This window comes from Dendropsophus ebraccatus, chromosome 4, assembly GCF_027789765.1.
Source record: "Dendropsophus ebraccatus isolate aDenEbr1 chromosome 4, aDenEbr1.pat, whole genome shotgun sequence".
NCBI lineage: Eukaryota > Metazoa > Chordata > Amphibia > Anura > Hylidae > Dendropsophus > Dendropsophus ebraccatus.
In genome coordinates, this window is record NC_091457.1 from 102606000 (window position 1) to 102750178 (window position 144179).

General features: G+C 43.5%; 1 protein-coding gene across 4 annotated transcripts; it reads left to right on the forward strand.

Annotated features, from left to right (window-relative positions):
- Window positions 1-10484: 10484 nt before the first annotated feature.
- Window positions 10485-92162, forward strand: CAMKV (CaM kinase like vesicle associated). 4 transcript variants are annotated; one of them, XM_069968660.1, is made up of 11 exons: window positions 10485-10573; window positions 62936-63033; window positions 64729-64860; window positions 67345-67419; window positions 69958-70096; window positions 70249-70369; window positions 71805-71880; window positions 71962-72098; window positions 72298-72376; window positions 73562-73649; window positions 91212-92162. In XM_069968660.1, the coding sequence occupies exons 2-11, from the start codon at window positions 62939-62941 to the stop codon at window positions 91389-91391; spliced, it is 1122 nt and encodes a 373-aa protein (XP_069824761.1). In that variant the 5' UTR covers window positions 10485-10573; window positions 62936-62938; the 3' UTR covers window positions 91392-92162. The 4 variants fall into 4 exon arrangements, with proteins under 4 accessions (XP_069824761.1, XP_069824762.1, XP_069824764.1 ...); XM_069968661.1 differs by lacking the exon at window positions 10485-10573 and adding an exon at window positions 12228-12268 and having other exon boundaries at window positions 62932-63033; XM_069968663.1 differs by lacking the exon at window positions 10485-10573 and adding an exon at window positions 41863-41915 and having other exon boundaries at window positions 62932-63033.
- The last annotated feature ends 52017 nt before the right edge of the window (window positions 92163-144179 follow it).

Sequence of the window (144179 nt, forward strand, 5' to 3'; positions counted from 1 at the left end):
CCTCATCCACCACTTAACCTGAGAGAAAAAGCTTTTTCACAGGGGCATAGAAGAGAAAGAAAAAACAGTGGTGGGACACAACATTATTCCAGATTCAATAGACATCAATAGGCATACTTAATCGACAACTTAATCGACTACAGCAGGGATGTCAAACTCAGGCCCTCCAGCTGTTGCAAAACTACAAATCCCATTATGCCTGGACAGCCAAAGCTAAAGCTTTGGCTGTCCAGGCATGATGGAAATTGTAGTTTTAAAACAACTGGAGGGCCTGAGTTTGACACGTCTGGACTACAGCAAGAGCAAGTTAACTTTGCTGGGGACTAAACCAATGTGACTCAGGCTCTCTGCAGACTTCTCCCTTTACTTTCTTTCCTGAACCACCTTTAGTCACACAACTCTACACTGGCTTCACCCACTAATTGATTAAGTCCACAGAGACACCTCTCTGTACAGGACCTCCTCCTCCATCATTCTGAGACCTTCTAACCACATATAGACGTCTAGTACACTATATTAATGTCACTTGCTCTTTCCAAATAACAAAATAATCATTAATTGTCAGTGGAACACATTAGACACAATATACAGTGGTACCTTGGTTTAAGAGTAACTTGGTTTAAGAGTGTTTTGCAAGAAGAGCTCACAGTTTTTTCAAAATTGTGACTTGGTTTAAGAGCATTGCTTTGGTGTAAGAGCTCCTGGTATTGGGTGGGAGAGTGAGTGGGGGAGGGGCATGGCCTGCATAGCGGGGTCTACAGCCCTGTACTCTGACCCAGGAAGTCTCTCTCACCTTCCAATTTATAGCAGATCCACTTCAGGCTGGGGCTTGCATCAGGGGACAGGACTGGGGGGGGGTAATCTCTTTATAGCTGTAACCCCTCTCTCCCCGGACAGAGAGTGCTGCTATACTGTGTCCACATCTGCCCTGCTCATTCCTTCATGCTCCCTGCAGTCTCTGTCAGTCCTTGTGTTTCCCATCCTCTCCATTCCTGCTATAATGTTCCTGCACTCACACTTAGCTATACACACTGCTGCTATAATGTGCTTGCACTCACACTCAGCTATACACACTGCTGCTATAATGTGCTTGCACTCACACTCAGCTATACACACTGCTGCTATAATGATTATAAAATGATTTTTGGGGTGTGGAACCAATTGTCTACATTTCAATGATTTCTTATGGGAAAATTTGCTTTGGTATAAGAGTGGATTTGGATTACAAGCACAGTCCCGGAACGAATTATGCTTGTAATCCAAGGCACCACTGTACATTAGATGTACATTGGCATTACAAAAGGGGAAACATATATAGGCTGGGTTCACACTACGTATATTTCAGTCAGTATTGTGGTCCTCATATTGCAACCAAAACCAGGAGTGGATTAAAAACACAGAAAGGCTCTGTCCACACAATGTTGAAATTGAGTGGATGGCCGCCATATAACATTAAATAACTGCCATTATTTCAATACAACAGCCGTTGTTTTAAAATAACAGCAAATATTTGCCATTAAATGGCGGCCATCCACTCAATTTCAACATTGTGTGAACAGATCCTTTCTGTGTTTTTAATCCACTCCTGGGTTGCAATATGAGGACCACAATACTGACTGAAATAGTGTGAACCCAGCCATATACTGTATACACGTTGCCACAATAACAAAACATGCTAGTTTAGATATAGCTGCCTGGATTTATCAATCTGTCTGAGACAAAAATGCATCTCACACATTTTTGTCTTAGACATATTGAAAAATCTGGGCCAGTGTGTCCGACAACCAGAAGGGGTTGCTAGGAAACCATGCTGTGGGACACTGCATTTAAAATGATATCTATAGGTATAAAGATGGATAAAAGATGCTCTTATATCCACCCTGAGATCTAAAAATAAAAGGGAAGTGAACAGTAAAGTGTCAAAATCTGAAAAACAAAGTGTTAAAACGTTAAAGGTAGCACAATGACAGAGCAAGGAGCGATTAGCTACCTGTCCTGACAATCACTCTTTTGGCCACAGGCAGTGTTATGCCTGGGGTTACAAGAGGTGCACTCTGGCACTTGAGTGATGTCAGTGGGGAGTGGGGAGGTAAATGAGGTAATTATTTATATTAAAGGGAACCAGTCAACCCCCCTCTCCCCCCATGCCGTGGCAGAGCCGGCTGACTCCCCGCTGCAAACCCATATACTTACTGCTTCCACCATCAGAAGCCACGCATGTACTCATCAGAGATAATGAGATAGGGCTCCGGGACCGGGACTTCGTGGAAGTAGTAAGTATATGGGTGACAGGTTCTCTTTAAAGAGGAGAAAAATGCCTATATGAGGGGAAACACCAACATGGGGACAGGGGCGGATTAACTTTACTATAGACCCCGAGCTGCTCAGGGCCCCGGGCTACCGCCCAAAACGGACTAATCTGCTACTGCATGGGGGTGCTATTTACTGGTGGGGGCTCCTCACCAGGGCCCAGGGGGCTAACCACTGGGGTGGATTACCTATATGGGGGATGACTACATAAGGCATACTACCTACTGGGTGGTTAGCTGCAGGGGGGATACCACCTAATGGGGGGGTTAACTATCATATGGATTTACAGGGCAGCCTAACTACCATAAGGTGTTTCAGGTTGGCCTTTTACCATATGGGAGCCACAGAAGGGGCAAACTACTGCATGGATGCACATATGGGGCTGTAATACTGTATTGGGGCACAGAGGAGACCTAACTACCATATAGGGAACAGAGGAACCTAACTACTATATGGATGCACAGTGGGGGCTTTACTACTATTAGGGGCACAAAGGAGATTGAATTACTATATGGGGACAGAGGAAACCTAACTGTTATGTGGGTGCACAGTTGGACCTAACTACTGTATGGATGCTCAGATGGGGCCTTAATACTATATTAGGGCACAGAAAGACCTACTTACTATATGGGGGCACATAGAAGCCTAACTACTATATGGATGCACAGAGGGGGCCTTATTACTATATGGAGCACAAAGCTGACCTAACTACTATATGTGGCACAGAAGGGATCCAACTACTATGTGGGTGCACAGTGGGACCAAACTACTGTATAGATGTGCAGAGGGGGCCTAAATACTATATTGGAGCACAGAGACGACCTAACTATTCTATTGGGCACAAAGGGGGCCTAACTACTATATGGATGCACGGAGGGATGTAACTAATATATGGGGGCAAAGAAGGGCCTAACTACTATATGGATGCACACAAGTGGTCCTAGCTACTTTATGGAAGCATAAAACTACTAATAATGGCAGGAGGATGCTCAGTGTCCCTTCAGTGCCCTGTGTCCCTCTGCCATCATCCTCTCCAGCAGCCACAGCCCGCACAGCTCTGGGAGTCGGGTCGTGACATCACCATTTTATCCAGAAAGTGAAGCCTTGATGCAGTAATAAGTGCAGGGAAAAAAGCACCTTATAAGCATTTCCTGTAATAAGTGTATATTGGGAATTTTTTATAACTTGGGGGGGGGGGGGGCAATACGTAAATAAAAAATTTTACCGCACATCTCCTTTAATACTTACACCACAAACTTCCTAATATTCCAAAGTGTGGCATTCAGTAGCAATTGTGTCACTAAATATAAGGCAACATGCAACAAAAATGCTGTAGGTTTTCCATATCAAAGTCTGCAGCAGAAAACCTCATACTAGTATGGATTATGAAAAATAAAAACAACTCAATATCTGTAAGAATCCACAGTTAGGAGTTTTGACTTCTATAACATAAAATGACATTGAGGAAATCATGCAGATTTTTTACACAGTGTTTGGGTGATTTCTTCCTAGAGACACGGTGAGGCTTTATGTGGGACATATTTTTGATACTATAACTGCACAATAGCAAAAAAAAAGATACCCTAAGGGTATAAACACACACACCGTATACGCAGCGTATTTACTGCTGCGATACGCAGCAAATACGCAACAGATTAGATCTAAATAACTGAACACAGCATCAAATCTGCTGCAGATCTGCTGCGTATACGCTGTGTGTGTTTGTACCCTTACTGTAATTTGTTTTGGACGCACCTGACTATAGGAGGCATAGTTGCCAAGATTCTAAATTTTTCTTCAGGTAAACCTCGGCTTAAATGAGGGTTGTGGCCTATTGTGGGTGTGGCTCATCACATGGTGGGTTTTTGCAGAATTTTCCCTCTATTGTCCTTATTGTATGCAATGTGTCCACTTCAAAGTCTTCCTCTCTTAGGGGCACTCCAAGTCACATGGCTCTGTAAAGAACTGCAGCCAGTCCCATTTACATAAATAGTACAGTGTGATATGTCACTGCAAAGCTAATCTGCTGAGTGCTTCAATGTACAGTACAGGGAAAAAGAGAGAAAAATGGCACAATACACCTCTGGCCTCCTAAGGTTAATGATGGCCTCCTCACTCTCACCGACAGATGATGATGACTGACTCTTGCTTTTGGGGAGCTGCCACTAGGGCTCTATTGCAGCAGTGCCCTCTTCCCTCCATGTTTAGCGCACATGACTGCTTGCCTAAGCAGAACATTTATTTGTGTAGGTTAAATGACAGAAATAGCTGTGGGTCAAGCAAATGGGCAGCTGATAGCCTTAATGGCACCTTAAAGTGTCCCTGTCATTATAATTTTCAAAATCTAAATCAACAGGTGATGTAATATAAAGCAAGTTTGCAATTTACATTCATAATTTTTTTTGTTATAATGCTTTAAATCAAAGGTATACTTTTCTGAAATCCAGGTCACTGACGGCTCCCTGCCCAGATGACTAGTTGCCGCCCCTCTTCTGTCATCACGCGGGGGAATAAAACTACTTTTTTCCCGCTGTAAAGATACCGCTTCAGGGTGCTGCATAGCACAGCTATACTGTGCAGCAGGGAACAATATCAGCACAATTGAACTGATTGGTTCCCTTAAGGGTCCATTTACACAGAAAGATTATCTGACAGATTATCTGCCAAAGATTTGAAGCCAAAACCAGAAACAGACTATAAACAGAGAACAGGTCATAAAGGAAAGACAGAGATTTCTCCTCTTTTCAAATCCATTCCTGGCTTTGGCTTGATATCTTTGGCAGATTATCTGTCAGATAATCTTTCTGTGTAAATGCAGGGAAAAAGCACCTTATGTGCATTTCCTGTAATAAGTGTATATTGGTGATTTTTATAACTTTTAGGGGGCAATGCAATACTTTGATAAAAAATTTTGCTGGACTTCTCCTTTAACTAAGCCTATTAGGCTATAGTTAAAGTGGCACTATCAGCAGGTTCAGCCGTATGAACCTGCTGATATGCCGCAGTAGATCATTACCTGATAAGCGCAGGGCTGGTACTAAATCTTCTCTTCTGCCCTGCATTCCAAACAATAGTTCCTAATTGCCCCTATGATAATGAGGGGTTTAGGAGCATTTGGAGCGTCACCCGCCCAGTCCGCAGCCCTCCATTGCCGCTCACTATGCTTATATGAATATGCATAGTGGGCGGCACAGAACAACCCCTCGGCCTATCCGAAGCAACCCCCTCCCATGCTGCCTAGCCCGCCCCCTCCCGTGTTGCTCAGGAACCCAGGAAAGTATGCTGCTCATAGCCACAGTAAGCAAATAGCAGGAGTGTGATTGGCGCTGGAAGCCTGGGCTGAGCTTTACCATCCACCTCATCCCAGGCTCCCAGCGCCGATCACGCTCCTGCTATCTGCATACTGTGGCTATGAGCAGCATACTTTCCTGGTCACTGTGGCCAGGGGTGGCATTATCTATCCCCAGAAACACTGGCACTGGGCTTTGTAAAGGGTAGCATTAGTGTGGGTGCAGGTGCAGCGGAAAAACAAGGAATGACTTTACTTGAGAACTTTAGTGCAATACAGGTTAGATAACTTGGTAGGTTCAGGTACAGGTGTTGCTAGTGCTTAGGGTAGTGACTGAGAGTAGAAGGTAGAAGTGTTGCTTGACTTGAGATAGGTTCTGGGCCGAGCTGGTGCTCAGTGCTTAGGGTGATACCCCAAATGCTCCTAAACCCCTCATTAACGTAGAAGCAATTTGGAGCTATTGTTTGAAGAGAAGATTTAAAAGATATGGCTGAACCTGCTGAAAATGCCACTTTGAAAGCAAACTGCTGTGCTTCTTTCCTCCGGCCACTAGAGGCCACTCTCTCCTCCCAGCTGTCACTCTTGCATCTGGCTAGAGAAGCCTGAAGACGGTGAAGATGGTGGTCTACAGGGAGCCAGGTAATAACTGTACAAAGGTGACCTACACAGGCATACATATATACACAGGGGGAGGCATACACAGGAGTACATAGAGGATACATATACAGTGGTACCTTGGTTTAAGAGTAGCTTGGTTTAAGAGCGTTTTGGTTTAAGAGCTCGCAGTTTTTTTAAAATTGTGACTTGGCTTAAGAGCTCCCTTTACTGGGTGGGAGCGTGAATGGGGGAGGGACATGGTCTGCATAGCGTGGTCTACAGCCCTGTACTCCGACCCAGGAAGTCTCCCTCACCTTCCAAATCATAGCAGATCCACTTCCAGCTGGGGCTTACATCAGGGGACAGGACTGTGGAGGTAATCTCTTCATAGCTATAGCTGTAACCCCTCTCTCCCCGGACAGAGAGCGCTGCATCTATGAGCCCACATATGTCCTGCTCATTCCTTCATGCTCCCTGCAGTCTCTGTCAGCCCTTGTGTTTCCCATACTGTACAGTAACTTATAATATCACATATTCTGTTGTTTTTGAAAGTTTGTTTTATCTGTCCTACATGTTATTCAGAATAATAATTCATTTTGGGGGTGTGGAACCAATTGTCTGCATTTCTATGATTTCTTATGGGAAAATTTGCTTTGGTTTAAGAATGGATTTGGATTACAAGTACAGTCCTGGAACGAATTATGCTCTTAATCCAAGGAACCACTGTATACAGAGATGGACTACACAGGCATACATATAGAATACTTTTATACACAGGGGGAGACATACACAGGAATACACAGAAGCGCATATAGGATACATATATATATATATATATATATATATATATATATATACAGGAGGGGGCATACACAGGTGCATGTGTGTGTGAGTGTGGATTGTGTGTACGCTTATGAAGTGTGTGTGTTAAGGTTCATGTGTGGCTGAGGTAGAAGTCAGCATGATTCAGTGTGGCTTTGGTAGAACAACAACTCCCAGCATGCTCCTGTGTGGCTGTGGTAAAATAACTCCCAGCATGCTCATGTGTGGCTGTGGTAGAACTACAGCTCCCAGCATGTTCCTGTGTGGCTTTGGTAGAACAACAACTCTCAGCATAATCCTGTGTGGCTGTGGTAAAACTACAACTCCAATATACTACAGCTCCCATCATACTCCTGTGTGGCTGTGGTAGAACCACAGCTCCTAGTATGCTACTATGTGGCTGTGGTAGAACTACAGCTCCCAGAATGCTCTTGTGTGGCTTTGGTAGAACTACAACTCCCAGCGTGATCCTGTGTGCTATGGTAGAACTACAATTCCCAGCATGATCCTGTGGGTGTGGTGGAACTACAGCTCCCAGCATGCACCTGTGTGGCTGTGGTAGAACTACAACTCCACCATCCTAAGCCACCCCCAATGCTCCTATCCCTGGCCAAAGACAGATGAGCAGTATGAAACTCCTCTCCACCTCCTCCTCATGGGCAAAGACAGTGTCATCCTCCAGCTGCAACGGCTTCCCGGATGAAGAACTGGAGACGGCCCCCCCCCACCCCCAGTTACATTGATTCTAACACTTGGGGCTGGAGGGCCAACCTCCAGTGCCTCATCCCCGGCCACTGCTTGCCAATAGACAGGCACGGTGGTTCAAAAAAAGGCACCGGTCCACCGGTCCAAAGAAACAATGTATCGGTGGTAAATTTGCTTTAACGTATTATTATTTTTTAGATGTGTGTATTACAATTTGGCTCTATTCACATCAGTGGAACTGGGTTGTAATACCACATACAACCTGAGGACTGGAATGGAGCTGTTTATGAAAGATAGTAGCCATGTTTTTTTTAATCCTGGATAACCCCTGGTTTTGCACAGGGTGACATCTACCCTAAGGCAGGCCCTGTAGTTTTCCTGCCCTCATGTAGGAATCTTCTGTGGTAGTTACCTCCCCCTCATATAGGCATCTTCTCTGTTATTTATGCAGTAACCTGGGGCTGCTATATGTTGTTACCAGTGGGCTAGCTGTTGGGGTATACCAATTAGACACTTTCCTAGTATACCAACTAGGCAACTAGTCACAGTGGCCAGGAGTGGTATGCCCACCCCCGGTTATACTAACTTTGGCTTTGTAAAGGTAGAACAAGGTGCAGGTGCAAAATAGTCCAGGACTTCAACAGGAATGGTTTAATTAAAAAAAAATTCAGTGCAACACAGCTTATATGTTTGAGTATAAGGTGCAAAAAATGTAAGTAATCACAAAAATGGAACAGTCCTTTCTCTTAGTGGACAACACAGAGTAGTAAGCTTGGGTGACTGAGGTATCTGTAGTGTTTCTTGTGTAGAATACGGCTAAGGGACTGTTTTGGGGCCTTGTCTAATAGTGCAGAACTGCAGAGGTGTCGGGGCTATGTGTAGCATAAATTAATGGCTTGCTTGAAGACTCTCATACTCATGGTTTAGAACAGAGATATAGCCCCTTCTGCCAGAAGAGCCCACAGAGTGTCAGCTCTGGTAGTACGAGTCCCGGGCTTGAAGCAAACCTCTTAAGGTTCCACGAGAAGGTCGAGCAGGGATCAATGGAGTTTGTCAGCTTGCTTGCACTTTGCTCCACTGCAGACAAATCCCTAGCTTTGATTTCCTGACTTTGTTTAGAAGGATGTTACCCCAGGCGTAGACAAGGTTGGCAAGGGTTTCGCACTGCATACTTGTCAAAAAGTCTCTCATAAGAATCAGTCATCTCTTCTCCCTGTCAAGGGCCCTGGCCCCCAGGCCCGGGCCAGGGCGTAAGCTGTAGGAGGAACACTATTTCTGTCTTTTTCATCACACCAAGTAGGAGGCTAGGATAAGACCAAAGACCTCCCACCAGGAACTAGCAAGGCATAAATAGGGGTGACAAAGACTAACCTCCTATTGGTGGGGACAGTGCTGGATGGAATAGGCGTCAGTGTCTAATAGGTAGTGTGAGGCACCCAAGCTACTGATTGATAAACAGACAACAGAACAATGAATACAGTTAATCCTTTACAATCCTCCAGCTGTGCAGGAGAATAGGGGAGAGTGAGACACCATGTGGTGAAATTGCAAAACAGCAGCCTTCAGCCCAGAGTGTGACACCTGACATAAGTACCTTGTGACAGTTAACATAGAAATGCAGCGGCACACCTATCCTGGGACAAAACATTTAGACCCCTTCTCATGTGCATAGGCATCTTCCTGAAAATTTTGCCCTCCTCCCACCTATGCAGGCATCTCCACTGGTAGTTACCCCCCCCCCCCCCTTCATATAGGCATCTCCTCTGTTACTTAGACCTCCTCCCAGTGGCTTCTCACTCTGTCAGTGTTACATTTAACTGTGAGTGCTCATTAAAAGCACTTACAGTGCGGGGGTAGTGGGACACATAGGTGCAGTCCCAGGACGGCGGGACATTACCCAAAAATTGTCCAGTTGATCTGGGGCGGTTGGGACATATGAGTCACAACAATCTACTCATGCTTATGTACCTCACACGCTAATGTCAGTGTAATATTAGGCTGCAGTCTCCTCACCTGACAGACTACCCCCATCTCAGGATAGCTTGTGGAGGAGGTCAGGACCTTAGATAAGGGTGTAGTAAATTATCCTGGGGGTGGGCAGCCCACATATACATGCACACACACAGCAAAGATGGATTCTTCCATTTTCTTTGCAGCCTGCCATGCTTTGACTCCTCGCCCCTTCTCTTTGACCACAGGCCTGGGAAGAGACCTGTGGAGGGTGTGCATACAAATATAATATCCACCCAGCAGCTGTTCATGTGCATGATGGTCTCTCTTCTTTCACATATCCTGGACGCCCTACTTGCTTTGCTGATAGTCAGGTGTGGTAACTGCACTGTTATACCTAAACCCACATCAGATATGCAGAATGAATAATGAATTATTTGATTTAAAGACATAGAAAGCTCATGGCTGGGAACCCTTGGTTTTGGGGAGCAGCTCCCATTTTATTTTTTACATTGCAATCAATCAGCTCCACTATTGTTAGGGGCTACATGTAACCCCCAGTATGTCATGTACTTGGACATAGCTTGCTGTATGATATCTATCAATATCCCTTGTTATTGTGCATCATAGCAGCAGATTGTCGTGATGCAGTTGCAGCAGATAATTCAGTATTAATAGCTCATGCCTATTCTTCTTATTTAAGAGGGGACCTTGACAGAAGCTCTGAGGTGGCCGTATTTGTTGTGCTTGGTTTCCGTGGTAACAGGAGCATCCATTGTCACAGTACTTTGTGCGGGTGTCTCCATAGAGACAGAAGACGGTGCTAATAACTGACTATATACAGTGTGGAGATGCTGGAGGCTCCATCTTAGATGCTGTTAAATATGTGCAGACAGGCAAGTCTACCACGTTACAAAAACATGAATTATGCCGCATTAGGTTGTATGAGGCCTTACAGGTACAAGGGTGCAGAAAGACTCTTTAAGACCTATGTGGATACCAAGGCACAATGACCACTTTGTTGACTGTAACAGATTCTAGGTGGCAACTATTAACGGTTGGCTTTACACTGCTTATATAATTAGTCAGGCATATGTCTGCATATGTTGTGAAGATATCCATTCTGTGAAATTCCGGATGTGTGGAAAGCTGGGTGGCAGGTTCAGCTGCTATGCGGTGTGCAAGACACTGAACAGTCTGATATGGCACACAAGGGAGATACTATGATAACCCAAAAATGAGATAATGTACCACATGGAGAAGATGCAGGAGCTGGGATGTATTCCACTGAGCACATGGGAAGCTGCAGCCAGGCACATTCCTGCACACTGTCTGCTGGAGGTGATGTGTGGGATCAGCCTTGTCCTGTACTGTATGCAGGCAGCACATAGAAGGAGCAGGCATCTCCTCCCTGAGGTCTGCACGCTATAATGACCATGACAGTACTGAGTGGGGTGTCTACATCAATGATTCTCTTTTGAAGGGATGCAAGGAGGGCTCCTGCTGTCTCCTTTCCTCCTATGGTCTGAGAATACAGTGATGTTCAGGATGACCAGAGACAGGAGCAGCAGCATCATTAACTGAGTGCAGCACATGTTCATTATCAGGGTGGTCATAGGCAGTAGCATCAGTCTCCATGCAGCCAGTTCATCATCTTCTCCCTCAGGGACATGTCATGTTGCAGTAATTCTGGGCTGCTGTCATCTCACATGGGGAGAATGGGCAGAAACCTGAGTTTCAGGAGCAAACAAGTCAAGTGCTTATATGCAGTAGAGCCCCAAAAATCTGCAGCATAGCTGAAGCCCCACTATTACTACCGGTAAAGTACCCTGAACTACAGACTATACCCCTGGAGGCTTTGCCAAGCACACATACTCTGTCCACCACCTCTGCACTGCCCCATGCAGCTCACCTGTCTGCTTTGCACCTGTTCTCCTCTGATTTGTACTTTTAACCCAGTCCTGTGCCCCCATTGTTTGCTCTGAGCCTCCAAACCCTTTTCAGCCCTCCCGCCCTCTGTTCTTCATCCCTATTCTCTGTACATCTTACCTCTATTATCAAGTGTGTAATATTACTGAATCCAGTGATGACATGGACATATGTATAACTACCATTATCTTCAATAGTATTCTAAAAATCATCAGCATAACCACTAGCATCCTTTAAGCATGGCTCATACCCTAGCAGCCAATGCAGTTTATTACACAGCAGTTTTAGGGTAGGCTAGAAAGACTTGCAGTAATCCCATTTATCTGTGGAATTTGAAAATCTAGTTTTATATATAGAGCAGAGAGTTCTATATTGAGCTATAAGTCAGTGCCCCCATCACCATCACAGAGTGCGCAGGAGAACAAGCAGGGGAGGTGCCTAAAGTTTTCTTGTGATGTCATCAGGGGCACATCACTCCCCCCCTCCATGTGTGGGAGGGTCCACGTGTCAGTTTGAAGCTGTAAGTTTCACAAGGGGGCTTTAAGTAAAGAACACATGGAGAATACAGCATCCTCCTGATCTGTGTGTGAGCTGCATCTGCTGGGGGGAGAGCATTGCAGGGGACAAGACTCAGCCATTCTCCAGCACCAGTCCTACAATACCAAGGTAAGATGCCATGGAGGGAGTGGATTATGTAATCTACTCACAGGGGTATAGAAAGGAATGTGTCACTGGCATACTGATCCGCAGAGCTGGCAATCAGAATTAAAAACAACACAGCATGGTGGAGGCTGGCATATAATAAGAGTGCCCACTTGCCTTTAGACCTGAAAGCAGCAGCACCACCAGGGGAACAAATCCAGGTCCACATTCTGCATCCTTGTCTTTGCTTACATAACTTGGCTGTATTAACCTCTTCATGGGTCCTTCTCATTGTGTGCAGTTTTCTAGGGTCAGGAGCTGCCAGTAAAGCTGCCTGTATTTCGACCTGTCCACGTGTATTGAGCCCTTTCTGCGTAATGAAGGGTTAATCTCTCGGCTCAGCAGAGTATTTCTGTCTCCCCCCAACGGGAGATGCTATTTTGGCAGAGATTTTTGTCACCTTCCAGCGGAGTGTTCCAGACAGATTTGTGAAGGAATTAGGTCTGTTCCCCAGGGGGACACCTCTTCCCTCTGCTATGGCTTGGTCGCCACATATTGTCTGTGCTCTCAATATTTCATTGTATATTGGAGACCCCTGAGGTCCTGATTCTCTCAGCAAGGTCTGCCCCTGGTCCTGATCCTCTTTGTCTATGGTATATTGAAGACACTGATGTTTGTCCTGTTTTTGTTACTCTCGTTTTATTGCATATTGGAGACCCTGAGGTCCACCCTGGTCCTGTCTTTATATGGTATATAAAATAACCTGAGGTCCTTATTTCCTGTTGTATGGTATACTGAAGACCCCAAGGTGTGCCCTGGTCTGGATCTTCTCATTGTATGGTATATAGGATAACTGGAGACCTGTCCATAGTTTTGATGTTTTTATCGTATGATTTGGGGTCTGTCCTGGTACTCATCTCCTTATTGGATGTTATACCGGAGACCCTGAGGTCCTATGCTGGCCCTGCTCCTGTACTTGTAAGGTAAATTAGGGACCCTGATATCCTGCCCTGGTCCTTATTATCCTAGTGCAAAGTATATTAAAGACTGTAAAGATCGTCTGCCCCGCTCATGCGCCTCTGCTTCTATAGTATATTGGGGACCCTGAGGTCTGCCGCCGCTCCTGGTACTCCTATTGTATAGTATTTTGGAAGCCCTGAGGTCTCCCCTTGCTCCTGCTCCTCTGCTTGTATAGTATATTGGGGACCCTGAGGTCTGCCGCCACTCCTGATACTCCTATTGTATAGTATTTTGGAAGCCCTGAGGTCTCCCCTTGCTCCTGCTCCTCTGCTAGTATAGTATATTGGGGACCCTGAGGTCTGCCACCGCCCCTGCTCCTCTTATTGTATACTATTTTGGAAGCCCTAAGGTCTCCTCCTGCTCCTCTACTTGTATATTATATTGGGGACCCTAAGGTCTGCCACCGCTCCTGCTCCTCTTATTGTATAGTATTTAGGAAGTCCTTAGGTCTCCTCCCGCTCCTTCTCCTCTGATTGCATTGTATATTAGAGACCCTAAGGTCTGCCATGGGTCTTGCTCCTCAGAGTTGTGCCCCAGGTCCTGATCCTGGTCCCGTGGTCCTGATCTTCTTGATAAATAATATATTGGAGACCCCAACATCTTGCCTGCTCCTCATTTTCCATTTTCTTGAGTACTTGAGACCCTGAGGTCTGCCCATGGTCTTCATTTTCCCCTTGTATAGTCTATTGGATAGCCTGAGGTCTGCTCCTGGTCCTAATCTTTATACTGGATGTTAATTAAGACAGTCTGGGGTCTACCCCTGGTCCTGTTCTTCTCAGTGAATGGTATATTAGAGACCCTAAGGCTTGTCCCTAAACCTCTCATTGTGTGGTATATTGTAGACCCAAGGTGTGCCGCTGGTTTTGATTGTCCCATTGCTTAGTATATTGGAGACCCCAAGGCTGATCCCGCTCCTCTCATTGTATAGTACTGTATTATTAGAGACCCAAGGTCTGTCCTTGGTGCTGGTCATCTTATTGTTTGGTATATTGTCTGCCCTTTTTTCTGCTCCTCTCATACATAAAAAAGTAACCTTGCATAGTGTAGGAAAGCCAGCTAGAGGTTGGTATCAAGTTTGTTCAGTAGGTAGTGTGATAACCTGTATTGGTTGTGCTAGTGCAGGCACAACACTGGTGTAGACATAACACAGTATATCAGCTGCTTACAAATCAGAGGGCGCTCAATTCACCACAGCTTGATAAGTAATACTTTTTGCAGAAAATGGAAGACAGATACTGCTACTGACGACCATGAACAGAATCCATATCAGCTGAAATCTTTATTGCTTATGTGTTTCAATATGAGATTGGCGTCTCCCTCAGAACTTGGTTTTGAGATGCTGCTACTTGGAGGCTACATTACTGTATAAAGTTCTGACAGAATATGGTCATAGACAGAAGTGGTCACCTCGACCTTCTCTAACAATAATACTGTCCTGGCAGAGCTTTATAGCTTCCAAGGGGCAGCGTCTTAATGCAAAGGCTGAATGAATTTAGTGTTGAATAGTCTAACCAAAAAAGATTTCTCTTTAGATGCATTCTGTCTGTATTGTGAACAGCACCATTTGTCTTACACCTTCTGCCAAGTTGTTATTTCCTGTTGTATGGTATATTGGAGTCAAGGGTCTGTCATTGGTCCCTAACCTCTTACTGTATCAGGTCAGCCCCCGTCCCAATGATCTCATTCTATGGTGCACGGGATATCCCATGGTCTGTCATTGGATTGCTCATCCCAGTAGCCTACCACTTTATTGTATCATCAACAAGGCTGGCCTCACTCGGCTGTAATATGGCAGCATTTTTTGCATCTGTAATGCAGCAAGAAGACCTGACCTCTTCTCTTCTAAACTTAACCTTGGTAACTATAGGATCCCATGGTGATTTCTAGTCAGTTCAGTTGGGTGATATACTTTTCACACTGGAAACAATAGTATATCAAAATGCCAAACCTCATAGAGGAGCAGTATTGACAATAAAATGGGTGAAACTGTGTGCAGGAATGATCATCAGGTTGACAGCCGGTAAGTGCAGGGAATATACACTGAATATTTTTGGCTATTCCTCATTTACAGGGGAAGTGGCCCAGGGCACTAATTGTGGTGGAGGATGTGGTCTAGATAAATTTAGAGCAGTGCACCATTGATGTCACTGGCTATCTTCAGTGGACAATGCCATCTTATATGCTGGTGTTTGTGGACCTCTTATCTGTAAGCAGCTAGACTGACTGTAATGTATATCTCTAATTTAAAGGGGATGTCTGCTATTTTGTCCACCATGGATAAATCAGACCATTTATCATTTGCAGTAACTGAGACCCTTGAAGTTACACAAGGTGTGCACTCCAGGCTACACACTAAGTGGATAGTGATTCTCTGTGCCTGTAGAAGATGCCAGTGTGTGCCATAAAATTACATAAATCCATTTAGCACTGTAAGGGACGTGCATCGTGTTCTTCCGCATCTCATGAAATTGCTGTGTACAGTGGAGAGGTACATTGCTGCTGGCAGGATAACTGCTCTGCATGACGTCAGACGGATCTGTCCATGAAATATTTCTCTATGCCATAAGATTATTGTGTTATTAACAAACGCTGGAAATCCCATTGTGATCTTGACCCTGGAACTGCACAGCATAGCATTAGATTTGTTACATGAAATTAGTTTGTGTGATGTGAGGGTATTATACAGACACGGCATGTTGTAATGGAGCTGTAACTGTTGGCTTTACTTTAAGTTACAGCACCTATGCAACAGCTTTCATGGGGTACACACATGGTCCATACCATGGGTCTCCAAACTGCGGCCCTCCAGCTGTTGCGTAACCACAACTCCCATCATGCCCGGACAACTAAAGCTTTGGATTTGGCTGTCCAGGCATGATGGGAAATATAGTTTTGCAACAGCTGGAGGGCCGCAGTTTGGAGACCCATGGTCCAGACTCTAGCATATAAGTGAGGGTCATAACACTGCAGTCCATAACTGTATCCTGCAAGTTCTATCAGCTGCATTGATACATCATGTAAAGAGATTCATGGTGCTCCACTCATCATGATATATTGTGTTAAGAGATTTATTCTGCTATTACCATACACTGCATAAAGAGACTTAATATTTGGCCCATAACGGCACATTGTATAATTCATACATATCAATTAAATAAAATATAAAAAAGCAGCAAAAAACATATTCTCTGTAGTCACATGTAACCATTGATAATACACAATCTAGGCACTTTTAGATAATCTGGCCAAAAAGGTGACTCTCAACCCCCAGTCACCCTGGCTAACAACATAAAGAAGAAGGTCACATGATTAGATCAATGTAGATCAATTATTTCTACTCTACTAAACAAATTACCAATTGCCAGATCAGGGTAACGCACTATATTATTTTTAACAGCTGCCAGGAGCCTAAACTGTGCCCCCTGAAATTCATTATGTTCCTGCTGTACCCCCTGATATTACTTACATATGTTGTGCTCCCTGAATTTCTTTTTGTTACTACATACTATACCCCTAATATTACTAATAATATTTACTGTGCACCCTGAAATTACTAATATATTATACACCGTGTACCCTGAAATTCAATATGATATACATCATACCCCTTGAAATTCATTATAATATAAACCAGGCCCCCTGAAATCCATTATATTATTCACTATTCATTATGGTATTAATATGTATAATGCAATCTGTACTCTCTGAAATTCTTTATAATATACACTGTGCCCCCTAAAACTATATATATATTACACATAGTGCCACCTGAAGCTCATCATAATATCCCCCCTTATAGTACATACTGTACCCCCTTCAAATTCAGTATAATATACACTGTGCCCCTAAAACTGCATATATATATATATATATATATATATATATATATACACAGTATACAGTATGACACATTGCACCACCTGAAGCTCATCATAATATCCCCCTGTGCCCCCTGGTTTTGCATCTGTATCCCAGTGGGACAAAGCTGCAATATCTAAGCACCGCTGCTACGGCAGGTAAAGTGTGTGCAAGTTCAGAGTCAGGAAAAACTTATATAAACAATGAAGAGTAATGAATTATTACCTCCATACTGACACGCCATACACGGAAAGCTATAACCAATGATACCACTACATAAAGCCTAAATAATACACACATGACTGCCATCGTTTTAACTACGTACCCTACAGGAGATTACAGTGCAGTAACTAGTGACTTACAGGTGGCATCTACCCTGTTTTGAGTCAAGTGTAGTCATAACTTTACAACTACAAGCGTTTGTCAGGAACGCTTGCAATTAAAGGGACATTTGCAGAACCCCGGAGGCCCATTTGGCCACCGGGTGCTGCAGATGATGACAGCTCAGAGGGCCCACTGTATTGCAGAAGCGGGCAACTTCTATGACTGCTACAGTGGTAGTTACGCCCCTGACTGCAATGATGATTTTTTCCAGCAACGACTCATGTCTGCAGAATCTACCGAACAAATATTCAGCACCTAATAATACAGTCTTCCTTGGTATCTTGTACAGTGAAGTGGCTAGGTGGATTGGGGAAAGGTAAGTCCCCTATTAGGTAGATAGGTCACTTCAGTACATAGTCAAGGGCCCTGAGTAGGTAAGTCTTAACCAGTAGCTAGTCTTTGTCATTAGGTAAATGTCCTTTGTAAGTAGTTTCCCCCATAAAGTCCCCTATTTGTAATTTCCCCCTATTATCCAGGTTGCAATGAGGGGGGTTCATTACAGGTGCAGTGTAGTAACACCACAGGTGCAGTGTAGTAACATCACAGGTGCAGTGTAGTGTAGTAACATAACAGGTGCAGTGTAGTAACATCACAGGTGCAGTGTAGTGTAGTAACATAACAGGTGCAGTGTAGTAACATCACAGGTGCAGTGTAGTGTAGTAACATAACAGGTGCAGTGTAGTAAAACCACAGGTGCAGTGTAGTAACATCACAGGTGCAGTGTAGTAACATCACAGGTGCAGTGTAGTAACACAACAGGTGCAGTGTAGTAACATCACAGGTGCAGTGTAGTAACATCACAGGTGCAGTGTAGTGACAACACAGGTGCAGTGTAGTGACATCACAGGTGCAGTGCAGTGACATCACAGGTGCAGTGTAGTAACATCACAGGTGCAGTGTAGTAACATTACAGGTGCAGTGTAGTGACATCACAGGTGCAGTGTAGTGACATCACAGGTGTAGTGCAGTGACATCACAGGTGCAGTGTAGTAACATTACAGGTGCAGTGTAGTAACACCACAGTTGCAGTGCAGTAACACCACAGGTGCTGTGTAGTAACATCACAGGTGCAGTGTAGTAACATCACAGGTGCAGTGTAGTGACAACACAGGTGCAGTGTAGTGACATCACAGGTGCAGTGCAGTGACATCACAGGTGCAGTGCAGTAACATCACAGGTGCAGTGTAGTAACATTACAGGTGCAGTGTAGTGACATCACAGGTGCAGTGTAGTGACACCACAGGTGCAATGTAGAGACATCACAGGTGCAGTGTAGTAACATCACAGGTGCAGTGTAGTAACACCACAGTTGCAGTGTAGTAACACCACAGGTGCTGTGTAGTAACATCACAGGTGCAGTGTAGTAACATCACAGGTGCAGTGTAGTGACAACACAGGTGCAGTGTAGTGACATCACAGGTGCAGTGCAGTGACATCACAGGTGCAGTGTAGTGACATCACAGGTGCAGTGTAGTAACATTACAGGTGCAGTGTAGTGACATCACAGGTGCAGTGTAGTGACATCACAGGTGTAGTGCAGTGACATCACAGGTGCAGTGTAGTAACATTACAGGTGCAGTGTAGTAACACCACAGGTGCAATGTAGTGACATCACAGGTGCAGTGTAGTAACATCACAGGTGCAGTGTAGTAACACCACAGTTGCAGTGTAGTAACACCACAGGTGCAGTGTAGTGACATCACAGGAGCAGTGTAGTAACACCACAGGTGCAATGTAGTAACAATACAGGTGCAGTGTAGTAACATCACAGGTGCAGTGTAGTAACACTACAGTTGCAGTGTAGTAACACCACAGGTGCTGTGTAGTAACATCACAGGTGCAGTGTAGTAAGATCACAGGTGCAGTGTAGTAACACCACAGGTGCAATGTAGTGACATCACAGGTGCAGTGTAGTAACATCACAGGTGCAGTGTAGTAACACCACAGTTGCAGTGTAGTAACACCACAGGTGCAGTGTAGTGACATCACAGGTGCAGTGTAGTAACACCACAGGTGCAATGTAGTAACAATACAGGTGCAGTGTAGTAACATCACAGGTGCAGTGTAGTAACACCACAGTTGCAGTGTAGTAACACCACAGGTGCTGTGTAGTAACATCACAGGTGCAGTGTAGTAAGATCACAGGTGCAGTGTAGTAACACCACAGGTGCAGTGTAGTGACATTACAGGTGCAGTGTAGTAAGATCACAGGTGCAGTGTAGTGGCATAACAGGTGCAGTGTAGTGACATAACAGGTGCAGTGTAGTGACATCACAGGTGCAGTGTAGTGACATCACAGGTGCAGTGTAGTGACATTACAGGTGCAGTGTAGTAACACCACAGGTTCAGTGTAGTGACATCACAGGTGCAGTGTAGTGACATCACAGGTGCAGTGTAGTAACACCACAGGTGCAGTGTAGTAACACCACAGTTGCAGTGTAGTAACATCACAGGTGCAGTGTAGTGACATCACAGGTGCAGTGTAGTGACATCACAGGTGCAGTGTAGTGACATCACAGGTGCAGTGTAGTGACATCACAGGTGCAGTGTAGTGACATCACAGAAGCAGTGTAGTAACACCACAGGTGCAGTGTAGTAACATCACAGAAGCAGTGTAGTGACACCACAGGTGCAGTGTAGTGACATTACAGGTGCAGTGTAGTGACATCACAGGTGCAGTGTAGTGACATCACAGGTGCAGTGTAGTAAGATCACAGGTGCAGTGTAGTGGCATAACAGGTGCAGTGTAGTGACATCACAGGTGCAGTGTAGTGACACCACAGGTGCAGTGTAGTGACACCACAGGTGCAGTGTAGTAACACCACAGGTGCAGTGTAGTGACATCACAGGTGCAGTGTAGTGACATAACAGGTGCAGTGTAGTGACATCACAGGTGCAGTGTAGTAACATCACAGGTGCAGTGTAGTGACATCACAGGTGCAGTGTAGTGACATCACAGGTGCAGTGTAGTGACATCACAGGTGCAGTGTAGTAACACCACAGGTGCAGTGTAGTAACATCACAGGTGCAGTGTAGTGACATCACAGGTGCAGTGTAGTGACATCACAGGTGCAGTGTAGGGACATCACAGGTGCAGTGTAGTGACACCACAGGTGCAGTGTAGTGACATCACAGGTGCAGTGTAGTGACATCACAGGTGCAGTGTAGTAACATCACAGGTGCAGTGTAGTAACATCACAGGTGCATTGTAGTGACATCACAGGTGCAGTGTAGTGACATCACAGGTGCAGTGTAGTGACATCACAGGTGCAGTGTAGTAACATCACAGGTGCAGTGTAGTGACAGCACAGGTGCAGTGTAGTAACATCACAGGTGCAGTGTAGTAAAACCACAGGTGCAGTGTAGTGACATCACAGGTGCAGTGTAGTGACAGCACAGGTGCAGTGTAGTAACGTCACAGGTGCAGTGTAGTAAAACCACAGGTGCAGTGTAGTAACATCACAGGTGCAGTGTAGTGACATCACAGGTGCAGTGTAGTGACATTACAGGTGCAGTTTAGTAACATCACAGGTGCAGTGTAGTAACATCACAGGTGCAGTGTAGTAACACCACAGGTGCAGTGTACTAACATAACAGGTGCAGTGTAGTAACATCACAGGTGCAGTGTAGTGACAGCACAGGTGCAGTGTAGTAACATCACAGGTGCAGTGTAGTAAAACCACAGGTGCAGTGTAGTGTCATCACAGGTGCAGTGTAGTAACATCACAGGTGCAGTGTAGTAACATCACAGGTGCAGTGTAGTAAAACCACAGGTGCAGTGTAGTAACATCACAGGTGCAGTGTAGTGACATCACAGGTGCAGTGTAGTGACATTACAGGTGCAGTGTAGTAACATTACAGGTGCAGTGTAGTAACATCACAGGTGCAGTGTAGTAAAACCACAGGTGCAGTGTAGTAACATCACAGGTGCAGTGTAGTGACAGCACAGGTGCAGTGTAGTAACATCACAGGTGCTGTGTAGTAACACCACAGGTGCAGTGTAGTAACATCACAGGTGCAGTGTAGTAACATCACAGGTGCAGTGTAGTGACAGCACAGGTGCAGTGTAGTAACATCACAGGTGCTGTGTAGTAACACCACAGGTGCAGTGTAGTGACATCACAGGTGCAGTGTAGTAACATAACAGGTGCAGTGTAGTAACTCTGCTACATCTGTATTACAATACATTGTAGTTTATGTTGGGTTCATCGTGAGGTCATATATCTAGCCTCTGGACCTGTGTAGGGAATGATAGTATATGCCCCTCAGGACAGTTTTCTGTGGAGATTATTGAGAGCAGCATGAAAAACACTGACAGGTTGTAAAATGTGACTTATGTGATTATGTAATGGTGGATTTCACAGCTGAAATCCTTTTATATGATGGCAGAGGAACATGGGGAGATATAGATAGGGATAGGGATATATATATGTGTGTGTGTGTGTGTGTGTGTGTGTGTGTGTGTGTGCATCACAGATACCTGTGATTTAGAGGTCAGACATAGGCCCAGATTTATCAGCTCCGCACCCTCTCAGCCAGTAAGTGACTGCAGCTGTGTCTCGCCTCACTCACTGATTGGCTGAGTGGGTCCAAGACATCACAGGATGGGAGCCCGGCAGGGGACCATAAGAGATGACGCTGCACTACAGAAGCACGGGGATAGGTAAATAGGACTTCTTTATTACAATACCACCACCTCCTGTCTTCCCTGGATTTTTCACTGTTGCCCAGAGTATCCCTTTAATTTCTGCCCCCCTCTCTCTCTCAAAAACATTTGCAGCCTGCTGCAGCCACAGCAAGCACACACAGCCTGCCGCAGCCATAGCACAGACGCGCACAGCCTGCTGCAGACTTAGCACCCACAGCCTGCTGCAACCATACACACACACACACAGCCTGCTGCAGCTGTAGCACGTACACACACAGCCTGCTGCAGCCATAGCATACACACAAACACACACAGCCTGCTGCAGCCATAGCATACACACAAACACACACAGCCTGCTGCAGCCATAGTGCGCACACACACACACACACACACAGCCTGCTGCAGTCATAGCACCAGTGCCGGACTGCACTACCAGAGGATCAGAGGATCCTCTGGTGGGCCCCCAGCTTTAGAACCTGCACTAACACTGGCTGACGTGTCGTTTCTTACTGGTTCTTCATTGGTGGGCCTTCAGGATCATTTCCTCTGGTGGGCCCCAGAAAGAAAAACACACACTATCTTCTCCCAGAGAGAAAACACCAAACTGAGGACAGAGGTTACGGCTACACTACTTATGGTTTATCCTCCTCTTTCTCTATATTAGACTGTTGCTCGTATGCAATCATCCAGCATACAGAAAGACAACAGCACAGATCTATCCCCCCCCCCCCCCCCCCACACACACACACAATGGACTCTTCTAGCTCAGAAACAAACTGCTAAATAGTGACCCCCAACCCTTATCTAATAGGGCCAGTGCTTCATTACTGATATATGGAGGAAACTAGATGAATGTGAGAAAGGGTTTTTCTGTTTTTTATAAATAACCTGCTTAGCTTGATAGAACATAAACTATATTAATGAGGAACATTTATAAAATTCATGAGTAAAATTCATATTTATAAAATTCATATGAAAAGATTTTTTAAAGCAGGAGTCAGTACATCCTTTTTGACTCCGACTCTAGCTTTAGCCGAAACTAGCTCCGACTCCACGACTCTGCATTTTTGCACAACTGAAAGCTGAGACCTTGCTAAAGGCTATGTTCACATAGCGTAAACACCCACGTAGTGTACTACTGTCACGGAACGGCCGGTCTTAGTACCGGCCGGATGATCTTTCTGGCCGCAGAGCTCTGATGCGGGCGCATCAGCGTGCGCCCGCATCAGCGCTTCCCATAGCACACAGTGAAACAAGCGGCCGGAGCCGCTTGCTTCACTGTGTGAACTGACAGGTCTTTCTGCGGCCGGAATTCACTGAATTCCGGCCGCAGAAAACTGACATGTCAGTTTTTTCCGGCTCCGCACGTGATCCCGGCCGGAGCGCATACGATGTGTGTACGCTCTGGCCAGGATGCCATTAAAAATAAGGCTATGTTACACACCGCAAAACTACGGCCGTAGTTTTACGTAGTGTGAACATAGCTAAAAAGAGTGATATATTCCCCCTGTGACTTGCTCTGTAACACTAAAAGGAAAGCAGAACACCGTGGAAAAACAATGTGCTATTACAAATGGAAAGATGAGAGTACTCATACTATAGCATGATCACCTTGTACGGTTATGCTCTATGCATAACAATGAACAGAGCATGTAGATTGGGATACACTCACCAGTGCCCATATCCAAGCCTGGCTCAGTACTATGACGAAAGCAAACAGAGGGATACGTTCCCTGAAGAAAAGCCGTTGTGTAGATGGCACCGATCCATTATCTGTTTTTTTCAAGGAAGCACATCCCTCTGTTGGGTTTGCTCTGTGACCTTGGTGTCTTATCAGATTTTTCACACAAGCATGTGTGTTTAATTCAAGAGTCAGGCGTGGCATGGCATGTTTGGTGTTTCATCGATGATGTACCATAGTGGACCAACTGACCTAAGACAAATAAGATAAATTCATGCCTCTTACCTTCCATTGACTGGGGTTCAAAGAATGACAAGGGTACCCCTGATGGTCTTGTATCATTACAAACAGTGGCTCACATAGTCCATGAAAAAGACTTCAATGGACCATGGACACATGGCAGAAGGCTATCTGCAGTGACAAGTCTTGTTTCCTGCTGAAAAAAATGGAGGGCTGGGTCCACATCTGGCATGAACAGCATGAAGTCATATCCTATGGGTGTACCATTATTGGTTGTATAGGCCATTGGTGGCAGTGTCATGGGGAATGTTTTTCTGCCATGCCCAGGCTTGTTGGTCATCATGCCACATCATTTGAATGGTGAATGTGATAAGGTCTTCCTTGACCATAGTGGCATTTTTCAGTGGGACAGTGCTCTGTGTCATCGGACTCAGATCACCAAGGGGTGATTGGTGGAACATTTCAAATTCCCCCAATGCCTTTACCCCAAATTCAATGTACTGGTATATAACCCACAGAGCATGTTTGAGATATGCTAGAATAGGCTACTCCCACTCCCCCGGAAAATGTGCACAAACAGATGGAGCTGCTGCATATGGCATAGGTCCAGTTGCCACCTTGTGAAATTTGTTCCCCAACTTCTGCAATCTGTGTTCACCCAAAATGGTGGACCAACCCTTTATTTAGTAGATGTTACTAAAGCAGTGATCATTCAGTGTAGACATTGGTATAAATTGGAGTTATATGGGATTATTGATTAGTATATTGGGGCTATATATTGGATGTATATGCAGTTAATGATAATTCTTAATAACTATAAAGGGGGTATACATTGGAGGTATATGGTGTTCATGATTAGTATACTAGAATATAAATTGAAAATATAGGAGGTTTATTATTAGTATACATTGGAGCTATATGGAGTCCATGATGGTCACATTGGCACCCTGTTCTCTTTATAGATGCGAGCAGGTTCACACAACTTGGATCTGCCTTTGATTTCAGATATTTTACTTTGACGACGGATGGGCGGGCTGGGGGAGCTTGGGGGGGAGGGCATGACATGGCGGGGAGGACAGGCGTAAATCATGATCCAAATCTACACCTGCTGGCACACGCCTCTTAGTGAATCCTGCCTGGGAAAAGGGGAGGGGCCTTATATAAGACTGGCGTACTTGTACGCCGGTCTTCATAAATACTACCCATAGAACACACTTTGGCCAGGATCACTAGTGGTTTCAGGAAAAACTGACAAGTCAGTTTTGTGCGGAGGCTATTTATTGAATAGTGGCCACACAACACTGACAGCTCACACAATGTAGAGTGCGCTCCAGCCGCAGTCTCCATTATGTGCTATGGTGAATTGGGATGCGGGCGCACACGGCTGTGCCCGCATCCCAATCCAGCACAAATTAAGTTCATCTGGCCGATACTGCAGTACCGTCCGGGATGAAATTCACTGACACCAGCCCGTTCTGTCACACGGCTGGGTCATAGAACGCCCGGTGTCTCACGTAGTGTGAACCTGGCCAAAACATGCATTTTTTGGTTTTCTATTGGTTACTCCCATCTCTTAATGGAAGTTCACTAATCAAAACTATAAATGCATTTTAACAGCACTACATAAATGCACATTGTGAGTCCCGCCTAATGGTGGGTGCATATGACTATGCAACAAGCTGTTCTCCACCACAGTGGTCCCATCATGGACAATGGGGGACATGTATCATTTTGATATTCACAAAACGGCACTTTCCGCCGGGTACGCTAGGGGGTGGGGGGTGGGGAGGGGGTGTGGAGGGGGCGGAACGGGGGCGCGATTCATTATCTTTTTCTGTTAAAGTTATGCCGAAAACCTACTCCAGTCCTCAGCTGGCGTAGGTTTTCTGCTGTGCACACTGGCGCGCACGGGATTTATGTAGAGGCAGTCCGCCTCTACATAAATCTCCGTAGCGCCGGAGCTGCGGGGGCATTTTTAAGTCCGGCGCAGAAAACGCCAGACTTAATAAATGTCCCCCAATCTGTTTATGGCCACATAAAAGACTTGTGTCTTCTTATTTATCAGGGCACAATGAAGAGTTCCCCAACTCTAATAGACTTCGGGTTTCAACTCCTCACAACTGTGAAGACCTCCCATCGCCGTCAGTGAATGGGAACATTAAGTATTTACATCCAGAACCTAAAAGCCTATCCTAAATCAATAACCTCCATACATGAGGATTTCTTATAGTTATATCCAGTCCGGTACAGTGTGTTAATAATTACCCTGGTCAGAGCAGGTGTGAGTAGCTAAACTGTGGGGTTTGCAGACAGCGCTCCCGTCCACTTTTGCTGCGCTCGGCCCGTCATCCATGTGGAAGGCTCATGGGTCTCGTGTTTCATAACATCTCCCACAGGTACTGTGTTTAATGAGCCTGGCAGAGGCGAGTGGCAGAATACAGAAAAAGCTGAGTTACACTGATTAAACTGGAAATGAGTCACCCTGCAGCGCTCCTCACAAAGCCCAAAAACGGATCCTCACTGTCTAAATCATCGCTCACTTGTCCGTTATACACTATGTACCCCAATATCTGCTACATCCATTATAGACTATACAGACCTATACAGTGGCAAAGAGGTAATAATCCTACACTTCCAGAACATACAAAAATTCTTGTATTTCTTGGTATAAAGAGAAGTGATGAGCGAACATGCTCGTCCGAGCTTGGTACTCAATTGAGTATCAGGGTACTCGATGGTACTCGTTACTCGGACGAGCATCTCGCAATACTTGAGAAAATCTCATCATCCATTTTCTGTAAATTTGGGCGCTATTTCACAGCCAATAAACATGCAGGAGACTCTTTGGTACATCCTGCGATCACGTGGGACCCATACATGTCTATAGCAGCGATTGGTTGGCCAGATCAGATGACCCTGCCATATAAAAATCCCGGCCGCCAAGGCTCAGCTCACATGCATGTTGGAAGAGATTAGGGACAGAGCTGCTGCTGGTCTGGGAGAGCGTTAGGGAGGGAATTAGCATTCCAGTAGACAGGGAATACTAGCGAAACAACCAAACAGCCCTTGTAAGGGCTTCAAATTATTTTTAGGCTATGTTCACACTGCGTATGAATCCGTCCGTAGATCGTACGCCGCCGTACATGTGCGGCTGAAACTACGGGCGTGGGAAAAATAGACATGCAGCTGGATGCGTAGGAACCGCGAACATACGCCCGTAGTACAGTTATGCTTCCCTAGCTTGTTTCGAAGCGATCTGAGGCAGGTCATTTACTTGGAAATCTTCGCCCAGCCCCGTAAACCACACAGAATCTTTTGGATTGAAAAATCAAGTTCAATTTGGCTGAAATAAGTACTTCGTACGGGACCGCATGAAAATCCACGGCCATGAGTTTCAACATTTCCGTCCTCAAACAATGGTCTTGTTAATTTTTCACGGCGCCATATACGATCCGGCCATAAACTCATACGTAGTGTGCACGGTGCGGCCGTATATCGTATACTTTCAAGCGAACGCATCAACCTCAAAACTACGTGCGTATATTCGCGGTTCGCACTACGGACGGATTCATACGCAGTGTGAACAAAGCCTTAAAATGTATTACTACAGACTGATGGCTGGGACTTGCAGTGCTGCTACCACGATTTCAGCAGCACACTGTGGTGATCGGCTGCTGGCAGAAAGGGGACATTCGGTGTTGCATACAGACCCTAAGAAGTGCTCAGTACTATTTAATTGGGCCCTCTACTATATTTTCTGATTTCTGTATTTCTTATGCAAGGCATATCTAAGTTCACTACTGCTTGCAGAGTGTAAAGGGGGTGTCATAGAGTGTATATAGGTGCAGCCACCAACAGATTGTATCCCACAGCTGTTGCCCAGAATTTGGCGTAATGGTGCGATTAGGCAGCCTTATAGGCATCCATACATGCTGCCCCTGCTGTTTCCTGTCCATTTCCGTGGTGTTTTCATCATTTTCTGAGGTTGACAGGTTTTCACACGACCTTCCCTCTACCGAAGTTGGGTCCCCTGCAAAAATGCTCGCGTTTCCCATTGACTTCAATGGGGTTCGTTACTCGAAACGAGCACTCGAGTATCGGGAGATATTCGTCTCGAGTAACAAGCACCCAAACATTTTAGTACTCGCTCATCACTAGTAAAGAGTCAAAGATGCTTTCCCAAGCACCGGAAGTGCCGAATGCTAAAAAACCTCCCCGCTGCCCCTGCCATCCCTATTCCAGTCATCTAGAAGCCTGCTTTTAAATCTGAAACCTGTGCAGAGTTCACATGCACAGCACAGGAACACAATTTCGAGGCTGAGCCCTGACTGTCAATCAAGCAGGGTCAGGGATAGGAGGGGAGCCAGAAGGTATTCCAGCTCTCAGCACTTAAATATGGGAAAGCCTTCTTAACACTTTGCACCAGAGAATATGTTCTGGAAGCACAGATGGATATATGAAAGGTCTCCATGACCTAGCAGCTACGTATCTAACATTGGCAGCAGTATAAACATGATTTGTAGCTGATAGATTCCCTTAAAGTATATTGCTCAGGACAGCTTACTTGGCTGTTTTCAGCTTCCTGACCACAAACAGGCTGGGGGGAAGGCCAGGACCCATCTTTTTCATACATTTTTCAGCCATTTGAGACTAGAATGAGACTGTATTACAGGTGCATCCAATCTATTGTTCCCTGTAATTAGTCATGTTCGGCTTTGGGGAGGGTAACTGTAGGAGTGGTGTATACAATATATGATTCTTCGCATACGCTACACCTGTACTCCCCTAGGCTGGGTTCACACTGTGTTTTTGTTTGTTTTCTACTCTTGAAAAAGGAAAAAAAGGGTATAAATTACTAAATGCTGATGTATGCTATACAGCAGAATCCTTTTTCCATTGGTTCACATTTTAAAAATAAATAGTTTGCCACATACTGTATACTTTCTATTGCTGTGCATAATAGTGTGTTTATAAAACTAAATACATAGAAACAGTAAAAGAGAGACAAAAACACAATGTGAACCCAGCCTTACTTGCCTCATAGACTAGACATTTATCCTGCAGGGAGCCAGTTCTATACATCTAAAGAACACTAGCTCATTAGAAAACTCACATAGCTGAAGGTTCTGTACAATGTATCGGTGCAGACATCCCACTGTGGGGCAGCACAAGTCTAGCTTTGGTTCTAATAGTTTGTCACAATGTGGAAAATTTATCTCAATGACAGCTCAGCTTTCATCGGGCAGGACTGCCAAGTCAATTACAGCAAGCAGAGATCTTAAAAATTTTGAGGAACTGAGGCACAAAGTATATCGTAAAGTTGCACCTGTTATAATGCTAAGAGTAATCTAATTTCCCTGCAGGTTCTGAAGATTGTGACTTGAGAAGGAATACACTACAGAGCAATATCAAGATGTGCTGTGAGCTCTGTGCTGTCCGCGGTCCTGATTCTCTTCCACCTGCCTGGACTATAGAGATGATGGGTGAACAACCTGCATGCTGAAACTAGCAGGGAATTCTGGAACTTGTGGTTCCTTTAGTCAGGCACCAAATAGATTTCAGTGCTGTCTCATAATCTGCGGCCAGGTGATGGATTGCTCCTGCCATAGGTTTATAAATATTCCCCTGTGGTATAACGGTAATTGCCGCTTGGTTTGTTTTCCGTACATAGGTTTTCTGGGACACATTTAAATGACTGTAGAGATCTCCCTGGTGAATCCATGACAGATACAATTCGGGGTCATTATATATCTTCCCATAGAACAAACCTCATGCTAGGCAGCAAATGACACAGTGCTGGATATTTAGGAGAGACTGCATTGTGTCTACATTAAGTCAAAAATGCTTTCTATGAAGTCTTGCACCCTGGAGGTGACACTGGCAGAACACAATAACGTATCACCTTTTTGACAACTCCTCTTCTACTCTGGTCAGTTTAGACCTATGATGGGTATTTGTCTTGTTTAGTTCTTACAAAACATATACCCCCAGAGCAGTCATCTGCTCCATACACAATTATAAAAGAAAGTCCCCTGCTGCCCTCTTTCCCAACTGCAGCATTTAAAAAAATCTGAGTGGACAGAACCAATAGTTCCCAGTGCAAGAGATTTAAATACCATGACATACTCACAGAAGGAATGACAACTGTAACTTTAAATGGTTAATTCTAGCACCCCCCCCTCCCCTCCATGAACCACGTGCAGCTGCTGAATAGATGCTGAGGATCCGATTTGCAGCGACATGTTCTCCTCTCTCTATTATAAATGTGAAATCTATAGGGATATTTGTGTAACATCAGCTCCATATTGCCTCGATTACATCCACCACACTGCTCTACAATCTGGACACTGACAAATGGCCTCCCTGAATTAGGGTGATTGTTTGCAGAGTACAACAAAGAGCAGAGAAGGAGCAAGGATCCCCTTGAGGATGGGGGAGATCTCCAGCTGTGGGGAGGATCTGCTTTAAATTTAGGTTTTAATGACACGTTGTGTGTTGTGCGTTGTTGGGGGCTTGGTAATGACAAAGCTGAGGTGTTAAAGTTCTTGGAACAAGGAGATGATAACACTATGGGAATGATGATGACAATTGGGTGCTGATCTTTTTCACAAAGCCCAAGTAGAATTCATTAGTGCAAGGATGCAAATGATTGAAAGATGGCAGGACCTTAAAGGCTTGCTCTAATTGAGCTAATCTGCTTGGTGTGAGAAGTAATAAAAAAGCTATATATATATATATATATATATATATATATATATATATATATACACATACTCCAGCACCACTGCTCCGGTTTGCCTGTTGCCTCGGTTCACTTCCCCCAATGTTGCGCTCTCCCTGCTCTGCTGAGGACGTTCTGGATGTACACTTGTACATCCACTAATGGTTGCCATATTTCATCCAGCTTTCCTCAAACGAAGGGTTGTTGAAGGGGGATTTCAAGGCATGCTCAGCTGAAGACAGTGGACACTGTAAAATGCTTTCCCTAACATTTTTAGTGGTTTCAGATAGTCAGGAGTTAATGGATATTTAGGGCAGTGTGTCTATAATATGATCATTTTATTTAATCTAAACTGATCAGAAATTTTAATAGGAAGCAATGCTGCTTTTCTCATACAGAGGCTTAATATGCAGCTTTCCAGCCATAAAGGTGCCATTAGGTTGCCTGCACTCACCACTAGGGGAGCCCATTGCATCTAGATTTATACTGCTCTTACACCGAGTGGTGGCAGAAATTATTTCATCATATAACTAGACTAGTTCACTAGGAAACACTTACTAGGTGTGTGCCTGTGCATAGAATCAAAATCTGCATTGTTAAAGGGGTTGGCCACTTTACAGTAAATTTGTTTAGTGTGTAGTATAAGTACAGCAAGTGAATTCACATTACTTACTGACAGCAGCTCTCTGTGAACCTCATAGAGCTAAACTCAGACTCCCCTCCTCCAGGCTGGGCTGCCCTGCTCTAAGGTGAATCTGTCCATAAGATGGCTGACATGGAGGAGCATGTGACCATGCCCCGCCCCCAGTCTCCTCCATAGGCATATACAGGCTTAGTGGTGGACACTGGGGGGGGGGGGGGGCATGGTGACATGCTGATCCATGTCAGCTATTCATGTCTTATGAAAAGGCTCACCATAGAGCAGGGCAGCCAAGACTGGAGGTGGGGAGTCTGATACTAGCTCTATGAGGTTCACAGGGAGCTGCTGTCAGTATATACAGTGAGTATACCTACTGATACTGTACACTGAACAATTTTACTATAAAATGGCCAACCACTTCAAATACAGATATCGCCCCTTTGTGTCAGTCACTTTTGTCATTATAGTCTGAAACCATGAAACTCAGGTAAAACCCCTACAGCCTGAAGCTTGTAAAAGTACAGCAGTGTTATTAAAGGACTGTCTGATATTAGTCACATAGAAGGTTCTTTACACTACAGTAGTGATCATGGGGATAAGGAGGCTTATACACTTTGTGTCACTCATCTAATAAAGAACACTACACTTTGCCTATCCCCTGCCTGAAACAGCTGATAACAGAAAGCAATAGATTATATGACAGCAAACAATATAGATTATATTTAGCATATCATCTATCCTGTTGTTAGCTGGTACAAAATGACCTATAACAGAGAGAAACTGACCATTCAAATACAGTTCACATGGGCGGCAGACAGAATGCAGGCTATAATGCAGTTTGCAGTCATCCACACGTGCAGTTATCTGAATTTTTTGCCCTGCGGCCCTGTCTGATACGATCTATCAATGTTCCTGCAGCTGCAGAACCCATAAAACATTCAGGATCAGATAGACTCTGTGGAGTAATTATGTTTTACAGAATGCTGACGTTTGCCATTAGGAAGTCGTTGAGAGTCACGGCTCATCACAATTCTCAGGCTAAATGATTGACATAATTCCCCCCCTCCCCCCTTCCCCACATATGGCTTTATATGAAGAGCACAGGCTTGTGCCTTTGTAGGAACACATGGGAGAGAGAGAAGAGCAAATGGATCTGGCTGACCTACTGGAACGTAAAGTCCATCTAAGTAAATATGTAATTGTGTTTTAGTTGCAATGTTCCAAAAGGGAATCACTAATGAAGAGAACTAACCGACTGCACGTATTGTAATAGTAGACAGCTCTACAAACTGTGTGTACACTGCCGAAATAGGGTCATCAGGTCACGTTACATGGGGGTGCACATTCTTCATAAATCAGGGAGGCTCTGGTTATTGCAATATTGTCTTACAGCAAACTGATTCACTCAAAAGACACTGCAGAATTTACACTACTAATATTGAGCTTTTTAGTGGAAAAGCAGTGGTTGTATGTCCCTGGGTGATAGATCCTGGATATTATAATGGGATATGTTATTCAGGGGTCAGACCATTATGTACAGGGTGGAGGACACGTGTTTCCTTGTTTATGTGAAAAATTAGGGAGAAGAGTATAAAATATTGTATGGAAAGGGGTGATGTTTGCAGAGGAGCATAGTGAAATTGTGGTGAAAAGAATTATGTATAGGGTCATGTTTGTTGGCGTTAATACAAAGCTGGATTGTAGGTATGAAAATGGGGAGTAGAATATTATCTACAGGAAGTTGGGTTTAGAGTGTTATGTGTAGCAAACTACACCTGCAAGGAAGACAAGAATGGTGCTGTCTCTGAAGGAAAGGGGACATGTTTTTGTAGAGCTGGATAACCCCTTTTAAGGGCTTAAATATGATGTGGTGCAGGGTGTTATGTACGGGATGGAGGGGTCATGTTGGGGAGTGCATGTTTTAAGAATGGGGGAAAAGATTATTATGTACAGGACATAATAAGTCTCAGAAGCCTTTATAGACATGAAACGAGTGAAAACAATGTTCACTTGTATAATTTGTATGAATTGTAAATGTTCACTTGTAAAATTGTATGAATTTTCAGGCCCGGAGCGACTAGACTCCCCTGTGTACTGAATCCCTATGAGTCATTTGTTCATCAGGAAGCTCCACTTTGCTTACAAAATTTCACTTTGAGTTTTACTACAAGAGAAATCTTGAGATGATTCCTTTCAGGGACACAATGCTTCTCAGGAGATTGCTTCGGAGTGGGCAGGAAAGAAGCGGGGTGTTAGGTGCATAGTGTATGGTGTGGTGGAGAGGGCAGGGTACATAGTGTGGGGTGCAAGTAGCAGGGTGTGGGATGAATGTTACAGGACGTCAGGTGCATGGGGTGGGATGAATGGATCAGGGTGCAAAAGATATGGAGATATTAAACCATCAGTGTGTTTTTCAATCTCCTCCAAATAAACTGATGACAAATGGGCTATGGGTCATGACCAGAAAGCGATTGTAGAATTATGATGCTGGTGAAAGTCTCCTGCGTCTGTTGACATCCAGGAAGAATGAGGGATTAGGTTGAAATCTCATGCAGTCAATTAAGCAAGCGGAGATCAGGTTTGTGAATTACAGGCTAATGAGACACTAAGCTCTGCTAAATGGAGGCCGCAAGGGAGTCAATTGTACAATTAATACAGATGAAGCCAGTCACTACACCTTATAAAGGTGCAGTACTGTAATAGCATCATATATGATAGGATGAGGGGGGTGCACTAACATTATATATTAAAACGACTCTGTACCCACAATCTGACTCCACCAAACCACTTGTACCTTCGGATAGCTGCTTTTAATCCAAGATCTGTCCTGCGGTCCGTTTGGCAGGTGATGCAGTTATTGTGCTAAAAAACAACTTTTAAACTGGCAGCCCGTGCCAAATGGGAGTGGCCTATATTGTGTATGCATTAGGCTGGCACAACCTCTCTGTCCCTCCTCCCCACCCTCCTCATCATTAGGAATGCTCCAGGCAGATTGCCTCATATTCATCACCTGTGTCAGCCCAGCACATGGGCTGGATCGTTAAGACACCTGTGCAAATGTTCAGCATGGAGAAAATGTTCCAGTGGCATTCCTAATGATGAAGACGGTGGGGAAGAAGGGCCGGAGGGGTGGTGCAAAGTTAGGGCACAGATACTCCCGTTTGGCATGGGGTTGCAAGTTTAAAAGTTGTTTTTTGGACAATAACTGCATCACCTGCAGAACGGACCGCAGGACAAACCTTGGATTAAAAGCAGCTATCCGAAGGTACAAGTGGTTTGGGGGGGGGGGGGGGGGGGGTCAGATTGTGGATACAGAGTCACTTTAATGAACGATGGAGGGTATAAAAACATGATATATGAGGCGGTAGGGGTGTAATAACATAATATATGGGGGGATCAGTGTGTACTAACATGATATATGAAGGGGATCGGGGTGTACTTACATGATATATGAGGGGATCAGGGTGCACTAACATGATATATGACAGTATCGGGTATAATTGCATGATACTGGAAATCAATTGGGAGTGTAATAAATCAATATATAACAAGAGAAATTGGTGTTATAACATATATGAGAGGATGAGGGTGTAATAATATGATATATGAGGGTATGGGGTGTAATAACATGGTAAATAAGGGGTTGGGGTGTAAAACATGACATATAAAAGGATGGAGAGAGTGTAATAACGTGATATAAGAGAATGGGGTTTAATGCCATGGCATACAGGAGGAGGTGTAGTAACATGGTATCTTAAAGGATAGAGGTGTAATAACATGAGAAATGAGAAGCTGTAATAACTTGATATATGAGAGGATGTTATAACATATACTGTATGAAAGGATGAAATGGTTGTAGTAACATGATATATGAGAAAAAAAGGTGAAGTAATCACATGATACATGAAAGGAAGGGGGCGTAAAAACATTATATATGAGATGGAGGGTAATAACTTCGTATATCAAAGAATGGGGTGTAATAACATGATATATGAACTACGGCTTATAATAATAGTGTTTTAGAGGAAGAGAGGTTGTAACATGTTGAGGCTGGAAACACACACAGCAGTTTGTTTGTTTTTTAAACTGCCACTGCCGTTTTCATGCCAAAACTAGCAATGTCCCCCCTTTATATTTTCAATCCCATGTGAATGCACTTTTAGTTCTTGCACAAAATAGGCAGTGGCAGTTTTAAAAAAAAAACTGCTGTTTGTTTCCAGCCTTAGGACACAACATGATATACGTGAGGATGGTAGTGTAATGTACATGATCCATGAAAGGCAATATGTAATATTATGATATATGAGAGATTGAGGGTTTTCACCCTCACAGACAGTTTAGATAAAATTTGCCCTGTTATGTTTCAATTTTTCATTTTTCTCTTGTCAGTAAAAAATGGGCGAATTCAAACATTCAAATAGCTTGCAGGTTTGTTACCATGTATGATTTTAGGCATCCATATGTGAGCTAAACACAACAGCAGTATCTCTCCTGTCCTGATGTGTCATAATATATAACATATCATGCATCCCTAGCTGTCTTGTTTCTGCTATCCTGACATTCCAGCAGTCCTGTTAAGGTACCCACACTCATCTCTGCTGTCCTGACACCCCGACTGTGTCTTTTCTCCTGTCCTGTGGGCGGCTCTCTCTTATCCCTCCTATCCTATGGCCCTCTCTCACCCCTCCTATTCTATGACCCTTTTCCATCCCTCCTATACTATGACCTTTTTCCATCCCTCCTATCCTATGGCTCTCTCATCCCTCCTATCTTGTGACACTCTCTTATCCCTTCTATCCTGTTGCTCTCTCTCATCCTTCCTATTCTATGGTCCTTTCTCATCCCTCCTATCCTATGGCCCTCTCTCATACCTCCTTTCCTATGGTCCTCTCTCATCCCTCCTATCCTATGGTCCTCTCTCATCCCTCCTATCCTATGGCCCTCTCTCATACCTCCTTTCCTATGGTCCTCTCTCATCCCTCCTATCCTATGGTCCTCTCTCATCCCTCCTATCCTAAGGCGTTCTCTCATCCCTCCTATCCTATGGCCCTCTCTCATCCCTCCTATCCTAAGGCGTTCTCTCATCCTTCCTATCCTATGGCCCTCTCTCATCCCTCCTATCCCGTGGCCCTCTCTCATCCCTCCTATCCTATGGTCCTCTCTCATCCCTCCTATCCTATGGTCCTCTCTCATCCCTCCTATCCTATGGCTCTCTCTCATCCCTCCTATCCTATGGCCCTCTCTCATCCCTCCTATCCTATGGCCCTCTCTCATCCCTCCTATCCTATGGTCCTCTCTCATCCCTCCTATCCTATGGTCCTCTCTCATCCCTCCTATCCTATGGCTCTCTCTCATCCCTCCTATCCTATGGCCCTCTCTCATCCCTCCTATCCTATGGTCCTCTCTCATCCCTCCTATCCTATGGCCCTCTCTCATCCCTCCTATCCTATGGCCCTCTCTCATCCCTCCTATCCTATGGTCCTCTCTCATCCCTCCTATCCTATGGCTCTCTCTCATCCCTCCTATCCTATGGCTCTCTCTCATCCCTCCTATCATGTGGCCCTCTCTCATCCCTTCTTTGCTGTGGCCCTCTCTCATCCCTCCTATCATGTGGCCCTCTCTCATCCCTTCTTTGCTGTGGCCCTCTCTCATCCCTCCTATCCTATGGCCCTCTCTCATCCCTCCTATCCTATGGCCCTCTCTCATCCCTCCTATCCTATGGCCCTCTCTCATCCCTCCTATCCTATGGCCCTCTCTCATCCCTCCTATCCTATGGCTCTCTCATACCTCCTATCCTATGGCTCTCTCATACCTCCTATCCTATGGCCCTCTCTCATCCCTCCTTTCCTATGGCCCTCTCTCATCCCTCCTATCCTATGGCTCTCTCTCATCCCTCCTATCATGTGGCCCTCTCTCATCCCTCCTTTCCTATGGTCCTCTCTCATCCCTCCTATCATGTGGCCCTCTCTCATCCCTCCTATCCTAAGGCGCTCTCTCATCCCTCCTTTCCTATCGCCCCTTTCTCATCCTTCCTATCCTATAGCCCTCTCTCATACCTCCTATCCTATGGCTCTCTCATCCCTCCTATCCTATGGCCCTCTCTCATCCCTCCTTTCCTATGGCTCTCTCATCCCTCCTATCCTATGGTCCTCTCTCATCCCTCCTTTCCTATGGCCCTCTCTCATCCTTCCTATCCTATGGCCCTCTCTCATCCCTCCTATCCTATGGCTCTCTCTCATCCCTCCTATCCTATGGTCCTCTCTCATCCCTCCTATCCTATGGCTCTCTCTTATCCCTCCTATCCTATGGCCCTCTCTCATCCCTCCTATCCTATGGCTCTCTCATCCTTCCTATCCTATGGCTCTCTCATCCCTCCTATCCTTTTGCCCTCTCTCATCCCTTCTATCCTATGGTCCTCTCTCATCCTTCCTATCCTGTGGCCCTCTCTCATCCTTCCTATCCTATGGCTCTCTCATCCCTCCTATCCTATGGCCCTCTCTCATCCCTCCTTTCCTATGGCTCTCTCATCCCTCCTATCCTATGGTCCTCTCTCATCCCTCCTTTCCTATGGCCCTCTCTCATCCTTCCTATCCTATGGCCCTCTCTCATCCCTCCTATCCTATGGCTCTCTCTCATCCCTCCTATCCTATGGCTCTCTCTTATCCCTCCTATCCTATGGCCCTCTCTCATCCCTCCTATCCTATGGCTCTCTCATCCTTCCTATCCTATGGCTCTCTCATCCCTCCTATCCTTTTGCCCTCTCTCATCCCTTCTATCCTATGGTCCTCTCTCATCCTTCCTATCCTGTGGCCCTCTCTCATCCTTCCTATCCTATGGCTCTCTCATCCCTCCTATCCTATGGCCCTCTCTCATCCCTCCTTTCCTATGGCTCTCTCATCCCTCCTATCCTATGGTCCTCTCTCATCCCTCCTTTCCTATGGCCCTCTCTCATCCTTCCTATCCTATGGCCCTCTCTCATCCCTCCTATCCTATGGCCCTCTCTCATCCCTCCTATCCTATGGTCCTCTCTCATCCCTCCTATCCTATGGCCCTCTCTCATCCCTCCTATCCTATGGTCCTCTCTCATCCCTCTTATCCTATGGCCCTCTCTCATCCCTCCTATCCTATGGTCCTCTCTCATCCCTCCTATCCTATGGCCCTCTCATCCCTCCTATCCTATGGCTCTCTCATACCTCCTATCCTATGGCTCTCTCATACCTCCTATCCTATGGCCCTCTCTCATCCCTCCTTTCCTATGGCCCTCTCTCATCCCTCCTATCCTATGGCTCTCTCTCATCCCTCCTATCATGTGGCCCTCTCTCATCCCTCCTTTCCTATGGTCCTCTTTCATCCCTCCTATCATGTGGCCCTCTCTCATCCCTCCTATCCTAAGGCGCTCTCTCATCCCTCCTTTCCTATCGCCCCTTTCTCATCCTTCCTATCCTATAGCCCTCTCTCATACCTCCTATCCTATGGCTCTCTCATCCCTCCTATCCTATGGCCCTCTCTCATCCCTCCTTTCCTATGGCTCTCTCATCCCTCCTATCCTATGGTCCTCTCTCATCCCTCCTTTCCTATGGCCCTCTCTCATCCTTCCTATCCTATGGCCCTCTCTCATCCCTCCTATCCTATGGCTCTCTCTCATCCCTCCTATCCTATGGCCCTCTCTCATCCCTCCTATCCTATGGTCCTCTCTCATCCCTCCTATCCTATGGTCCTCTCTCATCCCTCCTATCCTATGGCTCTCTCTTATCCCTCCTATCCTATGGCCCTCTCTCATCCCTCCTATCCTATGGCTCTCTCATCCTTCCTATCCTATGGCTCTCTCATCCCTCCTATCCTTTTGCCCTCTCTCATCCCTTCTATCCTATGGTCCTCTCTCATCCTTCCTATCCTGTGGCCCTCTCTCATCCTTCCTATCCTATGGCCCTCTCTCATCCCTCCTATCCTATGGCCCTCTCTCATCCCTCCTATCCTATGGTCCTCTCTCATCCCTCCTATCCTATGGCCCTCTCTCATCCCTCCTATCCTATGGTCCTCTCTCATCCCTCTTATCCTATGGCCCTCTCTCATCCCTCCTATCCTATGGTCCTCTCTCATCCCTCCTATCCTATGGCCCTCTCATCCCTCCTATCCTATGGCTCTCTCATCCTTCCTATCCTATGGCCCTCTCTCATCCTTCCTATTCTATGGTCCTCTCTCATCCCTCCTATCCTATGGTCCTCTCTCATCCCTCCTATCCTATGGCTCTCTCTCATCCCTCCTATCCTATGGCCCTCTCTCATCCCTCCTATCCTATGGCCCTCTCTCATCCCTCCCATCCTATGGCTCTCTCTCATCCCTCCTATCCTATGGCCCTCTCTCATCCCTCCTATCCTATGGCCCTCTCTCATCCCTCCTATCTTATGGCCCTCTCTCATCCCTCCTATCCTATGGTCCTCTCTCATCCCTCCTATCTTATGGCCCTCTCTCATCCCTCCTTTCCTATGGCTCTCTCTCATCCCTCCTATCCTAAGGCCCTCTCTCATCCCTCCTTTCCTATGGCCCCTTTCTCATCCTTCCTATCCTATGGCTCTCTAATCCCTCCTATCCTAAGGCCCTCTCTCATCCCTCCTTTCATATGGCCCTCTCTCATCCTTCCTATCCTATGGCTCTCTCATCCCTCCTATCCTATGGCCCTCTCTCATCCCTCCTATCCTATGGCCCTCTCTCATCCTTTCTATCCTGTGGCCCTCTCTCATCCCTCCTATCCTATGGCCCTCTCTCATCCCTCCTATCCTATGGCCCTCTCTCATCCCTCCTATCCTATGGCCCTCTCTCATCCCTCCTATCCTATGGCCCTCTCTCATCCTTCCTATCCTGTGGCCCTCTCTCATCCCTCCTATCCTATGGTCCTCTCTCATCCTTCCTATCCTGTGGCCCTCTCTCATCCCTCCTATCCTATGGTCCTCTCATCCCTCCTATTCTATGGCTCTCTCATCCTTCCTATCCTATGGCTCTCTCATCCTTCCTATCCTGTGGCCCTCTCTCATCCCTCCTATCCTATGGCTCTCTCATCCTTCCTATCCTATGGCTCTCTCATCCTTCCTATCCTGTGGCCCTCTCTCATCCCTCCTATCCTATGGCCCTCTCTCATCCCTCCTATCCTATGGCCCTCTCTCATCCCTCCTATCCTATGGTCCTCTCTCATCCCTCCTATCCTATGGCTCTCTCTCATCCCTCCTATCCTATGGCCCTCTCTCATCCTTCCTATCCTATGGTCCTCTCTCATCCTTCCTATCCTATGGCTCTCTCATCCTTCCTATCCTATGGCCCTCTCTCATCCTTCCTATCCTATGGTCCTCTCTCATCCTTCCTATCCTATGGCTCTCTCATCCTTCCTATCCTATGGCCCTCTCTCATCCTTCCTATCCTATGGCTCTCTCATCCTTCCTATCCTGTGGCCCTCTCTCATCCTTCCTATCCTGTGGCCCTCTCTCATCCCTCCTATCCTATGGCCCTCTCTCATCCCTTCTTTGCGGTGACCCTCTCTTTTAGCTTCTATCCTATGGCCCTCTCTCATCCTTCCTATCCTATGGCTCTCTCATCCTTCCTATCCTGTGGCCCTCTCTCATCCTTCCTATCCTGTGGCCCTCTCTCATCCCTCCTATCCTATGGCCCTCTCTCATCCCTTCTTTGCGGTGACCCTCTCTTTTAGCTTCTATCCTATGGCCCTCTCTCATCCCTTCTTTCCTATGGCCCTCTCTCATCTTTCTTTCCTATGGCTCTCTCATCCCTCCTATCCTATGGCCCTCTCTCATCCCTCCTATTTTATGGTCCTCTCTCATCCCTTCTTTCCTATAGCCCTCTCTCATCCTTCTTTCCTATGGCTCTCTCATCCCTCCTATCCTATGGCCCTCTCTCATACCTCCTATCCTGACACCCCAGCTTCCTTTTCCCTCCTATCCTGACACCCCAGCTTCCTTATCCCTCCTATCCTGACACCCCAGCTTCCTTATCCCTCCTATCCTGACACCCCAGCTTCCTTATCCCTCCTATCCTGACACCCCAGCTTTAATTCTCTCCTATCCTGGGACCTGCGTGCCTCATCCTTGCTATAGTCGCCTTTCTTCCTCTTAGCATCCTGACTGTCTTATCCCTCTCATGGTGGCACCGATGCTTTCTCATCCTAATTATTGTGACACCACAGCTGTGTCATCCCTCCTATCCAGACTTATACCTCCTATCTTAGCACCCTAGCTGTCTTATCCTTCTTATCCTGGCACCCAGTCTAATCCCTCCTATCATGGCCTCCCGGCTGTCTCATGCCTCCTACTGCACCCTGCCTGTTTACCCTCACCTTCCTGGTACCCTGACTCTCTCATCCCTCCCATCCTGGCACCCCAGCTGTCTGTGTACCCCCAGCCTGAGTATTACACGTGTCATCCTGATGTGTTAATAGCAGTTGCTGAATACTTCGGCTGGGGATAGGTTGCTATGGTAACGCCCAGATTTAACCCCACTATAAAGTTAAATACAATCCATCCTCCGCATGTACCTGAGCTGAGGACGCCATTTTTCTCTGTGTGACTCATTAGCTAATGTCAGCACCCCCGCACTGAACACACTCACATATGATCTGTATGTACACATTATACTGTACACAAGACCTCTACATATGCACACATTGTACTGTACACTGGGCCTCTACATATACACACAGGACCTCTACATATATTTATATATACAAACACACTATACTGTACAAAGGGCCTCTACATATACAAACACTACACTGTACACAAGACCTCTACATATACACACAGTATACTGTACACATGACCTCTACATATACACACATTACATTGTACACATGACCTCTACATATACACACATTATACTGTACACAGGACCTCTACATATACACAGACAAGACCTCTACATATACAAACATTATACTGTACACATGAACTCTACATATACAAACATTATACTGTACACATGACCTCTACATATACACACATTATACTGTACACATGACCTCTACATATACACACATTACATTGTACACATGACCTCTAAATATACACACACAAGACCTCTACATATACACACATTATACTGTACACATGACCTCTACATATACACACACAAGACCTCTACATATGCACATATTATACTGTACACAAGACCTCTAAATATGCACACATTGTACTGTACACAAGACCTCTTCATATACACACAGGACCTCTACATATATTTATATAGACATACACACTATACTGTACAAAAGGCCTCTACATATACAAACACTACACTGTACACAAGACCTCTACATATACACACAGTATACTGTACACATGACCTCTACATATGCACACATTACATTGTACACATGACCTCTACATATACACACACAAGACCTCTACATAAACACACACAAGACCTCTACATATAAACATATTATACTGTACACAGGACCGCTACATATACCCACATTATACTGTACACAGGACCTCTACATATACACAGACAAGACCTCTACATATACAAACATTATACTGTACACATGACTTCTACATATACACACATTATACTGTACACATGACCTCTACATATACACACAAGACCTCTACATATGCACATATTATACTGTACACAGGACCTCTACATATAAACACACAAAACCTCTACATATGCACATATTATACTGTACACAGGGCCGGTACATATACACACATTATTCTGTACACAGGACCTCTACATATACACACATTACATTGTACACAGGACCTCTACATATACACACACATTACACTGTACATAGGACCTCTACATATACACACACAAGACCTCTACATATACACACATTATACTGTACACATGACCTCTACATATACACACACACACAAGACCTCTACATATGCACATATTATACTCTACACAGGACCGCTACATATACACACATTACATTGTACACAGGACCTCTACATATACACACATTACACTGTACACAGGACCTCTACATATACACACACAAGACCTCTACATATACAAACACTATACTATACACATGACCTCTACATATACAAACACAAGACCTCTACATATGCACATATACTGTACACGACTACATATACATACACACAAACAAACACTACACTGTACACAGGACCGCTACATATACACACTTTATACTGTACACAGGAACTCTACATATACACACTATACTATACACAGGACCTCTTCATATACACACATTATATTGTACACAGGAACTCTACATATACACACATTGCACTGTATACAGGACCTCTAAATATACACACACACACACCATACTATACACATGACCTATATATACACACACACACACACACACACTACACTGTACACAGCACCACTACATATACACACATTATACTGTACACAGGAACTCTACATATACAAACACTACACTGTACACAGGACCCCTACATATACACACACTATATACCGTACATATGACCTCTACATATACACACACTATACTGTACACAGGACCTCTACATGTATACACATTACACTGTACACAGGACCTCTATATATACACACTATACTGTACACAGGACTTCTGCATATACACACATTATACTGTACACAGGGCCTCTACATATACACACACCATACTGTACACAGGACCTCTATATATACACACAGGACCTCTACATATACACACACCATACTGTACACAGGACCTCTATATACACACACACAGGACCTCTACATATACACATATTATACTGTACACAGTACATAAACACACATTACACTGTACACAGGACCTCTACATATATAGACAGTACACTGTCCACAGCACCTCTACATAAACACACACAAACACTACACTGTACACAGCACCGCTACATATACACACACATTATACTGTACACAGAGCCTCTACATATACACACATTACACTGTAAACAGGACCTCTACATATACACACATTGCACTGTACACAGGACCTCTACATATACACACACAAGACCTCTACATATACACACATTATACTGTACACAGAACCTCTACATATACACACATTACACTGTACACAGGGCCTCTACATATACACACATTACACTGTACACAGGACCTCTACATATATAGACAGTACACTGTCCACAGCACCTCTACATAAACACACACAAACACTACACTGTACACAGCACCGCTACATATACACACATTATACTGTACACAGGACCTCCACATATACACACATTGCACTGTACACAGGACCTCTTTATACACACACATTACACTGTACACAGGACCTCTACATATACACACATTATACTGCACACATGACCTCTACATACACACACTATACTGTACACAGAACTTCTACATGTCGACAAGCTTACTTGGGAGTGCAGCGTGGGTTGTCGTGGATCGGATTCCCCTAACGTGGTTAAGAATCACAAGTCACCATGAGGTAGTAACAGTATTTTATATGACCCCTGTATGGGGAATGGACAATTATGGACATTATTTAATATGAAAATTTGATTAATTAGAAATATGTACCAACTCTGCCCTAGGTATATGTGATTGGTTGGGATTTTATTGATTGTGTATGACGATTTGTTAGTTTGTATATGAAAGATTGTATTGCACAACATTGTGATATACTTGGGAAAGGCTCAGTATTTGTTAGCGCCGAAACATCATTTATTTTACATGCATTTGGCAAAATAAAGTAGAACACTTTTTCATTGGATGCATGCTGTCCTAAAGTATATAGGAACCATATATACATCATCACTTATCAGATGAGGGTCATAAATACTTATGGTACAATATTGTGACTGCTAAATTATGGTCAGAATCACTCGGGAATCGGGGGGGTTATGCTGGTCATGTTGTGCTGTAACATAATTGCACTATTTTTAGTTTCACCTTTACCTTTAGTTTCATTTATTCTGTGGCTGCTGCTTCAACATAAAATCAGGGACCTCAGTTCAAATATCCAGCACTGAGCTGGTTTGGATTATCGCCTGATGGGCGGGCTGGGGGAGTTTGGGGGGCTTGATGAGACATGGAGGAGGCGTCTCATTTATCATGATTTAAGCGTAAATCATGATCAAAATCTACACCTGCTGGAAGAAGATTCAGATGCCCGGCCGGCCAGATTCACTAAAAGGTGTGCGCCTCTTAGTGAATCCTGCCGGGGGAAAGAGGGCGGGGCCTAACATAAGTACAAGTATGTCGGTCTTTCATAAATCCCCCCATGGTGTTCAGTGACTGCTCCATGAAACAGTCTCATTTGCTCAATATTCTAGGATGTTGATGATGAGATTTTGCTGGCAGGATTATAGGCTATTATATCTGAGGGACGTTGTTTACTAACCAGATGGTAGTAGTACTTGATGGAATGCTCATGAGCACTTGTTTGGATGGTTAGATAGAATGTTGGGATTGTTTGGGATGGTAGGGAACAGTTAGCGGGATGTTGGTGAGATGGTAAAGTTGGGAAGTTGATAAGTACGCCTTGTGAGGGTAGGGAATAGTTGGGATGTTAATTAAGACTTGTTCAGATAGAAAGGAGCAGCTGGTGGATTCTCTTGAGTACTTGGCTTGTTGTGAGGGTTGGAAGCAGTTGGTGGGGCTGTACAGAATAATTGGTGTGTAAGTGATAATTTAAGGAATGGTGACCTGTTTAGGGGGGGGCGATGACTGTGAGCTGTATTTGGGAGGACACGTCAGTGGGACATTTGCAGAGTTTATGTAAAATGTAGCCATCAATGTTTGCAGTTCAGCAGTCAATGTGTCCTCGTACCAGCACTTCTATTAGTTACATTCGTCATGGTTTTTGCTGCAGCTGATTTTGAGAAATTAAAATTATTGAAGAATGTCAACACCTATAAGGTTGCTGCGTATGGCCATCTGTCACAGGGTAGGGTGATATTATAAATAGAAATACAAAGAAATAATAGACTTACTAATAAGTAGTAGTCAAGACGCCCCAAATCTCAAGAGGAGGGGGCCCACACCTAGTTATTTCTCCCTAACCTGCATATACAGAAATGAGAAGTGTCAGAGGCCACAGTGATATTAAAGGGGTTATCTAGTGCTACAAAAACATGGCCACTTACCTCCAGACTCAACACTACTCTTGTCTCCAGACCAAGTGTGGTTTGCATTTAAGCAAAACTCGACCCAAACTGGAGACAAGAGTGTTGCTGTCACTGGAAGAATGTAGCCAATGTTTTTGCAGCACTGGATAATCCCCTTTAACCTCTCTCTATCCACTGCATATTTAAATGTTTGTTTGTGTGGTTATTCATAACAAGGTTAGACATAGGCAGAACATAGATTGGACATCTGCCCACAAAGAATATGACCCCACTCCACAGTGCGTAATGCTGCACCTCACAGTGTCCAAAGTGACAGAACGAATTACTAGGACAGCACCACGGGCAGTGATTGGCTGAGCAGCATGTCATTTCAGACACTGCAGCGAGTGGGCTGAAGCTAGCAGGACATCAGGGAGTGCGGAGAGGTATGTATAGTTTAATCTTTTACAAGGGCTGCACAGACATTGCTAACATTATATACAGCCCTGGCTGCACTATTATCGGGCTGTGTATGGGACCAGTAAGTGAGTGCTGATTCAGCAGAACAGCGCTCGCTAACATAAAGTAATCGGCCGTGTAATACCGCTCTAAGACTCTGATGGGGATGGACTTGTGCGTAGAATCACCATTCTGTATTACTGAGAGCAGCACACCCATAGAATCTACTAAAGACCAATAAAGTGAGCCTATAAAACAACTGTATTACATAGTACAGTACAGTACAGATGTCCATACCTTTTAACCTTTTAAATGTTTATTTGCTGGCGCCCTTGGGGGTCATGGGTAATGCCAATTGGGAAATCATCTGTTGTCTTACTGGTCACTTTATTTGCCGGTTGTCTATGCATTATAATGTTATGTAATTGTATCTGGATTTGTTGAGCTTCCGGACATTGATGAGATGGTCCGGACCTCTTTTTGGGTTGTCTGCATGTAGACTGTAAAGCTAGTGGCCATATACAGAGAGTTTGTCTGTGTATGTGATGCTTCAATCATCTCTATCATACTTGCTTCATGGAGCACTATGTGTACCCTAGCGATCTGTGCCGCAAAAAACGGTCTGCATGACAACATGTCCGTTTTTTTGCGGCACGGATCGCGGCCCCGTATACACGTACGGAGGTGTGAACGGGGCCGTTGAATAACATTGGTTTTATGTTCTGTCCACAATTGCGTGCCCGCAATCGCAGACAGAACAACGGATGTGTGAATTAGGCCTTACACCTACCTAGTTTTGTGACTCTAGTCTCCTCATATTTGGTATTGTAGCTTGTGGAATTGTATGATCTATTAAAATATTACAATATTGTTCTTGCACGTGAACAATGTAAATGAAGAGAGGGGAAAAAAAACATCAGGATTGGTATTTTTTTTTTATCGGAATTTTTTTGCACACCAGTATGACACCAATAAAAAATATAGCTAATAGTGTGAAAATAAGCCCCCAGTCAGCACTATATAGAATGGGGTTAAAAAAAAAAGCATTATGGCTCCTAGAAGGCGTGGAGAAAAATTGGTTTAAAGGGAATATCCAGCACTACAAAAACATGGCCACTTTCTTCCAGAGACAGCATCACTCTTGTCTCCAGTTTGGGTGGGGTTTTGTAACTTTGTAACATTGAAGTGAATGAAGCTTAACTGCAAACCACTCCTGAACTGGAGATAAAAGTGTGCTGTCTCTGGAAGAAAGTGGCCATGTTTTTGTAGTGCTGGACATCTGTGCATCAATGATCTATGGTCATGAATGTGGGTAAATTTGAAATTCAGTTGTGTTTTATACCTATTTTACTGTCATGGTTTGCTTTTATTTTACTGTGTGTGAACATAGCCTTAGGGTCTAGGAAACTCAGCACAGAATAAATAATGTCATACATGTATACACAGACTACTGTCTATGCAGCATCAGTCTGACCTATATAGTGGCGTTAGGGGGTAAATATATACATTACATGAACTGGAAAGTAGCTCTGCAGTAAAATACAGGATGCAATTCAGGTTCAGTATTGGATAGACAAGACTGCCAGGACAACAAGCATACTGCGGAACTAGTGGAAACATCAATACTGAGACAAAGAGACAGCTACAAGCTTTGTGGAAACACTGTGGTTTAGCCACAGCTATATAAAAGCATAGAGAACCTTGTCTGATCCAATATTTACTCATAAGCCGCTAACTGAAGATTGAACCCATTACCTTGTATGTCAACACAGTTCCAGCCACAATGGGTGGATTCACTAAGTGACTTGTACAGTTCTATCCCTTAGTCAAAATGGTGGCAGGTGTAAAGACCCTAATACAAAAAAACCATTATTGGCCTTATTTGATCGTTCAGGACGATAATTATTCCTTGTAATAGGACATGTTAAAAGGCCATGATCAGTTGACATGCACAATGTTGGCTGATCGTGGTCTTTCAACATGTTGAAGGATCACGATTAGTGCAGCGACGGTCTTCTGCACGTTTCTCCATGTAATAAAAGCGGTAACAGCAGAGTGCTGCTGACTTTAGTGGGCAGCCCGAACAATCTTAGGATCATCTGGATAGCCCCTCCCGCTGCTCCTCACTCGCTGTCTGTGCAAGTAATAGCACAAGCTGAGAGCGGGGAACAAGCGCTCGCTTCTCTTGGAACATCAGTCCATGTACTACGGCTTTTAGCCTACACTGACATCTATCAAAAAGAAAACACAATGCACATGCAATGGGATCTTTCATGTCTGATAAGAATATGCCTAAAGCCAGGGCTCCAGACTAAAAAATTTACCTGGGAGCCATTGGCTCCTAACCTGAAAAATTTAGGCGCCAAATAGAATATTTGGTCGCCAACATTTTAAACCATGTAAAATTAATGTTATGTTACATGGGACTTACTGTGTGCAGAGGCCGCGGCAGCCTCCTCCTCCTTTAGATCCTTTCTTTTCTTAGTTTGAAAATGTTCAACATGGAAACTTGCAACTTGACAACCATATACAGTCTGACTCAGTACTTCAGCTTCACTTGGCTAGCCTTTTAATGAGGCTTACTCTTCTGAACTTGATCTTAAAGGGAACCTGTCACCCCCGGTGACGGGGTGACAGGCTCCCAACCCCCCGTTAGAACCCCCTATACTCACCTCATCGCGCCGGGTCCCGCTTCTGAAGATGGTCGGGTCACGGAGATCTCAGCCGCTGCAGCCCGGCGTGCGCTGAGAGATGAGTCCAACGCTCATAGAGAATGACGGGAGAGTCCAGCGCTCCGTCATTCTCTATGAGTGTTGGACTCATCTCTCAGTGTGCGCGCCGGGCTGCAGCGGCTGAGATCTCCGTGACCTGACCACCTCCAGAAGCGGGACCCGGCGCGATGAGGTGAGTATAGGGGGTTCTAACGGGGGGTTGGGAGCCTGTCACCCCGTCACCAGGGGTGACAGGTTCCCTTTAAAAGCTTGCAACAGTCTATACATACTGAGCTAGACTTATGACTGCAGCCATAGTGACCCCCCACAAGATGTGTATATAGATAGATATATCTCTCACCTAGTGACTAATGCAAGTGACCCCCTACAATACAGACACCTGAGGGGCCCTGATAATAATAATTGTGCATATATCTATCTCCCAGTGTCTGCAGCCAGTTTGCCCTACACTTATAGATGGCCCCCTCCCCTTATAGATGACCCCCTCTACCCCCATTATAGATGCCCCCTCCTCCCCCCCATTATAGATGCCCCCTCTTCTCCCCCCCTTATAGATGCCCCCTCTTCTCCCCCCCTTATAGATACCCCCTCCCCTTATAGATGACCCCCTCTACCCCCATTATAGATGCCCCCTCCTCCCCCCATTATAGATGCCCCCTCCTCCTCCCCATTATAGATGCCCCCTCTTCTCCCCCCCTTATAGATACCCCCTCCCCTTATAGCTAGCCCCCTCTCCCCCCCTTGAAGATGGCCCCTCTTCTCCCCCCATTATAGATGCCCCCCCTTCTCTTCCCCCCATTATAGATTGCCCCTCTTCTCCCCCCATTATAGATGCCCCCCCTTCTCTTTCCCCCATTATAGATGCCCCCTCCTCCCCCCCATTATAGATGCCCCCTCCTCCTCCCCATTATAGATGCCCCCTCTTCTCCCCCCCTTATAGATACCCCCTCCCCTTATAGCTAGCCCCCTCTCCCCCCCTTGAAGATGGCCCCCTCTCCCCCCCTTGAAGATGCCCCCCCCCTTTCCTCTATGCTAAGCAGTATTTAAAAAAAACAAACACACAAACTCACCTGACAACCCGCTCCCCCGGCGATCCTCTTCTTCTTCGGACGCTGTCCCCGGCTGATGCGCGGCTGCCGGGGGTGTCCCGTCCTATCCCCGGCAGCGCGGCGCATCAGTGAGCTCCCTGTACGCCGGGGCTGTGACTTCTGACACAGGAAGCGCCTCTGACGCGCGCTTCCTGTGCCGGAAGTCAGGGCCCCAGGCAGCTCACTGATGCGCTGCGCTGCCGGAGATAGAATGGGACACCCCCGGCAGCCGCGCATCAGCCGGGGATACTTAAAGAGACAGCGCGCCGCCGCCGGGGCCAGTCGCAAATGGCGCCCAGATTAATAAATCTGGGAGCCATTTGCAAAACATCAGTCGCATTGGCGACCATTTTGGTCGCCATCTGGAGCCCTGCCTAAAGCCCCTATAACACAGGGCGATGTGCTGACCTCTCAGGTCAGCGCTTGATTGCTGCTCATTCCCTCGTTCTCGTTGATGCTCATTCCTGTCACTGCCGCTCCTATTACACGGGGCGACGGCTGCAGATTTCTGCCAGGCTGGTGTTGGCATTTCAGCCTGTTGAAAAACAGTGATCATTGTCTTCTATCACACAAAACGATTATCGGCCATTACGGCCAATATAGGACGAGTATGTCCCTTTATCGCTTCATGTAATAGGGCCTTAAGTCAATTTCTTTCATGTGAACTTCATCTTGCAACCTCTGCTGCCTGTTCTTTCCTTTCAACTGATGGTAACATAACACTATCCCCACTCTTACGGACATGTCTCATATTAAGAAGGAACCATGCCCTTTCATTGGGCACATTGGTTGCAAGCCACTTTCCTTAAAACCCTAGGGATCATTCCTAGTAGGTCACACTATTCTGAGTTCTAAAAAAAAAGGCTACAAAGCCTGATAAAGCACAGTGGCTCAAGGGTTAGCACAGTTACCCTGCAGTGATGGTTCTGGGTTTAAAACCTATAAAAGACAACATCAGTAAAATGATAATAGGTTGATTTAGAAATGTTATTGTGAGTCCCATTAGGGACAGGGAGTTATGATACTCGCTGTTCCCATAGGAGTGAATTTATTTTGTGCTATACAAATTAATATATTAAATAAATTCCTTCCAGATCATTACCATCCCTGTGCCAGTGCAGAAGGAATGGGCACCAAACTTCGAGTAAGGCATGCCTGCAGTTGTCAGACATTTTTGACAAAGAATGAAAATTTAAGAGGGAGCTAAATCACAAAGATGGGGGATCGGGTGAGACTGTGCAGTGGCTGTCATCTAGCTTAAAAATTGAAAATCACACGCCTTGACTATTTGGGGTTCTAAGATGCACCTATATGCAGAGTGCAGAAGGCAAGTGCGAATGAACAGCTTAATAACTTACACTCATAAACAGACTCATAAAACAGAAGCATATACTGTCTGAAGAAGATTAAGTAAATGATGCAGCAAGCAGAAATGGACCCATGGGAATATAGAGATCTGTTTTCCAGCCTTGTTTTCCCTTCTAAAGTCTTTGGTTACAAGTTAAAACAAAAGCTATACTGAAAAAGCAGTTTTTGTAGCCTGGGCGCTGGCTAAGAGAGGGGAAAGAAAAAAAAATTGGTGGAACACGCTGTAACTGTCAGGAAATGGACCAGGAAGACAACAGTCTGCCTACTTGCCTCAAAGCCCTAGCGGCAGCATACAACTGGTCAACGGTCCCTAATCTTTACTAAGTGTGAACACAGAACAAAAGACAAGACAAACACAGCACAATACAGCAAGGTCCAGGTAGCAACAAGAGGAAAGCAGTAAAAAACGTAATGCAGGAGAATAGCCGAAGTCCAAAAGCCAGAAGTCAAAACACTAAATAAACAATGCAAAAAGGAACGCTAGGTCAAGACACACTAGTAAGCTAGGCCTGGAAGACAGGGGAGGATACTTATGGGGCCTGGAGTCCCACCCCCAGGAGTGATTGGGGCCAAGACTCCAGGCCTAGGAGACATCTAATAGCTAACTCGCGGTGCGGCCACTAGTCAGTGTTAAAGCACTCAAAACACCTGATGCCGTTCGGTCAATGTTGGTGAAGCCCTGGCCGCAGCTACAAAATAAGGAGCGCCGCCACGCCCCTAGCAACTGGCCGGACTGGTTGTCAGGGACACCGTCAGCGTGCTTCTTGCTCCCCGCTGGGCCGGTTGCCAGGGAAGCCATGGTCAGGGGGCCAGCTGCATGCTCTGGAGGTGCGGGGAGCCGGCTGGCTTTTTTATGTTGTTGCTGCAATGGAGTTCTGCAGAAAATATATGATTTGTTCACTGGCAATGCAGACCAGGAAAACATTGTGGTCTGCTAGAACATACAGATCCCTGAAACAATGCCACCAAAAGCGAGAGTGTCAGTAACTTCATCAATACACAAATGCCTAAGTTGTACTAGCACAGGGAGGGAACCACAATGTTAGTTATTACTCACCCTAACTGCACTTTTATTATCAGACCAAAACTTCATCTGCTTGGTCACCACTTCACAACAATAGGAGATAATTCCAGTACTGAAAGGTAGGCCTTTCGAGGCCAGATAGTCCATCTTTTACTAAAAATTTCACCCCAAAGCCTTAAATCACTTGCAAAATCTGTAAAGAGCTGTAAAATCTGCACTGCCCATTTCTTATCCAGGAAAACAGGATATGCCATTGTACATGAAGAGAAAGGACTTCCACTGCAGAGAAGAAGGATTTAGGGGTAGTGATTTCTGACAGCCTTAAAATGAGGAATCTGGAATACTCTGTCCAGTTCTGGAGACCTCACCTACAAAAAGATATTGATAAAATAGAACGGGTCCAAAGATGGGTGTCAGCCATTGGACATGTCAGGAAAGACTTAAAGTGGCACTATCATTAGGTTTAGGCCAGGGAACCTGCTCATATCATCCAGCCGCTGTGTACTTGAGGACTGCACTGCAGGTAATCTTAATTCTCTGTCTTCCGGTATAGTTGTGCACTTTGATTCTTTTCAGATACGCTAATCCCCAGTTAGGAGCATTCTGGGTGCTGCTCGTCTGCCCAAAGCAGCCCCCTCGGCCCGCCCATCCCGCCCCTCCCATCCCAGGTGCAGGAAGCAGCCCGTTACAAGGTTTATTCTGATTTCATTGAGAAAATTCCTGCATGCAAATCTGAATTGGGCCAGCAGAGACTCTTATTGACATTGCAAGTTTTTGCAAAGAACACGATGGGATGCAATGGCTAATTCCTGTGTAATGTCAGCATAATTTTCTTTGCATTTATAATTTTATTACATTTTTTAAAAATTTTATTTAATTTTATTTTAGTTTTCTTTGCATTTATAATGTTGTGTGTTTCGGATCGTGAAGGCCCCCATGGACTTTGCGCAGGTGCTTGCCTAGAGTTCACACTGTGCGGCTTTAATGCGGCACTGTGGTGAGGTTCGGAAAGAAATCCTGAATCAGGATGCTTATGAGGTTAGACTCTCAGCCGGTTCTCTAGTCCTGGTTCTATGTTAATGGGTGGCCTGCGTAAATTAACGTTATATCATATATTAACATGCTGGACTTTGGCTGCGCATATACCACCTTGGTAATAAGTATATTACGTTATATTACTTTATTTCAATAATTCCTGTAGATCTCTATGGATGTATTTACTTGGGTGGGCTTTCCTTAGACTTGTAAGAGCTTTCCTGCGGCGAGATTGGTGTTTTCCTTGTGCATGCGCAGCCTGCACGTACACGCTTACCATTGCGGCTTGCGCTCCATAGCCTCGAATCACCTACAGCAATAAAAGTTTTCCTTCAACATACCGGCACAGGGAGAAAGGCTAACCCCGAACCGGACGCAATGTGAGGACCTCTACAACGTGGTACTAGCAGTTTGGGGGTGGCTACATGCCGTACAGAGTCGCTTTAATTGTGCCTGCATTTCTGTGGCATTCATCATCCAGTTCCACAGGGCAATGTTTACATGGAGGTGGTAATTAGAGTGGGATGTGGCCAAAGGACATCTACTTCTATGCATTTCTGTGACTCTACCAGTCTATCTGCATCTCTGTTGCAGCCTGCTGATGACATTCTAAGCTCAGTGGTCACTTGTCTGAGAATATCCTATTGAAGCCTTGCAATGGTGATACTGGTAGTGCTGATCAATTGTTCAAAGGTGTCATCTTGGTCTCATAATAAAGAGTAAAACGCATGATGAGGAGGACTGTTTAAATAACAATTTTAATTGAACCAGGGCATTTATTTTGCGATTTATGGATCAAACACCTGTTGTAAAGTTTGCTGTTAAAGCGACTCTGTACCCACAATCTGTCCCCCACAAACCACTTGTACCTTTGGATAGCTGCTTTTAATCCAAGATCTGTCCTGGGGTCCGTTCGGCAGGTGATGCAGTTATTGTCCTAAAAAACAACTTTTAAACTTGCAGCCCTGTGTCAAACTGCTGTGGCCTAGAGTATCTGTGCCCTAACCTAGCACCACCCCTCCATCCCTCCTTCCCACCCTTTTCATCATTAGCAATGCCACTGGCAGGATTTTTCCTATTCTTCTGCAGTGAACACTGCACAGGTGCCTTAACAATCCAGCCCATGTGCAGTGTTCACACAGCTGATGAATAGGAGAATACCTGCCTGGAGCATTTCTAATGATGAGGAGGACGGGGAGAAGGGACAGAGAGGTTGTGCCAGACTAATGCACAGACACTCTAGGCCACACCAGTTTGGCACAGGGCTGCAAGTTTAAAAGTTGTGTTTTAGGACAATAACTGCCTCACCTGCCGAACGGACCCCAGGACAGATCTTGGATTAAAAGCAGCTATCTGAAGGTACAAGCGGTTTGGGTCAGATTGTGGGTACAGAGTCACTTTAAGCTCCTTGTTAGAGAACAGCAAATTATGCAAAAAGTACTGAAACATTGAACAGTTGGACATGTGCATTTTAGGTTCAGTGGCAAACACCTATCTATTACCAATACTGCCTTCTCATGCCCACAAGCTGACTGCTAAAACTTTTTGCTGAGAGGGAGAATGTTCCTAACTCCTAATTGTGGTACAAATGACTACCATGCTTCTGTTCTATATCTGGCCTTGCATGCCAGTTGGACTATGCCAACACCCATCCCTCCTCCATGCCTCAACCCTGCCTTAGTTGGTTTCTTTATGCTATATAATTGAAAAAATCAATTAAAAATTAGCTTGCATTGCCATATTTTATTATTTTTACTTCTCCACTAACAAAGCTATATGAAGGCTTGTTGCAGGATAACCTATAGTTTTTATTGGTGCCACTTTGGATTTTTTTATAACTTTTATTGGAGCTGACAGAAACAACTCCATAAAATTCTCACACTGGGTAGTTTTCCTTTTGACACATTTATTATGCCTGTATATATTTATTTATTTATTTTTGTGCTTATGCTTTTAGGCCCTCTAGGGGACATAAAGAGGCTTTGTCACTAGGTTTATTCTGCCCTTCCTGAGGGCAACATGACCCAGTGTCAGACACAATTAACAAAATGATGTATTACTTACATTGCTATACGTGGCTGTTCCCAAGATATCCACATAAATTTTGAGGAATTCTAGCATTGTGCAGAAGCCCTTTCAATTATATGCGTGCACTCAGTAGTCCTCAATATTCATAAAGAACAGCTCCTTCCACTTACTGGCCATGATTGGCAGTAGTGATGAACGAAAAGTGAAATATTAGAATATTCGATATTCGTATGAATATCTCCCCGATATTCGAATATTCGATCCCATTAAAGTCTATGGGAACAAGTATTCGTTTATTGAAAAACATCTATTCGACCACTTGGAGGAAAAAAACAGAAGTAGGGGGATTTGAACGCTTATCGAATATTTATCGAATCTTCGGAGAACTATTCGATTATATTCGATAGATCGAATACCTTACAATTCGATTGAATATCTATTCAATCGAATAGTATTCGCTCATCACTAATTGGCAGCTGTCTGCCTATACTATGTAAGCAGAAAAGGTATGGCGATAGCTTGCTGGATTCATACTTTAGTAATTTTTTACCAACTAATATCCATCTTGAGAGTGCTTTCACACACACTGGATCTGCAGCAGATTTGATGGTGCAGATTTGATGCTGTGTTCAGTTATTTACAGTCATGGCCACAAGTTTTGAGAATGACACAAATATTATATTTTCACGTGATCTGCTGCCCTCTGGTTTTTATGTGTGTTTGTCAGATGTTTTATCACATACAGAAATATAATTGCAATCATATTATGAGTAACAAAAGCCTATATTGACAGTTAGAATGAGTAAATGCAGTAAAAGTCAATATTTGCAGTGTTGACCCTTCTTCTTCAGGACCTCTGCAATTCTCCCTGGCATGCTCTCAGTCAACTTCTGGACCAAATCCTGACTGATAGCAGTCCATTCTTGAACAATCAATGCTTGCATTTTGCCAGAATTTGTTGGTTTTTGTTTGTCCACCCGTCTTTTGATGATTGACCACAAGTTCTCAATGGGATTAAGATCTCCGAAGTTTCCAGGCCATGGACCCAAATTCTCTATGTTTTGTTCCCTAATCCATTTAGTTATCACCTTTGCTTTATGGCAAGGTGCTCCATCATGTTGGAAAAGGCATTGTTGATCGCCAAACTGCTCTTGGATGGTTGGGAGAAGTTGCTTCCAGGACATTCTGGTACCATTCTTTATTCATGGCTGTGTTTTTAGGCAAGACTGTGAGAGAGCCGATTCCCTTGGCTGAGAAGCAACCCCACATATAAATGGTTTCAGGATGCTTTACAGTTGGCATGAGACAAGACTGGTGGTATCGCTCACCTCGTCTTCTCTGAATAAGCTGTTTTCCAAACGTCCCAAACAATCGGAAAGGGGATTTATCAGAGAAAATGACTGTCCCCCAGTCCTCAGCAGTCCACTCCCTGTACCTTTTGCAGAATATCAGTCTGTCCCTGATGTTTTTTCTGGAGAGAAGTGGCTTCTTTGCTGCCCTCCTTGAGACCAGGCCTTGCTTCAAGAGTCTCCGCCTCACAGTGCGTGCAGATGCGCTCACACCTGCCTGCTGCCATTCCTGAGCAAGCTCTGCACTGCTGGTAGCCCAATGCCTCAGCTGAAATACTTTTAAGAGACGGTCCTGGCGCTTGCTGGTCTTTCTTGGGCGCCCTGGAGCCTTTTTGGCAACAATGGAACCTCTCTCCTTGAATTTCTTGATGATGCGATAGATTGTTGACTGAGGTGCAATCTTTCTAGCTGCGATACTCTTCCATGTTAGGCCATTTTTGTGCAGTGCAATGATGACTGCACATGTTTCTTTACAGATAACCATGGTTAACAGAAGAGAAACAATGATGCCAAGCACCAGCCTCCTTTTAACGTGTCCAGTGGTGTCATTCTTACTTAATCATGACAGTTTGATCTCCAGCCCTGTCCTCATCAACACCCACACCTGTGTTAATGGAGCAATCACTGAAACGATGTTAACTGGTCTTTTTAAGGCAGGGCTGCAATGATGTTGGAATGTGTTTTGGGGATAAAGTTCATTTTCTAGGCAAATATTGACTTTGCAAGTAATTGCTGTTAAGCTGTTCACTCTTTATAACATTCTGGAGTATATGCAAATTGCCATTTTAAAAACTTAAGCAGTAGACTTTGTAAAAATTAATATTTGTATCATTCTCAAAGCTTTTGGCCATGACTGTAGATCAAATCAGCTGCGGATCTGCAGCAGAAAATCCACTGCAATACAGTGTGTGAAGCTACCCTAGGGTCAAACATCTGTTGAACTCCTCATTGTATCTCCAGTAAGTCAAGTCACCACATAATGATAATGATGATAACATGGAAGGCTCAGAGATGATTTTTGCCACTTTGTTGTCAAACTTTTCAAAACACCTCTCCATGTAACCCGTTATTTGCTCTGAATATACTAATGGCCAAATATCCACAAACTCATGATTCTTTCTATCATCTCCAGTGCTAAGTTGGTCCCTAGAGATGCCACACCACAGAAATTAGTCATTTTTGTTCCAAGCTTCTCCCCAGGACAAATCACCGCTGGGATGTATTGTGGTCTGTAGATCAGGAGTCAGAAGGGTAGGATGCTGAGGAGCACTGGAAACCACAATAGAGAAGCTGACAAAGGCTCGCACTGCCCTGGCTGCTCCCTTGATGTATGCTTGGAATGATGGATGTATGTGCTAACACTGGACAAGCACCATTTGCTGGTGCCATTATGAGAATAGTATAAATTTGTTTACGTACGTTAATTTTACTTTTCTCAAGTCAATAGACAGCACAGATGAGATAAGTGTGCTGACCAAGAGGAAAGTACAAATTTGTTTACATACTGTAATTTAACTTTTCTCAAATCGATAGGCAGCACACTTATCTCATCTGTGCTGCTGAAGATGAAGAGGATAGTGAGTATGAGTTGACAGACCTATGACCTTGTATACAAGGTCATTTATGATGCTTGCTGACTGATTGGACCCGGAATCTAGAATAAGGTTATAAAGCCCATATTGGGGTCCCCCTCCACGGGATCTGATACTTCTTAAATGCTGAGGCCTCACTAAAGCTTAAGATGCTTGAGGTGTACTAGGAAAACATTCAGCATTAAGAAAATTCAACCTTATCAGCAACCCCAGGGTGGATCATAAGAAGCCAGACTCCAGGTAATCATTTATTAAACAATAAGCTATCTAATCTAGGCAAGTTTTAACCCCCACAGTCTATGGTGTGTATGATTTTTGTATTGCTCTGATACCTTGATCTAGCTTATTTTTGTTACTAGTCAGTTTAATTAGTTCTTGATCCATTCTTCTATAGTCCAAGTATCTGTATGTTAAAGTTGCTGTTACTACTCCTAGTTTGAATTGTTGCTTCAGTTTATTAATTTTTTTTGCTTCTGTTTATACTTGGTTCCCTATCCTAGTGTCAGCATTATTTCTGTTAGGGACAGTTTTGCAGATTGTAATTTTTTTAGGGATATTTGCCAGGGCAATAAGGTTCAGTGTTCAGGGACAGATCTAAAGATAAAATTAAGGGATTTGTTGCTTTTCTGCAGATTATTGCACCCTCTACATCGGCTTTAAAGTACTACCCCAAAAAAAGATTGAAAATCTCAATAATCATGTTTATGTATTTTAATAAATATATGTTAAATAAAGATATTATAAGATGTTATTTTTGAATGAATATGGTGTGGCTTATATGGTTCTCTTTTTTGGGTACTGATTAAGTTTATCGGTGTGAGCTTTATTGGTAGTGTTACCTAATTGGTCTAGATACAACATAGGTCATATCGGTTTTAAAGTGGTATTACAGCAACTAAAAATGTATCCCCTATCCACAGAGTGGGGGATAATGGCTGATTGTGGGGGTCTGACCTCTGGGACCTCAAACTATTTTGAGAACAGGGACCTAACTCTCCCCCAGCTGAATTGAGCAGTGTATTGGCTTGTTCTTTGCAGGAGATACAGGTTAAGTACAGCACATAGCTATCCCTAGTGGCTACATAGAGAACAAATAGTGCACGTGCTGACTTGTTGCTACTTTTAGCTGGAAAAGTTGGGACCCAATTTTCAAAATCATTAGCGTTCCAGAGATCTCCCCCCCCCCCCCCACCACCACAACACACACAATTAGATCATGGGATGGGGGATAAGTATTTAGTTCCTGGAATATCTCTTTAGGCCACATTCACATGCTTTAAGACAGCGGCCATTCTGTGACATGGCCGTGTACCAGAACAGACGCTGTCTGTGAAGTTTACCCCGGCCGGTACTTCTCTCGTATTGGAATGCAGGCACATTCAGGTGTGCCCCTATTCCAATTCACCATAGGAGACAATGTAAAGTATGGCCAGAGCTGTACTTCACATTGTTTGCACAGTCAATTTTGTGCGGCCGCTATTCAATGAATAGTGGCTGCACAAAATTGACATGTCAATGTGTATACACTCCAGCCGGCATTTCATACAGGTCAATGTGATTGGCTGCTGTCATTAAATAACGGCCATTGTTGCAAAAAGTAACAACGGTCGTTGTTTAATGAAAATATACGTTGTGTGAATGTGGCCTTAAAGTGTACCTGGCAGCATGGCCACTGCCGGATCAGTGGTGATTTCCTCTTTTCATCCAGAAGTTTGGGTCCGATGGGGGTCATCCTTATTATGGTCTCACTGTTTTTGTATCCATGGAGATACAAACTTCTGGATGAACAGAGGAATTTATGTCTTATCCGGCAGTTGCCATGCTGACAGGTACACTTTAAGGGTTGCTCCCTGCCCTATACACTGCACTGATTTCCTGCTCGTCTTTCTTTTTGATTTTACTGACAATTAAAACAAGTCAAGTACAAATAATTTACTCCTCACATGTACTGCAGCATCTTCTATAGCACACATCACACAATCGCGCTCCTCTATAGAGCTCAAAGACGACCAAGAAGACAAAGAATTGTACGGATAAGAAAAAGACCACTATGAATAAAATATGACCCTGGTGAAATTCACGTGACTGCGCACTCACATTTTACCAGAGATAGATAGAGAGCTTTGATGAGACAATCCTGGAACGCACACGTCTCCGCATGCCGCTCTTCTCAAAGGAAATGCACACAATCGAAAAACATATGAACTAAAACTGGAACTACAGATAAAAATGTAAAACCAGAACGATAGAAAATAACAAAGAGATGACAAAGCAAAGAAGTCAAAGCCACGGCAGGGCGGTCATTATTACAGCATCATGGTGAGAGAACTCCATCATCCTGCCGGCGTTCAGCGGTGTCAGGGTCATGATGAAATGTCATCTAATGCCGGCCTAAACTCTGGTTGGAAAATGTTCAGCATAGAACAGTATTAAATAGACTGCAACAATATCGCCTCAAACAGTGTCAATAAGGGAAGGTCAAAGGTCATCACCTTGAGCATTAGGAGGTGCGGATGCCACATGTCAGAGTCGCTATCATAGTGCATCATTTTATTTAAAACTTTTTTGTCCCTTTATAAACACATTGGCTAGATAATATTAATAATGCAACATTTGTATTCAATGTACAGTTTTTTTATGAATCCTAGCTACGCCCCTGGGCACATGCGTTATTTTCACCTTTTCCCATTGGCCTCATTTCGCACTAAGCACCTGAACTGTTTTTACAGCGGGACAAAAGAATACTTCAAACAGGGGCTGAAATCTCTGCTTCTCCTGATGGCCTTCAGAACTGATCCAGAGGAGATCAGCTGAGAATAGAGACAAATCTGCCCTCAATCAATCACCTGCAGGTGTGAGCAGAAGGGCACATTGGTGCTGTTATACACTGGAGGGGCTTCTGTAGCTCAGTAGGGAATGTCTTGTGGGCTCTATGTGTTTTTTTTTTTTACATATGAAATAAAACTAGCATATGTCAGGACTGGAGGGGTGGATTAACATAACCAACAGTGTCACTTGAATAAGGGTGAGGAGATCTGCTCTACCATGTATCATCTGCTCTACAGGCTAAAATCATGTTGGCAGGTCTGCTTTAAGATCCTAATACCCAAGCACACCTAATATTACCTGAATTTAAACAACTGCTTCAAAGCATAATGGTCCTTAATTTTAGGATCTGTATCAGGACAAGAACAGTGACTGCATATATGATGGTGTCTCTGCTGCAGCCGGCATCACAGAAGTTAACGGAGCGCTAATCCTAGAGGTAGTGACATGTTAGTGTCTCTTCCCCTAAGTGCTCCCTTTCCAGGTCAGTGAGTGAACAGCCCCTGCGTCCTGTCACTACGCATCGCTCTGCGGGTGCACAGCACTCTGCTCCCGGGGGAATGCATGCGGAGCAAACCGCCATCATAGCCAGGGCATACACAGACAGCAGTTCATTTCAAGGCTCTCTACCCTGTGCAACCTGGAGATACAACTGCATAAGAGATGTAGATAGATAGATTAGATAGATAGATAGGTAGATAGATAGAAGCTAGACAGATACATAGATAGCAATATGGAGTTTGGGGGCCCACTAAATTTACTGCACCCCCTGACTACAGCCAGCATCTCTCCCAGGAATGTGACTGTAGGAGACCCCCACATTTCTGTCCCTGAGCTCTTTTCCTCTAGCAGGACACTGATATGATCTATGATTCAGGATGATATAATGATAGAATTTTCTCTGTGTCTTGTTGCAGGCAGGCAATGCCGTTTGGATGTGTCACTTTAGGCGACAAGAAGGATTATAATCACCCCACAGAAGTGAGCGACAGATATGATCTGGGTCAACTCATCAAGACGTAAGTGTCAGATGATTAGAGGACAGGCTGACATAGTCTATGGGGAGCTGCCCATTACATATGCTCACTGGTGTCAGCCACCCACTACATACAATCACTGGTCTCAGCCACCCATTGTATATAATCACTGGTCTCAGCCTCCCGTTATATATAAGAACTAGTGTAACCCAACTCTTACGTAAAAGCAGTGGTGTCAGCTGCCCATTACATATAGTCACTAGTGTCAACCATCCATTACAGTGGTGACAGTGGTGACATCAGTGGTGTCAGCCACCTGTTACATACATTATGCCTGTCACATTGAAAATGCAGTCCTGTCTGCGGGCTTCATGGCAGCATTAGAACTAGAGGAGCTGAGCAGAGTGATATAAAGTTTTGTGGGAAAATATTTAATATAACTTATAATGCAGTAATCTAATCTCTGGTTATTCTGTGCCCAGGAGTCCAGTGGGAGGTCCTAATCAGTGACTGACAGCTATCTTTCTAATTAGACCCAAACAAGGAAAGCTGTCAGTCACCATTTTGTCCAGAAAATGCAATGATTTAAACTGGTACTCCAGCACAAAAAAGTTTTTCTTTCAAATCAACTGGTGTCAGAAAGTTAGATTTGTAATTTACATCTATTTAAAAATCTCAAGCTTTCCAGTACTTATCAACTGCTGTAAGTCCTGTAGGAAGTGGTGGTTTCTTTTCACTCTGACACAGTGCTCTCTGCTGCCACCTCTGTCTGTGACAGGAACTGTCCAGAGCAGGAGAAGTTTTCTATGGATATTTGCTACTGCTTTGGACACTTCCTGTCGCGGTCAGAAGTGGCAGCAGAAAGCATTGTGTTGGAAAGAATACCCCACTTCCTGAGGTACATACAGAAGCTGATAAGTACTGTAGAAGTTGGTATTTTTAAATAGAAGTAAATTACACATCCAGTGTCGGACTGGGGTATCTGGGGCCCACCAGAGAAAATGATCCTGGGGTCCCACCAATGAACAACCAGTGAGAAATAATGTCAGTCAGTGCTACTACAGTTTCTGAGCTGGGGGCCCGCCGGAGCATCCGCCGGTCTTACGGTGGACCAGTCCGACACTGTACACATTTATATAACTTTCTGATACTAGTTGAATTAAAATAGATAAAATTTCCCACAAAGATATATAAATATATATATATATATATATATATATATATATATATATATATATATATATTCAACTCTCCTGCTCAATACCTGCTCAGGGTGATGCTGGTAAAAATAAAAAAAAAAAGATAGAATTTTTAATGTAATTGGTTCTGTTTTAGTGTAAATACATTTCTCCCATGGGTGTTTATTATAAATGTTGCTGTATTTCTCTTCTGCGTCTTGCATGTTGCAGGCTCCATGTAGTGCAGGCTTCACTGTTCCATTTAGAGTTTGAGCTGCTTTGTCTCCAGCTAATCTCTCCTTTCTCCTGAATGCTCTTCTAATCAGATTTATGACTAGGTCAACGTTGACCTATTAGAAAAATGTTTCTACAACATAATAAGTATAATGGGATAGTAAAAATATGCACTTAAAGATGCCCACGGCGTTTACATTTTTATTTATTTTTTATTTAACAATTTCTGAGAAAACCGGTTGACACCCAGTATGACTGCCCTGACAGCTCCCACAGACAATGTCATACAGCTTTTCTACAAGCTTTTGTAATCTCGTCTCCCTAGGGAAGAATTTTGTGAAGTCTTTCGAGCCAAAGAGAAATCTTCTGGGAAACTTTACACCTGCAAAAGGTTCCTGAAGAGAGATGGACGTAAAGTGAGAAAGGCAGCTAAAAATGAGATCAACATCCTAAAAATGTGAGTGTCCTGGATGTTTGCTGTTGTAAAACCATACAATTACTAAAATCCAGTATACCAATATCAATAATACCAGAATATTAGAAACAACCCCCCTCCCCCACACCAATACGCTGACTCATATAAAGGTAGATTGCGTCCAGTGAATCACAGGTGACGTCTTCTCACTTGCTCACTTTTCGCTTTCTTCTTCCTCTGACCAGTCCATCATGAAAATTTCTCCTGGACACAACTTGTATCTGCAGAATCTGCAAAACAATTATTTTTGGTCGTCTTGCTCACACAGCATAGGCATCCTCTGAGGCCCCCTTCTGTGCATCCATAAAGTAGTTAAGCATCTCTGCGCAGGTAGAATCCCCCATGTAGTCATTACTTTTGTAGGTATTCTTCCTGGAATTTAGTCCTCACACCTCAGTAGATAGTATTCCTCCAAAAAGGTAGTATCCGCCATGACCCCATGTAGTACACGTTTTTCTGTCTGTATGTAATCTATGTAAGTTATCCCCCCAGTAGGTTGTACCCCCCCTCCCCCGCATGTAGTAGGCATTCTCCTGTAGGTAGCCCCCCTGCTAGCCCCCAGAAAGGTAGTATGCCCTATGTAGCTGGCAACCCCTGTAGGTAGTTCCCCTGCTAGCCCCCTAATAGATAGTATCACCATGCAGTAGTAATTAATACTACGGATAGCTCCCCAGTAGATACCCCCCCAATAGTTACTATCTTCCATGTAGTAGATATCTCCCTGGAGTTAATACCCCTGCTAGCCCCCCCTTCCCTAGTAGGTAGTATCCGACATGTAGTTGGCATCCTCTGTAGGTAAAGCCCCTGCTAGCCCCCCAATAGAAAGTATCCTACAGATAGTAGCTAGCCCCCTGTAGTTAATACCCCTGCTAGCCCCAAATCCCCACCACACACACACATACACACACACACACATACACACACACACTTGGCAGTATCCTCTATCCTTCAGTGCTCTGGTCCATGAGTAATGTCACTTGTACACCAGAGCAATAAGGGAGGGAGTGGCCACTTGTGACCGTAGGCAAAATGTTGCCTGCAGCCACAAGAGTGGTTGATGTGGTGGGAAGCCGATGGATTCCGGCTCCTCAAGCACAGTGCTGGGTTTAACAGCAAGCACTCATCAGGAGTGCCTGCAGTTAAAGGGACATTTGCAGCACATAGTAAGCCCACTCTGCGCTGGGTGCCGCTAGTGTTGGCAAGTCAGGGAGCTCAGTCTGGTAAAACCAGGCCACAGGGCCCTTTGATGTGCCAGGCCCACTGAGCCAACATCACTGGCAGCACCTGGCAGGCAAGTGGTCCTCCTGGGTGCTGCAAATGTATGTACACTGGTTCTTTGCTGAGGGCCCACTGAAGGATTATCCGGTCCTCAGGTGGGCCTGTCCGACACTGGCTGCACCAACATTTTGTTTCCTGTTGCATTGAAATCATGTTTAAATGACACCAATTTTTAACCAGATGTGACAAAACTGTGACACTTTTAAAAGGTTTCTGTCTTCAGTTTGTTTGTTTTTTAAATTGCCCCCCTTCAAGAATTCAATTCTTAATATTAATGAAACATGCATGTCCGTCTATTCCTTATCCATTCCACTGCTACAGAGAAGCTTAGAACCTACAATAACCCTACTGCCAGTATACTCCCACTTGAGAAATTTCTGCCTTTACCTACTGTCTTCTTACCCTGTAGATTGTAAGCCCTTGTAGACAGGGTCCTCTCTGTATTGGTCTGCCACTCAAATATTTCATGTTTATTATACTTGTTTTTGTTCTGCAATTCACTTTCCCAACTGCTGACTCTGTTAGATACTGTAGCTCAAGGTCAAGACACATGGTACCTTTTAAATATCTGTTTGCGCTTCCAGAACATAGAAAATGCCTTTTTTCTATATTATGGAAGCACAGTTGGATATATGAAAGGTGCTGTATGTCTCCTTGACCCACCAGCTATTTAAAAGTGTCAGTATTTTGGAATGTAAATTACAGCTAATAGATTCCCTTTAATAGTGCTGTATGGTGTGTACTAGGGACGGTCCGAACCGAGTTCGGTTCGGGTTCGTATGAACCCGAACTCTCGGAAATGATTCACGCTGTCTGGCCGCTCCATGGAGAGGGTGGATACAGCGGGAGGACCGCCTGAAAAACTGGGATACAGCCATAGCTGGGATACAGCTGATGCCGAGCGTTCACATTCATACGAACCCAAACCTCGGCAGTTTTAGACCATCCCTAGTGTGTACTCCCGGATACACATGCGTCTGAAACTACGCTTCCTTGCATTTTCCAAATGTCCCAACAGCATTGCATGCTCGCTGGAGAACACAAGGGGCGTGGTTTCAGATGCATATGTTTGCATGTAGGAAGACAGCCTTATAATAATTATTAAAAATGCTAATGCTGCTCCATCATACCATGTGTGAGGATGATCATTAATGATGGATGACTTATTGTATTTCTCATGTCCTGCAGGGTTAAACACCCCAATATCCTGCAACTGGTCGATGTCTTTGAAACAAAAAAGGAGTATTTCATCTTCATGGAGCTGTGAGTAGTGATCCAAACATTTACTTCCCATGTGACATATAAGACTCATAGATGATCTTTGAAAGCTGCATCCTCTATGTGCAGCAGCGTGTTTTTTTCTCATTTGTAGTCATTGTAGTTTAGTACCTTGAATTATTGCTGCAATGTTACAATATGTCCATGCATTTATTTGTGGCTGATCCGAAAAGGGTGGTTTGGGGACTACTTTTTATATGTGATTTTAGGTGGGAGAAACAAAATACAGAAATGTGTAATCACCCATTCTGACTTGAAACTCACAGTGCAGGTCCTATTTTCAGATACCTATTATCCCTGAATAGCTTCATATGCTGTGCAGTTGAATTCAATCTGTTGTAATTTATGGATAAGTGACTGGAAGTGCCGAACCCTTATTGTCCCTATGATCACTATTTTAGATGACATGTGTCCAGTGCTAAGAACCTCTAGTAACGTAACGTATACATCCATGTGTGTGACTGAGGCTAGTCATTTCTCCTGTAACGTTGCTGCACTGATATAAGCTCCCGTCTTTAGGGTTACTGTCCTTTCAGATGAATATTTTATGGTCTACAGTCAGCAGAAGTAGGTTGTGTAACACTGATATAGCTGATAATGCACCAGTTTTATAATTTACGCTCATGCTCATCTCTTTTGCTGACTCCAATGACTTATCACAGTAATTACATCGCTATAAAACCAGAGATGAGAATGTTGGATATTGTGAGGATGCTATTGTGAAGATGCGGGCTCAATAGATATAAGGGTGATTAAACAGAGCCTCATGTGATACTGTATCCCAGGGATGGACAAGACTCCAATAACTGTGCAGGACACCTAGAGAAGGTGATTGAATGCAGTGGCGGCTGAAGGGGCATCTTGGACGCAAGGCACTAATATTACTTGCAGGGTACTGTTAGCAGCAGGCACAGTTCTGTCTTCTCTGTATCAGGCGCATTGCAGTCTACACAAAGATCCAGAGAGCAGGTTCTGCCAGTAACCAATAGAGACCTCATGGTGAAGTGCTGACACCAAGTGGTAAAAAAAATAGAACTGCATTGCAGGCAGATCACAGGGAACGTAATATCTCTTGATATTTGAATATTCGATCGAATATTCGATCCCATTAAAGTCTATAGGAACAAATATTCGATTATTGAAAAACATCTATTCGACCACTTGGAGGTAAAAAACGGAAGCTGGGGGATTTGAACGCTTATCGAATATTTATCGAATATTCGGCGAACTATTTGATAATATTCGATAGATCTAATACCTTACTATTTGATCGAATATCTATTCAATCGAACAGTATTCGCTCAGCACTAGATTTTAGATAAAATAATCATAGTAATCATTGAGACTCTGAAGGGCCCTGGTGCAGGGTTGATGTTCTGCAGGTGCAGAGAGCAAGACTGATGCTATGGAGGGCTATGGTGCTGGATTGATGCTCTGCAGGGCTCTGGTGTAAATGTTGATGTGAGAAGACAACTATTGATACACACTCAGATACTGTGGCCTGTTGAGCAGCTCAGTGTGCTCCCTGGTGAATCATAAATTTAAGGATTCTTCACTTGCTAGAAGCATAAATCTCCTCCTTAACTAGTTTTTGTGTCCTATCCCCCTGTCCACAAGCAATAAGGAATCACATAATAAGGGCAGCAGACAGTGAATCACTTCATGTAAGACGATTTCACATGGATGGATTATGTATAAGCATCTGTATGCCTAACTGCCTTTCTGAAACAAATTGATGCTGTTCAGGTCAGATCATTGGACCCACAGTCAGACTGGGACTTACCACCATCATATGTCCATGTGAAGCAGGCCTAAGAAGCATGTAAAGAACTATTCGCCACCCTAGAGATCCTGAGTAGGGATGTGCAAACTTGCAGAATATTTGAGTTGGTCCGAACCTGAACGCTTGGTATTTAGACTCTCGGTGGCTGGAGAAGTTGGATGCAGCCATAGGACTGGCAGGAAAACATGGATACAGCCAATGGCAAATGCAGAGCATTCGGACAAACCTGAATGTTCGGCATGTCCCCTCATCACTACTCCTCAGTTCTCTTTATCCTCTCTAAGTTGAGTGGCCTCCACTAATGGATGCCTTTACACTGCACACTAAGATAAAGATTTTTTGCAGATTTAGGCCGGGTTAACACATCGTAAGACACCGGTGTCAGTGAAGTTTATCCTGGCCGGTACTGCAGTACTGATTCCACCTTTCATTTTCCAAAGAATCAGTGAAGAATGAAAGAAGGAATCTGATTGGTTGCTAGGGGCAACTGAACCAGTTTCACTTTACACCATGTTTGATAAATCTCCCCCTATGTGTATACACTCCCATTTTTTTTTCAATTAAAAGTATTTTTTGAATTAATCACTGCAGTTGTTGCAAATTGCAACAATGGTCGTGTTTAATTAAAAAAATGCATCAGATGAATACAGAAGTAGTGGAGTTCTTTTTTAAATTGTTCTTTGTGAGAGATTACATATAATATAAATGCTCCTTACTAGTAACTATTTATTAACATTAAGGGCTTCAGGACGTGAAGTCTTTGACTGGATCTTGGATCAAGGATACTACTCTGAGAAGGACACCAGCAATGTCATCCGACAGGTCCTAGAGGCGGTGGCATATCTACATTCACTCTGTATTGTGCACAGGAACCTGAAGGTGAACAGTCGGTGAACTTTTAATTTAACTTTAACTATAATTTAATTTAACTTTAACATTTACTTTTTAATTTAATATATAGATTGGGTACAGGAGGCATACCAGCATCTACGGCTGATTGCCCCCTCATCTTTCTCTCTTTTCTCTTGTAGCTGGAGAACTTGTTGTATTTTAACCGCATGAAGAATTCAAAAATAGTCATCAGTGATTTCCATTTGGCCAAAGTGGAGACGAGTCTGATCAAAGAGCCATGCGGGACCCCTGAGTATCTGGGTTAGTGATTCAGCCAGGAGAAGGGAACTGATCCCAACAATAACAGTGAATTTTGCTACAAGTCAGAGAGTATTTAGGCTCCACTGACATAGTACATAAGTCTACTCAAGATCCCATAGGACACTACATCCTGGGACATTGCATTCTGGCAAATTGCAGCTTAGTAACACTGAAGCAAATAACAAAGTAGCTCCCAGTCAAGGAATCATCTTTCTGCATATCTCTCTCTACTGACAGCACGCCTCTTTTTTTGACAGGCAGGGGGCCTGCTTTCAGCTAGTGGAGAGATGAACGTAGGAAGAAAACTTCTTGACTCTGAGCTTCTTTGTAACTGCGGGTAATTCATTTGCATACAACACAGGCAGAAAACCTACAGCATGCTGTCGGCAGCTTCATGTTGAAAAAGCCGCTGACAGATTCCCTTTAAGAGATAAATGTGAACAGCGCTCCAATGTGTGAGGTCTGCAGGACATAGGTAGATGCAGGGGAGTAAAGGAAGACTCTCACCTGGTGTGGTTGTGCAAATGCAAGGCACAACTCTCAATTATCACATGTGTGTGGACCGCAGCCACTCCCAGAACCAAATCGGTAATGCATAAAAAACAAATCCTCCACTCCAACCACTGGGTAAAATCGGGCGCTGGTCCAAGATAGGCAAAAAGTAAATAATGAAGATAAAAAACTATTTATTAAAACACAATGCGTTTCGAAGTCGTGCTGACTTCTTTCTCAAGTGAAGCACGACTTCGAAACGCGTTGTGTTTTAATAAATAGTTTTTTATCTTCATTATTTACTTTTTGCCTATCTTGGACCAGCGCCCGATTTTACCCGGTGTTTGGAGTGGAGGATTTGAGATTCTCTTTAAGGGTTTGTTTGTATATACTGTATATGGTAACAGATAACTGATCTCAGGGAGACTAGCCAAAGATAACACTGCCGGTTGCTAGTTAAAGCGCTCAATGCAGTGAAATCCTAGGTGCATTGCTCCGTGGGAAACATAAATATGCAAAAAGAAAGCCTGTGGAGCCTCATTTAAGAGTCTCGAAACACAAGACTAGCCAGATGTCCCTCTGGGAAGGACCGAGCCAGGGTGTGGTTCCTGTAGGAAGACAACCAAATCCACCATATTAAGTGGCCCTATAAGTCAATGTATTGACAAGGGAAAAACCAAGGCCAGGTATCCATCCACAGACAGCTGTTTCGGGGTGTTGCCCCTCATCAGTGTGGAGCAGGATACTGTATATGGTGCATATTTTAAGCTGTGTTCAATCATTTATTTATTTAAATATACAATACTTGTGAACATACCCTAAAGTTCTTTCTCTATATGACATTTCCAATTACAATGCAACACAGGCTGAAAACATGGAAGGATGTACACCTGAATCACTTTCTTCAAATTATTGAATTAACCTTTTTTTTTTTTTTTTGCAGCCCCTGAAGTGGTTGCACGACAGAGATATGGACGACCTGTTGACTGCTGGGCAATTGGAGTCATCATGTATATACTGTGAGTGGCAAGAGAAATATTTACCAACATATGGAGAGGATATGATAGAATGTAAAAAGTTCATGTCTCTTTTCTTCATAGTCTCTCCGGGAACCCCCCATTCTATGATGAGATGGAAGATGAGGACTATGAAAGCCACGACAAGAACTTGTTCAGGAAGATTCTGCACGGAGACTATGAGTTCGATTCGCCATACTGGGATGATATTTCACCTGCAGGTAAGTGGCCCCTATGTTTTATCCATTTCTAGCCATCAGCTATGTTAGGAAAGATTTTAGCCTTTGGTTATAAATAATAAGTGTCCTTATTTGTTATTACACAAATTGAAACACAAATTCTATTGTATGGTGTATAGCAGTAACAGTAGCAATCATGAATTGGTCTAACAGCCAACAACTAACACTACATTCTCTGCAGCCAAAGATCTAGTGGCCCGTCTGATGGAGGTGGAGCAGGACCAGCGGGTGACAGCGGCTGATGCAATCAGCCATGAATGGTGACGTTTTTCCTTTGTCTCACCATAAACCATATTCATTTCCATCTCCACATCGGACACCAACATTTCCATCATGTCACAGCTTGTATGTCGTGTGCACAAGAGGTAAACTTCATAAACATATATCAACTGGGCAATAATCTCACATGGATCTCATTCAGGTTTGTTTTGTACTTTCTGACAGGTGTCAGAAAACCATGTGTTACCCAAACCCATAGACATATAATCGGTGATTGGGGATTTCTATTAGTGGGTCACCTGATGTTACGAGTGTCTATAAAACTGTTAGCATAGGACAATGCTGACAGTTTTACAGACACTCGTAACATCAGGTTGCAGGACAGCACCAAGCAGGAGGAATCTACTTTATGTTACATCATTTATAAAATGGTTAACAAATATGGTAAGGCATGGGGGACAGAGCCGCAATCAGATCTATTGATGGGGAGGTATATTTTGACCTCAGACTATTACATCTAATCTGCAGTGACTGAACATAGTTGTGCACAAAAAAAAAACCCCAGAGTTCGGGTATGTGCACACTATGGAATCCCGGAGGAACACCTGCCACGAATTCCGCTGCTCGCCCCCGCTCGCAGACATTGGTGGACGCGCTTATCTCCACTGGTCCCATAGGCTTCATTCTTTGGTTTGCCAGATTCCGCCGTCCGCCCAAAGAATGAGCGGGTGTGCCCGGATTCCATAGTGTGCACATACCCTTACAGAGTAAAGCACACAGGACAGATCAGAATCACAAGCCTATAATAACACAGGAAGTTTACTCAATATCAGTAACATCCCACCAAAAAAGGGGATGCCGATGTATGCTGTGGTGTACTGAAGTGGACCTCATCATAGCAATGGCCTGAACATAGCTAGTGACTACATTCAGGACACTTCCCATTGGTATACACTAAGGGGACTCAACAGTATGGTATGCTGTGCTTTTATGTCCTGTTAAATTAGCGTATAACAATACGTAGCAACCCAAACATAGTGACTAGCTATTGCAATGGATGGGGCCTGCTGCACTATTTGTCTGCATCACTTTTGTGGCAGAAGGTCAATAGATGGGAATTGTAGTTTTGCAACTGCCGGAGTTCGACATCCCTGATCTAGAATAACATGTGGAGTCTCTCTAGAATAACATGTCTGTAGCTGTTAATCATTGCTCCTCTGTTACAGGATTTCAGGGAATGCTGCATCAGACAAAAACATCAAAGATGGAGTCTGTGCTCAGATTGAGAAAAACTTTGCTAAAGCCAAATGGAAGGTAAGAATTCCCCTCCAAACTGTCTGTACAATGATATGTGAGAACTGCAGGTTGTGGACCTGTTAGAAATAGTATTTTATCTTATACATTTTACTCGTTCCTTATGGATACGGACAAGCAGAAGGCTAAAACTGCTAAACTACCTTTCCTTATTGATATATAATTGCTATAATACAGCCCTATTTGTAGAAGAATAAAAAAACACTGTCCTATTGTCTTGCTCCCTATTTACACATAACTAACTACTAAAATACTGTCTCCTATTACAACAATATACCTACTATAATACGTTTTAAGACTAACTAGAATAGGCATTCCATAATATTGTCCCTATGTAAATGCATATGGTACTATAAACTGCCTTCTATGTGCAGGAATATAACTAATATAATACTGTTACTATGCACAATATAACTGCTAAAAAAATGATTTGTTTTCATGATTGTGCTGATATGGTTCCCAGCTTCATAGTATAGATTTACTGTGCAGCTCCTTGTGGCTACCAGCGGCATCTGTGGTGGAGCCCACTAACAGGCAAAGAGCCGTGACTAGTCACGGGTAGCTGCCCGCCCAGATGACTAGTTGTGATATACAGTAAAGCAAGTTTGCAATTTACATTCACTATTTTTTTTAGTTATCATACTTTAAAACAAAGGTATACTTTTCTGAAATCCAGGTCCCGGGCAGCTCCCCGTCCAGATGACTTGTTGCCGCCCCTTTCCCGACCTCACACACCAGAATAAAACTACTTTATCCCTGATGTAAAGCTACCACCACAGATGCAGCTGGTAGCGTCAGGGAGCTGCACAGTAAATCTATACTATACAGCTGGGAATCATATCAGCACAATCATGCTGATTGGTTCCCTTAAGGGTGTGTTTACACAGAGAGATTTATCGATAGGGAACATGTCACAAAAGAAAGACTGAGATTTCTTCTCTTTTCAAATCCATTCCTGGCTTTGGCTTCAAAGATCTGTCAGATAAATCTGTCTGTGTAAACGTACCATTAGTCTCGCTTTATTTCATCGGTTAACAGTGTCAACTCCTGGCTAGGGAGGCCCAACTGCTGTGAAGCCCCACCTAGTCGACACTGTCCACCGATGAAATGAATAGACACGTTAAAGAATTGATGTGTCAATGTGGTTCTCCGATTCTGTAGTGTGAACAGGCCCTAGGGGCAAGAACAAGAATATACAGTAGCTACTTACTGTATATTACTGCATCTTATTTACAAATAAATAACTACTATAAGGTTGGGTTCACACACAGTAGTTTTTTGGAAAACCGCCACTGCAGTTTTTGAGCCTAGGCCAGAAGTGAAACAATAAAGCAGAAGTTCATCTTTTATATTTCCCATTCATTTTTAAACCACACCTGGCTTCGGCACAAAAACTACATTGGCATTTTTACAAAAAACTGCCATGTGTGAAACTAAACTAATACAGCTCCTTATGTATAAATAAATATCTATTATTTCACCCCCCCCCCACCACCATGTGCAATAATATAGCTACTATTATACTGCCTCCTGTGTACAAGAATGTACAGTAACTACAATAATAATACTGCTCCCTGTATGTAAAAATAGACAGTTTCTATTATGATACTATCTGCTATGTACTAGAATATTGGCGACTATAGTACTGTCTACTGTGTACAAGTATATGAAAATTACAAAACTGCCTCTATGTACAAAAATATAAATGCTTGACCCCTAGACATATAAGATTTAGGACTCTATGATAATCTTTGTTTTATAGATGTTTGGAGTTTAAGGCTATGTTCACACTATGTAAAACTACGGCCGTAGTGGCAGGAGCGTACACACATCGTATGCGCTCTGGCCGGGATCCCATGCGGCGCCGAAAAAACTGACATGTCAGTTTTCTGCGTCCGGAATACAGTGAATTCCGTCCGCAGAAAGCCCCGTTAGTTCACACAGTGAAGCGAGCGGCTCCGGCCGCTCGCTTCCCTGTGGGCTATGGGAAGCTCTGATGCGGGCGCGCGCTGATGCACGCCAGTACTTAAGTACCGGCCGGGTGATCTTTCCGACTGCGGAGCTCTGATGCGGGCGCATCAGCACGCGTCCGCATCAGAGCTTCCCATAGCCCACAGTGAAGCAAGCGGCCGGAGCCGCTCGCTTCACTGTGTGAACTGACAGGGCTTTCTGCGGCTGAAATTCACTGAATTCCGGCCGCAGAAAACTGACATGTCAGTTTTTTCCGGCGCCACATGGTATCCCATTAAAAACAAGGCTATGTTTCACCCCTCAAAACTACAGCCGTGGTTCTGCGTCGAGAACTACGGCCATAGTTTTACGTAGTGTGAACATAGCCTAATACAGACACCACAATGCACCCACTTGACACACACACAATCTCTATATACAGTATATATAGAGTGTATTCTGCAGACTGCGGTGCCTGGTTTATTTTGTATTCATTTGCTGACGTTCTCTGCTTCTTGGTTTGTGTCTTACTTGGCAATGAATTCTCTATAATGAGGACTTCTCCTTAATCTTCTGTGACATTACCAATGTCTTGAGGCTTTTTCTCTTTGCTCCTGCCTCTAATATTGAGGATAGAATTCGGCTGTGTACATGCAGTTGACTCTGGCTAGCTGATTAAGGTCTTGTTGCGTGGATGTTAGGCTTGTAATATATTTAGCGATAAATAAAAAGGCGCTCATTTACATCTTCGGCGTGTGATTATCGTGTAATGTGCTGGGAACATGTTGCCATCTCATATTCACATGACTGGGTCCATGACTTTGAGTGTCTTCATATGATTATCACCCCAGTCTAAGCAGAGTTTTATTGAATTATATTACTGCTTTATGAGGAGCTGGGACTGGCACTGCTGAGCGGAGTAAAACTCCCATTGTGGATCATCCTGTATTAAGCAGGTTTATAATGATGTGCTGATCTGTGTTTAGTGCTAATCTCTGTTCTCTTGTCTGTCGTGGGTGAATCCAGGTTGTAGTCAGTGTCAGACAGAGTACAACATTTGAGATTGAGGGCCCATCGTCTATCCATACAAAACATTTGTACATGCACGAGTCACCAACTCACCATGAAAAATGAGTAGTCAGCTCCACCACTGACTGCAGATGATGTTGATCTTTTTTATGCCCCATCCAGACCCGAAAATGGTCCGAACCGAGTTTGGTTCGGGTTCGTACGAACCAGAACCCTCGGTAATGATTCCCGCTGTCTGCCCACTCCGTGGAGCGGGCGGATCCAGCGGGAGGACCGCCTGGAAAACTGGGATACAGCCATAGCCATAGGCTGTATCCCAGTTTTCCAGGCGTTCCTCCCGCTGTATCCGCCCGCTCCACGGAGCGGGCAGACAGCGGGAATCTGCTGCCGAGCGTTCGGGTTCAAATGAACCCGAACCTCGGCAGGTTCGGACCATCCCTACCGAAAAGGATCCCAGGAGTTTGCTTTGACAAAAGATGAGGCTATTCTGATGTGAGATTGATTTTGTATAAGATGAGACTATTCTGAAATGACACCAATCGGACACAAGACCAGTCTGATATACTGTACAATAAGACCACTTTAATATAAGATCAGACTACTGATTTGAGGCTATTCTGATGAGATGACTTTGAGATAAGACAAGGACACTGTGATATAAGATGAAACCACTTGTGGTACCCAGGTGAATGATAGGTGGAGTAGTCACAACAGATGAGGGTAGTAGCATATGGATAAAAGTCTATAAGGATGTCTAGTGTGGCTTTGTGGATGGTTGACCCTGTTGATCCCTCTTGTGGGACTTTTGTGTTGTCTTTGTCAATAGGGGTCTGCACAAGATGGAAAGTCTTTAACCTTGAGGTACACTCAAGCGACAGATTTACCCTATGCTAAAACTACAGAATTCTATATTTACCTTATATTTGTCTTTCAGTATCACGGGAAAGCTGGGTAACAAACCAAGTGGAGGTATAATAGAGATGGCTGAACATTATATCTACCTAGAAAATCCCTCTTGCTTCAGGCAGATTAGTCTTTCAGGATCTTAGAAAAGCTGCATAACTCACGCACTGACTAAAGGTGGCATTACACAGAATGATTACCATTCGGAATCATTCGGATTTGAACGATAAATGTCTAGTGTAATAGCAGACAACGATCAAATAACCAACGAGAAATCGTTGGTCGTTCAATAGAATTTGGACCTATTTTTATCGTTGATCGTTTGCAAATCGTTCGCATTTAATAAGATCTTGTTCGGTTGCTCGCAGTAGCGGCCATAGCGGTCGTTTCAGTTCTTTATAGTTAATCGTCAAAAAATCGCTTTGTGTAATACCCTAACACTAGCTATGTAGAGAGTGTGTACAGCTCCACAAGACTTAAGGTACTATTACACGATAAACAATCTCAAACGACCGCTATGGCAAACGACCTGAAATCGTTTAGCCAATTACATAAAACGATGATCGTTGCTTATGATCGTTATTGCGTTTGTCCTGTCATCACGACTGCGTTCGCCGTTACTGCGAACAACCGAACGACGTCTTATTACATGTAAACGATTTGCAAACAATCAACGATTAAATAGGTCCAAATTCTATTAAATGACCAACGACTTCTCGTTTAATCATCGTCTACAGTAAACGATTCAAATCTAAAGAATTTAATGATTTTTCAAACGATAATCATTCTGGGTAATAACCCCCCTTAGAATCCATCATGAATGTCTCATTTTCTTGGACAATCAGTGAAAAATCCCTCCTCCCTTTTGCCTAAATATGAAATGCTGACATTCAGGCACCTTTCCCTGAATTTTCAGTTTGGATGGTGAGCTCATAGAGAGATATTAGCCAGTCCCCTGCTGAAGATGAAACAAAGAAGGTATTTCTTTGAAAGGCAATTGTCTGGCTATATTGCTCTGCAATGTTTTATTTTGTTTAAAATGTCATGACCATTAAAAAAAAGGCATACCTCCAACTCACAAGAAGTCCCCCTCCATCACTAGGGTGAGGAAAAAACCCTTGTGGAGGAAACCTCAAAGGTGACATGGCTGGAGAGTTGCTGGGGAGATGTACTGTTTTTCCCTCTCCAGTACTTAAGAAGGTGGATACTCAGATAAAGGGGTAGTCTAAAGCAGACACCCCCTTTTCCCCTGTTAGAACCTCCAAACTACATTAAGGGTAGGGCTCAAGCTCAAGGTCCTCTGGCACATCCAAGATGGCATGGATATGAGACACATGCCTTTCTTTTATGGAACCTTCTTTATGACATAAGTGATTGTCCTCACAGTTCACGGTTGCCAAGGTGACTACAGGTACCCACACATATTAACCCTTTAACAACTGGTGATGCGCTTTACTAGAGCGGTCATTATACACACTTGTGACCAAGCAAGCAGCTTATGATTAGGGAACACTAAGGATACAAAATATTAGAAATTATACAGATCAGTGTAGATGTGATATATCCAAGACTGGCCCTGTAACCAGCACACATCTCCCAACTTTTTGGACAGTCAGAGAGAGACGCACATGGTCGCTACGCTACACCCATCATCCAACAGCTCTGTAACTGTCCATGATTGCATTACATACAGCGTCTCTGGTTGCCATGGCGATGCTGCTGCAACTAAACATGGACACTTTGCTGTTTTGCAGGACCTTGTGATGGTAGTGCTGCCTTTACATGAGACGGTTGAAGCATGAGGGACAGGTAGATAGATAGCTTGAAAAAGTCCACAATGAAGTACTGAAAAGTTGCATTCTGTATCTCATGGGTTAATGAATGCACTTACATTTTTTATACATAGATAAGAGATAGATTCATTTATTGCAGAAAATGGCTTATGGAGAATAAAAAACAAACGGGCTACAATACAATGATTTTATTTTTAATATCGACAATGATTTGTAAAATCATCCAACAGAGCAGTGCAGAGAGGCATAAGAGCTGTGATTTGTTAACAATTAAAGGAAAAGCAACTGTGTGTTCTACTGGCAAACAGCCCAGCTCTGGATCCCCTGAAAGGTGAGAATCAGAAATAGCCATGGGGATCACTAACAAAAAGTACCTTGTCATCCTGATGATGATGGCAGGGGGACACTGAGGGACACAGGGCAATGGAGGGACACTGAGCATCCCCCTGCCATCATGCTCTCCAGCAGCCACAGCCCGCACAGCTCTGGGAGTCGGGTCGTGACTAGTGATGTCACGATACCATAATTTTGAGTTCGATACCAATACCAACTTTTTTTTTCATTACAATAAATTACATAAAAACCCCCACAAGAATAGAAATTGAAGACATGTAACACTAGCTAGCTGGGGATGATGGGGGCTGTAGTCATGTAACACACAGACACAACAGCTATCAGGGGGGGTGATGGGGGCTGTAGTCATGTAACACACAGACACAACAGCTATCAGGGGGGATGATGGGGGCTGTAGTCATGTAACACACACACACACACTTCAGCTACCAGGGGGATGGTGGGGGGTGTAGTCATGTAACACACACTTCAGCTAACAGGGGGATGGTGGGGGCTGTAGTCATGTAACACACACACACACACACTTCAGCTATCAGGGGGATTGTGGGGGCTGTAGTCATGTAACACACACACTTCAGCTACCAGGGGGATGGTGGGGGCTGTAGTCATGTAACACACACACACACTTCAGCTACCAGGAGGATGGTGGGGGCTGTAGTCATGTAACTCACACACACACACAAACACACTTCAGCTACCAGGAGGATGGTGGGGGCTGTAGTCATGTAGCACACACTTCAGCTACCAGGAGGATGGTGGGGCTATAGTCATGTAACACACACACTTGAGCTCCAAGAGGGATGCTGGGGGCTGTAGTCATGTAACACACACACTTCAGCTACCAGGGGGATGGTGGGGGCTGTAGTCATGTAACACACACACACACTTCAGCTACCAGGAGGATGGTGGGGGCTGTAGTCATGTAACACACACTTCAGCTAACAGGGGGATGGTGGGGGCTGTAGTCATGTAACACACACACACACTTCAGCTATCAGGGGGATTGTGGGGGCTGTAGTCATGTAACACACACACTTCAGCTACCAGGGGGATGGTGGGGGCTGTAGTCATGTAACTCACACACACACACAAACACACTTCAGCTACCAGGGGGATGGTGGGGGCTGTAGTCATGTAACTCACACACACACACAAACACACTTCAGCTACCAGGAGGATGGTGGGGGCTGTAGTCATGTAGCACACACTTCAGCTACCAGGAGGATGGTGGGGGCTGTAGTCATGTAACACACACACTTGAGCTCCAAGAGGGATGCTGGGGGCTGTAGTCATGTAACACACACACAAACTTCAGCTACCAGGAGGATGGTGGGGGCTGTAGTCATGTAATACACACTTCAGCTACCAGGAGGATGGTGGGGGCTGTAGTCATGTAACACACACACACTTCAGCTACCAGGAGGATGATGGGGGCTGTAGTCATGTAGCACACACACTTCAGCTACCAGGAGGATGGTGGGGGCTGTAGTCATGTAACACACACACTTCAGCTACCAGGAGGATGGTGGGGCTGTAGTCATGTAACACACACTCTTCAGCTACCAGGGGGATGGTGGGGGCTGTAGTCATGTAACACACTTCAGCTACCAGGAGGATGGTGGGGGCTGTAGTCATGTAACACACACTTCAGCTACCAGGAGGATGGTGGGGCTGTAGTCATGTAACACACACACTTCAGCTACCAGAGGGATGGTGGGGGCTGTAGTCATGTAGCACACACTTCAGCTACCAGGAGGATGGTGGGGGCTGTAGTCATGTAACACACACACTTCAGCTACCAGGAGGATAGTGGGGGCTGTAGTCATGTAGCACACACTTCAGCTACCAGGAGGATGGTGGGGGCTGTAGTCATGTAACACACACTTCAGCTAACAGGGGGATGGTGGGGGCTGTAGTCATGTAACACACACACACACACACACACACACTTCAGCTACCAGGGGGATTGTGGGGGCTGTAGTCATGTAACACACACACTTCAGCTACCAGGGGGATGGTGGGGGCTGTAGTCATGTAACACACACACACACACTTCAGCTACCAGGAGGATGGTGGGGGCTGTAGTCATGTAGCACACACTTCAGCTACCAGGAGGATGGTGGGGGCTGTAGTCATGTAACACACACACTTGAGCTCCAAGAGGGATGCTGGGGGCTGTAGTCATGTAACACACACTTCAGCTACCAGGGGGATGGTGGGGGCTGTAGTCATGTAACACACACACACACACTTCAGCTACCAGGAGGATGGTGGGGGCTGTAGTCATGTAACACACACACACACACACACTTCAGCTAACAGGAGGATGGTGGGGGCTGTAGTCATGTAACACACACTTCAGCTACCAGGAGGATGGTGGGGCTGTAGTCATGTAGCACACACTTCAGCTACCAGGAGGATGGTGGGGGCTGTAGTCATGTAACACACACACTTCAGCTACCAGAGGGATGGTGGGGGCTGTAGTCATGTAACACACACTTCAGCTACCAGGAGGATGGTGGGGGCTGTAGTCATGTAGCACACACACTTCAGCTACCAGGAGGATGGTGGGGGCTGTAGTCATGTAACACACACTTCAGCTACCAGGAGGATGGTGGGGCTGTAGTCATGTAACACACACACTTCAGCTACCAGAGGGATGGTGGGGGCTGTAGTCATGTAGCACACACTTCAGCTACCAGGAGGATAGTGGGGGCTGTAGTCATGTAGCACACACTTCAGCTACCAGGAGGATGGTGGGGGCTGTAGTCATGTAACACACACTTCAGCTAACAGGGGGATGGTGGGGGCTGTAGTCATGTAACACACACACACACACACACACACACACACTTCAGCTACCAGGAGGATGGTGGGGGCTGTAGTCATGTAACACACACTTCAGCTAACAGGGGGATGGTGGGGGCTGTAGTCATGTAACACACACACACACACACACACACACTTCAGCTACCAGGAGGATAGTGGGGGCTGTAGTCATGTAGCACACACTTCAGCTACCAGGAGGATGGTGGGGGCTGTAGTCATGTAACACACACTTCAGCTAACAGGGGGATGGTGGGGGCTGTAGTCATGTAACACACACACACACACACACACACACTTCAGCTACCAGGGGGATTGTGGGGGCTGTAGTCATGTAACACACACACACTTCAGCTACCAGGGGGATGGTGGGGGCTGTAGTCATGTAACACACACACACACACACACTTCAGCTACCAGGAGGATGGTGGGGGCTGTAGTCATGTAGCACACACTTCAGTTACCAGGAGGATGGTGGGGGCTGTAGTCATGTAACACACACACTTGAGCTCCAAGAGGGATGCTGGGGGCTGTAGTCATGTAACACACACACTTCAGCTACCAGGGGGATGGTGGGGGCTGTAGTCATGTAACACACACACACACTTCAGCTACCAGGAGGATGGTGGGGGCTGTAGTCATGTAACACACACACACACACACACTTCAGCTACCAGGAGGATGGTGGGGCTGTAGTCATGTAACACACACACTTCAGCTACCAGGAGGATGGTGGGGGCTGTAGTCATGTAGCACACACTTCAGCTACCAGGAGGATGGTGGGGGCTGTAGTCATGTAACACACACTTCAGCTACCAGGAGGATGGTGGGGCTGTAGTCATGTAGCACACACTTCAGCTACCAGGAGGATGGTGGGGGCTGTAGTCATGTAACACACACAGTTCAGCTACCAGGAGGATGCTGGGGGCTGTAATCATGTAACACACACAGTTCAGCTACCAGGGGGATGGTGGGGGCTGTAGTCATGTAACACACACACTTCAGCTATTGGGATGATGAGGGTTGTAGTTGCACTTTTTCTTCTTTCAGGGCATGGTGACCAGGATTTGGGCGGCAGGGTAATCTGCAGGTTACAGCCCCCCTCCCCCGTCAGAGCACGGCCGACCTCCTGGTCATCCCCCACTGATGTCTGCCCGGGAGTTATCTGAGGGCCCCGGCCGCTCCTCCTCACAGTCCTGTGGCCCCCACCTCACAGTGCAGCCAGATGGAGTGGCCGCATCTCCTCCTCACCTCCAGCCTTCTCCTCCGTCCTCCTCTCCCCAACCCCGCTCTCCCTCTTCAGCCTCCTCACCTCCTCTCCCTTCTCCTCACTCCCGGACCGCCGGCTCTGCCTCTTCAGCCTCCTCACCTCCAGCCCTCTCTGTCCTCCTCACCTCCAGCCTTCTCCGTCCTCCTCTTCCTGACCCCCGCTCTCCGTCTTCAGCTTCCTCACCTCCAGCCTTCTCTGTCCTCCTCTCCCGGACCTCCCGCTCTCCTCCGTGCCACATGCCACATAAATCATCTCCCTGATAACAGAGTCTGGCTGAGCCGGATCCTATTATCAGACAGACACCGGCATTGGGGGTCTGCTACACACAGTAGCCGACCCCTGCTGCATACGGAGCGGCTCAGGAGGGGTTAATGCCGCTGTCAGTGTGACAGCGGCATCAACACAGTTACATAGCCGGCACAAGCAATTGCTATGTGCCGGCTATTTGAAATTAGCGCCGCCGGGAACGTAGGGAGAGAGAGCGCAGAGGAAGTGATAGCTGAGAGCAGGGAGAGGCATACAGAGAACACGGCCGGCACTCAGATAGCCGCCGGCCGTGTTCTCTGCTCTGCTCTTATGCAAATTAACATAAAGTATCGATACCAGGAAATCCTGGTATCGAACCGTTTTTCTGCCCGAAATATCTATAGTAGTATCAATATTTCGGTGCATCGTGCATCCCTAGTCGTGACATCACCATTTTATCCAGGAAGTGAAGCCTTGATGCAGTAGTAAGTGCAGGGAAAAAAGCACTTTATAAGCATTTAACGTAATAAGTGCATATTGGTGATTTGTCTAACTTTTGGGGGGCAATACAGCACTTAAATAAAAAGTTTTGCCAGACTTCTCCTTTTATCAAGTAATCTAACAAAACCACACTTTTTAAAATAAGCTTTTGAAACAACAGGCACACTTTAACATCACTTTCATGGCCCTAGAACCAAAATAGGCTGTATCCATGTTTTCTAGGACTCCCTAGGGCTGCATCCAATTTCTTCAGCCAGGTCTAATCAAATGCTGAGCATTTAGGTTCAGACGAACACAAGTGTGCTCGAGCTTCACTCATCTGTAGCTGTTACTTTACCTTTAACGAGAACCTTTCACAATTCCTTTCCTTTCCTTATTTAGTAAATACATGCAATGCCCATAAAATACCAATTGTGGACCACCTACTTTTATAACTATGTATTGTGCCATTCTTCTTTTATTCTTTCTAGAAATGTATGACTCAATAACCAACTGGGTGTTACCAATTGGAGATGTGTCCCTACACTGTTTGACACTATCCAATCAGAGCTGACATACCCCCAACTAGTTACACCCAGTTGGTTAAGTCATAAACTTATAGTAAGAATAACTGAGGAATGGCACATCACAGAGACATTCCACAATTGTTATTTCATGGTAAATACAAGTATTTACTAAATCAGAAAAGTAAGGCCTTATTCACACAATCAGTCATTTTTTTTTACCTGTGGTTTAAGTCTGCTATTTAGCTCGGTGATCCGTGATAAACTGCCAGTGATTGCATCCGTATTGCAATCTGTGTCTTTTTTGTGTGGATCTGCTAAAACTATACAATGCTAATTATAAAAAGGTTACCATCACATTGCTGACACAAGGGTCGGCTTCACCACTAATACAGCCGCAGCTGTGCTAGTGGGTACACTTCAAGGGACACTACCGGATCAAAAGAATGCCATAATAGAGCACCCCATCCCATACAGGAACTACTGTTATGCTTGACAGTGGGTTTATGCATTTAATATTGTAGGCTTCATCCGGTGACATACACCACAACAGAAAGTGGGGGAAAACAGTGAAACTGTACTCATCAGACCATGTCACATTTCTATGCATCCAGTGTCTATCATTTGGGATTTTTGCATCATTAAACGCAGAGGTTGACATTTTGTGGTATTTGGCTATTGCAGCTCTGCCATGGATACCATTTTTTAGCACACCTGACAGTTTCCCTTGATAATAATTTGAGGGGCCATGGTTTTGTGTTTTTGGCTACAATTCAACAAAGTTCTCTTCTGTATTCTGTATCAAGGTTTGATTTAACTACAACTACTTCTGTATGCAGATGCCAGTCTTTGCATACTGAGATGTGATCAAGGAACCTGTAGACCTTGACACACCCATCAACTTGGCGACTCAGGTCACTGACGCCCGTTATCAGTGCACACCAACAGATTTTGAGGATAGCACAATTAATAAAGTTTATCAGTGGTGATATTAGTTGCGTAACTGAGAACAAAAGGGCATTACCAGTTATTGCAGGTGTATGAGGAAGAGTTTACCTTGTCTATGTAAAAATAGGAATGTTCTAGGTATTATAGCGAACCCCCGTATATAGACATTTGTTAACTAGAAAATATCATGGCCTTGAAATATAGTATATACATTCATACTCTACATGTAGCTATTTTGTGAAACCTTTGCTTTACTAACAAGTAATAAGTTTAATTTTGTCAGATACTCCAGTGCCTTCCAGAGCTGCACTAAGGACCATGTTAGATGGCCCGATATTTAGGAGCAAGTGAGTACTGACCTGTGGGAGGGGCTGCTTGGACAATTTAAAGATCATCCTGGTGGCGCATAGGGGGGAGCGCCGGTCTGCTTCTGCAGCTCCTATTGCACGGCGCGATGGCCAACAGACTGTCCCTGTCGTAACCGGGATTTTAGCTCATGTTTTAATTCAACGATCGGCCGACATTTTGCATGTAAATGCGGTGAAATGAGAAACCGACAGGGAAACACTAGCATAAACTTCACATGTAGTATTTTGGTCAGTGTTTTTGTCTAAAACCAGTGAAATCAACACACAAAAGAACTATAATAAAAGATTTACACATTTTTGACACACTTCTAACTTCACCCCTTAATGACCGCGGGCATAAATGTACGCAGCCTGTGCCTTAATGCAAATGGGCGCACATTTACGCTTGCGGTCCGAGACAGCACCAATCGCCATTAGTGTTCAGTAAAAAGATGGCGACAGTGCCACCCCCACGATCACCGTGATTGGCTCCCCCCCCCCTTTTTGTTTTACGCGCCCTTCCGCCGCTGAGTGTTGATCAGCATCGCACGTAAGTGCGCCGCTGATCAACAACTCCTTTTTAGCGTAGGGGCTTTTTTCCCCCCTATATCCCATCTCCACTGTCTGCTGATAAGTGCGGCATTTATCAGCAACTCCTTTTTTGGCATAGGTTTTTTTTTTCTTACTGTTAAAAAAAATAAATGATAAAAAACACTACATTACATGAAATAAAGTTATACACTACACTACATTACACATTTACATACCCCATATACTAATCCCCGTATAAAAATGTCCCACAGGGTGTTTTCGGTGGAGGAGGCATACGCTATTATTGCCTCCAACACCGAAACAGCCAGTGATGATGAATGGGGGGATCCTTCTTTCCTCCATTCATCCTCATCATCACCATCATCATCACCCAGTGATGATGAATATTTCCATGTGGGCGTCCAAGGAGGACACCTCGGGCTGCCCCCCCCAGACAACTCATCCCATCTCGCCCCCGGCCCCCCCAGACACATCATCCCATCTCGCCCCCCGCCCCCCAGACAGGTGACCCAATCCCTAACCCCCCCCCAGAAGGATGACCCCATCTGGACCCCAACCCCCCAAAATTATAAGTCCTGGATTCCTGGCTTTGTAACACAAGCAGGAATCCAAATTAAACCCACAGGTGTCAGAGAAATAGACTTTTTCAAACTCTATTTCTCTGATGACCATATAAATTTGATGGTTGCGTAAACAAACTTGTACGCGCACCAATTTATAGCCAACAAACCCCTCCTTCTTTTTTCATTTTCACTGCATCAAATGGGGTCCACGCCAGATAGATTGGAAATGAAAAAAATTCAGGTGCTCCTGCTGCACATGGGCCTCAGGGTACACTTAGGCAGATTTAGACTGGAAGAGACACTGAAATCCAACCACCAGAATGCCCCCCCTCATCCTCGGAGTTAGTGGGAAGATCGTTTGGGAACTGATCTTCCCACTACCAGGTAAAGGTTACCACCTGTACGTGGATAACTTTTATACCAGCACCCCCTCTTCTGGTCCATTGCTGCCCGAGCTACTGTAGCTTGTGGCACGATCCGAAAATATCAGAAGCAGCAATAAAGCTTTTATATTTAGCAGCCATGGAGCGGACCCAGCGCTTCTGGATATGAGGGAGCCCGTATAGTACTGGGGCAACATTTCCCAGGTGACGTCTGCCACACTAGAAAAGAGGGGAGACCCCAGAAGAAGTGCAGAGTGTGCCGTAAAAGGGGGATCAGGAAGGACAACATTTTCCAGTGTGACACCTGTCCTGATCACCCCGGCCTCTGCATAAAGGATCGCTTCAAGGCGTACCACATGTCATTGGAGTTCAAAATTTTCTATATTCCTTCCCTTATTTCAGGGGTCATGTTGATCCAGGGATTATTCTGATTGCCATTTTGGAGTCGGGAAGGAATGTTTTCCCTTTGATAAGGCTACTGTCGTCTTCCTCATAAGCTTTTCTTTGCCTTCCTCTGGATCGACACAGGTTGGATTTGATGGACTCCTGTCCTTTTCAACCTTATAAACTAATAATTGGCCTAATACCCGCAAATAAATTAAAATTGTCCCTTTTACCCAGCTAAATAGGCATGGCCCCCATTCCCATTAGAGGCTTGCCATGTTGCTAGATTCCTTGAAGGGTGTAGTTTACAAAAGGAGGTCACTTGTGGGGGGTTTCTACTGTCCTGGCAGCACAGAGGCTTTGTAAATGCGACATGGCCTCCATCCTCCATTCCAGCCTCTAAATTCCAGCGCTCTGTCCCTTTGGCGGCTTTCCCTTTGCCCATATGGCACATTATGTCCACATGTGGGATATTTTTGTACTCAGGGGAAATAACCCTACACGTTTTGTGTTTATTTTCTCTTTTGGAAACCCCTTGTGGAAATTGAAAAAATCAAGGCTAGACCAACATTAAGTGTCATTTTTTAAAAGTTTTACACTAAATCATTGACCTTATGATTTTATTCATTTTCAAAAGGGGTTAAAAGATTAAAAAAAAAAACACAAAATGTGTAGAACTATTTCCCCTGAGTACGGAAATACCCCACATGTGGACATAAAGCGCCATGCGGCTGCAAAATGAGCCTCCAAAGGGAAGGAGCACCATTTGGCTTTGGAGGCTGGATTATGCTGGAATGGATTTTGAGGGCCATGTTGCATTTGAAAGGCCCCTGTGTTGCCAAGACAGTTCCACATTTGTGCCCACATTTGTTCCACATTTGTGCCTACCACCAGTGGGGTCCATATGCTCACTGCACCCCTTGTTAGATTCCTTGAGGGGTGTAGTTTCCAAAATGGGGTCACTTGTGGGGAGCTTCCACAGTTTTGGCTGTATGGGGGCTTTGTAAATGCGACATGGCCCTTGAAGTTCATTCCAGTGAAATCCAGCTTTCAAAAGCCAATTGGCGCTCCCTCCCTTTGGAGGCCCGTCCTGTGCCCGCTTGGCACTTTATGTCTACATGTGGGGTATTTCCGTACTCGGAAGAAACTTCGCTACATGTTTTGTGTTTTTTTTTTCTTTTATCCCCTTGTAAAAATGAAAAATTGAAGGCTAGAATAACATTTTAGTGTAAAAAATTAAAATTTTCTTTTTTCACGCCACATTGTTTTTAAAATCTGTGAAACACCTGTGGGGTCCAAATGCTCACCACACCCCTTGTTACATTCCTCGAGGGGTGTAGCTTTTTAAATGGTGTCCCTTTAGGGGTGTTTTTTATGTTTTGGCACCACAGAGCCTCTGCCAACCTGAAGTGGTACAGTCAAAAATTACCAAATATAACTGAGGCGTTGAAATTCACTAGGCGCTCCTTTATATCTGAGGCTTGTGGTTGCATCGAGTAGTGCAATAGGGCCACATATGGGGTATTTCTATAAACTGAAGAAAAAGGGAAATCAATATTGGGGTGGATTTCTCTGGTAATAGGTTTATAATTATGAATTATTAATAAAATTTCTGCACAGAAAATAAAAATTTTCAATTTTCTTACACACTTAGCTTTTATTTCTGTGACTCACCTAAAGGGTTAAAACACTTTCTGGATGTGCTTTTGCACAGTTTGGGGGGGGGGGGGGGTGCAGTTTCTGAAATGGGGTGCTTTGTGGAGTTTTCTAACATATAGTCCCCTGAAGTATACGTAGTGTAAACCCAGTCAGAATTGTGGTCCTCATATTACAACCAAAACCAGGAGTGGCCGCATTTCGTACGCCGCCGTACATGTGCGGCTGAAACTACGGGTGTGGGAAAAATTGACATGCGGCCGGATGCGTACAAACCGCAAACATACGCCCGCAGTACAGTTATGTTTTCCTAGCTTGTTTCGAAGCGATCTGAAACAGGTCATTTACTTGGAAATCTTCGCCCAGCCCAATAAAACTCACAGAACCTTTTGGATCGAAAAATCAAGTTCAATTTGGCTGAAATAAGTACTCGGTACGGGACCGCATGGAAATCCACGGCCGTGAGTTGGAACATTTCTGTCCTCAAACAATGGTCTTGTTCATTTTTCAAGGCACCATCTACGATCCGGCCGTAAGCTCATATGTAGTGTGCATTGTGCGGCCGTATATCGTATACTTTCAAGCGAACGCATCAACCTCAAAACTACGTGCGTATATTCGCGGTTCGCACTACGGCTGGACTCATACGCAGTGTGAACACAGCCTTATAATGCAAAAGATATTCAAATAAAACACTAGTTAGTTAAAAATCCAGACCTTAATAGGCCCAGTCAAAAATGACCAAAACATTATATGTGTATAGTAGAACCAAACAGAACAGCAGGGTTAAGCAAAACATACTGATATACTATTTGTTACCCTATTGTTAAACAGAACTTGTTAGTAGTTTTATGTTGCCCAAATTGGGGGCAGCATAAAACCAGGACAGGCTCCTTTATTACTAAGAGCTATGGTTCCCCCAGAGTTTCAGAGAAAAGAGTTGTAAAACTGCCCAGGATAACAGCGTTGAGTTGAGGAGTCAAAGGGCAGTCCATGTCAGTTTCTCATGTGCTTCATTGATATCTCCCTTAGCACAGTTAGGGAGAGACGTGTCCATCAAGTGGGGCAGGGAGAAGCTGGCTGGGACCACTCTAATGAGTCAAAGCCCTAATGCCGGGCAGTTTCAAAGCTAGGATTTCTCTGAAACACTGTAACATTTCAGAGTTAATCAGCTCTGATAAGGACGCTATTACCCCTATTCAAACTACCCGTTGTTCAGGCTACATGAAACTCCTGGCAGGTTCTTTATAAGTGACTCGGTTATGCTATCCATATGGGTTTATGCAATCGAGTCTCAGCTGCTGGTTTCCACTTTCCACATGTTCACCTCTTCTGTATCCTGTGTCTATTTCAGAAAGCCGTAAGAGTGACCACCATGATGAAGAGGCTGAGAGCTCCAGAACAGACACCAGAGTCCAAAACCCCTTCTCCATCCAACGAGAATGAGAGGACGCCAGAGCTGGCAACCCCAGCCAGTACACCAGCTGGGGACACTCCAACTCTGCTTACTCCATCTCCAGACGGAACCGGCTGAGAGTCTGGGAGAGGAGAGCAAACAACCCAACACCCTCTTCACCGCAGAGCATACTCTCATTACCCTTCCTTCCCCTCCGCTTGGGAGGGGTTCTCTGCAGTCATGTCATTAACATTGTCGCTGCCAGAGAGATCTGCACCTGATTGCAGCGCAGAACGATGCCAGACCCGTCGATTGCTAGGCAGAAATGCAGCACTGACTCCCATTTCATTGCCCCACTAACCCCATCACTGCTAGAGCAGAGCCTTTATTTTTATTCCGCATTCCCTTAGTTGCTAGAGATTTATGCACTGTTAGAGGAAAGTTATTTTCCCTCATCCCCCCCTTCGTTATGATGCTAGATAAATGACCGCGCCTTGCACCCTCATGATCGCCTCTCCTCGACTGCCATAATTAAAGTGGACCTCTTATAATAAGTTAATATAGATCTATTTAAAAATGATCAAAGTTTATAACTGAAACTTTTTAAATATAAGTAATTTTTAGCAGTCTCTATAGTGCCTCTTTGTGGCATTTCCTTACTATACCCTCACTTGTATTCATAATGAGCGTTATAAAATGGCTTCTGCTCCCATACCTTGGAGGATGGAGTGTAGAAAGATGAGAGCCATAGCACTCCTTAGTGCAGGACTGCAGGTTTATTAGGTCCACTTTAAGCCTAAGGTGTATTATACGTAAAAACTTATTTCTCCAGATTGCCTCTTTGTTTCCTCATCCCTTTCTGAACCCCAATTGTGCCCCACTTGGGGACACATAATGTACAGACCTTTCCCATGTGTTTTGTAAGCTTTCTTTGAATAAATGTGCTGCATATCCCAGTTGTTGCTGTCTCCATGATGTGGGGAGGGGTGCAACACTGATTTATAGCAAGTTGTAACCAATGTAAACCATGTGCTAAATATGTACAATGCATTGTGTGTATGACGACTGGCAGCTAAGTCCCTTCCCTCCTGGTAAAGTACCAAGCACCATCTCCCATGGGCATTCAGTAGTATCAATGGAGCAAAAAATTGTTCCCAATATATTGAAACCTGCCCTATCGGTTAACCAATTTCAGCCTCATGAAATGTTTTCTTTCAAGCTATTAGACTAGTTTCCCTTTAAAGAGTCACTGTCGTATATTTTTTTTTTGCAGAAATCAATAGTCCAGGCGATTTTAAGAAACTTTGTAATTGGGTTTATTAGCCAAATCTGCCATTATCTGCATGTAAAAAGCCTTTTCCCAGGTCCCCCCCTCCTTCCTTTTTTTCATCCACTCTGAAAAATCTGAAAATTGTGACTTGTTGCAGGAGACGTACCCTGTCTGCTCTAGGGAGAGGGGAGGGGGGAGGAGGAAGGAGGGAGTTAGCCGGCAGCAGAAAGCAGATAACAGAGGATTACAGGCAGGGAGCTGGGTGACAGCTGTAATCCGAGCTCAGACAGGTCACTGGTGACTGTCACAGGAGATATCCCGTGAGGGATTTGTAGATTAACTCTTTGTTGTCCTGTTTTGGTCTTTTCTTTAGCTCTCTCCATAGGAGAACAATGAAGACAGGGGGGAGAGCTTCAAACTGCTTTTTCATGATAAAAATGCATTTTTCGGATAATAAACCCAATTACAAAGTTTCTTAAAATCGCCTGGACTATTGATTTCTGCAAAAAAAAATTTCACGACAGTGACACTTTAAGATTATGAGCTTCATGTATATAACAAAATGAGGAGCGCGGCATGATTTGTCATCTGATCCTTACATAACTCATACATTACATATCTTTAAAAGGGATTTCTCAGACTTTAACCAGATGGGGCTAAAAGGTCTCTCTGAGGATTATGGACATTAAGTCACATGGAAGCAAAAGTGCAGCTGACCAGAGAGCGACAGGGAGAGCTTAAAATGTTTAGTGATGTTACAGTAAGTTACTACTGTGTCTGATCATGAGGATATTTTTATATCTATGTGGTGTTTCTTGTATAATCTATTGGAATATGGCCATAAAGCCTAGTAATTCCTCAGGATATAGCCAGAGTATACAGGTTATCCTAATATAACCTAACCATCCAATTATAGATAGAAATGTAGACCACACAAGTATAAGCTGGGCATTGTTGCACATTTATCTCTCTATCTATCTATTATAATTATAATACCTAATCACTGAATGTGTATGTTTTATTGTTTTCCATTGCCACAGTTGTATAAAACCCAGCACCTACCAATGCCGTCTGCCTTTACAAACATTTGTGAAATGGCCCTCTGAATTTAAGAGTGGTATTGTAAGGGTAATTTCACACTTCATAAGTAGATTCGTAGCAGAAATTCCTGCGGCTGTACTTTTCATGTAAAACATCATCATTCATTTGAATGGAACTCATTTTCAATTACAGAAAACTTGGCAGCAAATCTATTGACTGTGAATTTACCTTAATAGGATGCCATTGAAATTACTTCCTTCCTAGATTTTACACCATCAACTGTGAGTTGCATTATTTGGAGACCACAATAACTTAACCATAAAATGGACACCATGTAAACTTACAGAATACGTTCACCAAGTACTAAAGTGCAAAGTACATAAAAGTCACTAACGCTCATCTAGCATTACAATCAGCAGAAGCTCTGGAAAGCGGAAGTCTTGTAGCCTGAGTTTCCCTGGCCAAGCAGCAGCATGCAACACTTACACCATCAAGCATAATGCCAAGCATCAGGTGGAGTGGTGTGAAGCACACCATCCCTGAAGCAGTGGAAATGTCTTCTGTAGAGTGATGATTTGCGCTTCTCTGACAGACTGATGGATTAGGTATTACCTGCCTGACTGCACTGTGTGAACTATAATAGTTTGTTGGAGAATTATTGGCTGTCCTTCAGGAGTTGGCCTAGGCTCCGCAGTTCTGTTCATGATAAATCCTAAAGGGAATCTATCAGCACCCAGGCACTACCTGAGGTGCTGACAGAGTGGTGTAGCTGGCAGTCCCCTTGTAGGCATGTTACCTTTTGGTAATTTGTCCATGCAGTGGATTATGCACTTGTGTCTCCTACAGTAATGAAGAGTCAAAGAGGAGTTGTGGCTCAGCATTCGTGCCACACTCTGGCACATCTCACCACTCTGTCCTCCTTCCTCTTCTTCATTAATAATCAATGCTGTCCAGCATCCTGCTCGCTCAGCTGTCAGCCAGTGTCTCCGATTGCAGATCAGTCCTCTGTAGGCAGTTTATGTCTGAAAGAAACACTCAATATAGTTGAATCTCTGAGCCCAAATGTGTTGAAGCTGTGGTCTATGGGTAGCTCACCTGTCTAGAGAACACCAACAGCTCTTTCTTTGGTTTGAGTCCCCTAATGGAAATAAAATATAGTTATTTTTTCTTTTTTTCCCTTCATTATTGTATCATTTTTAAAAGTGCAAAGATTTCCCAGTCAGGTGCAAATTATTTTAATTTTTTTTTAAACAATGATGAAAAAATACATATAGTTATTTATTTTTCTCAAAATTGTATTAAAAAAAATAAATTAATTTTGACCTGATTGTGAATTATTTGTGTTGTTAAAAATGATACAATAATGAGAAAAAAAAAGAAAAAATAAAGACCTATATTTCATTTCCATCAGTGGATTACTACCAAAGAAAGATCTGCTAGTGTTTCCTAGATGATTTACCCCTAGATTACAGCTCCAACACAGGCTGGGAAATTCAACTATATCTGATTGCAGATCAGTCCTCTGTTGGCAGATATTGACAGACAGCTGAGCGAGCAAGTCGTTTTGGAAACTTTTTCCTATGGTAAAGCTTTGGGGAAGGCCCTTTTCTGTTCCAGTATAATTGTGTCCCAATTCACAAAGCAAATTCCATTAAGGCATGGTTGGGTGACTCTGTTGTTTAAGAAATTGACTGGCGTATGCACTAGCCCTGATCCTAACCCACATAAGTTCTGGATACACTAGAAAAGAGATTGCAAGCAAGGCCATCTTGCTTAAGTGACGTACAGTATTATCCAGCTCGATCAATAATGTAAATGAGTGCCGATCCGCTAGATCATTGCTTTTTTACTGAGTCTATTACACGGCTCAACCATTATGCAGCAAGGGCTGCAGGTACATTTTTGGCAATGTCCGTGCAGCCCTTGCCTAGTAAAGTTTATACATACCTGACGACACTCCCCGATGCTTCTGCCTGCTCCCTGTTACCTTTTAGTTTTCTGCCTGGTCTTGGCTTCTTGGCTGAGCGGCCTGTCACTTTAGAGGCCGGCTTTGCAGTCCAGGCAGAAGACAGGAAGGTACCAGGGAGCAGACAGAACCATCAAGGAGCGTGCACAGATATGTATGAACTTGGCCATGTATTGCTATTGCACATAGCAGTGCACGTCCACCAGCTGATGATTTTAGGTTACGACTAGAGATGAGCGAACCGGGTTCGGGTTCGAGTCATCCGAACCTGAACGTTCCGTATTTGATTAGCTGGGGCTGCTGAACTTGGATAAAGCTCTAAGGTTGTCTGGAAAACACGGATACAGCCAATGACTATATCCATGATTTCCACATAGCTATATGGCTTTATCCAACTTCAGCAGCCACCGCTAATCAAATGCCGAAAGTTCGGGTTCGGATCGACTCGAGCATGCTCGATGTTCGCTCATCTCTACTCACAACCTAAAGACACAATAAGCCTATGATGTCAGCTGATCATTGTCTTTATTACACAAAATGATGATCTGATGAATCCGCGAGATTTGGCAGATTATCACTCCATGTAATAGGGCCCTAACATCAGGGTTTGACCTCACAAATGCTCTTCTGAATCGATGGGCCACTGTTTCGCTTCAAAATCTTGTAGAAAGTCTTTCCAGAAGAGTAGTTGTAACTGCAAAGAATGGACCAACTCCAAATTTTTGTTGGGGCTGTCCTTTCAAATAAAAAGTGATAAAAAGTAAAAGGTGACGTAAAGGTTATTCTCACCCATCCCATTCCCTGGAGGCAGGAGGAGACTGCCCGCTACCGCCTGGAATTCCGGGATTCAGCCTATTACCTAGGCTGAATCACGGAATTCCAGGCGGTACCCAGGCACTCTCCCCCTTCCCCATGGACCAGGAAGGCATCAGCAATCAAATGCAGAAGGTTTGTGAATGTTCAAGTTCGATCGAACTGAGGATTTCCTGAGGTTCGATCAACTCTACTCCCAATCCCCCGCTGGTCTCCATGGCTGCAGTTGTATCCTGCCTCAGTCAATGATTGGCTGAGTGTTCACTTTCAGAAACCAGGAAATAGAGGAGGCCAGTGGGAACCAGGACAGATGACAATAACTTTATTGTTATGTTTACACCAACCTCTCCTTCCCCTTTAATTCTCATTTATTTAGAATGGGAATCTCTAAAACTCCTGTTGATGTAATGTGTAGGCATCCCTGTGCTTTTATCCATATAATTTATTTACAGCTGGTATAAGTTAGACATATTCTTGTATAATGATACGTTTGAATCAATAATCACAGTGATAATAACCATAGTAAATGCAAAGAATGATTAATTACAATAAGATTAGCTCTGTTTATATTAAATTATAGTTATAGTAGGATTCATTTGTGACCTCATGAAAGGATGACACATCATCACTAGTAACAAGAGGTGACAGAGCGGTGCAGAAATTACCAGGTAAGTATATTGCACTTCTCTATATAGGGATACTCCGACCTCAGTAAAAACCCAAAAAAAATCATGCAGAACCATATAGCATTTCTTATCTGTCTACCCCAGTTCTGAGACAACCAAAAATACATTTGTTTCATGTATCTGTACCTCTTATCAGCAAATGTCAGAAATACCTATTTACAAGTTGAGTTGCTGCTGAATACAATATCCACAATGCATTGTTTTCCCTCTTTAAAGAGGAACTCCAGGTAGAGGTAAAAAAAATAAAATAAACCTGCTGCAGAAGCACAGCATATAGCATTGCTTACCTGTCTAACACAGTTTTAAAACTACTAAAAATCCATTTGCTTTGGGGGGTTTTGTTCTGTATTGTGTGGCTATACTTTCTGGTTGAGCAGTTGTATACTGTACTACAGCTTCCAGAATGCCCATTTCCCCCTAAAAACTGTTGAAGAACATCTAAGCTTTGTTCACACATTGCAGTTTTATTGTGTTACTGAATTATTTGCAGTACTTTATCATGTCATTGTGTTCCCACCCACACAGCACACAGTTACTACCTGTAACACCACACAGCACGCTGTATTCTCTATCTGTAACACCACACAGCACTATGTATTCTCTACCTGTAACACCACACAGCACACTGTATTCTCTACCTGTAACACGACACAGCACGCTGTATTCTCTACCTGTAACACCACACAGCACGCTGTATTCTCTACCTGTAACACCACACAGCTCGCTGTATTCTCTACCTGTAACACCACACAGCACGCTGTATTCTCTACCTGTAACACCACACAGCACGCTGTATTCTCTACCTGTAACACCACACAGCACAGTTACTACCTGTAACACCACACAGCACACTGTATTCTCTACCTGTAACACCACACAGCATGCTGTATTCTTTACCTGTAACACCACACAGCACGCTGTATTCTCTACCTGTAACACCACACAGCACACTGTATTCTCTACCTGAAACACTCACATAGCACGCTGTATTCTCTACCTGTAACACCGATATTGGACTAAAGAACCTTTTGAATTTAATTTAATTTTTTTTCTTTTCATCTCTATTATGATCAAGCATCTTTTGTCTTTAACCGTGAGCTCCACAATAAGGACTTTATCCGATACTATCTTACATGGGATATACGGCAGTGTCGGCTCTGATCCTTTGTGCATCATTTAACTGTATTACTGCATCATCTTTGTGAAGATACTGCAGTACTGCAATAAAACTCCAACATGTGTGAACATAGCCCTAATTTCACTGTAGACTTTTGCACAATCAGTGAAGTTGCAGCAGCTGCTTCTGTCACTCCTTGCCTGCTCAGGTGTAGGCTAAAGGCTAAAGAGGCCGGTCAAAGATGGTGAATCACTCAGGGGATTGGGGGATCCATCCAAGCCCCCTGTGACATCACGCCCTGCCCCCTGTCTGCATCATTAGCAAACACACACAATGTGACACAGAGGCACATAATCTTTGTCTTATAAGGGGAGGGGGGGGGGGGGGAGCAGAGGGAGCAGGAGACAAAGTGGATTGGCACAGAGGCCAGTTTTCTTCACTTCCTGGATGTCAATCGGCTACCAGTGTGGCTATCTATATAACTTTCAATGTGCTTTTTTTAAAAAAAGAAAGTTTTCCTTATCTGGAGTTCCCCTTTAACACACAGTCTACTTCCTTTCTAGAACACTCTTGCTAATCCCCTGCCCGGAGCTGCTAAAGAATGTTTTATTTAGGGTATGTTCACAAACTGCAGATTTTCTGTATTCATTCCCTGTCTGCTTCTCTACTAGTGGCATGATTTAGTGCAAGGCAGCATGGTATAAACGCACCTGATTCTTTCCTAAATGTCCCAATAAAGTTTTGTTTTAGCCCAGAAGTAAAAACAAGCAGATACATATGTGTATTTGACAAGGCTGCATGGACTCGGGAGAGGTGGAAAATTGGGCTGCAGGGGCTGGTCAGAGGTCTTGACATCACTCAATAGACAGGGCTTGAGCTTAGATACAAGCGGTGCTGAACTGGGACTAAAAGCAGCAGTGGTGATTGATGTTCAAGCCCGATTGTATTGCAAAGATTAAGGACCAAGCCCTTAATGACCCATTGGACCGCGCCGATTTTCATTTTTGCATTTCATTTTTCCCTCCTCCCCTTCTAAGAGCTCAAACACTTTCATTTTTGTATCTACAGGGCTATGTTTTTTTCAGGAATAGGTGTACTTTGTAATGGTGGCTTTAAATCTACCATAACATGTATGACAGAACCCCAAAATATTAGTTATGAAAATAAAAATTGGTGAAATTGGAAAAAAAAGAATGCAATATGGTAACTTTTGGGGGTTCCTGTGTCTACATAATGCACTATATGGTAAAAGCAACATGGTAACATTATTCTATAGGTCAGTCTGAACACAACCATATGGAGGTTTACACAGATTTTGTAATGTTTTTTTTTTATATTGAAATCCTTTTTTTTTGTGCAATTAATTATTAGAAAAATGGTCCTATTGTGACGCTTATAACGGTTTTAGTTTTTTACCCACGGAGCGTCATTTCTTGCACCACGATCTCTAGTTTTTATTAATACCATACGGACACTTTGATCACTTTTTATTAATTTTTCTTATATATAATGTAACAAAAAATTGGTAATCCTGGAGCTTTTTACCTCCTTCTTTTATGCCATACAGGATGACAATTGTTATATATGAATAGATTGGACAATTACGCATGCTACAGTATATAATATGTTTATTTATTTCATTATTTTTATTGTTATTATTATTATTTTATATTTATATTATTATATATTATATTATATATAATATAATTATTATATATTATATTATATATTATATATTATTTATATTATTATTTTTATGTTTTATTTATATTATGGGATGGGGGTGATTTTAACTTTTAGTAGGGGAGGGGCTTTAGGGTATTTTTAAAAACATTTTTACTTTTTTTTTTTTACACGAATTTTAAGCCCCCCTGGGGTACTTTTACTTGCAGTCATTAGATTGTAAACACTGATCATTGCTATGCCATAGGCATAGCATTGATCAGTGTAATAGGCGCTCTGCTCATTGAGCTTGCCTGTGGCAGAGTCAATGAGCAGAGTGCCGATTGGACCGCACGGAGGAAGGTAAGAGACCTCCTGCTGTCCGACACAGCAGTTGTGACCCCCGCAGTCACACTGCGGGGATCCCGATCGATAAGTGACAGGAGCTGCTCGATCGCTGCACTTAAGGGGTTAATAACAGGCTACAACGTGATCGTGCAGCCCGTCATTAACGATGAGGGCCCGGTTGCTGAATGCAGCCAGCCCCCACCTGCTATGAAGCGTGCTCCACTCGGGACACCCAGGGTCATCTGGTGACAGGCGGCCAGGACGTACTTTTACGTTCAGAGACGTTTAGGGGTTCAGCGAAGTTGGTATGGTTTTGCTTTATTGGAGTTCCAGAAAACCCCTTTATTCCTTCATGTCGTTACAAGAGGAAATCTGTGCCTGGTCCATGAATTTCTGCCGTGTGTAAATCTACAGGATTTTTTCATTGTAATTTCTGAACAGATTAACTATTTTGCTACTAACTAGCTATTTAATTAATACACATGAGTTGCTGATTGTTATTGGATTTGATGCAGGTTTCTTTATGGAATCCATGCAGAAATCAATGTCAAATCCCTAACAATATTTACAGCTTGGAAAAAAAAAAACCTTTAATGCATAAATCATCCAGAGACTAGCAGTAAACACGATCTCACAATGACAGGTGTCAAAGACAGATCCTATTATCAAGTGGCTTGAATAGCCACATGGCTGCACCAAATGCCATGAACTATTTGATTGTTATGAGTCTACACATTGTTAGCCTGTGCTCTACATGTATTCTGTATCTTTAATTATGATATTATATATTATGTATGTAGCTAGTATAGGTGCTCGCTTTGCACAAACTACAAAAACAAGGACAGGAGTAATTTGGCAGGGGTCCCAATAGGCAGTAGGCCCCGGTTTCTCAGTGATACATTATACATAACAATGTCTTCTTGTGGCCACAAGATGGCAGCATAATTACACAGCTATGCTGTGATACAGGATTGAGGGCATCAGCCTCATAATTGAGACCTGCTGGGTCCTGCAGACATAGTGTCCCAGAGCTGAATTCTTTTCTCAGGTTGATGCATTATAAATCTTTATGTTTTCCCATTGACTAAAAACCAGGCAAAGATCTCTAAAGTTTGTAATATGCAGAATAACTGTAGCCACTCCATGTGGTTAGTCACATGTATCAATGGTTACTAAGCATGGTCACAGCACCAGTAATCCACGGTTTACCGCATTTTCATTTAATGCTTCCAGCTTTAGATTTATTCACTCAGCATATAGAATTCATGAATGGATTTAATTTTACCTTATTCATCTTCATTCATCACCACCCCCAGGGGAACCATTTACACCACCCACACTAATAACTCTTTTATCTCCTGCTGAGCATCTCTAATTATCTTCCCTTCACTGTATTTGTCCATCTCTGTCACATCAATCTTGCTGAAATCATCCGGTCAGCTCAGTCCTTCATCCACCCTATAATCTACATCCCTCTATACGCATCAATCAATCAATCAATCAATCAATCAATGTTGATGTCTCATGTCCTGGCTTCTATGCATCATCCTCCTCTCCGTGCCTTTTTTGTACCTGCAGTGTCTTCTGTTTATGTTTAGCCTCTTGTTTTCATCCATTGAGTCCCTTGGTATTCTGGATCTTCCTGTTATTTACAGGACCTTGTTCTATCATTATTGGAGTCACTGTTTACATTGGCAATAACAGCAGCCATTTGTCACCTTTTTCCATCCTAATGCTTTAACTTTGTGTTTATAAATTCCAACATATTCTACTACTCTCAAGTATGAGCTACTTGAGCTAAAAACTAACAATGCTTAAATAAGGAGATACTTTTTAGTGAAATATTAACTATACCATGCTTATACAATATTGTTGCTCTGCACCCAAATACTTATGGCCATTCAAAGCTGTATTAATGCTGCAACTGAACTGTCATTCCCTGTCCTAATAATACCTACAAGATGGTTCACATGCTCCACTCTCAGGATTCCTGTGGGGTCCACTAAAATCCAGCTGCAGGTTGTGACACTCTAATATCAGTCTTGTTCTCTTATCTGTCCCCTGCTCATCAAGAACTTCCTGATTCTTGCACAGAAGTCTGTAACGTTTAAAGACACAGCTGTTTTCTTTAAAAGCAGCACCACACTTGTAGTCAGGTTTTAGGTGGTATTACAATTCAGCTCCATTCACTTCAATAAGACAGAGTGGCAATAATGTACACAAACAGAGAATAGGATAACTTGATAACTCCTTTAAGTCAGAAACCAAAAGAACTCAGAGATGGGTAAATGCTAAAAGTTCACAGGACAACTCCGAACTAAGGTTCCAGGGATCTATGTTCTTTTGAAGACACTGTGACTCTCATTACAGACACTGAGAAGCACATCCTGTTTCTTTACGCTAAGGCTGCTCTATCTGTATCCTTTGCCCTGATCCCAAGGATGTCATTGTCCAGTGGACTAGTCTGCCAGGGCCTCCCATCCTGCTGTGGTAGCTCATCCAAGCAATTTGTCTTCCATCTGTTCCCTCTTTTCACATCCCCTACTTGTCCAGATCATCTTCCAACTCATTGTCCACAACTCTTTTCCTTTGCTGCATTCTTATTCCACCAAGAATTGTGGTCACTGCATGGGGGGAACCAGAACATGACATTTTCATCTGGTGATAGAGGGATGGACACAACTGTAGCCCCAGCCCCAGAATTCCTGTACAGTCTGTTCTAGGATCTGGCACAGCAGTTACACCAGATGTTACGTTAAAGGGGTATTCCCAGCTCAGCTAATATAGTTACCTTGTAGGGCTCGTCAAGTGAAATATTTTTGCATATCTATTCAATTAGCAAACTTGCCTTCTTCACCTAATAGCCCGCTCTTTCCGTCCTGTTGCTGACAGCTCTTTGTCTAAGGTACCGACCACCACTCTGCTCAAAAAGCATTGGTCATAGTGCATATATAATGTAATATATATAAACATGTATACTATAGCTAAATATATATACCAGCCAGACAACTGCTTTTAGCGCAGAGAGGTGGTCGATAACCTAGAGTTGTCAAAAAGGGCAGTAAAAGAGCAGCAATATGAGAAGAAGGAGAGTAGTTTGCTAAATGAATTTGCCAATATATTTAACCTACCAAGCCCTACAATTTTTCCTAGATTAGCTGAGATAGGAATATCCCTTTAATTGTACAGTTTTTTTTTTACTGTATGCTATATGTAACTTATTCTTAAGTATTCAAGAAAAAGATACAGGTGACAGCACATCCAAGGTGAAAAAATGTTCAGTTTTAATCACACCAGTGCGCGACGTTTCGGCTACAAACAGCCTTTTTCAAGCAGTGAAAAAGGCTGTTTGTAGCCGAAACGTCGCGCACTGGTGTGATTAAAACTGAACATTTTTTCACCTTGGATGTGCTGTCACCTGTATCTTTTTCTTGGATTGAATTACCAACTTTGGGCCCGTTGGTGAGACGAGCACCCACTTATATTTTTTCTGAACTGTGCTGTTGTGATTTTTCCTTTTGGTTATTCTTAAGTATTACCATCATCTTTCATGGAGGCATCAGTCTGTACCATTGTCGGGATACAACTGTACATCTGCATCATGTTCATCCCCACCCCAGGTTTATTTACATTTTGTACTGATGGCCAACGTACCCCTCTGTCCATGTAGCCTTCTGTGATGGGAAGATGCCCACTTTAAAACCTTTATTAAAGCCTAAAAGGGAAAGTCCAATGAAAATTTTTATTAAAGTATTGTACTGCCCCCCAAAAGTTATGCAAATCCCCAATGTCATGCCCCGACTCCCAGAGCTGTGCGGGCTGAGGGATGATCAGTGTCCCTCCAGTGCCCTGTGTCCCTCAGTGTCCCTTTGCCATCATCCTCTCCAGCAGCCACAGCCCGCACAGCTCTGGGAGTCGGGTCGTGACATCACCATGTTATCCAGGAAGTGAAGCCTTGATGCAGTAGTAAGTGCAGGGAAAAAAGCACTTTATAAGCATTTCCCATAAGTGTCTATTGGTGATTTGTATAACTTTTGGGGGCAATACAGTACTTTAATAAAAATTTTCATCGGACTAATTTACATGACTCACATCTGAGTGGTGGAGATTTCTTTGCTCCTCTCACATTTCTTCCAGACCTCTCTTTGTGCAATTTCAATGGTGTTATGTATGACAGTCCTCTGCTTCATATAGTTCCATGTTCACAGTCTGCCCCCATCTATATCATGTAAGCTCCCCCCATGCATCCCCTTCTATATCATGTAAGTTCCCCTCTATGTCATGTCATGTTGTTGTTAGCTCTCTCTCTTCTGATTTATCTCACAGTTTGTCATCTGTAGACATCCAGACCTAGAAACTTTGCAGTTTCTTTCCAAAAGAAGATGAAAGTCAAAGACAAACACTAAGTGTGCCCCTGGAGACACCCTGCCAAGTAATAAGCTGGCTCCTCTTCTTTACTTACTGTGGATGATCTAAAAATTCTCCTAACAAACAGTCCCAGTGCACATGAACATCTAATGATCCGGTAATTTGGTTTGTATATTGTATGCGCGCCGTGTAGGAGCATCCTAAACATGGATTTCATCATACAGTGATGCAGCAATAGGCCTGTAAAAGGATCATTCAGACTCCTACAAGTTGGGGCCCAACCACAACATAAGAGAAGAGCAGCAGCTCTACCATTTAATTGTACTTTACGACGTATACAGATTCCATAAATGTCAGAATACAAGGGTACCGGAGTTTGGTCTGTGCCTTTGTATAGGTTAGGACACAGAGCCAAGTCCTGGGCTGTGAATTTTCCTGTGATTACATTGATCTCTTTTTTGTGCAGCTGAAGATTATTTGGGTGTTACTTTTTTCCTGCATGTATGGGATCTGGACTGAATTATAGGAAAAAATAAAAGCGCCCTCATAAAAAGCTGCTGCAGTCGGTTTCGTATGAAATTCTCTGCAGCAGAAGACAACACAGAACTTTATAACACTCCATGGGAAACCTCAGGGGATTTGAATGGGGCTGCATAATTGGTGACCGATTTGCTGTTGTGCCAGTCACTGAAACGGCTGCAAATGTTTAATTATGATGTCAAGGAAAACAGAGGAGAAAATAAAAGCATCAAAGAGCAAAGAAAAGGGGAAAACTGCATCAGGGGCGCTCATTATGGTCTATGGGAGGTTGTGGCTGACAAGAAGGATACAATATAGCTACAGAATGTCGAAGGCCGCTCAGGGGGCACAAAGTTTTCATAGAATAAAAATTAACTATAAAGATCAGCGTTTGTGAATACCAATCAGGAAACTGGACCCTGAATGCTGCATTACTAACAATTAAACTAATATTAACTATAATAAATCATGACAATGATGACGAACTTGGCTCTGCTATATATGTAAACCACCTGTATAAACGGTATGGAATAGACCTAGATGTGCTAAGCTGTAGGTCGCTCATACTTTATTCCATGGCACACCCAGGATTAAGGGTGCCAAGCTTTTGTAGTGTACTGAGGCGGTGGCCAGGAATGTGCCATCTATGAAGGAATGAGAGAGTAGTGCGGATGAATGACATTAATGGAGCAGCAACTGTGTTTTTTCCGTTAAGTGAAATGGCTTTCCTTGTGATTGATAGGAAATTACTATTTCAAGTACCAAGATAAAATCAACCATATCTGTGCTGCATGTGTTTATCCGTCTAAGTGAAATATTCCGAGACTCCAGATACAAGTTATATAATACAGCAGTGACATCACTGCCCTCCAGATATAAGCTAAAGGGGTTGGACAAAAAAACTAGAACATCCCTGTTTTTACATAATCATGTTGAAGTCTTTCTGACACCCCTGCCATCACTAGTAACACCGTTCTTTTTCTCTAAGTCATGTAGCTTATACTACTATTAATCAACTTTATTACTTATGCTGTTCTAAAAATGTGTTTGTTTTAATGACGCGATATGTCAGACCTGACAGCATTGCATAGGGGAGTTTATGGTAATGTGGGCCTGGCGGGATATCTGTGATCAGAGTTGCTGGGTGTGCTACGGTATACTATTTCCTTGATCACATCTCATTATGTTAAAGACTGGCAAAACATCTGTACACAGAAATAACTGTGGTTGAAAGTGAAAGCATAACGTAAGGGACAGAAGATTACTTTGGGAATTACAGCCAAAAAGCACAAATACTATGGCCGCTCAAATTTTTTCTGAGTTGAATGCAAGTTCACCAAAACCATCAGGCCTGCGAAGTACAAAGAGGATATGCCTGGCAGAGCTACAATAGCAAAAACTCAGTTGACACCATAAAATGTCAAGTAGCGTGTTGAATGGTGCAAAGACCACAAAACATGGAAGAGACCTATAGCTTCAAACCCCCATTATTCTGATACCAGAATTATCTTCTGAAGATTGTGGAGGTATTATTATGTGACTAGATTGTAATTTCCGGTGGTTCAGGATATGACAGACTCTTCACTAATTCATCAGGAATAATATAACCCAATGGCAATGACCAGAGACATAGGGACAGGTCATTTCCACTGAGCACAATTGAGAATAAATGAAGGTCATATGTATATTCAGCACACACAGTCCTAAGAAGTGTGTTCTTATGACAGCTAAGTGAAAATGCAGGTGCAGACTTCCTTGTTGTTTCACACTTTGAGCCCCACTGTTTTTGCTTGAAGGAGACAAGTTATTGTCTGAAACAAATATAAACTGCAATCCGTAACCCTGCAGGGTACCGTCTGTACAGTACAGAAACATACTGCACTATACTGTGCTGGCTCTGGAGGGGTTAATCTGGTGCATTTTCCTACCCAATGCTGTCCCCGTGGGCTCCCAGGCACCTGGATCCAGTCTACAGCAAGCACAGGTGTGAGCGTCCCTCGTGCACTGTGCTCCCCAGCACCACCGGCGTCCAGTGACATATAAAAAGAAATTAATTTCCCACTAATATGAAACCAAACTGTTATTAAATGGGAAAGAAGGCGATGAATCGCACATAACTCCACATCACGGGGAGGCAGGTGTTTCCGCTGTGGTCCCTGCGCTCCACACATGCCTAACCAATCCTAAATCCCAGAAATGAGAGAACCCGCCTCTAGTCTCTGGATGTCCAAATCAGTGACTACACATGGGAGCAGACAACAAGCAACACAAGGAAGTGTAACCGCCATGTTGTGTCTGCCGGCCTTAAACAGTGATAATGATAGTCAACAACGGTCAAATCCACAAAAAGCAAGTGTTGCTTAATGTACGATTACAGCCATGCAAATGTTTGGAATTATTCTTCCATTGTTAAGTGGAGCTACAGGGGATCATAGCTTCCATTATTATAGACATCTCATCTAGCAGCTGCCGTGTAGTCTACTTACAAAGAAGAAGGTGAGCCAGACTATACTACAATGCTGGAATTACAATGGTCCTGACTAATGTCTCACACCATTAAACAATGAAAAAGACAAGGCCCTGGATCAGTTTGGGCAGCTACCAGGTTACACAGCTTAATGTTGAGGCGCCATGATCATCTATAGTCAATTCTCACTGGTCTTTGACCATTGCTAAAACCTAAACATTTTAGGAGCTGGGATTTTAATGTGACTAAATAAAGTATGGGGTGGTGGGGGGTAATTTATCAAAGTAAATGTGTTCTAAATATGCTTGTGTCTATAATTTACCTTTGGCCATACAAGTGTTTTCTTTCTGCACCAAATTTATCAAAACAGCACATTAAAAATTTGCCGCAACTGCAGAGACGTTCCATTTCACGATATTGACGTGCCTTTGACGTTAGTGTGTAAATGTGGTCTGGACTGGAGTGGCTTTGTGCCTTTTTTTTTTAAGTCACAGTTGTTAAAAGACATGTAACATGATGGTAGTGTTTCTAGAAAGATAAAGACCCTTTCATTCTACAATGATGGAACTTTCGTGACTGGGTGTCACTTCATGTACATCCACTGCTCCATCAAGGCTTCTGACTGTTCCAGCTGCTTTGTCTCTCCTGCAGACATCTAGGTGCATACCCCACTGTTTCTTAGCATTCACTTTGTGTATCTGACATTACTTATAGATATTTAGATGACTCTTCCACAAGAACAAAGGAAGAAGAAGCCCATGTTTCAGTGACCTCCCTCTCAAAAGATATTTTGATGAACCCCCCACTCTTGACTTTGCCCGCCTACATAGACACTTCTGTTATTGTAAAGACAAGGAGCGCTCTCTCCTCTTCATGTATCTGTCACATTTGTCTCTGAACTGCATGTTTGGGTCAAGAAGGAGGTCTAAAGGGACAATCAATCATGGGAGCCATCCTCTACTTCCCTCCAGGCTCAACCATTTTCAATGTGAAAGGCCATCAATGACAATAACACTGGAGACACTGGAAACAGTCCACTTGTAAGGGAAGAGTTTTGCAGTGTAGTTAGTATCTAATCCTGCACCCTATGCAACTCCTCCTGATCACTAGAAATACCCCCACAAGATGAACTTGGCATTCTATGAATATACTTGATGGATAGGCCGTATCCAATGGATGTTCACTGTACATCCATTATAGATGATGGAAGATGAAGAGAAGACTTCTCAGACTCATTGATATAAACCCACAATCCTAAGCCTGTATAATAAGTCTATTATAACAAAATAGGAAGAAGCTCTGATTTTTTTTTTTACAATGGAGGAACCCCTGAATTTCTACAAAGGCGTTTATGAAAAAAACAATGCCCACTCCTTATAGATTGCAGCCACAGATGAAGCATTGTTACTGATGATAATCACAGGGTTTGTTATATATCTTCCATCTTACTATTCATAGTCACTTTATTCTGAGCCCTACCATAATTTCTGGCTCAGCAGTCATTTCCTATATAAGAATATAGGATACATACTATATAGGAATAGCACTGTTCATTCAGAGCTTCCAAGTTCTTGAATAGAGGGCCAAAACTCACAGGTAGGAGAAAGAGAGATATGATATGTAGATGGTGAACCTTCACATGGCTTTCAGAGTCTTTAGAGAGGGGATCCTTATTGAGATCTGTAATGGTGGCCATCAGTGGTGGTCACTAAACATCTATTGCTTGTATTGGAGGCAAGAGAACTCAGAACCAGCTAAATATGTTATTTAAGAAATCCACGAAGGGCAGCTCAGGATCTGGGTTCTGCAGGACCCTTTAAATAATGCAGAAGACACAGCAGAGGTAGGGTAGGGAGTAAGGTGAGAGGTAGGGAGATAATCGGTGAAACAGTGCGACGTATCAATGGTGGCGCACTCAAAGGTTTCAGAGGTAAAAGTTATTTGCACATAAATGAAGGTTTTTGTCCATTAAAAGATACGTTTTCAGGGCAAACATAAAACCATAAGCTGTAAGTGACAGCCATAAATCCACTGCTTTCATAAGACTCAATTGCATTGCAGGTAATTATGGTAATGACACAGTCACAGCTCAAGTATGTTCCCCAGGGGCAGAATCTGTATCACCTGCTGGCTGTTCACTCAGGAATGCACAGAGCCAGCTCCACTGCATGTCAGGGACAACCGTGCCGCCTGGAGCCAAGTGTCCTCATCCTCACTAACTACCTGCACGGTGATGATTTCTTACCTGTTCTGTATCCTGTGTCCTAACTAGAGACATATGCTCTTTTGCTTATCTAGAACCAAAGCTTACATCATGCATTGTACTACAGTCAAACCCATAGCTACAGCCACTATTCTACAGGTAATAATATATATAGTTCCAGTTACACACAAAAGCAGCATTCCCAGTTTTGTTTGTTTACTGTTAAGGCCCCCATACATATTCAATAACCACCTTCTTCCATCCACCTCCTGTCCTCCTCAAACCCAGGAACGTCCTCTATGGGCAGGGGTAAGTCGCTGCGAGAGAGCTCTCTCTGATCAGAGGGGTCAGCTGTGATTTTCCATCACAGCCGACTATCACCAGCGACATAATTTGTCGGAATGACATCACCTGTTCGGAATAGCCTCATACACCTCAGATTGATGGCCGAATTTTACCACTGAAGCAGCTGCATCCTATTCATGCTGCTGAAGTAACTAGAGTATAGAACACAATATACCAGATTTTGACTTCGGCTTTGTGTGTTATATAACTTAAAATCATATCACTAAACATCCGTAGCACAATTATTTCTAAAGTAATATTCTATGCATGGTAGATTTCACCTTAAATGAAAAGGGTGAAGCTCCAGTTGAAAAGTACTGATACAGTCCTGCATAAAATACAATGTCCCTGTAAATAAAAGGTGGGGCATAAACCTATGAATGAGAGCTTGTGGGGGTGTAATCGGGTATTATGGTCATGTACACCAACAAAGACTCTTATAATGAAGAGTTAAATCTTGGGGAGGCAGTGAAAAGGTTGCAGCAGGGAAGGTGTGCCAGGGTGTCTGCTCCAGGTCTCTGCAGGTGAATGTGGAGGATTATACACATCTCATTCATGTAAAGCAAGAAGCAACAAGTCCTCCTGACACAGCAATAACATGCTGAACAAGGGCCTGAGGGCACAGAGAGGGCAGAGCTAAACCTCAGCAGGCAGTGCCAGCCGCACACACAGCCCTGATACATCCCCCACACCCCGCACCAAATCTAGTACATGGCTTCAAGCGCAGGTAGTAATTCTAAGACGCTGCAGGAGACTTGGAATAAAGTACCTATGAACATTATCATGTTAATTTCCTATCTATGGCAATTGTTGTGTGTACAAAACAATGTGATCAAAGTAATGAGACAAGATGATTTCCCCAGCTTCCTGGACCCTGCTACAACACAGCGGACAGTCAGTGGTCATGGTGTCCAGACTCTGGTCAGTGATCAAGGTGCCTGACAAGTAGATCCATCCTGGAGCTCAGAGGAACAATATACCTGCAACTCAACACAGCAGGATGAGTGTGGGAATGCAGAACTGTAAGAAAGCACTTGCTTCCTTGCCACTTCCTCCTTTTTTTTTTTTTCCTTTTTTTTATTATATATAAAAGATCCAACCACAAGAAAGTTCACTAAAGAGAACTATGATATTTATCCCATAAATAAACCACAGACAACCTGGACAAGCACAATAATATAAGTAGCAAAATAAGAAAACAGACAAAAATAAAAATATTTTTTAAAAAAAAGTAAAAATATAAAACAAAATTCACAAAATGAGAAGGGAGAGGAGCTGGGCAGAAAAAAAGAAAGAGGGAAGAAAGAATTAGGGCCATTTAAATGGTTTTAGAGAAAAACTTATATTCAATGGTTTCAGATGTAACATATCGAATTTGCTGTTCAACATTAACTACTCCTGTTTGAAAAGTTGTTCCTGGCCACCTCCCCTATGAAGTGAGGGGACATGGTATATAATTCTAAAATAGAGTTTGGCTAATGTTATGACCCAAAATTATGTCCCAACACAAAATATTGAGGAATCGGTATGTCTATTTTTTTAAATCCAAATCATAGACAGGTCTAAACCAGAAGATCAGATAAACAACTTCCAGTTCGCCCTGCAAAGGAAGTGTCAAACAAGCTATTGCTCTGATAGGCCGCCATCCCTTGTCTATGGCAGATACGGGTGACACCCCTGACAGCCAGGAAACGCCTTAGGCCGTGTATGGCAGAGGAAGGGCATGGTTAAGAAGCCAGGCCAGGTACGTTCTTGTCAATATACAGGTCATGATTGTTACTTAAATGATTAAGTGCTTGGCGCTCTTTCCTGGATGTTATACCAGGGTAATCAGCCTCCTCTTTGTACCACCTCAATGATGACCTCAACACTATTAATACCCCTAGGGGGTTGAACATTCCATACATTAAGGATTCCCACTCCTTCAACCTTATCAGGGACACATGTTTTTCTTTAATTGGTTGTCTGTGCAACAAGGGGAGGGTAGGAACTAGGCAGGTGAATGTATGTTCTTTATTTACCCTTTCCTCTGAAATTCCTATAAACATTGCCTAGCCTGGACTACCCCTTTAAAACACAAGTGCCATAAAAAGTTTCTTAATCAACTTGCAGTTCCAGCTTTTTATTCTGTTGAGTGGGACAGAATAATAATCCCTGTTGTACCACACTAGAGTCACTCTCTGATAATTCATAAAATGTAGCTTGCTCCGCTCTCTCTGTACCTTTCTGTTGAGTCCAGATTCCTTCAGTTGTGTTTTCTTCACTCACATAAGCACTTAAATCAACCACTGTGGCCTCAGATGAAGAAAGGCCTTTAGGAAGATCCATCACAAGAATCCCTATCCAATGATGTAGAGAGAAAGCCATAATGAACACCTGTGTGGTCTTGGACGCCACTTACAACTTCTACCTTTACATTCTGTTGCTGACTGGCAAGTGCAGATTTTACCCATACTATAGTCCTTAATATTTCTGTGCCACCTGCATCTTTTGGTTTCTATTCATTCTTCTTGGTGTTTTAAAGGGGTTGTCCAGCAACTGTTGTCAGAAAGTTATATAGATTTGTAATTTACTTCTATTAAAAAATTTCAACTCTGCAATGCCTAGCTGAGCCAACAGATTTCTGGCATATGATCTGGACCTGCCCTCGCACAGCAGCCTTCTAGAGTGCCGTTGTTAATACCCTTTCTACCATTTGTGGTATGCCTGTCCCATTTGTATGTTTATTTGGTGTGTTGAGCGAGGAGGTTTGGACAAGACATATCTGTATATTTCTGAAAGAGGCGTTATTTTTAGCCCCTAAGTTCATAGCTCTCAGATGGATGGACAGACGCCTGTCCATAGAAAGCCTCTTTTGCTCCATGGTTTATGCCTCCTAGCAGAAGTAAATCATGGCAGAAATCTCCACCTGCTCAGACGCAGTTACCATTGGATTGATCAGATTAAAGCGTGTGCCTCTTAGTAAATCCAGCCGGGATTACCAGTATGCTAGTTTTGACAGATGTACCCCTATATGTTTACATAGATTTGCAATATCACTGTTTCTCTTTACATATTTTTTTTTCTTTTACATTTTCTTCTTTTACGTTTGTTCCCATTTTTACTTTTGTCCCCCTGGGGAACTTAAAAATGCAATCATCTGTTCACTACAATAGTACACAGCAGTACATGTGTACTGCTGCATACTATACTACTGACATATAGCATTTGAGACTCTGCCTGTGGCTGGATCTCACAGCTTCCATAACTGGAAAATCCGGAGGCCGTGATTTGTCCTCCAGCTGCAGTAAGAAACCTTTGAAACCCCAACAGAGAATTACATGGTTACTGATGGGCTTCAGGGGAAGTCTTCTTCCCCAGTCAACCTTATAGATACAGCATCTATAGGGTTAAAGTGCCGAGACCATACAGTATATCTCAGCAGTTGCAGTGGGAGCCTAGATGTGTATGCCTTAGAGCCCATGGAAGAGCAGCGCTGTACATGTATAGCACTGGGCGTTAATCACCTTCCTGTGGTGGCAAACATCTGCATTGCTTAGCAGTAAGGGGTTAAACCTTAAGTCAGAGCCTATACACCTAATAGCTCTCATAACTCAGGGTTTGTTATAATTGCATCCAGAGTAGATAGTTTACTGTAAGGTAAGCATACTGGACTCCGCATCACTAATCTATTTGGACAATGTTGAATTATTTAGCTCACAAAGGATTGTCTATACTGATACACAGTAACAAACTATCAACTTGTGAGAAGGGCAAGGTCATGGAGGATCTGTAAGCAGGGATCAGACTCAATTATAAAGTTCATCACTAGATTAGTTTGCTTTTCTTTGTAGCTGTGTTTCTTCCTGTATTTGTTTTCCTCCCCGCAGCTTCTCTCTGAAAAAGATCAAACTTCATGTAAAGTTTATATTAATACATCACATTTGACAGCACTGGTCCCAGGGTATGGAAATGGGTCCATGGAGTAAAAAGGACTCCTCGGAAAAAATGTAATCAGGATCAATGCATTCTCTTTTAAAATAAAGTGATGAAGAGCGCGCCCCCCCAGAGGATCACATTCACATCAGCTTTAATTTGCTTTGAGATTACATTCTGGAATCAGTAAGATCTCTTCAACATCAGAACTAATGTGATGTGGGATGTCCGACGAAGTTCGATTGATTGACCAGTAATAAATAGCTGAGGGTACGAAGAATAGTAGCCAGGGAATGAGAAGACACAAATATGACTGGTGTCTGCCACATCTATGATAATCTGCCCAGAATACCAAGTGATACAGAATCCTGACAACTAGTTCCTATATAAGAAAATATATGGGAGAATAGTTGTCAGGGTGCCTCAAGCTGCTACAGAGTAGGAACTATACTGTAATAACGACCAAGGCGGCTTTACACTGATCAAAGTCAGAGATCATAAAGATGAGGATTCTTTTTTTCTTTACCTGGATTTTTTTTCCTGGTTTTTGACAACCAAAAAAAAATGTTGTTCCCCCCCCCCCCCCCCCCCCCCCCCCTAAAACATTTGTACTAAGATGTGGTAGAGAGCACTGGCCTGGGAAGTTTTTTACACCTTCCAGCTGCATTTTATACAAGAGGACTGCAAACAGTGTCATAAAAAATTCCAATCACATGAAAGCAGCGATAATAAAACAGAAGATGCAGATGGCAGGCCGTCTCCATAACTGATGTAAGATGGGAATGGTTTCAATGGAAGGTCCTACATGCGTAGGAGGGTGACATTATGAAATGAAACTTTACATCAAACCTGCTCCAACACTGAACACATAGAAAAGTCTGCTGTAATTTATCAAGAAGGGTGACAGGGTGATCTGATGTTACTGAGGCTGTCCATTATAAGCAACATTATAGTTCACTGTTCCATAAATATGACATTAAAGGAGTACTCCGGCGGCCCAAAAAACCCCCACAGACACACACAGCTTATATACTTACCATCCCTCTGGTGACGATCGCCGCTTGAGTCCACTGCTGGCCGTGTCCTCGTCATCTCCATCCGCCATCCTCAGATTTCCCTCACTTCCGGGTTGAGGATCAGTGAATGGGAGAGAAAAGGCTGCTGGTGTGCATGTGCACCAGCAGCCTTTTCATTGGCTGGAGCGCATCACATGGCTTCCAGCCTGTGTCAGTGAAGATCATCCCGGCCGGTACTGATGAACTTAATTTGTGCTGAATTTACATTGTGTGAACTTAGCCTAAATTTGTAAACTTCTGTTTTGACTTTGTCGTTATGGGGTAATGAGTGCAGTATGATGGGGGAAAACTTTTTTTTTTTTTTTTTTTAGCACAAGGCCGCAACTTAAAATGTAAAAACAAGTGAAAGGGCCTGAAGACTTTCACAACGCTTTGTAAGTGCTATGTCCCCCAAAGTGATTACAAAATGGGAGGTAATGGATGCTATGTTAGAGAGATGTATGTTGAGTATATAATCTAGTGCTCCCTTTTATAAACTATTTCAGACTGGGGACAGGCTGTCTGTAGAGATGAGTGATACGAATTATAGATACCTTCATGTCCTCATGATTCTTACAATAGATCACATAACTCCACAGCTAAGGGCCCTAATCCACGGGACGATTATCGTTCAGATTATTATTCAGTTGAATAGCAGTTAACGATTAACGACTGAACGAGAAATCGTTGATCGTTTAATAAGACCTGGACCTATTTTTATTGTTGCTTGTTTGCAAATCATTCGCATTGAATAAGACGTCGTTCGGTCATTCGCAGTAGTGACGAACGCAATAGCGACGACAAGACGACCGCAAGAACGATCATAAGTAACGATTATCGTTCCATGTAAATGGGTGAACGATTTCAGGTCTTTCGCAATAGCGGTCGTTTGGATCGTTTATCGTTAACGATTACGCGAACGATAATCGTCCCATGGAATAGGGCCCTAAAAGCCATCTATACATTTGTCTTTATCAGACACACATTTTATAACTCTGCTACACTAGTGACCTTTAACATAATAATACGTGTATTTATTTGTATACCACCAACATATTCTTCAGCACTTTACAATTCTTTAAAATTATATTTATTTCATATAAAATGAGTACATTGATCGTCAAGTTCTTCCTATTGAATTCCTCCTCTACACAGAGTAGCAACAACTTAGGAAAGGCCACAGTTCCACCGTTTTATTAAAGCTGCGGAGCTGTAATTCAATCTGCCAGGGACTACATTGTGTCAACTTCACCATCTGTAACCGTTTAGATACGTGCAACAAGACCCCTCCTCCCAACCAGCCAACTCTGCGCCAGTCCAAGACACTGGGCTGCTAGATCTGGTTTGAGCCGTGTAAGGAAAGTCTCTGGCAAAGTAGTCAGGAAGTGGAGTACAGCAGTGAGATGTCACCACAGCGATCCGCCATCATGTAACAAGATGTGACCAGACCATTAAGCTTTCATGAGCTCTGGTGCTAAACAATGTTCCTAGTTACCGGCATCATAAAGCATCTCCGGGACTCCTGAAACACAGACACTAAAACACGGCCTGGAAATCTTGCCATACTGAAGGGTCACAGCCAGGGCAATACAGCGGCCATAAGGAAGGCTGTGGACCAGGAATGGGGGATGTGAACAGGGGGTGCCCCCATTCACTCTTGCTTTGAGTCAGGGATGTGTTTACACACTTCAGATCCTCTGTGTTTTACTCTCTGTATTCAAAGTTAACCAGCGTGAAGAGACAAAGAGGACAGAATGGAATGAGGGAATAGAAGAGAGCATGGGAGGAAACAAAAAGTGACAGACAAATGAGATTCCCAATATATCATGGGTTCAAATCAAGGGGGAGCAAGTCACAAATGGCAAGAACAATATAACATTTTTGAGGCAAATTCTAAATGGACCTTGTGAAGATAGTGGAGAAACAGGATAGGTAATTGCAAACGCAGGTAAATTGTGAAGAGCAACTGACAGGTAAAAGCATGTCCTGGGTATTCAATGGACGCTTATCAATACTTATCTCCTGTATGGCAAGTCATACCCCTGATGATATCAGCAGATGGGAGGTCCCAGTAGCAGGAACCCACTCCCCCACACCAGCCCATTTTTATATCAGACCTGATATATTTGGGAAGTTAAATTTACTATATACATACACATCTGAATCTGTTCTCCGTTCTCCACCAAACACTGAACACATTGTTGACCACACAGGGAGTGTGTTGGATAAACTACTATGATATGGGGGGTAATCTGAAAATCTGTAAATTTGGCCATACAGACCTCGTTCTGCTTTCAAAACCAGGGGTTAAGCAACAGGATTGATCTGCACTTTGGCCAAGTACCCAGATGACCACAGGGGAAGCTCTTAGGTCGGATTCTATTCTCTGCTGCAGTCTACTAACAGACTGCAAGCAGGTTTCTAGAAAGCTTCACTGAGGATTTTTAACAAAAGAATATGCACTTTATTAAGATGGCCCTGCACAGATAAATTCAGCCAAAATGACCAGTGGTACCTGCTAACCATCTGTGTATAGAGGCTTTCTGACTGCACCCTGACAGATGTCAGTAGACAGAAGGACCAGGCAATTGTATATCAATATGCCAAATCCTTTTGTTCTTGAAGGGAAGAAAGGCTGCGGCCAGAGATGTCTGACAGCGGCTTATTCCCTTCTCCCTCTTGCATAAACATACATGTTCCTCTTCTGGTAGGACTTAGAAATATCTATTCATGACATGTCATAAAGGAAGGGAGGGGTTCATGAATATTAAGAGGCAAAGAGCAGTGACACTGTGACAGTGATGATGAGGCCAAATGTACAGCCCAGAGCTTGATAATTAACCATTGAAAATGATTAGAAAAGCTTGAGAACATGATCAGACAAGGCACTGGAGATATATGAGCATGTAATTCAGAGCAGTAAGGTGACACTTATTATAAATGTTGACCTGATGAAAGACGACTGAGAACTTCAGAGCAGCAGTTGTTGAAACTCAAGAGCCTGGAAAAGGTAATAAAACCAAAGCAAAAGGTACCAGAGCCCTTCTGTACATGAAGCTCAAACTGAGATAATTGCCCTCCATTGTGCCTCATGCAAGGAGTAAAAAAACACTCCAATAGGATGGACAATACTTCACAAGAGGATAAAGACTTCTAGGGTTATGGCACAGGGCTTACAGTCTGTATTGTCTAATGAAGAGGTTCATTGATCCACCAAGGGGATTGTAAACAAAAAAGGGGTGCAACTAAGCCAGAAAAGAGGAATGGAAAATGAATGACGTTTCTAAATGCTTGTTACATTCATCTGATGTTGAGGTTGAAATATCTCTTCATTATTATGATGCTTACACCATGCAGTGGGCCCTATTACACGGGACGATTTAAAATCGTTAAATCGTTCGAATTTAAACAATAATCGTTCTGTGTAATTGCAGGCAACGATCGAAAAATCGTTCGTAATTTATGCCGTTGATCGTTTATTTAGATCTGAACCTAAAATTATCGTTAATCGTTCGCTAATCGCTGTAATTCCACGTTAGTTCAAGTTCTGCGTTTTTTCACTTATCGTTTAGTGTAATAGCACATTGTTCATTGTTTTTCTGGGATCAGAAGGAATAAACGATCATAGTAACGATCGCAATAACGATCATAGTAACGATCGTAACTAATGATTATCGTTCTGTGTAATATAGTGATCGATTTAAAGATAAACAATCTCGTTTGCGATCGTTTATCACTAGTCGTTAATTGTTAAAAATCGCTCAGTGTAATAGGAGCCTAAGAGAGGTGCCAATGAATTGTAAAAAGTTTTATAGGAGACTGTCAGATATATATGAAAAGGGCACTGTATATTTCTCCATAAGAAGATGGTTAAAGGAGAGTGGTCAATTTGTATTTACATTGTGCCTTGTCCAGGGGTGGAGGCTAATGTACCTGAATTTCTTCCAATGCTCCACTGAATTCATTTGCACCATGCACTTTGCTCTATGTGATTCCTGCAGTGTTTATAGTCATTCCAAGAGAAATTGAAAACTTATCTTTCTCCTCTGCTTCTTGTCTGGTTCATTCCCAAATCTTAACAAGATCATGGTCTCCAGGGGCCAGAGGTAATTGAGTTGGCTGAAAATAACAGCAGAATCCTCTATGAATTTGTGTTAGTATTCAGTGTGTCACCCACAAAAGAAGGGCGGCCTGGGGCAAGTGAGGGGTTAATGAGATATCAGGGATCCTTATCGGACTGCACCATCCACCTTTTTTTTAATATAGACTCAGTATATGTAAAAGAGAGGGCCCAAAGGGTTGAGATAACCCTAAGCCTCCAATACAGAGAAAACTGAGACTGGAGGATCTCATACTGTATGTGTTCATGTCAACTGTTAGACATTTTCTGTGTGTCTTTTTTAACCATTTTGTTTTCCGCTAACTTTTTCCTATTTCTTTACTCCAAAGGAAACCAATTCTTATGCACCAGTCTTTATCAATTATGGAGAAAGAGAAGATGAGCATATGCAATGGACCAAACAATGTGCTGCCCTTGGGATTAACCTCTGTCTTACAAATCCTTCAAAGGACCCAAGAAAGTGATTTCATTGCTCACAGAAATGATACTATTGTAACACATAAGGGAAAGGAGAAGACATACACCAGGTCTGAGTGCTGAGCTGCCATATTGGGGCTCCACAGTAAACCAAAAGATAAAGATACCTTGATTAGGGAACGGTACATACAGTATGACATGAGAAATGGTAATATAATTTGTAAGAAGTCCAGCATTATCACCCTTTTCTGATACTTCTTAGGGCCTATTCCCACGCCCTGTATTCTACAGAGGCTGCGCACGGGGAAGCCCTGTAGTGAAATGAGACATGAGGCGATTCACATCCCCTCCCCCCTTTACTGTGGTTCTCTGCACCATGCACAAGCTTAGATACTGCACATTTGCTATATACTATATACCTATATACTAGCTTTACAGCAGTTGGGCCCCCTCTCCCCAGCAGGAATGAGGCCCAACTGCTGTAAGGCTCCACCTAGATGGTACTGTCCACCGATGAAATGAAGGTAACGTAAGGGGGATGACAGGATCACTTTAAGTAGCATGATGAGAGAATCAGTAGTACATACACATATTATATAATAACCAAATACTGTATAGAGTCCAAAGCAAAGTATTCATCAGCTGCTCTACAACATTATACAGTACACTTAGCAGCTGCATCATCCAATTCGAGAAAGGGTTTATTCTGTGGATCATTATCTTGCTGCAGCTCATGGCAGATCATGACAGACATTCTCTGCACATGTGCTGCATGGGTGCCGTAGAATCCTTTCTATGCATTTCAAGCCATGCAATAGGATGTCATTGATTTCTTATCTCCTTTGTATCTGCTTGGGTTCCAAAGATAATAGGTTAAAAGAGTGAGGGTTTAATGCACCTGATAAGCTGCAGGGTCCTGAGTCCTCATAATAATGTTACAAGGATCCAATCTCACCTCTGGTCCTTCTCCACCCAAAACGACAAGAAAGGTAAGGAACCAACAACGTTAACACCTCCAAAGCCCAGGTTATAAGAGAGGAGGTGAGAGGGAGAGCAGAAAATGAACGAGACAATTCTAACAGTGGGGTGATTTACATGTGGCAGTCTATAAATGCGGAATATTTGTCCTTTGAATATTTATTTGTTGCCATGTTGCCTATATTCTTCTGGTTTATCTCTAAAACTAACACAATACAGTGTCACAGCCATATGAGTCAGATGTTTGGAATCATTTGAGTTTATAAACATTTGGTCTTGTGCCCGCTGTGTAGAGGTAGGCCGGCGCTGCACATGTAAACATATAGAATATTTCGATGTACAACCCACAGACACCAAGAGGATTGTTCACAACAGAACTGAGCTCCCTAGGGAGGCTGCTGTAACTTCTCCGCTTCCTACTTCTGACTGATCCCTGAATCTGGAGACAGTGGGAGGGGGTTGCTGGATGGGAACAATGAGTTGAATTCATAGTACTCACATATCTTCAGTTTGTCAGGATTCTTATTACAGCTTTGTTCATTTGCCTCTGTGTTGTAGTGCAGGTAGGCTGCAAACTCCATACACTTCACTGTAATCTTCAAACACACTGCAAGCTCAATTCAACACACACTCTAAACTTTCGATACAGTAGTGCTTTAAAGTTTGTGAACCCTTCCGAACTATTTGATTTTTCTGAACAAATTTACCTAAAACTACTAAACTACAAAAAGTAGTTAAAGAGAACAAAATTAAATAGAGCAAAAATATTAGACTTGGTCATTTATTAAGGAAAATACACCAAATATCACATATCTGTAAGTGGCAAAATAATGTGTACCTTTGTTTCAGTCTCTATTATGACTCCCTTGTGAATCAAAAACTGTCTGGTAAACACAAGGGGCTGCAGCAGATGGTTCAATGCAAGCTAGCTGTGTGCAGTAGTATATGCGACGTGGCAGGGTAGTGATACAAAAGTTCAGGCAAATAAAGAGTAACATTTGTATTCATAGAAATACTCAGCATATCTGCCACACGATACCCGAAGGTAAGTATGCAGGATTGCAGATTACGATTATCAACGTGGAAGTCAATCAGCACTGTCTCCTACCAGTGGCATATTAGAGGACAGCAATTCCAGGGGGCCCTTAAGAAATTTCTCCAACCCTGGACCCAAAGAAAAAAAGCCCACATAATGTGTAAACATGTTACCCAGTCACAGACTTTGCACTTGTAAAGTCTATGGAGCCCTAGACCTCAGTCCAGACCACATAATTGCAGTTCTTATTTTTCACATGGTATCCACTGTTATGCATTGGCCCACAGACCTATGTTGTCTGTAGTTGTGGATCCTCAATTGTGTAAACTCATATGGCCAGTGGAGTTCTCCATGACCTGTTGCCTCAAGGTTGGTCGATGGGTTTTCAGAATCTGTAGTTTGCCATCTGCTGTGGTACACATAACTGCCATATAATATAATTATTATGGACCATATACTATGAAATATTAAGGCAAGGCATGCTCCACCTATTGCTTTGTCTTTTTTATTCTCTTCTTCTGCGGGAGACTGTCTCTTTCAGGTGTCATTCAGCCCCCAAACTTCACATCAGAAAATCTCAGCAGGGGAGGCAAATGGAAGGCATTATCCTAAAACATTTCCTCTTCCCCCCTTAGCCCCTGATGGGGCTCTTACCACTCATCCATATGATGCTCTTATCCGGAGAGAAGAACACAACATTTTCTAGGCCACCGGGAGGGAAAGGTCGCATCTTACTGATCCTGAAAAGAATTTTTTACCAGATCTCAGTTAAAAAATTGTCTTTACCACTGGGTTTTCCACAGTGGGTATGGTACAATTGTAACTGTGATTAATTATATAGCAGTACAGTTAACTCCTGAGCCCAGAGAAGGAGCCCTCCAAATACAACCAACCAGGACACTATAACATGACAGAAAGAAGACTTAACAATTGATAGATATGTAAGAATATGTCTGGTATTCAATCAAAATTAGTTAGGGCAGCCCCCTCCCCAATGACATTTTTAGTTTGTTTCTCTTTTCGATAACTTGTAAATACCCAGTAGGATCATGACCATCATCACTATCACATAAGTTTGTTGAAATTTTGCTGCTATCATCATCATCTTCATCATGTAATTCACACCACTGTCCACTGTAAACATTAAAGATGCATAAGTAAAAATATTGTTGTTTGGTTAATAGTCTAATTTCCTATAAGTGATATCCATTATCTCCTCCATGAACCTCTAAACGAAATAAAGCATATGCACAAAGACGTAGCCCATCAAAAATACTTGTTTACTATTGTAAACAATCCTAATACAAAAGCAGCTAATCATGAGCTGTGTAGAAGGAAAAAAAGCCTCCTAGAAACATTAAAACCAATTAAAATGTCAAATACATATCCTGCTTGCATCCAAGCAAGAATACCCCAATGAACCTGACCCTGAAAAACACATGTGTCAATTACATTACATCACCCCAATGATAAAACAGGTAATAGTAATAATTCTTAGTGACTGCACTGAATCCTTTAAAGAATACTTAATATGTGGGACAGTATCCATGTAAAGTTAAAAATGTCTATATCCTTGTATTACAGAACAGTAGAGTGAAAGTAAATGTGCATGTGCTGTTTTGGCGGAACCACAACACCGGTGCCCCATGCGCAAGAGCAATAGATGTGAATGAATGACTCAATATCTGAAACAGTTATACAAGCATGGTAAGGTGTATCCACAGCCACAAATATGGCACAATACAGGTAGAAATTAAATATACATGCGCATGTGACTACAACACATACAATCCACATGCAGGTGCAACAGATATGAACAGTTATTGTACTGGTTAAGGCTATGTTTACACTGCGAATGAGACCGGCCGTTCCGTGACCCACGGCCGGGTCACGGAACGGCCAGTCTCTGGCCGGATCATCTCAGCCGATACTTAAGTACCGGCTGGATGATCTTTCGGCCGCAGAGCTCTGATGCGGGTGCATCAGAGCTTCCCATAGCCCACAGTGAAGCAAGCGACCTGAGCCGCTCGCTTCACTGTGTGAACTGACAGTGAATTCCGGCAGCAGAAAACTGACATGTCAGTTGATTGCGGCGGAGTATGGGATCCCGGCCGGAGCGTATACGATGTGTGTACACTCCGTTGCCATCTTTTACGTAGTGTGAACATAGACTAATGCTGCGTTTACACGGAACGATTATCATGCGAATTCGCACAATAACGATCGAATTCGAACGATAATCCTACATGTAAACGCAGCGAACGATCAAAGGACGAGCGAGAAATCGTTCATTTTGATCTTTCAACAACTCAAATCGTCGTTCGAAAAAAATTCACAAATCGTTCCGTGTGAACAGTCATTCGCCGATTTAACCAACGTGTGAGATAGGCTTTTAAGCGATCGCAAAACGAATTACCGTACGATATATCGTACCGTCTAAACGTTGATCGTTATGAAAAAAAAAACGTTACTCCGACATCGTTAATCGTATGATCGGGCAAATTATCGTTTCGTGGAAACGTAGCATAACATGAGAGTATATATCCCAAATAGTAACAAAACCCATAATGCCACATTAATTAGAGGATAAAACTTAAAATATAAATAATACACTATGCACAGTGACCCCTCCTGGTGAAAAAAGCAGGATGCAAATAGTGCCTACATGAAAAATAACTTTGCCAATAAACTAAATTAAATCAAAATATAAAAGTAATTAGAAAAAAATAATATTAAAAATAAAATAAAAAAGAAATAAATAAGTACAAAAATACAAAATGTGCATGAGTACCCAACTGTGTAATACAGTACAAGGGCAATATATTATTATTTCCTCCATATCTAAAGGGATCAAACATAACTCACATAGGGATCAGCAGTGAGGTTATTGCCTCCTGTCTTGGGAAGTGATCATTCAGAGACCCAATGCAGTGTCCAGATTGTGTAATCACCATGTAGTCCCCTTTAATAGATCTGCCAGTAAGGGCCGTATTTACCACGAAGCACCCGTGGTCCGGTGCCTAGGGCAGCACCTTGCACGGGGGCAGCACCAGGGAGCAGGGGGAAAGAAAACTTTTTTTTTGTTTTTATTTTTTTAGTCTCCCACCTCTCTTTCAGACATGCCAGTAAATCTGGTGTCTTTTCAAGGGTTGGGGAAATGGTGGTATTGGTCAGGTCTGCTGTGGTGGTGTTATTATGTCCCAGTTTGGTGGTATTGTTCAGGTCTGGTATGGCGGTGTTATCCAGTCCCAATGTGGTGGTATTGGTCAGGTCTGGTGTGGCAGTGTTATCCAGTCACAGTATGGCGGTATTGGTCAGGTCTGGTATGGCGGTGTTATCCAGTCACAGTATGGCGGTATTGGTCAGGTCTAGTATGGCGGTGTTATCCGGTGGCCAAAACCACGCTCCCATTTCTTCCCCAGTAGTCATGTGCTGTTACCTGGATTACTGGCCATACGCCTATTGGTTACCGCACGAGGGTCTGGTTTCGGCTGCATGTGGTGATGTACAGTAAATGTGGGAATGCGGTCTAAGGCCATGTTCCCACTGCGTAAGTTTCGTAATAATCACGTCCTGCCGTGATTACAATGGAACTTACGTAGTGCTGCCTTCTGAGGAATCCCGGGCGGAGTGTATACACATAGTATACACTAGTATCCCTAGCGGCGCCGCGAGAAACTGACATGTCAGTTTTCTGCGGCCGCTACTCACTGAATAGAGGGAGCAGAAAACCCTGTAAGTTCACACAATGGAGGGTGCGGCTCCGGCCGCACGCTCCACTGCGTGCAGCGGGGAATTTGGATGCGGGCACGCACGGAATTTAAATTCAAATCCAAATTCAGCAGCAGTAAAGATCATCTGGCCGGTACTGCAGTCACAGAACAGTCGGTGTCTTACAGAGTGGGCCCAAGACTGATCAGATATCAATATGATATCAGAAACTAGAAAATCATGATTCTCATTGGTGAGTTAAGATAAGGTGTATTAATGTTTAGCGCCTAGGGCAGCAGCAGCTCTTAATATGTCCCTGCTGCCAGTATCTTGGCCCTCCAGCAGCACTCCTTCTATGCAGCTCTTAAAGGACAACTCCCGCGGGGACCCCCCCCCCCAAAAAAAAAACACACACACATAGACACCATACTCACCATCCCTCCGGTGACGATCGCCACTCGATTCGCCCGCCGCCCGCCTCTCCGTCACCGCCGTCCAGCGATGTCTCTCACTTCCGGGTCCAGGGGATGGAAAAGGCTGCCAGTGCGCTTGTGCACCGGCAACCTTTTCTTTGGCTGGAGCGCATCACATGGCTTCCAGCAAGCTCAGCCAATCAGGGCTGAGCAAGCTGGAAGCCATTTGATGCGCTCCAGCCAATGAAAAGGCTGCTGGTGTGTGCACCAGCAGCCTTTTCTATCCCATTCACTTTCCATGAAGACGCTGAGGAGGAAGAAGACCCGGACCGCCCCCCGGCTCTGACGTCGTCGTCTCAAGATGGCGCCAGGGAGAAGAGGACGGTGACGACTGTAATGTGTAATGTATAATTTCTTTAACTTCCGGGGGAGGGGAGGGTGGTGGTCGAGGGTCCGAAAGTGGGGGAAGGGGGCCAGACCAGGTATTTAACCACATTACAAAGTTATATAACTTTGTAATGTGTGTTAAATAAGCAAGAAAAAAATTTCATGGGAGTTGTCCTTTAAGTCTCTTCATTAAATAATCCTCCTAATAATCCTCCTAATAAATAAGGATTAGTTCTCTAAATATTCTACACTGGTTTCATAAATCTGGCCCACTATTTTCTACGATGCCATACACTGCAAGATACCTGTATTTTCCGGGAGTGATTGTCCCTATGCTGTAAACACTAAGGCCCAGATTTACTATTAATGTAAACTGCCCTCAGCAACCAATCACACATTACCTAAAATGATATGATTACCCATGGCCTCTGTGTACATAAATAGACACCTTAAACCACTAGACATACTATTGATCTTGGGGGGGGGGGCTTTTCTTGTTCCATACACAATAATACACGTAATACATAGTGATACAGATCCCTGCATGGTCACTGAGCCGTGTGTCCTCTCCACGAGCCCACTACAAGCCGAATAGATTCCAGGAACTTCCCAGAGATGATCTGCAGAAATAGGAAACACGGCTCATTAAGAGCTCAGCAACAAGTGAAAATATGTCACCGGCTCGCAGCTCTCCAGGGCCTGGTCATTTATAATTGGCTGAGTCTAATTCAATTCATTAAGTGAGCAGTAACAAGAGAACAATGATTAATACTCCCGGGGCTCCTTGTAAGGGATCAGAGGAACAAGAGCTGAGCACCTCTCTACATAGAGGCAGACTGTGAGCTCATGCATCCTGGCCCGTGCTGCCGCCTCCTTTGAACATTCAATGTATTCCCTGTGCATACAATGGATATCAGTGCTCAATAATCACAACAATATTGCCACATTTTCTGCGACAAAGAACGCAAATTATTGCTGCTTTTTACCATTTACAGTACCATTTATCAGTTTGCAGATATCACGTTCTTTGTGTAAATATGCCCGATTACTTTAGCTACACGGAGAAACCTCACTGTACAGTATACTGTAACACCATTAATTGTTAATGGGCTTCATTCAGGCCAGGAGCATCCTCTCTGTAAGATATTGGGGCCCCTCAGGGTACTATTACACAAAATGATTATCGGCCATACTTGGGCGATTACCAGCCGCTCAGGCCGATAATCGTTCGTGTAACAGCTCGTGCTGAAAAGCAATGATCAGATGACATGCACATCCCTAATTACATTGCCAATGTCAGGGCCAACTTATCTGCCCACTGGTCTTCTGTGATCGGCCCCATATCTCCCTCCTATTGTTCTTTTACCATAAGAGGTACTACTATCATGAAATGCAGATAGTAAAGGACCTATTACATTGGCCAATATTTAGGAGTAAACGAGCGCCAACAGTGAGCGGGGGTGCGGCGGTCCACGGGAAGCTACTGGGGGGTGGCCCATAGGAGAGAGCGGAAGTCTGCCGTTGCGGTCATACAGCTGCCTGTCATTAATCCCTTAAATGCCGTGATGCATAGCGATTGCAGCGTTTAAAGGGGTTATCCAGCGCTACAAAAACATGGCCACTTTCTTCCAGAGACAGCACCACTCTTGTCTCCAGCTTGGGCGGGGTTTTGCTGCTCAGTTCCATTGAAGTGAATGGAGCTTATTGCAAACCGCACCTGAACTGGAGACAAGAGTCGTGTTGCCTCTAAAAGAAAGTGGCCATGTTTTTGTATCACTGGATAACCCCTTTAAGGTAGTCAGCAACAGGATATGCACCTGTCACTGACTGATGGGGAACCCGGCAGCTTGTCTTACACTGACAGGCGAGGAAAAAACACTTACCTTATAAAATGTGTAAAAAAAAAAAAAAAAAAAGTTTTACACCCTTATAAAATAAAGCCCCAGTAACATTTATAGTACCTCCTTTTTAGCTTATTTTATTATCAATTTTAAATAAAATATAAAAAATAAACATTATATATCATAGTGTGCGGAATTGTCCGATCTATTAAAAGGGTTGTCCAGCGAAAATCTATTCCTTTCAAATCAGCTGGTGTCAGAAAGTTATATAGATTTGTAATTTACTTCTATTAAAAATTCTTAAAGGGGTTGTCCGGCGAAAAAAAATTATTCACAGAATAACACACATTGCAAAGTTATACAACTTTGTAATGTATGTTATGTCTGTGAATGGCCCCCTTCCCCGTGTTTCCCCCCACCCACGCTAGACCCGGAAGTGTGGTGCATTATACTCACCGCATCTCGTGTCGTCCATGGTCTCCGATCCTCAGCAGTGACGTCTTCTTCGGGAGGCCGGCGGATCTTCCCAAGTGCCAGCCACCCTCTGCAGCGTCATCCAAAGCTCAGCCGCGATTGGCTGAGCATAACTGTGCTCAGCCAATCGCGGCTGAGCAGCTGATGACGTGGCCGCGTCATCAGCCGCTCAGCCGCGATTGGCTGAGCACAGTTATGCTCAGCCAATCACGGCTGAGCTTCGGATGACGCTGCAGAGGGCGGCTGGCACTCGGGAAGATCCGCCGGCCTCCCGAAGAAGACGTCACTGCTGAGGATCGGAGACCGTGGTCGGCACGTGACAGGTAATGTATAGCGCACCACACTTCCGGGTACACGGGTGGGGGTGGTGGGACACGGGGAAGGGGGCCATTCACAGACATAACATACATTACAAAGTTGTATAACTTTGTAATGTGTGTTATTCTGTGAATAATTTTTTATCGCCGGACAACCCCTTTAAGTCTTCTCATACTTATTAGCTCCTATATGTCATGCAGGAAATGTTTTATTTTCAGTCTGACACAGTGCTCTCTACTGACATCTCTGGCCAAGAAAGGAACTCTGTCTCAATTTTCTATGAATCCTTATAGAAAACCTCTCCTGCTCTGGACAGTTCCTGTCTCGGCCAGAGATGTCAGCAGAGAGCACTGTGTCAGACTGAAAATAAAACATTTCCTGTAGGACATACAGCAGTTAATAAGTATGGGAAGACTGGAGAATTTTTAATAGAAGTAAATTACAAATCTATATAGCTTTCTGACACCATTTTATTTGAAAGAAAAAGTTTTTGCCAGTAAATCTGGTGTCTTTTCCAGGGGGGTGGGGGGGGGGGGGGGGGTATGGTGGTATTGGTCAGGTCTGGTATCGCCAATAGGTGCGTGTAGATGGGGCGTCTTCAGGTTTATTGCCTAGGGCAGCAGCAGCTGTTAATACAGCCCTGCTGAGCTGTAATTGCTGTATGTCAGTAAGTATATGTATGTATCTTTGTGTGTGTGTCTGTCTGTGTTAATGGTGTCTGTGTCACTGGAGTGTGTGCTTGTGTATGCAGCAGCTGCTACTATCCATGCTGAGCTCTTAGTTGATCTTAGTTGTAAGACCCCCCTGCCCCATTACATATGGAAGAGGTTTCCCCTATATTTTGCCCCATTTTGCACTTCAGTAGTATTTATCAGGTGACTGACAAGTCTGCTACCAAAAAGCTTCTGCCGCAGCTGCTATTCATTCTGGGTTCTGATTTTAATGCTATGATCATCTACCACATGATCTCTGTACTGAAAGGTGTTTCCCTCTATACCATCCCCCTTGTTTTCATTCTGCTGTATAATTCCACATAAAATCCACATCCAAAGATGTTCTGCAGCAGCTGCTATTATTGCTGGATTTGTTCTTAATTTGTCAAACTTCAGCTTTTAAAGATGTGCTGCAGCAGCTGCTATTAATGCTAGTCTTTAATCTCGAATTAATTGTGTAAGATAGCATAGAATGTATTTAAGTATAAATCCCAAGTGTGTACAAAATGACCAGTGCAATGTACCAATGATCATGTAAAAAAATACACAGACAGATTGATTACCAGTGATATATACCAGTATCTGGATGTGCGTTTCAGTGTCTGCCCTTGTCAAGGGGTTGACAAAGGGGCAGGACCACATGGCTATTGGGGCGTGGCACGTGGTGATTGCACTGATTGTCTCACTGATGAGATCCGATCCTAAAATATAGCCAGGGTGGTGAGCACGGCAGCATGCGTCTTTTTCCAACTGGCAATTAAATCCCACTTATTCATTTCATTAGAGTCTGGACAGAAAAGGGGACATTTATCAAGACTAGTGTATGAGTATACTAGTCTTAAAGTGACACTGTCACCCCCTTTTTGCATTATGACATCTCTACACAGGTGTAAAAGGTAAATTTTGCAGTTTTGACACCTTATTTTATATCATACGTCATGGTGCTTGTTCCAGTAAAAAGTGATCTTTTATCATCTGCGGATTGTGCTATCTGGGCGGGGCTTCATGGGTGAATCACCACTTTGCTCTGCCCACAATGCCTCTGTTGGCCCTGCCCCCATGACGTCATTGACTCTTAGGCCACTCCCCTCGATGGCCATTTGAACAGGACAGCTTAAAGGTCTAGGCCACACCTCCTCTAGGTTGGCCAATACCAATGGCCACTGAGGGGGCGGGCTCTTTGCGACTATGACATCACAGGGGCGAGGCCATCGGTGGTGTTGTGGGGTATTTAAAAAGTTTTCTATGGGGCCTGGCCACTTCTAGTTACACCTCTGACTCCTCCCCTCTAGAATCTAAATTATGTATTTCAAAATTGTGCCATAATGGTGTAAAGGCAGTAAATTGATCCCATTTCAAAACCTAGGGCCCTTAAGTCTTCCCTTCATTTTTCAAATTCATCTTGAATCCACTCCCTGCTTTGGTTAAAAAAAAAACAAAAAAACACTGCCACAAAAACTGCAATGCTTTTCCAAAAATTAAAAAAAAACATTGCTCGTGACATCAGCCTAATTTGGGGAGACACACTGATTGTCACTCGTCTTTGGGCTCTATTCCGCCGGACGATTATCGTTTGCATAATCATTAACGATTAACGATCTCAAACGACCGCTATTGCGAAAGACCTGAAAACGTTCACTCATTTCCATGGAACGATAATCGTTACTTATGATCGTAATTGCGATAATTTTTCTTCGCTATTTATGCGCTATTGCGTTCGTATCTATTGCGAACAACCGAACGATGTCTTATTCAATGCGAACGATTTGAGAACGTTTTGCGAACGAGCAACGATAAAAATAGGTCCATGTCTTATAAAACGATCAACGATTTCTCGTTCGGTCGTTAATCGTTAACTGCATTTCAAACGAACGATTATCGTTTAGATTCGAACGATTTAACGTTAATCTGAACGATAATCATCCGGTGGAATAGGGCTCTTTCTCTAATATTTTTACAACACAATTAATTAATCATAGGATGAACTGCTTATCTTTATCCATTTATCCATTTACTTGGCCTATACGACTCATCATAACAGAAAGGTTCCATGCCTACATATTCCAGAGCCAGTTTCAAGTTCCAGACCCATCATCATGTTCTAGATTTATTGTCAAAGCCAAATTCCTGATGCAATGATTTTAACACACTGACTCTTCCAAGTGTTAATGTGTCATTGATTATTGCAGATCTTACTTACTCCTGATGTTTAGAATGTATAAAAAACAAGTCCTGTCCTATTGTCCCTCTGTGTCCCTTGCCTATAACCCCAGCTGACCTCCAGATTTACAGCGTTACTTCCAATACAGATCAAATATAAAGCCAGCCAGCAGCTAAGGGGTTAAGTAACTTCCCTGCTAACAGACATGTCTCTAATTGCGTCTCTGTGTTTTTCGGGATTCTCATCTGTGTGGGATAAGTTTTGTGGGAAACCACTTTGTATAAAACATCTATTCAGTCCTGGAAAGCCAACCCCACTCATTGCCATTATACCCCAGCATGGGGGATTAGGAGCAGCCAATGAGATCATAACGTCCTATTCTGCTGGGGCTCGTGGGAGCACAACTTTGTAACCCCCCTATTATACACTGCCATTCACACAGGTTCCTGGCTCCATCAGTCCCTCCTCTAGACAGGGGAGGGCACCATATTTCTGATTATCCTCCCCCCACAAAAATGTATAGATGTCCAATAGAAGGAAGTTCTCTGCAGTGTGTGTTGGATCTCAAAGGACAAAGGTAACAGTTTCTTACACATCAACCATTCATGGAATGAGAAGTAGGGGGTGGGATCAGCAGCCATTGCTTTATGCAGTCATGAGGACAGAAATAAATCTGTACAAACCCCAAAACCACAGAGATAAGGGAGTGTCAGTGAGGTCATACGGAGCAGAGGCTGGTGAGGTGCGCTTTATGGAGGGAGAGGCAGTGTAAAATGATGCCACATGTCCCCTCCAGGCAATAGGTTAACTGGAATACTTACGGCACTTTTATAGGAGACTGTAAAAGATACTTAACTCAAAAGCTGCTGGAAAAAAAATCATAAATCCAATGATTACTTATGCTCCTATTAAAGGACCAGCGTCAGATTTAAATTAGGGCAATTATGTCATGAAAAGTTCAATAGTTTTTTTTAAGATGCCTTATACATCAGTATAAAGGTTATCGAGACCTTTAGTCTATGGGGGAATGTATCATTTGAGTTGTAATGCATCTTATACATGAGCAACACTTTTAGTAGCCAATACCATGTTGGATTATTCACGCACTAAATTTACAAAAAGAGGCATGCTTGTTGGTAAATGTTGTGCAGAGGATGCTGCAGAGAAATGTTTTCTAGTGAGGACACTACTAGGGAGCTGGTGAGATCATAAAGTCATAAACTGAGTTATACAGCGCTATACCAACCAAACCACACCCCTTAATTTTGTATAATTATGGTAATGATTGGAACAGTATACATAAGCAAAAACATGGCATAAAGGCATTCCTACGTTTATACATATCACAGACTAAGCTAACGTGTAAAAAAGTGCCCAATTTCCGAATTTTACAGTGCAATGCAGATGATAAGTTCCTATCTTTGTGTTTCATCACTAACCATTTCCATAATCTCTTCTTGCCGCTTGTTAAATTAAATCTTAAAACCCATCTTAACAGTGTGCAGTAAGAAAAGTACCAATGCTGCCCCTAGTGGTGACCATAGGTAAGCAGTCTTATGACGTAACAGTGTCTGTCAAGGATTTAGAGCTCAAAAAAATTGGTGGAGATTCCCTTTATGGTTAAATTTAAAGGCATTATCCAAGATTTAATAAAAAAATCTTCTAAAACAGCATCACTCTTGTCCTTAGTGTGAGTGTGGTATTGCAGTTCAGTTCAATTGAAATGAATTGAACTGAACAGTAATACCCAACCCTGAAGACAGAAAAAAGGTGGATTTTGAAGACAGCAGGTATGTTTCTCTAATCCAATTTCCCTTACAAAACCCTTCACGCTTTTATGGAGAATATAGAATAACCCTAACCATAATCCACACACACACACACACACACACACACACACACACACACACACACACACACACACCAAGGGGCAGGGTTATGGGGTGACTACCACTTTAGGGATGCACACTTCATTTTCCAGTGTGACTATGAGCAGGTCACAGGATGACAGGATGACAGGATGAGAGATCCAGGCACCCAGAATATTCCGTCACACACTGGAGAGAAGTAGGGAAGAGGCCAGCAACCAGGATGTGCCACCAGGTAGCAGCACTGATTGTTCCTGGGATCTTCCAGAGATACAGTATCTAAATAGTAGTGTCTGAAAACAGATTATGACAGATATTAAGAGCGTGTACCCAGAAAATATAAATCCTTAAATTGCCGCCTGCTGTCAAAGTGCAAATTCCATTCAGCCCCTTCTTATATATGTCTGTGACAGCTGGGTGACAACCAAGACGGCATCATTACAGCTCCCACAGAGGATGACGCACACTTTTCCTGGCGTCCTGGATCACAAATGTGCCCAATCACACCAGGATTTATTATCCCACGGTCACATTGTTGCTTAACTACTACACATTCAGGATTGTGGTAAAGCTGGGTGACAACCAACCCTAGAAGAACAGTAATAGAAGCCATATTACCTGCCCCCCAGCTTTCCTAGAAACAGCAATAACTAAGAAATTTCAGAAGCAAATGTCCAACAACTTGATGAAGGACTAGAGACTCTTTTTAACAGGATTTTCTGATCTGGGTAGTTTCACACATTGTAGGCCATTCCTATCATAAGCATCCTTTATAGGGAACCAATGTAATTGTTTAGACAAAATTCCCTTGTTCCAATCTTGCACCTTCCCCCAGGAGATGATTTATTTTGCACCCTGCTGTCTAGACCACATCTTATCATGTACCTCTTATCTTCCCCACTCACAGTCTTCTTCCCGCTCATCCCTCTCTGCTGCTCACATTAATCATTGTCCTCTGTCTGCCTCCTATTATACTTCCCTTATCTCTCCCTATTATCCCCTTGTTTCTCTGCTTCTTCCCCGCTCCTGCATTTACCATCCTCCTCGTGTCCCCCATTTTCTCCCACCAGCTAACTTTTTTAAAATTATTTTTATTATTATACTTTATTAAAAGAAGATCGCTCGCTCCTTTCTCCTCTGATGTTAATGAAAAGAATGCATTCCTACTCTCTGCTATAAGGAGGTCATGGACCACCCTGTTATAGGATAATTCCTCTCCCCTATTTTCAACTATAATGATGTCATAGATTTGATGTTACAGAAAGACTGCCCCTCCTATGTTTGCTGTAATGAGGTAATTGATTGCCCTTTTTAAGATGACACCCACCCCACAGGTATGAGGTCTCTATTAATGCCCCATTAAAGGATGAATTCCCTCCATTTCTCTTATGTGAGGAGTTAATTGATTGCTACATTAAAAGATGATCCCCATACTTCTCTGCTATGATGGGGTAATCAATTGCCCCCTGTTATAAAATGAACCCTTCCCTTATTCCCTCCTGGCATGAGGTCAATCAATACCCCCATTACTAAATGACCCTTCCCCCCAATACGTTGCTGCTGGATGAGGTAACTGATTGCCCACCATTAAAGTATGATCCCTTCCCCTCATTTCTCTGCTGTGATGAGGTCATCAATTGCTTCATTATAGAATGACCCTCCCATTCTCCTCTGCAATCATGAGGTCATCAGTTGCCCCCAGGACACATAGGCTTGTGCCGCAAATGTGATCACCTTATCTCCCGTGTTACCTGCCAGGAAATAGATACAATCCACCTGTGACATTCCCCGTCTTATCTTGTGGCCTCTTTTATCAGATTTTCCTGGTTGTATCTTCCACCTCCCCCCTGACACCCCCACCCCTTCTTTCTGCTCTCTTTGAGCTGCTCCGTGATACATATTGATGCAGGACACATCAAACAGACTCCTGCAGCATCTGATCTGGTTTAAAGTCTCTTTCATTTACAGTTCCCACTTACTGTGTCTAATTCAGGTCATATTGACTGAAGCGTATCCGACTCCCCCACTCTGTGGAACTCTGTGCTCAGTGACACTACGTGTGCCCTACTTTCAGCTTGTGACACCCGCTGCGCGACTAGCTCCATTTGCTAATTTTATTCAAGAGTTTTCATGTCCTGTCGCTGTTTTTGTAGCAATGGTTTATAAGTTACTCTCTTCACTAAACTCTGTAGTCCCATGTTCTCCCTGTGACACCAACAGTACATCATGGTCATCCTCACTTTCATCACACCTGTGCAATGATTACTCATGTAATGGCTCTATATTTATCATGTTTTTTATTTTAAATAGTCTGCAAAAGCGCTCAATGCAGTAAAATCCTAGGTGCATTGCCCCCTGGGAAATATGAATATGCACCAAGGATTTCACTGCATTTAGCGCCTTCATTAGCAGCCGGCAGTGTTATCTTTTGGCTGATCTACCTGAGATCAGCGATCCGTTTCTCTTATGGCTCTACTAGGCATTGCTCCCACCTAGCCAGAATCCTGCTCCACACTGATGAGGGGCAACACCCTGAAACAGATGTCTGTGGATGGATACCTGGCCTTGGTTTTTCCCTTGTCATTACATTGACTTATAGGGCCACTTAATATGGTGGTTTTGGTGGTTTCCTTACAGAAGCCACCCCTTGGCTGGGTCCTTCCCAGAGGGATATCTGAGACTATTCAGTGAGGCTCCACAGGCTCTTCTTTTGCATATTCATGTTTCCCAGGGGGCATTGCACCTAGGATTTCACTGCATTGAGTGCTTTCATTAGCAGCCAGCAGTGTTATCGTTTGGCTGGTCTCCCTGAGATAAGCGGTCTGTTTGTCTTATATCTCTAGTAACAGACCAAAGGAAGAGGAGGCAGGACTTAGCAACTACTATGTGAAGGAGGGAGGTAGACAGAAAGGGAGCCTGTGCCACCATTACTTTGTCATGACATAGCAAAGAGGAGTAGTTAATATACTTTGCTGTGGCTGACGATAGAAGGCAAAGAAGAACCTTCTATAGAAAAGAGACTTCTAGGCATGTTCTGTGTTGCAAGACTAATTATTGCATAGAAGTGACCTACATAGAGCAATAATCGAGCTACAATAAAGGTGGCCATACACCTTCAATAACTGGCATGGCCGTGCGCTCCTGTGTTCTCTATGGGGAGAAGAGGGTTAAAGGAGAAGCTCTGGAAGTCGAGTTGTGACATCACCATTTTATCCGGGAAGTGAAGCCTTGATGCAGCAGTAAGTGCAGGGAAAGAGCACTTTATAAGCATTTCCTGTATTAAGTGTGTATTGGTAATTTGTATAACTTTTGGGGGCAATACAATACTTTAATAAATGTTTTTGCTGGACTTCTCCTTTAAGCTGCAGCCAGAGAGCTGTGACTTATTTCATCATCTGTTGCCAGACGGTTGGAAGGGCGCCATACACCTTATACTGATAGCCTAACCTGCTGCAAGCGGCGGGTGAGGCCATTAAAAGAAAAACATGTATGGGTATCTTAAGACACATTGGTCAAAGTAACAATTGCTAAATGTAGGGATTTTTTTTTCTTTGAATATCTAGTGATTTGTAAAATCATACCCAAGCACAGTGCCAGTCTATTTAGTTCAGTGCACTTTCACCAACACTATATCATGGCATGGCAGCAAGGAGTAGGTGGTAGTGACTGGCCAGGCAACTAAGGGAAAGAAAGTACTTGTGTGTATACCCCTGGCAAGCAGTCCTGCTCTGGTCCCGCCCCTTTTCTGGAGAGAATGAGAGATAGCTGAGCACCATGCAGGAGGCTTAAAAGGGCTCGATAACAGCAGCAAACAAACTAAAATGACTTTGTCATCACTTCGTAACCACTCTGTATGTTTAATCTAACAGCCAGGTTTTCAGAAATCTTTTGAAACTACAGGTACTGTACATGCTAAACAGGCAATTTATGCTCAAAAACCCTCCAGGTGGAGCCTAAATTCCTCAACAGAAGTGTAAAAAAACTCCTCACAATTATTGCTTAAAGAATTTCTTGGAATTCTGGGTCACTCCTAGTGAATGGCTAAATGATTGCTTTGTCTGTGTCAACATAAGAGCAGGAAGTGCTGCTCAGCAAGGGTTAGGATGCACTGGCCATCAAAGTAGGTAAGCTTCCTTTTGATTGTTTTATGCCACCCTGAACTTCAACATAGAAACTTTGTTAAACTAAAAAAAAAACGTGAACAGCAGCTCAGGCAAGATGGCTGATGTCCTTTAATTCTGTGGGGGACAAATAGCAAAGAAATCTGTAATCATAGACACAATGCAGGCTGAAAAAAATTATGTTTCATATCTGGATCTGGTTTTCTTTAGTAAATACAGTATTGGTGTAATATTCCCTTTAATTGCCCCATAATTTGAAAATATCTCACCCCACATAGTACATGTTGTTACTAAATTACAAAAGGAAGAGACTGAAGGAAACAAACCTGAATACAGAACATCCTGATCTGATCATTTCCAATCTGCAGGTCTCATCAGGACTCAAGTGTCCATCCACCCACAAAGGGCACAATCTTAATGCATTGTACCATCTGTGCCTGTGATTCTGCACAGAGCGATACATGTGACACACGGAGGAGAACAAGGTGATATTGTATCCACAGAGGCCTCTGTTACATTCTCTGGATCTGCTATATCTGCGCTACAATCACCCAAGCATTCCGCACAGTCATCCCTCATACACTCGCACACTCTTTACATACAGCTCATGCACCTTGTTGCATGCACTTCAACATTTTCCCACGCCCCCCCTGTACCTGCAGCATTATATCACTTCTCATTAGACCTGACCCTACAGCACTGACCTCATGAGGATATTCCCAGAATGCTCTGCTCTGGATACTTATCTTGTCAACAGCTACTTGTAATTATAAGGAACAGATGGAGTTTAGGAATCTTAGTGTAAAGGAATGACAGACTAAAGGAAAGTCGCAGGAAGTGACTTTGGTCTCATCCAGTTACCTTCTTTTGCTATGATGGCGACTGATGCAATACTGGGGCCTGTTGCATTAATATAATGAGGGAAAAGAAGTTCCGTTATCATCTTACATTTGCGTTATCTGCTCCTCTAATTGAAGGTCCACATAATATATAGGGGAATATCCCAAAATGATAGTTACCACACCAGACTTCACCCCCCCAATTTAAAATACATGAGGGAGTAAAAGAGGAGGGCGGATTACATTTGGGACATCAATATATGGCTATGTTTAAACTAAGTAAAAGAAAAAGAGAAAAAGTGGTCTGCTTTTTCTTCAAAAACTAACATCTGTTGCATCTGGAATGCATAGAAGTCAATGGAATGACGGCCACCGAATGCACATAGTGTATTAAATAACGTTGTTTGCACAGACATCAAATTAGTGTTCATGACAGTTACTTGCAAGCGTTTTTTTAGAAACAGCGGACGTTATTTTTTTGTTGTTCACCCGCACTTTTCTTTCACCGTCCTTTCACTGTCTTTACTTTTAAATTCAATGGACCTTTAAAAAAGAACCCCACCTAAAAGGCCCTGAACTAGAATAATGTACCAGCAGCTGTCACTGTAATGACGAGTGCCCAAAACGCAAAATGACTGATGTAATTTTGAACTCAAAATGATGGACATTATTTAAAAAAAAAAGAAAAAACGGCATGTGAACACAGCCTAATAGCCACAGTCTCGTGAAGAGTTCTTGTGGAGACCTGCAGATAGCATTCTGTTTCCAAGCAGCTGTAATTGTTGCAGATGACATGCTTATGTATACCCTGACCTGAAAAAGGTTGATCCAAACTGGTGCCCCCATTTAAGTTGTAACACATTTATAAAATGCCCTTTAACACAGATCCTTACTATACTTCTTATTAGTAGACCTCCCCAGCAGGACATGGCAGGAGGTTAATCTACAGTATCGTAGTATATTCCAGGGGGCGATTAATAGACAACCCCTCTTATTTTGGTCCAGGAGATCTGTAAATTTGTTTTAGGATTTTCACAAAACACAGCAGAGAGTTCGAACATGGAATTCTGAAGCTCAGAAGGGGACACACGTGCTCTCTGATATCTACTAATCTACAACTCAGACAAAATATAGACATGAGGAATGTGGACCGTACATGATGCCACTATCATATGATCTCCATCTTTTGAGACGAGGGGAACATCATATGTTTTATAACGGTCTTTGGAGAATAAAATTACTCAAAAAGTTCCCCAAAATTCAAAATACCCTCTCAGTAAATGGAAGTTAATGGGGCAAATTATCTTCTGCAAATGCATCCATATTCTGGTGTAAACTGCCAAAAGATAACTGCATAACTTATACCATATTTACTGTGTTGCAGATGCTGTTGCACCTTGCCTGGGATAGAGGTGTGACTTACCAGGAAAGGGACTTCACATAAATGCAACATTAAAAACCTATATTTGGTCTATTTGGCTCATACATATTCATTGACAGTTATCTCTCCTGGCTTTCCTATGCACATGAACAATCAACACAACCAAAATATATGTGTTCTCCATAGGAAGGGGTAAGCCGCATTGCAAATCCATCCCTCCTGACCCTTCTATCCACTATTATCATCTATCTGATCACTGGCCGCTGATTATCAGGTAAATGAGCTCATCACCAATATTCGGCCCTATGTTTGCACTTGTCTATGAATTAGACAGTTTTAGTAAATTCCTCCAATAAGTCTTTAAAAACTGACATCCAGCTTTTTTTCTTTTTCTATTAAATGGGTTTTCTGGGCAAAAGTTATTGATGGTCCATCCTAATAATAGGTAATTAATATCAATGGGGGTCTGGCATCTGGCACCCTCACCAGTCAGCTAATTGCCAGAGCTGTGGCACTAGTGTACACAGTGAAACAGAGCAGAAAGCAATAGTTCCACATACTGCTTAGTGCCCCTTCTGGGTTACTGCAGTTTAGCTTCTATTCACTCCCATGCTGTAACCCAGCATGGCCACCACACAATGTACAGCACTCTTTGTTTCCTGTCTGTATGATGGTGCCACAGCAATGGCAGAGAGCTTATCGAAGAGGGTGTCAAGTGACAGCCCCCCACTGAGCTGATGATGACCTATTTACAAAGTAACTTATCAACACATTTTGCCAGGAAAAACCCCTTTAACTAAACGTGTCTCCAGGAAACTGAATGTTGACCAATATGACTATGCAGAACATGTGCCATAGAGTTTATTCTAAAAATCACATTTGTCTATGCAAAGTCCATTCACTGCTCCTATATCAGTGCAGAGCAAAGCTTACAACTGTCTAGAAAATTGGGTACAAACTCGACAAAGAGGATGGAATCTTTTTTTTTTTTTTTGCTCTTGAACACATCTGCATGTATTCCACCTAGGTATACCTCCTTAGTGTGTGGCATAGAGTAATCACTGGGGCTAATAACAGATTTCCGCTCCCCAGGGGGTGTTTATATAAAATTTCTCCCCTCTCCTTTCATCACTGTCCCCAGGTTTTAGACACAATGATGATTAATTAAAACAGATTGCCAGCTGATTGACTGAGGAATTCCATGTTTCACTTGACAGACCAAAAACAAACCCCTGTCCGCCCTCCGCCATCCCCTGACAAAGCCTCATTCACAGGACTCATTTTTCTAAACAAGCTCATCAGGACCCCCATGAGGAATGTGCTTCAAGGGAAGTCTAGGAATGGCATGACCATGGCCAGGAGTGCGGCCTCTCAGGAACAGGAAGACTCCCAGGCCTCTGTCAGCCTCAGATAACAGCCCTGGTCCATGTGTAAAACAGAAGGAGAGGGGCCACACTGAGGACCATTATCCTCCATTGTCATTAGAGCGATGACATGTAATTCCCTCATTTACACTAAATGTGTTTATGGTCGTCTGTGCTGACACCCTGCGGGGGTTATAATGGGGATGTGGGTCCTGGGTAGGGAGAAGGCTTTGCTGTAAGTTGGCACCAAGTGACGGATGCATCTGGGTCATGGCATTAGTTGAGATAAGAGTGAGAAGTGCTGCCCTGGAATAATAAGATTGTATTGTCTTGCTTATAACTACAGTAATGAGTAGACAGCTGAAAAGAATCCTGTACCCAACCATCTGAAACAGTAGACCGCAGCCTGCGGCAGAATTGTAACTTCATACCCACCACATGGGAAGTTTTAGTTTTTCCATAGATCTTTGGATTTGTGCACATGCACAACAGACAAAGAATCTTAAGAAGATGAAAGAACATATATAAGAATTTACGTAATCGAATCATAAGGATATATCAGCAGAAAATGCAATTTTGTTATTAATATGTTATAATATGTGCCTTCTATGCTCATATTATACCTCTGACAAATAAAGTGTGTACATCACCCAAAGTTTACCAAAAAAAAAAAAAAAATTCTTTCAAATCATCTGATGGCAGAAAGTGACAGTGATTTGTAATTTACTTCTATTGTAAAATCTCAAGTATTCCACTACTTATCAGCTACCGTATGTCCTACAGGAAGTTGTGTATTGTCTCCAGTCTGACACAGCTGTCTGCTGCCACCTCTGTCCATGTCAGGAACTGTCCAGAGCAGTAACAAATCCCCATAGAAAACCTCTTCTGCTCTCCAGACTGGAAAGAATGCACCACTTCCTGCAGGACATACAGCAGCTGATAAGAACTGGAAGACTTGAGATTTTTTAAAAGAAGTAAATTACAATTCTCTGGCACTTTCTGGCACCAACTGATTTGAAAGAAAACATTTTTGTGAACTACCCCTTTAATAAAAAAAAAGGTAAACAAAGCATGACTCTCCTAGGTTTTAATTACACTCACATTGTTGGTTATGGCATATTCCTTTCCAACCATATTTGACAGTATGATTCTTTCCTCTTCTGTCTGGTAGAATGAAACATTCTTTCTTATGGATGAAACAAAAAAAAAATCTCAAAATACAGAAGTGAACATGTCTTGATCCCTGCTCCAGTCTCAGCATGGGAAGTGTCCTCTGTCTCCTGTTCCTCTGACAATATGTAATAAGAGTGTAGTCTCATATACACCAGTTAGGCATGGCAGACTATTATTCTCTTATACATCAGGTAGCACAGTGCAATCTCTCCTATACCTGTCAGGTGTAATCGTTTCTTCTTGCATGGTGTATTAGTGCAGTCTCTCAGTCCCATGTATCTCTTATATACTCATGAGGTACAGAAGTCTCTTCTTCCACTGTCTATTAGATAATGCAGTCTCATCCTCCCCTGTGTATTTGACAGTGTTTTCTATCTTCCCAGGTGAGTGACACTCTTTGCCTTGGGCAGCCTGTATTCCCGTCACACTCCTGTGCCTGTCACATCCATCTCCCAAGGGGACATCACCGCATAGCAACTAAGGAATGTACCTCAGAATATAAAAAATAAATAAATAAAAAATCCTCAAGTAGTTGCCATGGAAACAAAAAGGTGCATCAAGTCACCATAGAAACTGTAGAAACTTTCAAGTTTCAAAGTAAAATAAATCTATATGTAAGTTATGTATGAAGAGAGCGCCCGACCCTCTGCTGGAACACTCCTGTAAGAATTTGTGAAATTTGCACAACATCAGTTGAGACGTCTCTCGGTATTTTAAGTTACTTTGAGATCACTTATCCCTTGAACTTTGCACATTGTTGCACAGATCTGAAGAATGTACTCATAGCTATTTCTATTCCCTCGAGATTTAAGACCTGGGATATGGGCCCTTGACTAGATGGTGATTATTAGACTACTACAGATTCATGTCAAAGAGATTGGTCATTACTGCTGTTCCCTAGCGTGCCGGGTGCTTACTGAAAAGTGTCATGCAGGGGGCAGGTGTAAATTTGTGCCTGGTTAAATGAGTTGCAGGAGGAGGCCACACCTTCTCCTGCCCCTGACCCACCAGGCGAGCGGGGGTTACGGCCGGTGTACGCCACAGAGAAGTCCACAATCTGCGCCTACTCTGTGGCGTATGCCAGGGGCACATCTTAATAAATGTGCCCCAGTGTTCTTATTCTATCCTTTAAAGGCAGTACCAGTAAATTTTGTAAAACATTGGATAACCCCTTAAAAATTGATGCTTTGCATTTAAGCTTCTGCTGCAACATAGCAGGAAACAGAAGTCTTCAAAATAAAGAGATGGGTGCGAGAACAACAAATTCTCTGCATTACTGTACAGACAAAAGAAAATACAGGGTAGATATCAGGAAGCCAACTCAAAGTAAAAAAAAAATATATATACATTTTCATCTTTTCTAGTGTTTTGGACTTTATGTGTGAGTGATCTTTTTTTTTTTCCTCTGCCATCACATGACCTAGCTGCTGGACCACAAAAGATGACAAAAATGCCATAAGCTCAGCAATGGTGTTTTTGAAACAACCCCATTGAAGTCCCCCCCCCCCCCAAAAAAAAAAAAAAAAATCACACCCGTTTTGACAACACTGCCAAAAAAAACCTCAAAAACACCAAAGAGGAGAGAAAAATGCCACACCAAAATAAAACCTGTGTGTGTGAGGCACATCATAAACTTCCATTGACTTCCAGCTAACATTTGTACTCTGGCATTTTTGCGGAAAAAAAAGTTTAAAAAAGCTATAGCGTTTTTATTGGTATTTTTCCAGGATTTTAAAGGGAACCTGTCACCCGGGACGCGGGCGCAGAGGCCACCCGACCCCCGGGTGCAGCCCCGGATACTTACCTTTTCCTGCAAGTCCGGCTGGAACCGGGTTC

Bases quoted from the DNA above. Each gene is read 5' to 3' on its own strand.
- CAMKV (XM_069968659.1), top strand. The intron at 64,861-67,344 runs GTGAGTGTCCTG...CATGTCCTGCAG, and splicing joins GAGATCAACATCCTAAAAAT to GGTTAAACACCCCAATATCC. The intron at 72,099-72,297 runs GTAAGTGGCCCC...CATTCTCTGCAG, and splicing joins GGATGATATTTCACCTGCAG to CCAAAGATCTAGTGGCCCGT.